The 144,179-nt window shown below is 38.6% G+C and overlaps 4 protein-coding genes across 11 annotated transcripts in view; 2 read left to right on the plus strand and 2 right to left on the minus strand.

Annotated features, from left to right (window-relative positions):
• agap1 (ArfGAP with GTPase domain, ankyrin repeat and PH domain 1) overlaps nt 1-31,386 on the plus strand; it is a 143,742-nt gene extending 112,356 nt beyond the window's left edge. For 5 of the 7 annotated variants that reach the window (XM_083531805.1, XM_083531804.1, XM_083531807.1 and 2 more), the window contains 6 exons: nt 571-732; nt 10,101-10,255; nt 11,919-12,009; nt 12,106-12,328; nt 26,305-26,560; nt 28,033-31,386. In XM_083531805.1, the coding sequence (XP_083387931.1) occupies nt 571-732; nt 10,101-10,255; nt 11,919-12,009; nt 12,106-12,328; nt 26,305-26,560; nt 28,033-28,245 (1,100 nt within the window). In that variant the 3' untranslated portion in view covers nt 28,246-31,386. The remainder of the gene's footprint in view (nt 1-570; nt 733-10,100; nt 10,256-11,918; nt 12,010-12,105; nt 12,329-26,304; nt 26,561-28,032) is intronic. The other 2 variants (XM_083531806.1, XM_083531803.1) reach the window with 1 other exon arrangement.
• Nucleotides 31,387-37,632: 6,246 nt separating this feature from the next.
• gbx2 (gastrulation brain homeobox 2) lies at nt 37,633-41,479 on the minus strand. The gene is made up of 2 exons (XM_083527409.1): nt 40,477-41,479; nt 37,633-38,979 (listed from the first exon to the last, which is right to left on the minus strand). Exons 1-2 carry the CDS (start codon nt 40,952-40,954, stop codon nt 38,468-38,470), a joined length of 990 nt encoding a protein of 329 aa, XP_083383535.1. The 5' UTR covers nt 40,955-41,479; the 3' UTR covers nt 37,633-38,467.
• Nucleotides 41,480-52,574: 11,095 nt separating this feature from the next.
• drc11 (dynein regulatory complex subunit 11) lies at nt 52,575-103,585 on the minus strand. Its single transcript, XM_083560961.1, has 20 exons — nt 103,497-103,585; nt 103,318-103,421; nt 101,365-101,692; nt 100,686-100,805; nt 98,809-98,991; nt 96,674-96,745; nt 96,208-96,410; nt 86,601-86,685; nt 86,218-86,367; nt 83,518-83,596; nt 74,206-74,312; nt 72,026-72,124; nt 67,004-67,071; nt 61,905-61,987; nt 60,725-60,832; nt 57,726-57,925; nt 54,841-54,927; nt 54,382-54,559; nt 54,002-54,240; nt 52,575-53,052 (listed from the first exon to the last, which is right to left on the minus strand). The coding sequence occupies exons 2-20, from the start codon at nt 103,326-103,328 to the stop codon at nt 52,906-52,908; spliced, it is 2,547 nt and encodes an 848-aa protein (XP_083417087.1). The 5' UTR covers nt 103,329-103,421; nt 103,497-103,585; the 3' UTR covers nt 52,575-52,905.
• A 3,387-nt stretch (nt 103,586-106,972) lies between these two features.
• Nucleotides 106,973-111,491, plus strand: ackr3b (atypical chemokine receptor 3b). Of its 2 annotated transcripts, none has more exons than XM_083561989.1 (2): nt 106,973-107,283; nt 109,616-111,491. In XM_083561989.1, the coding sequence occupies exon 2, from the start codon at nt 109,646-109,648 to the stop codon at nt 110,741-110,743; it is 1,098 nt and encodes a 365-aa protein (XP_083418115.1). In that variant the 5' UTR covers nt 106,973-107,283; nt 109,616-109,645; the 3' UTR covers nt 110,744-111,491. The 2 variants fall into 2 exon arrangements, with proteins under 2 accessions (XP_083418115.1, XP_083418116.1); XM_083561990.1 differs by lacking the exon at nt 106,973-107,283 and adding an exon at nt 107,316-107,631.
• Nucleotides 111,492-144,179: the final 32,688 nt, after the last annotated feature.

Raw genomic sequence — 144,179 nt, forward strand, 5'->3', positions numbered from 1 at the left:
CATGTCATCTTCAGCAAACTTTAAGAGCATGGTGACAATAGAAAACGGCACAAAAATGACGCACGAGTGTCTCGTCTCTGTGCTTTGGCCAAAAGGCCGAGGTCATTAAACACTCAGCGAGGACAGAGTCCTGTCAGTAGAGATAAGTTGTCATGTTTTCCACTCGAGCAGAGACTAAACGGTTGTAAAATAAGTTATGATCGTCCTTGGGGGCTCCGTGAGCACGCTCGTTGGCAGCTGGGGCCCACTTACCCAGCCGGATATTGATGTGATCCGAATGTTATTTTATTCTGCCTCTAGTCACAGCTGTCAGCTGCACGTGATGAGTAAATGGTGCCTACCAAATGCCAGCGCTATCGGGTCTGATGTTATTGCCGCTTCTCATGCACCTACAGCACATCACTGGCTTCGGGGCTAATTCTGTGGATGTATGGGCTTGTGAGATCTGACCACTGATATTTCTGTCTTCTGGTGTTTTTCTGGGCCTCTCTCTCTCTCTCTCTCTCTCTCTCTCTCTCTCTCTCTCTCTCTCTCTCTCTCTCGCTCTCGCTCTCTCTCCCTCTGCTGTAGATACTGGTCTGGGAGACTCGGTTTGCTCCAGTCCAAGTATATCCAGCACTACCAGTCCTAAGATGGACCCTCCTCCTTCGCCACACGCCAACCGTAAGAAACACCGCCGGAAGAAAAGCACCAGCAATTTCAAAGCTGATGTCTTCTCCGGTACAGCGGAAGGTAACATCAACCTCAGGCACTCATCCATTCATTTCTCTTTTAATCATCTTTGTTCCGTGCTTTTTTCTCTTATTTCCTTTATTCACACACACACACACACACACACACACACACACACACACACACACACACACACACACACACACACACACACACACACAATCACGCATCCGGCTCTCATTCTGCAGGTGTCTTCAGTTGTGCATGTGAAGTGTATTTAACATAATGCTCTTTTAATAAGCGATAATAAAAAACAGCTGTGAGAACAAGTGTGTAGGGATGAATACATGACCTGTGTTCATAACACATACATAACACATTTAACTGTGTACTTCTCAGCTTTTCAGCACATGCAGGGTTCATATCCTGGTTTAGGTGTTGGTTAAGGGTGGAAAAAGTAGCTGACTAGTGAGTAATTCCAAAAACAACTGGTTCAGCCAAAGAGCACATCAAACTGCACTTCATTACATGTCCAGCAGTTTTTAGATTTCGTAAATCTAAAGTTTTGGGATTTGTTGGGCAGCAAGTGAACATTTTGTCCTTGATGTTGCCGTGTTAGAAGCAGGAAAACAAGTTACGGATTTGAGCGACTTTGACAAGGGCCAAATTGTGATGGTTAAACGACTGGGTCAGAGCATCTCCAAAACTGTAGCTCCTGTGGGCTGTTCCTGGTCTGTGGTGGCCAGTATCTATCAAAAGTGGTTCAAGGAAGGGACAGTGGTGAACCGGTGACAGGGTCCTGAGCAGCCGAGGCTCACTGATGCACGTGGGGAGCGAAGGCAGGTCCAACAGACGAGCTTATGTAGTTTAAATTGGTGAAGAAGTTCATGCTGTTAATACTCGACTGAGCAATTACACACACGCACCTGAGCACGCACAATTATTTAGAATGTTATTCTATATTGCACTTTCTCAGTTAGACCATATTAATGGCTAATGTTTATGATCACTAATCCCTGCTCTGACTTCCTCCCCTGCAGGTGTATATATCTATTGTGTCTATTTTGTAAGATATAAAACCTTGTAGGCCTTGGTGTTGCGAGGTGTTAATGGATTTATATACAAAAACTTGTCGGGGTAATGAGAACCATCAATGAGAACCACCACCAATGAGACCATCTTTGCTGGAGCACTGACACTGGATATTCCATTCAAAAATGAACATCATAACAACAACAGTTACAAAATGTCTGTGCCAATCCTTGTGTAAATTAATATAGGGAAAATTCTCAATTAGTTCAAGTGTACATTGTAGCTGGGCCTTCTATTAAGCTCCTATTCCTGAGCATTAATCAACTCATTCTGACCAATCAGAATCGAGAATTTTGGAATCTAGTTATTATGGTACAATAGCAGTTTAGTACATTCAAGAATCATGAAAAAATCTAAATGAATTCTTTTACTCAGTCTAGTGTGCACTTTATAACCTTGTCTAAAATTCCAAACACTTCCATCACAGTCTGTGTGTGTGTGTGTGTGAGCATGTTCGTGCGAGACTATGTTGAGATGATCAATGAGTATGTGTCAGCTCAGAGTGTGTGATTAATTGGACCAGGCTTGTGTGGGTGGCCTCCTTCTCCTGGGAGCACAGGATTAGTGCTTGTTTAAATTGTTCCCAATCAGTCTTATTGATCCGTTCCCAAAGGGGGCCAATCTGATCGCAGTGAAGTGTAAGTGTGTGTCTGAGTGCGCACACACTCAGAGTTGGTCTAAAATATCAGTTAGACTAAGCAAATAAATGTCTAATCTTTCTCTGTTTGAACAGCCGCAGACTATTCATTTTGTAAACTTTTCATACAGGAAGTACACTAGGACTGGCAAATGTTACAATTGAAATGTTATGGTTCTAAACACACATCATTGCCAATAAAAGCTTTCTCAGTGGCGCCACCATGTGGACTCTCTTTAATGGAAAAGAATGTTTGGAGAGAATTGTCATACATCTGTCTGAGATCTTGCTACACAAGGAATGTGTGGATGATCCAGCATTAGCAGACAAATACAAATGGGATTTCCACTCTCATAGGTTTGATATAACACAGATCAGAACGCTGTTCCACCCACATTAGCATGCTTCACTGTCTTAAATGTGCCCTCTTGCTAATGGAACATGACTCGACTCGGTGATGGTGGTGTGGTGTGGACTTTGAAAGATTTGTGATTTTTGAAATAAGTTTAAATAAATCGGTTTTGTTTGTTTGATGAATTTAATAATTAAATTAATTATATATAAGGCAGCAAGTGAACATTTTGCCCTCAAAATTTGTGTTAAAAACAGGAAAAATGGGCAAGCATAAGGATTTGAGTGAGTCTGACAAGGACCAAATTGTGGGGTGTTTCCTGTCTGCAGTGGTCAGTATGTATCAAAAGCGGTATTTGTTTTTTTGTTATAAATTACACAACTTTGTCTGATCTTAATGTAATATAAATGAACAGTTGTTGACACCTTATGCAATTATTCTGGGACATTCCCATAACATTGAATTGGATGAGTTGAAAATAGCATGGATTTTTCATATTGTCCCAAAATATGATACGTGTCATTCCCAGGGGCTTGTCATCTAGTTTTCTGTGACTTTTCCTCTTTATTATTTTGCTTAGAGAGCAAAGCGCATGGCTTTAGGTCGAGCGTTGCCCTCTCACTACGAGCCCCATTCATCTGCCGAACACTTAAGTGAACTTTTATGAATAATCCACAGTATTGAAATCTTTTATCAGATTTGTCACTTCCATTATTCAATAAGCAATTAGTAACAGTCTCCCAATTTTAGCCATTAAGCACTTGCGCGTGGGGCCTGGGACTGCTGTCATGCTACTGCCGTAGTGAAAGATCAGCCTTTCAGCAACTCTGTTATTCATGAGCTCTGCTGGCCAGGTACTGCCCTCTCACACACACACACACACGCACACACCTCAAAGAGCTGTATCCAGCACATACACTTACACACAAACTGGTACATTTTTAGCTGACACACCTTCACACACTGACAAGATTTATATGTGCTGTTTAAAGAGATCCCTTCCTGATTTGTGCTCATTCAGCCACAAGAGCATTTTTAAAGTCAGGTAATGATGAAGAATGAGGAGGCCTGGGGTGTAGTCAGTGTACCAATTCATCCCAAAGGTGTTCGGTAGGGTTGAGGTCAGAACAGGCCAATCAAAATCTTCCTACCAACCCACGTACAGTACATCTTTATGGATCTTCATGGGGCTGGCTTTGTGCGCAGGGGCATTGTCATGCTGGAGCTTTAAGGGGGTTATTGGGATTGTTTGTGAATGACCGAGCGATCATGGGAGAGACTTGGGTCAGAACTGCTGCTCCATGGTTGGATTTTTCTCGGCATATTCCTCTGGACAGAGAGCCCAGGTCAGACCTTAGAGCTGTTGGAAAGAGTTATGTCGTACAGTTGACTTGAGATGATATGGGAAGCCCCTAGGAGGAGCTGGACTCTATAGCCGTGAATAGAGAAGCCAATTGCAACCCTGATGCCTTTTTTTGGAAAGCTGAAAGAGAATGAATAAACAGGTAACATGATTCCACCATAAGAGAATTGCATTTGAACGACATGCTGACATAAGCAAAATGAGGCTTGTTAGCTAACAGACTGGAATCAGTAGGCTTTTAGACACCAAGTCGTAGAACCAATTTGTCTCAAATTATAAGTTTCACATTTGTAGTTGTCTGTCTTTAATTACACCCACTGCCTATAATGAGAAGTTAAGCAATGTGAGTCCTCTCTTTAATTTCAACTCTCCCGATCTGCCAATAAACCCCTTCAAAACCTGCTTATCTTTCACCCAGGGAATCAATAGGTTCCAAACTGCCTCGTGTCTTGCTGCTGCTTTTAAGTGTGCCAACAAAACTCTGACACTGCCGCGGAAGTAACACATGCGTGCTGCTTGATGGATCACAATCATAGATCATCCGCACAGACATAAGTGGCCCTTGTTAAGTCATTACCGCTCACTGGGCATGCATTTTTCAAACAATTTGTTTGAAATGTTATCCACGAGCAGCAGCGGGGGCAGTGAGAGGTGCATGAAAGCACCTGAGCCCAGTCAAGCGCAAGGACAGAGGTAGACTTTAAAGCCCAGGGTGAACCTGAGAGGGAGGGTGAGAGCGAGAGAGAGAGAGAGAGAGAGAGAAAGAGAACATTCCTGGCTCTCACAGGTGTTCCCTGGCTCAAACAAGAGCGACTTGCGACTGCACCGTTTAATAAAAATGTGTTCTGCAAGTGAGCCAGCGGGAACAAAGCGTGCATGCCCCTGCTCTCTCTAATGGTGTGGTAAAATCGACATGGACATTGTCATTGCTGTTGCTTTGTAGCACAATACTAAGGTGAACTATGCCTGATCCCCAAAGCTATTTCAGAAGTGACCGTTTAGTCAAAGGAACAAAACGTTCCATGTGAACACACAGAAATACATAGTTATTGTTAAAAATGTGGATGAAGTGTAACACAACTGGACTTCTGGAATAAACTGGAAAAAACAGCACTTTCTGGAACCACGGTTCTTTTTTTTCTTTTTTTTGCGATAAGTACCTCAGTCTATTGTGTAGAAAAATAGCTTTTTGCTGGATGCTCCGGTTTTATTTGCACTATTTCTTACAAACACCTTTATTTTTCCACACCTACTGTTGTGTGACAAATGTCCCAAGGGGAAAGAGAAAGCTTGGAGGTAAAGTGGCGACACTCTGGGTCAGCCTCGACACGGCCTGTGAAATGAGGTGTTATTGAAAAAAAAAGAAAAAGAAAGAGAGAAAGAAAAAAGGGATAAAAGTGGATGAAAACATATGCTGTTTGCAATAGTTCAGCTGTATGCGTGCGCTTAAATGTAGTAGTTTTTTTTTATTAAAAGCTCTAATAGCTGAGATTACACCTTCTCTTACACATTTGTATACAATGTGTTCACACTATAGTTGCATGAATGAATGGGAAATCTCAGTGGGGCTACAGGGCGACCATCTTTAAAAAATATACATATAAAAGACACTGCTTTCTGCCTTACCTACTACCAGATAGTCAAAATAACCTGGTTTATGTGAAAACCTTGATCATGTATTGGATGATGTATTGTCATGGAGTTGATAAGGAAGAGGACAAGGCCCCGCCCCCCAATCCTTCCATCGCCCTTCTTTTCCCTTCACCTCTTCCCCCACCCCACACTTTTATTTACTTGTTCAATATGAATACATATTTTGTTCCAGATGCGAAACAACTCGTGTAATATTTTCCAGGTTATTAATGCCGTAAAAGGGTGCGAATAATATGGGAATTAATGACCTGTGTCACAAAGCAATACTGTGTGCTTTGACATTTTGCTCGGTTAATTTGTGTTTCCAGCCATGTAGGCTTCAAGCTCTGCTTCCCCCCCAACCCTGTTCCGTCTGCGGCACAGCCATGTAGCCTCTATGCAGGCAAGGGTGTACGTCGTGGATGGGGTTTATGGGTAAAGGTTGCTTGTGTCAGACCACAAATTGTTCTGTGAGTTTGCCCCAAAGCAAAAGTGATGCTCTTATTGTAAGGTGTAGGTAATTTCTGGGTACAATGTATTGTAACAGTGACCATTTACACTTAGAAATAGCACCATGAGCAGCGTTTCTTTAAACCTACCTGACTTTTGGGAATTGTCTATGCAATATAATGTGATATAGTCTTTTAGTTGATGATAACATTTCAGTAAGGAATATGCTTTTAAATCTTAAATATATACTCAGGTACTGTGGAAATCTTCTAAAGCACAGCTGAATTGTGAATATAGTTCATTATCTGCATTTACTGTTATTGCATTAGTATGAAACCCTGATAAAAACTGAGGCTTATTTGCTACAGACTTCTACCTTAAATATATGCCATGTATATTACAATAGATTTGAATGACAGCCGGTCACCTCATTTCACAGCAAACAGGCAGGGGAGGGGAGATTTAGCAGCTTTAATGCCTTTTCTTTGTGATTTTGAGTTTTATTAAGCGCACATGCTTAAGGGAATGGGGGGAGGTTCAAGCTTCAAATTTTTCTGGATTGTTGGTTTCTGTAATTGTCCTATGCCCCACCCTCTTCCTCCAAAAAAAAAAAAAAAAAAAAAAGCAGTGCAATTTAATTAGTATGGGAATGTCACGACTGACCCCAGAGGGCCCAGTGCCTTTGAAGGGTGGACCCAATCTAGGATGGGACGCTCCAGTGATCCTGAGCTCAGACAAATCCTCCGAATAAAATTGTTACATTATCTTTCATGGACATTCCATATTTCTTTAAGTCTTTGTGTTTTGATGGGACATTTAAAGGGTTATTTAAAGCCTAACTGTGAATGAATGCTACTGTTTTTTGGGGGGGGTTTTTTGGTAAGTGTCCGGTTACATTGTTACCAGTGGTGTAGTTTTCTTAAATGCGGTTGCTGAGCAGGTGGCTAATTGTCCCTTTGATCAAGAGGATGGATCCGGATCAAAAAGCCACAACACTTTGGGTTTACTGTGATGATAGGAGCAAAGATCTGCAAATAGGTTCTTAAGTGATGTTCCTGATGATTACAGATTTTGAGAAATTAGCATGATTTGCAGTATGGTCTTAAAATAACATTTGGTTATCTGGGAAATATTTTTAGATATACTTAGGATATTGGGTTAACAATTATACATTAGATTGACTATATGGACTTTTCCAGCCATATGTGGTTCCCCGAACCGTTAGCACAAAGTCAAAGACAATCAATGGTATTGGATGTCTTTAGATGGAATAACATTAAAGTTTTCCTTCATTTGAACTAGAAGAGCCAAACCTGTTCCAGGACAACAATGTGCTTGTGCATAATGCTTGAAGATACACCGATCAGGCTTAACATTGACATTATGGGTGGTGAAGTGAATAACACTTATTACCTATTTATCATGGCACCTGTTAGTAAGTGGGATATATTCGGCATCAAGTGAACATTTTGTCCTCAAAGTTGACGTGTTAGAAGCAGAAAAAATGGGTAGATGACTGGGTCAGAGCTTCTCCAAAACTGCAGTTCTTTTGGGCTGTTTCTGGTCTGCCGTGCTCAGTATCTATCGAAAGTAGTTTAATGAAGAAACAGTGGTAAACCGGCAACAGGGTCCTGGGCAAACCTCCACACCACATTCAAATCTAGCTGAACATCATCTAAAAACAATGGAGGTTATCAGAATGGCAAATGACTGCTAAATGTGGAATGTTTGAAAGAGCCCGTACAATTCTTATGGTCAGGTGTCCACAAACTTTTGTCCATATAGTTTATTTTTTGTGAGCATAGCCTTGCAAGATTAAGTTTTATAGCAGTGCTAAAAGTTTTTTGTCAGCAGCCAGAAAATAGATCAAAATGGCACTTCTTATAAAACAGGCTACTTTCAAACCATCTTGGCTGCCTGCAAAGATCATGTTGAGAAACACATGCGGTGTTAAATGCATTTTGACTGCTTTGTAATATGATTTAAACATCACCTTGAGTGTAAATATTTCCCATGCAGTGCAGGTAGGAATGGGTTTATGTAACATTGGGCATTAGCTTCTATTGCTTTTATAATGGTCCTGCAATCCTCAAGTTTTGATCCTTTCGGTCACAATTGCTGTGCAAATTATTCTGAGCGTGGCTTCTGTCTTTGTCTTTAAGGGATTCTAGCGTACGCGGTAGCCTCAGCAGGACCTCGTGTGATAGGATCCCAATTAGCAGAATGTTTGACTGAGGAATGGAAAACGAAGAGCGAGTTTTCCTGCTGATTGAGCTTGTGAAATTGCCTCTTGGGGAGAAAGGTCCGTCAGTTCTCTCGAGTGGGAACAGAACAGAAAGCTCAGGCATTGTTTGAAGTAGTGGATGCGATAATGATTTGAAATATTATTCAGACTTTGGGATATCGTTAAGAAATCATTCAGGAACCGGAGCTGTTTTGTGAATTAGTGTTAACTTTTTATGGGATAATGTGGTTCTTCTGTCAATTTAGATTGCGGTGTTATTTTTCAACATTTGTAAAAAGTTAGCGATGTTAAAGTGGCCTCTTGTTTGCGCTTCTCCTGATGCTCCTGACTGGCATGGAGTCGGAACTACTTGTGTGCACACGTGTTTGGGTACAGGGATATTGACTCGCTGATTGCCGCTTCATTATGTAATTACCCCCTCCTGAGTAAATTATAAACAGAGTGTGTAAAGTGTGTGATCTCCTGTGCCCTGGAGATCAGGTTTCTTGGGGGGTTTCTCTTTGAACGTCTCGCACAGCGAAGTCTCATCAATGCGAATTCCTTCGGTCGGCCATCTGCGTGCCCTTGCCAGCCAGGTCTCTCCCTACTTACCTAGTCAATACCCTTTTGTTCCTAACATTTTCCAAATGTGACCCTCTACGTAGATAAATAAGCTCCCTCGTTTGAATGTCTGCTAAGCCCTGCTGCACTCACCCACATTTTCCTGTCTTATTGACGTGTGATTGGCCCATTAACCCAAACTCTAGTTAGTAGATCCATATGTCACTTTGCTGAAGGAATTGTTTGCTAAAGGCTACTGACTGATTGTTGACTGATCCGGTTTCTAATTAGTGCATAATCAGAGGCTCCAGGGAAGTCCTGAAGGTCAGGAAGTCTTCCAATGTGTGTCCCATCTAACAGGTGCACTCTCAAGACCAGGATCTTGCTACAGGTTCTTCCGGGCTCCTAATATGCAAAGTAATGAATCTGTGTATTGTATTTGACGTATTGTTTATTTGAGCCTTTTCCCTTCTCTGCACTTGGGGAAAGAACCTGGACTTGAATAAACTTTACATGTGTTGATGACACTGTGAGGATTGATTGTAGAAAAAGTATACACATTTATCCCCAGATCTGTCCCTTTCTTTAGTAGATAATTTCACTGGATGCTATAGATTTGTTTCAAAGAACTGACACTGTAATCGTAACAACTATGGTGGGCTTACTGAATACCTTTAGAAATGTTTTACCATAATTGTGGAAAAGTAATAGCTTTCTATCTGGTGCCCCCCAGAAGGATGGGTTCCCTTTTAAGTCTGTTCTCTCTCAAGGTTTCTTCATTGTCATCTCGTTGAATTTATTTTTTATTTTTTTGCTACCAATGTTGCTTCAAGCGTGCTTGTTACGGCTCCAAACACAAATCTACACCAGGATTTTTGTAAAGCTGCTTTTGTGACTTTGTCTACTGCTGAAAATGCAATACAATTTGAAGCGAGTTGAACTTTTCTGCTCGCAGGGGCTCGTACTTTCATGGCAAGTGGTAGATTATCAGTTCTGAAATTTGGCCCTCTGATTTAAATCATGTTTGTTCCTTCAAATTCCTTTATAGAGAAGAATAAAAATGGAAAAACCAGTGTTTTATTCTGGATGTTAACTCGCCAATTTCTCTGTCTCGTAGAGCAAGAGGAGAATTTTGAGTTCATCATCGTGTCACTGACTGGCCAGACGTGGCACTTTGAAGCCACTTCATACGAGGAGCGTGACGCCTGGGTGCAGGCCATCGAGAGCCAAATCCTGGCCAGTCTGCAGTCCTGTGAGAGCAGCAAGCAAAAGGTAACATCTTATCATCTCATTCCACATCCGTTTCATTGTACAAGAGCAAAAACAGGGAATCAAAAAAAAAAAAGAAAGAGATTTTAGTATGTGCATTGATCATTGTAAATTCAGATATCACCTATTTGGCACCATTTTGTACGAGCTCTGGAGGCTGTTGGGTGAAAAATTATATGAGAGCAGCATTTAATGAAATACTTAAGCCAGCTCGTTTGGTACAAACCTGATGCTATTAAAATGTATCTACATGAATGTAATTTTAGTATATACAGGTACTTACGATGCCGATGCGTTACGATGACACCATAATAATTAAAAAAATATAAATCGAGACATGGCCTTAGACCACCCAGGAGTCTTAAAGAACGGTGATCAGTACAAGGTATTATAATAATTTAACAAATTACAGTACATAATTATTATAATTATGTACACACATATATATATATATATATATATATATATATATATATATATATATATATATATATATATATATATATATATATATATATACATACATACATACATACATACAAGTACAGCAGGGGTCACCAACATGGTGCCTTTTCTAAAAAATAGCTTACCATAGCACCACTTACCAGTGAGCTGCATCTATCTGTTTCATACCTTGTTAAATCATTGTTGTCATACATCCTGGTAGCCCAATGTATCGTCTGGAAATTAAAATTCTCTGCGAATATTATAATATTTAAAAAATGTAAAAAGTCTAACCATCGTGGGGCTCGGGGGCTACCTGTAAAATTTCGGCAGTTCCAATTAAAGCGTAACAGGCACGTTTGGGCCAAATTACGTAACGACGTAGCCTCAGACTAAATTACGTCAAGAGGCTTTTACACCCGACCTATGCTACAGGCTGCTATCTAGTTAATTTAAGAGCAACCCTGAAATACACATCTGAGAGCTGGCAGCATGTAATTGTTATACAGTGTTTCAGCTTTTGATCATTTTTTACATATAATTGTTTGTGTTTTTGATATAGCAGATGTGTTTCTGAAGAACTAACCAGATATGTCAGGTTGCAGCAAAAAGATACTGAGAAAAAATCCCCCATATACTTAAATAATATATAAATAAATAAAAAATTATTTTTAGCTACACAGAAGTAAGGCTTTATCTATAGTAAGCTAAAATAGTGTTGAATATGTAACTATATCTATAAAACATAGCAGTTTTTCAATGTCTAAAATATGCAATAGGTTCTTCAATATTAGTTGCTCTACAATAGTCTCTTTTATCTGCTTAAATCAACATTCACTGATGTTCACCTCTCGACTGTATACAGTCACTTAAAAATGTCACCGTGGCACCCACCTAAACGTATCCCCCACCACACACACAATTACAAATAGCAATTATTTTAGAGCTAATGTGGCCCAACTCAGATTGCCTGATCCCTCGCTCCAGCCTCAGTTCCCTACCCGCTTGCTGTGTTTACGCCCCAGGCCATGACTGCCTGATGTTCGGAGTACCTTTTACTGTGCCTCCATTTTATTTGTCTTCTTACTTTATCTTGATGCTGTGTTGTGCAGGTGTATACCAGTTGCACGGCTTTGATCGGATTAGTATTTTAATCGCAGACTATTTTATAATTGCGGGGACAATTGTGAAAATATGATTGTGTTTGTGTGTTGATCCACAGTCGCGTCTGACCAGCCAGTCTGAAGCAATTGCACTACAGTCAATCAGGAACATGAGAGGAAACTCTCGCTGCGTAGACTGCGAGGCCCAAAGTGAGCGACTCCTGTAGTTAATACCGAATACTAATGTGACAGTAAAACATGTCCTTCATAAAGACACGCTCACTGTCTTGCTCATTTCTCTTGCAGACCCTGACTGGGCCAGCCTAAACCTTGGAGCGCTCATCTGTATCGAGTGTTCAGGTATCCACCGGAACCTCGGCACTCACCTTTCACGCGTGCGCTCTCTCGACTTGGACGAGTGGCCTCTCGAGCTCATCAAGGTCATGTCTGCTATCGGCAATGATCTAGCCAATACCGTGTGGGAGGCCAATGCACAGGGACGGCTAAAACTCGCACCTGACGCCAGCAGGTAAAATGATATTGCACAACTCACAACTGTTTGATATAGCTGTATGTACACAATATGGACAAAAGTCTTGGGACACGTGACGGTGGTTCTTCCCTGGTCTGTTACTGCTGTTCATTTTTCCATTTAATTGAACTAGAAGATCTGTTCCAAAATGACAGTGCTCATGTCCAAAACGATATGCTATTCATGGATTGGAGAGGAGGATCCCGAGTGGCCTGCTTATAAAGATCTGACCTCAACCCTATTGAACACCTTTGGAATGGATTTGAACACTAAAATGCAGCCCAGGCCTCGTTATCAGCACCTGACCTTAATAACGCCCTTGTGGCAGGATGAACACAAATCTCCACAAGCACACTCCAAAATCTAATTGAACATCATCTCAGAGCAGCAAATGGGAAATAAATGTTGATTTGGATGTTTGAAAAAAAGCACATACAAATGTTATGGTCAGGTGTCCACAAACTTTTCTTCATATTGTGCATATCTTGCCAGCAGATTGCAATCTCTCTGTTCATCATGTTCTCATATAGATTGGTGGTTAATGCTTATCAGTGTATCAGCTTATCAGCTTCAAATATTTTAGATTGAACAGTTATTCATTCGGCAGACGCATGCACCCCTGAGCAGCTTATGACTAAGGTTTTTTCGAATTTGAACTTCTGATTAGGTCAGAAAGGTCATGCACTAAATCTTTAGTGCTCAACCCTTTAATCCTGACCACTCAGCATCTGAAATATGGTCTAAACATGAACAAAGACCATCTCGATGCCTTTTATACTTGCATTTTGCTATATACGGTTAATAATTCCCACACTGGAATTCGATCTAAAACTCGGCAGTGCGTGACTGGAGGAGGGAAACGCTATAATGTGCAGAGCCTGGGGACAAGTAATTACCGATGAACATTGTCCATATAGAGGATCCAAGTTGGACTACCATGGATGCATTCTATTCCTTTACGGATTGCATTAGAATATTTTGTTAATAAAAATGTTTGAATGCATTTGAATATTTTCTAGTCTATATTATGTTCTATTGCCATAGACAGGTTGAAGTTGTAGTGCTTCACTGTGAGAAGATTAAATCTCATGCTGCCTTAAGCAACATAAAGACAAGACTCTAATTCTGTAAAGTAATTTCACTATTTCCGATATTTTGTCATTTATCTACCATCAGTAATGTTTTCTTACTGCTGATATTTAGTTCGATTTACTTAAGAGACCCACCTAAAATTTAAATGCACAGGATTTCTATTCATTATATGGATTGGGTTTGTTAAATATGGCTGATGTTAGGAAATCTGTGCATTACATGCAGACTGCCATTTAAAATTAGAATTTCATCGTTGATAAAAACGCTATTATTCACTTTTTTATGATTATTATTAACATCGAGCAAAGAGCAACGATCAAATTAAAAGTAGTGCGTAGATGACATCTAAAAGGAGATTTTTATTTTTTTCCACCATTAGATTGTAAATGTATTGGAAATTTACCAATCTCCCTAACTGTTCTCTTTCCTCCCTCTCCCCCACCCTGAGCTTGTCCCTCTTCCCCTGCATCTTTAGCCGTGTAATTATTGGCCGAGGGGGTCCGGCCTCACCAGCCATAATAACAAATTAGAGCTGACTGCCAGCCACGGGATTATCGACTCCCCGTTTCGAGACGACCTCATTACTCACCGGCAGCACCTTTTAATTACTCTGCCCCCCTCTGAAAATCTTTCCTTATGGATCCGCCATTTTCGGATGCGCTGCGTCAATGCGCTAATGCGTTTATTGTTCCTCTCGTGGCCATTTATTTATGTACGCAGAGCTCTGTGGCCATGCACATGAGAGGGAGAGATTACAGCAGTGGTCGATACTATCTCAATTAACCCGAGCTATGGAACCGAGCACGTCAGCCGTTACTCTGTCACTGCCAATAGCGTCTATTCTAGCATTTCTTAAGTAGCTCCTGACTAGCCCCTTATTGCTCTAACAGAGCGAGAGACTTTTTAAAGGCTTTGAGTGTAAAATGTGGAGCATCATAAAATTTGCAAAACAAAAAGATTTCTAACAGTAATTATATCACAAACAGCTTTCTTTTATTATTATTATTATTATTTATTTGTAAACCTTTTACTGTTGCAGCTCTTTTCTATGTAAATTTACAAGCTTAATGAAAATGGCTGGCTCTTCGGAAGACACAACATATACCATTTAGCTCACGTTTAGCTTTAATTGTTGCGAATATTCTGTCCGTCTCGTTTTCTTCAGTCAGTTTTATTTCTGAGAGTGTTTCCGGTGTCAGCATGTGATTGTGTTTGGCCCGGGTGAAAAGTAGGACTGTCAGAAGCCTGAGCTGTGTTGCATATAATTTGCTCCCCCGTCGTCACTTTCCCAGGCAGCTGAATTGATTAAACTTGCAGGCGTCCAAATGGATGAGTCTAAATGGATAAAAACGCAAATGAAATCACTGACAGTGTGAGACTGGAAAAGGTTTTTGGGTTTTTTTCCCTTCTGAAACAGAGTTTTACATATATAGATCCCTTAGGTGCATGTTAAAATTGTATTTCATTTGGAGCAGTATTATACTTGAGAGTCTGTTTTGCTCTATATATTATATAACTCTGATGTGTTCCCTCATTATACACTTGTACCACTTGTTTTGTGTTGTGTGCATAAAAAGGGCTTTAAGCATCTATATATAATTTCCATTGCCACATGAATAATGTATAATTCTCATGCCTTAGATGTATGTCTCCACCCAGACGCCCAGATAATCAACTTTTATAAATGCTCTAAATGAACTCTTATCTAGTACAAAGAGTGCAAACAAAAGACAACGTTAATAGGCTCTAGGTCAAACATAAAATTTGAACATGATCTAAGCATATAAAAAAAAATTAATGTAATAATTAATTAATGTTCATGGTCAAATCAATCACTATAAGGGGAAAATTCTGTATTTTATGGGACAGGATGTTGAATTTCATGCACAACAGTCTATACACTTTGCACAGAATATTAGTGACAAGAAAGCCCTGAGCAGCAGTGGAAACTGGGTGGAAACACCTTTAGAAAAAGAGAAATTCCCGACTGAGTCAATCTGACAGGAAGTGCAACAGTTAAACAAATAGCCAATCATTACAATAATGGAAGGCAGAACAGCATGGAAGTTTTTCAACTTGACAAATTTTGTGTTCTAGGTGTTGCTATTGTAAGTGTATGTTTAGATGGCAGTGTACATATATTTCGGCACTGCAGCTTGGTGAAGGCTTTTCACTTGTGTGTGTGTGTGTGTGTGTGTGTATATGAGAGAGTGAGAGAAGGAGAGGTAGAGTGGAGAGCATGCAACGGTAGCTCTGCCATGTTCAGGATTAGTGGCTGATAAATGAAAAGCCTCCCTTGTGGTCTCTCAAGTGAGTAATAGAGCCCGAAATTTCATTTTGCAAGCGACTGATTTAATGATCCAAAGGGTAATTAATGGGCTGATTATCTTAATGTTAAATATGGCCAGCAGCAATTAGACTGACCTCCCGCCTGTCAAGGTCTGGGCCGTTCTCGCCTTTCAATTAGGGCCGCTTTGGAGAGGGGGGAGTAGTAGGAGGGGAGTACCCTTTTCCTCTACACCTCCACCTCTTGGCCCAGATCATCTCTTGCTCTTGCACCATTCAGACCTCAGGCAGGCATTATTTTGGAGAGCAGTGGTGCCATGGCGAGGTTGTCTTGATGGCTCTTCCGAGAGAAATGCCATTTTATTTCAGCAGTGTTTTTCTTTCATTTTGCTAAAACACACCACAGCTCTCCTGTGCAGGCCTCCTTCTTTCTCTTATGTCTATTAATCGAATGGTGTGCCTGTGATTGTGTTATTTCTATTGACCTACTCAGTTATTTTAATTTCTGTGTAATTTGAACTATGCTGATTAAGCCTCTATACATAGAGTTCTGTGGCATAAGGACTTTTCTGTGAACAAAAAATATTGTGATACTACTACTACTAATAATAATAATAATAATCATCCCATCAAATGTTGTGGCAAGACTCATAACTGTCTATCGAAAGGTTTTTTAAATATATATGTTTTTGAACTATAAAGGCTTCCATACAGCGTTCTGTAGCTACACTCTGTGGACCTAGCTTTTCCAGCCGTATGTGGTTTTTGCCCAAACGTTGCGTCACAAGATTGTATAGAATGTCTTTGGATGTGGTAGCATTACATTTTCCCTTCACTTGAACTAGGAGAGGACCTGGGCGCAGTCAATTCATTCCAAAGGTGTTCAGTAGGGCTGAGTTCAGACCCAAAACCTGTATCCAGCATGACAGTACCCCTGTGTACAATGCCGGCTCCATAAAGACATGCTTTATGTGGGTTGGAGTTTAAGATCTTGAGTGATCTGCTTTAGAGCTCTGACCTCAACCCTATTGAACACCTTTGGGATGAATTGGAACGCTGACTGCACCCCAGGCCTCCTCACCTCACCTACATCAGAACCTGACAGTAATAAAGACCGTGTGGCTGAATGAGCACAAATCACAAAAACACTCAAATTGCAAATTCCCAGAAGAGTGCACATACAAATCTTATGGTCAGGTGTCCACCAATTTTTGTCGAAATAATGTATATTCAGTATTTGATTATACTGCATCAGGAGTCAGGAATGATATAAAGCAGCGATCCTGATTGAGAGTATTTAAAACACCAATAATTTACACAAGCCAAAGGATTTTTTTTTTAATCAGTGCTTGTTTAAGTGCTTGGTAAAGAGGTTGCGCTTAGTCTTTGTTTGAAGGCAGAAATAAGTAGTTCACTTCTGGGTAGCAATACAAAGGATTGCTTTGGGCTTGAATACAGTTTAGCATGCCAATTTTGACAGTGCTGAATAACATTGCTTCTTTCTCCAGAACATTTTCTTCTTAGTTGGTCCCCAAAAAAAGAACATTGCACTGGAAAACTGTTCTGCGAATAAAACATACACTTCTGAACAACTTGCACATCTGGAGGAAAAAACCTAATATAAGATTTGTATGTTCTTTTTTGAACATTCCACATTTAGTCCCTTTTTGCTGTTATAATAACCTGGAGGTTGTATCACTAGATTTTGGAGTGTGCTGATTTAGATTTGTTCATATTCAGCCACAAGGGTGTTGGTAAAGTCAGGTACTGGTGTAGGGTGAGGAGACCTGGGCGCAGTCAATTCATTCCAAAGGTGTTGGATAGGGTTGAGTTCAGAGCTCTATAGCACTAGATCTTCCACTCCAACCTATGGAAAGCATATCTTCATTGAGCTGGCTTTGTGAACAGGGGCATTATCATGCTGGATCAGATTTGGGTCTCCTAGTTCAAGTGGAGGGAAATTTTAATGCTACTACAACCAAAGACATTGCATTCAATTGTGTGCCTCCAATTTATGGCAGCAAAAGTCAAGTGTCCTTGTATTTTGATCCATAAAATGTATTTATAGTTGCAATATCCTGTTATATATTGGAACAAAACATGAAATAATTGGTATTTTTCTCTGTTTATTTACACTACTGCAGAAAGTCTCAGCCACACTCCCGCTATTTTTGTTAGTCACCACCCAGTGTCAAATCTTTCAGAGATTGTAGAAGAACAATTTTAATGTCATACTGTTTTTTTTTTTTTTTTCTTTTCTAGGAAACACTAGTATCTCAATTACCAGCATTTTACAATGACATTTATGAGCGAATTGCGCATTCATATTAAGATCTAGATATATTTTACACCCTGTAATATCTCTAGATGCTTATATGCTTTTACACACATACGTGCACACGCACACACACACACACCAATAAGGGAGAAATATTGTAAGGTTTAGGACTTGGCAGAGGGTCTTTGTGGTATCAGCCAGACTATATCTAAGTCTTATTGTTTTAATTAGTATGATGCTGTCATGGACACCAGGGCTCTACGGTTCTCTCTCTCACACACACACACACACACACACACACACACACACACACACACACACACACACACACACACACACACACACACACACACACACACACACAAGGTGCCGAGCTGTATTAGTGGCCAAGGCACCAGTGGAGTGACAGCTCTGCTAATTGCGCCTCGTGGTGACTTATTGGGAGGGTGGTGCTCATTGGCGGCCGACACTGCCAACCCTCGCCTTCATGCTGACGTTTTGTAGCCTGTCAGCTAGCGTTAGTGTCACTGTGTGTGTGTGTGTGTGTGTGTGTGTGTGTGTGTGTGTGTGTGTGTGTGTGTGTGTGTGTGAGAGAGAAACACTAAATCCCAGGTTCCGTTTTTTTTATTTCTTTCATGCAGTGTTTATTGTTAATAATTTTTCAAGCAGTGTTTTCGCTGTAGGAATGTTCAGTTGTGTGTGTGTGTGTGTGTGTGTGTGTGTGTGTGTGTGTGTGTGTGTGTGTGTGTGTGTGTGTAAGTGAGTGTTTGATCAGTGTCCTGGTTCTGTGTGGTTCTCATACTAAATCGACAGATGAGATATTGGTCTGACACACACACTCACACACACAGACTCGCTTAGCTACATGCCTCATCATGACCAATGCTTAGGCCATAATAATTCACCACTAAGTAGGTAAAAAGAGCGTCTTTATGGCCGATGATCAGTCTCAAAAAGGGCAGCGCTAACAGATTTCAAATTAAACGCGCCGCTTATTCCGGAACGGGGTGCAGGTGCACCTCCCCAAAGCCGTTCTCAGATTAGGCCCTAGGGATCCTGGAGGATGAGGGGGAGAGTTCTGGTAATTATCCCAGAGTTACTGAGCTTCACACTGACCTCGTCTCAATTCACATCACCCAGAGAACCGATCACAGGTCCTGCGCCCCATTAACAGTAATTCAGAATTTTTTTTTTTTTATTGCAAATACAAAAGAGGAAATCTTACTGCACATGTTGTAAAACGACTTGTCTATCTTGCCCATGTCTCTGCTGTTCCCTCGCACTTCTACGTGCCATAAGTCACAGAGGTCCATTTCATCAGCGTTAACTAGCTGTCCAGTGTGCGCCACTCTCTGGTCATTTCTCCCTTGATGACTGCGGTGATATGAGCTTGCCCGTGGGCTGCATTTTAAACGCTCGTCTTCCTGCTCAACCAGAAAAATAATTGGCTCCACATCTGAATTTATCTGAATAAAAAACGAAATCCCAGATTAGATTAGCCTAATGAGGCTTAACATGTTTAACTATGATTTGTGTTTTATGCACTTAGAATTTTTTTTCCCCCCCCAGCCGAGTTGTGTACACTGCTTTGGTCCTGCATGTGGAGTGTTTGAGCTCGGTCGTGCTGCTGCGTTCATCTGATTCGAGCAGAAGAATTGCTTTTATCAGTGCTTGAAATGGCTTGCAGTGGCTTTGATTCAAAAATCACCCAAGCATAAAATATCTACTCAAATCACTTCAGACGCTTATTTTTACCCCATCTCTCCTTTTTCCCCTGAATCACCTCAATTATTATACAGCACTTAGAGCACTTACTTTAACTGCAGTAAGTAGTAAGGGAAAGCCGGTGGGTTTAACTGAGCCAGTTATATATTGATTAAGAGTGATGTGTAGGATTTATGCCCTGTTTATTAACCCTGTATGCGCTCTCTATCTTTCGCTCTCTCTTCCCCCCCCTCCTTCTTTCCATCCTAATCTCTCTCTGTTCCTTCTGTCATATTTTCTTTCTCTCTCTCTCGCTCTGTTGTTTTCAATATTCAAAATTTTAAGTTGTGTGATTGGCATGATAAATATATATATATATATATATATATATATATATATATATATATATATATATTTATCATGCCAATCACACAACTTAAAATTTATCATGCCAATCACACAACTAAAAATATATATATATATATATATATATACATTTATTTATTTATTTATTTTATTATTTATTTATTTTTTTAATACAATTTTATTTTTTTCTTCACAACGTATATATAAAACACAACATAAACAGTTAACAAACAATGCCCAACTTGCAATGAACAAAATGAAAAAGAACACGAAAGGGTAAAAAAAAGGGGGGGGGGTGAATAAATAAATACAAATAAAAACAACCAAGAAGTAATAATAATAATAATAATAATAATAATAAAATACAATACAATAAAATAAAATCACATGCCAAAACTTAAAATATTACTTAAAAAGACTACCATGGATTTATTAATAATTAATTAATTAATTAATCATTCATTCATTCTTATTTGTATTGAAAAGATTTTAGGGATAAAGCAAACTTATTACAGAAACAGATGTTACAGCAATGTATATACATTCAACATTACAAAAGAAATAAGCCATGATGCAGTAGTGATACTAATAGAACCTTAAAAAGAGAAGAAAAGTAAATAAAGAAGTGAAAATGCGCATCTCTCTCTCTCTCTCTCTCTCTCTCTCTCTCTCTCTCTCTCTCTCTCTCTCTCTCACACTCACACACACACACACACACACACACACACACACACACACACACACACTCACACACACACTCCCTCTCTCTCGAGATTCAAGATTCAAAGGTTGCTTTATTGGCATGACATTCGTATTGCCACAGCAAAGAACATACAGACAAATAACATCTCTCTCTCTCTCTCTCTCTCTCTCTCTCTCTCTCTCTCTCTCTCTCTCTCTCGTTCTTTCTCCCAGAGCCTTAGCAGTAGTATGCCTTAAACTCATAAAAACAGGAACTGCATTTTATAAATTCCATAAAGCCAGTTATTTGCTTATGTATTTATGAATGATTATTACAAAAATGGATATAAGTACGAAGGCATCGTGTGAGCGTGTGGTGTGCAACGATCATCCGTGCTGTCCACACATTACAGGCACTTTACTGACACGACAGTGTGATTCAGTGGATGGACGTGTAACCTCACATCAGTGTGGCCCATTGCCTTTAGAGTGGCTGTACGAGTGTGTTTCAGCAGACTAGAGATCACTCACAATGTCTGCCCATAATAAAAAAATAATAATAAAAAAAAAAGCACCGACTTTAATTATCTGTGTCTATCCAAGGGCAGCTAACGACTACGCTGGAGAGCATAATTGATTTCCGACTCCTACGTCCCACACCTCAACACCCCTCCCACCCCAGGAAGAGGCCAAATTCTCTAGAAGTAAATTGTTCCTCTGTGGCTTTTTTCCAGCTAATAAATGGCCTACGTTGTCTTTTGCCACTTTTTCATCCCTTGCAGATTCAGGTTGTGAGTTAAAGCATGAGAAGCTGGAAACGCAATGGTAGGAAGGTTTTCGCCAGAGACGACTCTTTCAGTGTGTCATATTTGTGTTGAATCAGGGCTGAGATCAACATTTCAAGCGGCTGGACAGAAGGTTCACATTATCCGGTGTGTAAATGGGTTTTATTTAATTACTGCACTAAGATGAATGAGTGTGTATGTCTGATCGGCTCAGTTTGCGCGTGTGTGTGTGTGTGTGTGTGTGTGTGTGTGTGTGTGTGTGTGTGTGTGTGTGTGTGTGTGTGTGTGTGTGTGTGCAGTGTGCAGTGTGCATGAGCAGGTGAGTGCTCACCACTGTCTGTTTGACAGATTCGTCCTGTCAGAGTTCATTACCTGTGAGTTGGCGGGGCTCTAATGAGCTGAATTAGTGGTATAATTAGCCTAAAAGAAAAGAGCACTGGCGTTGAGCTGAAGCAGACTCCTCTCTTCGGCCATGCTGGAATTAATGATTTCCTCCGCAGCGCCCCCTCCTAACGCCCTCCCATACATCTTCTCACGCAAACCTTTTTTTCACTCCTATCAGTAAATCAAGGCATATCGATATTATGCACGGGAAAGATTTGAGAAAGCATTGACTCAGTATTGGTATTTGACCTATTAGTATTACCATGTGTGATGTCAGAACACCATATCTGTCATAGATCATAGATTTTTTCTAATACCCTGTACTTGCTCCAGTGTTACATTAATAACTATCCTTTGTTTTTCATTAGAATTAAATTCAGTCAAAACATTTTCTGTACTTATGCGTGTGTTTCGATACACCCGTTTACTGTGTGGAGTTAAAGGAATAAAAACCTTGATTCACTGGATTGAATGGATACTATAAGCCTTTTACTGTGTGTTTAAATGGGGGTTGGTGTATCTAGGGGTAGTATGTGTGTGTTTGGAACAGAGGGGCCTATCTGCGAGTGTGCGTGGGTGTGTGTTATGAGCAACAGCTGGGGGGCTGTCCGGTCACGGACGGGTGCTCACATGGACGCCTGTCAGCGTTGGGTAAACAGCCGCTGGCTTTGAGCAGGACAGGAAACACTGGCAAGTGTGTAAACACTAGCCTGCAAAGCGCTCAGCCAGGGAGAACTCACAACACAGACACACACTTGCACAGGAAACCGTCCTGACGGGGATTGACACTGGTTCCCATTAATCCCTGCTGCATTCCGCCCCTCAGTTTTTCTAATGGCGATTAGGCAACAGTCTTTTCTCCCCCTGACCCCTCGTCCTAAAGCAGTGTGCCCTAATTAAGCTGTCACTCAAAATGTTAGGCTTTAGGATTCCTAGATCTTTGTTTAAAAAAAGAAAAAGAAAAGAGGAATAGTAAGTAGAAAAAAAAACCGCTTTACTTTTGTAATTACTTATTTGTCATTTATGATTTCAATTATTAAAACAATCTTTGTATGTGTTATGAAGATGTAATCACTGATTGTGTAATTAATCTGCGTGTGTGTGTGTGTGTGTGTGTAGAGCTGTAAGGGCGTGTGTGGAGCTGTAAGGGCATTTTACACATAAGAATTACCCCATTCAGACATCGTAGGTGGCCATGTTCAGTCTGGCTGACATGATCTGTAGGCTTGAATAAGATTTGCAAAGAAGCCTGTCTTTCGCTATTAGTGAGTCCTTGTCTGCCCCTCCTTGGCTCTATCAGTGTTTGCTGTAGGTGATGTGTGTGTGTGTGTGTGTGTGTACTTGCGTGCATGCATGTTAGATTGGTCCCAACCACCCCTTTCTTTAATAATGGCAGCAGGAGCAGGCTATGAGAAAGGATCGAAATAGTCGCACACTGCTGGTAGTGACCAAATGTAGCAACAAGTATATATACACACACAGATGAGAAAAGCACTGAGTAGCTAATTAGTCCAATTAACATTTTCCCTATGTGAGGAGATGCTCCCTAAAGAACTAATGGTTGGTGTGTGTGTTGGTGTTGGTGTTTACTGATTACTTTGTGTAATTATCCCCATATGTAGCAACATGCCAAGCTTGACCAAGTATATACAGAGTGGAGAAGCTTTTATTTATAAGTAATAAGTATTTCTTTGCACCATAATTGAAGTAAATATACGCTGGATTTAAGTTTTAACACTGACTTTGTGTGTGTGTGTGTGTGTGTGTGTGTATGTATGTATGTATGTATGTATGTATGTATGTATATATATATATATATATATATATATATATATATATATATATATATATATATATATATATATATATATATATATATATATATATATATATAAAACCAAAGAGAGCTGCATTACGGTAGTTATTATTTTCAAGCTCATGTTTACTCTCAGGAGTGTTAAGTAGGAATCAAGGGTTTGCTCCACATCTTGATGAATAACAATATTTTATGTAAACCATTTAAATTAATCCTAAATCCTAAATAAATCCTTTTGGGTTCAGTTTATGCTGAATAATGTTCATATTTTATAATCCATGTGTTACTATGTGTGCTGTATAAGCGCTCCATTTATCCTCTTTCTAACACCTTTCTTTATATATCCAGACCCCTGCTTTGCCCTGTTCATGCCCATGACATGCCTGACCACATTAATTTATGTGCATCTGTGCTTGTTTGTTTGTGTGTTTTTAAATGTTCAGCAAACCAGTCCGTGTGTGTGTGTGTGTGTGTGTATATATATATATATATATATATATATATATATATATATATATATATATATATATATATATATATATATATAAAATTTTTATTACTTATAAAATTTTTCTTATAATTTATTGTCCATTTTGCTTATATTTTGTTTGGTGGAACTATTTTTCAGACAAGCTTGTGAACTTGTTTCCCATTTTGTTGCTGGCCCTGCCCTTGGCAACCTCGCTCGTCTGGGAAGGCATGCGTTTCAGGGTGCACTCAAGTGCTCTCTATTTCCTCCAGCCACTCAGAGACCCTGCCGAGCCTCTTCCTCTCCCACTGCCCACCTCCTCCTTTCCCCTTCCCACTCCGCCCTTTCTCTTTCCTCATCTCCACCCCAGCTCCCAGGATGCTTTGTGCTGGGGCTGTGGCCCGTGCACCTACTGTCCGGCCCTCTCACTCACCCGAGGCTCACAGCGCACACACTTAATACAATTCCTCAGTGTTCCCATAGCTGCCGCTGCTATGGTGGCTGCCCTCAACCGTCTCCACATCCGTCCCTCCACTGTTTCACACTTTTGACTTTTGTTTTTTGCCAGTTTTTTGCCAGTTTTTATGATCAGTCGTAGAAATCGTACATATAATAGGGTATTGTGACCGTTTGCTTATGTAAACGAGGCTCATGCAGCCAAGATGAAATCTTTGTGCATATAGAGTTAGGGTCTCTCAGCATGTGGATTTTTCCATTAATTAAGAAGGATGTCAGTAAGCCATCGATCCTCATGGCTATTGATCTTTGCTTGTCCTTTTGCCTCCTTTATAGAATGTTATCTCCTCTAGCCCATGACACACATCCACAGCTAATTTGTTATCAATTAGAGGCCTGATAAATTACAAATGAGGAGAACAAAATGACCATAGAACTGCATGTTTCACCTCTTTAATGCTGCATTCTGAGTAGATTAAATGTCTACATAAATGTGTTAGAAAATGAGCTTCATTTGTAAATTAGGAGATACTAGAAAACTGAAGATGTGCTGAGACTTTAAAGAAGGTACATTAATGGCTTTACATGGCTTATGGATTTTAATATGATGACAAGGACATATTGACAGGCTGGTATAACTGGATACTTGCAACAGGGTGTTTGCAAAATCCCTGAGAGGGGTGATTTTTTAAACAAGAAACAATTACATGAGTTTTTTGGTGAGGCAGGCTTTAAAACATGTCCTCGAAACATAGCCACAGACCATAGAAATAAGTGCTACACCAGGGGTCTACATTCGTACATAGCTATTCCTGTTCTTTCACAAAGAGAGGTATTCCATGCAGCATCCCCTTTTGCTCAGCAGACACTCTGCTTGCAGAGGAAGTAAAAGCTGGAGGGGGTTTCTCTGTTCTCTAGGTTTCTGAGATGAGACCCCCTGATGGGCAGCTGTGCTTCAGGGGATAGCTCAATATCCTCTCCTCTGGGGCTCGATGCACTCCCCAAAGCTCTCACATGGGAACTGGGCCTGAACTAATCTCAGCCAGGCCTGAATGGAGTTGTTTACACTGTGAGGATTAACACAGATTAGTGCTATCATAGCACAGGATTAGCGGGAGAGCTCAAAACATGCAACTGATAGCCCGCTTCTGGGCTGGGCTGGGGCTTGGTTGACATTTCTCTCAAACTGTATAAACACACACAGAGCACCTTAAATAGCACCTTAAATACTTCCTGTTTCTGCTTTGTTTTTCTCAATCATCCTATTTCCTCCCTCACACACTATCTTCTTCTCTCTCACTCTCGTTCACCCCATGACCCCAAATATGTGGGACAGCTTTAGGTTTTTACTACACACAGTTTCAAATAAAGACATTGCTTGTTATAGTTTATTCTTGAGTTGAATAACGAGTTTACAGTAGGCCTGTTTAAGCTGTGTAAGAATGCAGGACATTGCTTCCAGAAAAGTAAAGTGTAGCCAGTACCAAGCTACATAAATCCCTGAACTCCTTCAGAATGAGAGCAGAGTCTAAATATTGCTCCAGTGTGAACATACATAGCATATACATTAACTTTATCTCGGTCTCCCAATACTGATGCTTGTGTGTGTGTGTGTGTGTGTGTGTGTGTGTGTGTGTGTGTGTGTGTGTGGTTCAGGGAGGAGCGTGAACGCTGGATCCGGGCCAAGTACGAGCAGAAGCTGTTTGTGGCGTCTCTGCCATGTGTGGATCTGACTCTTGGCCAGCAACTGCTGCGTGCTACTGCTGAGGAGGACCTGCGGTTAGTGGTGCTGCTGCTTGCGCACGGCTCACGAGATGAGGTGAACGAGACGTGCGGTGAGGGAGATGGCCGCACTGCGCTGCATCTGGCCTGTCGCAAGGGCAGTGTGGTGATCACGCAGCTCCTCATCTGGGTATGGATACACACACACACACACACACACACACACACACACACACACACACACACACACACACACGATGCGTGTCTTTCAAATATAAAATAGGATTTTGTCATTTGTATTTTATAATGGCTTCATATTCTGTATCAAAATACTTTAGTGTTTATTAGATTTTAGAGACTGTAAAACATTTTTGTAAGAAGTCTACTTGCGGACATCATAAAAATGCGGCATCTGATTGGTGCCTACTCAGTAGTTTGCCCAGACCTGTCTTATAATTCAATGAAATGTAGATATTAAGCAGAGTTTTTGGATTAGCTATATGGACATATCTGTAAAACACATTCACTGCGTATTCTGTAACATAAAATATAATCACAAGGCACTGCTCTGCTGATGCATCACAAATATGTTTTACTAACTCGACTGAGTGTAAAAGCCAGAGTAGGTCAGTGGAGTTAGGAATTCTAAGAGGCTTCCGTTTGACGACACATTGCACTTTGCTGTGGGGTGTTATATTTTGCCCTATATAGTCCATTTGTAAGGAGAAGATGCCACTTGGTATTATCATAGTCTGACAATTGCTTTTACTATAGAAAAAACTAGGAATAAGTGCTTTTAGTACTGGTGGTAACTTTATTGCCAAGATAGCCATCCAGTGGATAGCCTTTACTGCTTTATTTGGTCTCTTTTTCTCTCACACACACACACACACGTTCTTATAAAAAGCAGTCTAACAAATTATTACAGCTTCAGAGCTTTACAAAAACAGTTTGACCTCTATATGTACTTTACACCGATCAGGCATAACATTCTGACATTATAAAATTATGACTGGTGAAGTAAATAGCACTGATTATCTCTTCATAATGGCACCTGTTAGTGGGTGGGATTTATTAGGCAGCAAGTGAACATTTTGTCCTTAAAGTTGACGTGTTGGAAGCAGGAAAAAGCGTAAGGATTTGAGTGAGTTTGACAAATTGTGATGGCTAGACGACTGGGTCAGAGCATCTCCAAAACTGCAGCTCTTGTGGGATGTTCCCAGTCTGCACTGGTCAGTATCTATCAAAAGTACTCCAAGAAAGGAATAGTGGTGAACCCGCGACAGGGTCCTGAGCGGCCAAGGCTTATTTATATACGTGGGGAGCAAAGGCTGGTAAATTGCTGAAGAAGTTCATGCTGTTGATGCTCAACGGGTCAGAACTGTTTGGGCAGCAAAAGGGGGAATTTTAGGCAGGTGGTCATAATGTTATGCCTGATCAGTGTATGTGCTAGTAGTAAATAATCTGTACATTTATTGATTATTTAATGTTTTATATTGTGTTAATATTTTTTGACCTCTGCATTTGAATAAAATATTTATAGAAAATCTTCTGCATTACCCCAAACATTTGGCTGATTGTAAATATGCGTGTGTGTTTGTGTGTATGTGTAAAAGTGTATATGATTGTTTCATAACACTTTGCGTTTCTGTGTCCCTTCAGTATGGTGTAGACATCATGGCACGAGATGCCCACGGCAACACGGCGCTGGCATATGCACGCCAAGCTAACAGTCAGGAGTGTGTGGACGTGTTGCTGCAGTATGGCTGCCCGGACGAGCGCTACCCACTCATGGCAACACCCAACCTCTCGCGCAGAAACAACAACCGCAACAACAGCTGCAGCAGCAGCACAGGCAGCACTGCTCTTATCTGACACACACCCAGCCTCCATACTCCAAAAATAAACGCTCTCCTTCATATCCATTTGCATAAATGCACACTTGCCCTCACCACACAACCCCCTCCCCCCCAGCTCTTTCTCCATTTTGCTAGAAACAGATTTGAAATCATGAGAAATACATACTTCACCATGATGACAAAGACAAAACCGTAACAGAACCACTGAGTTTGCACTCGCACTGCCTCACACCACCACTAGCTTGTCTTGAGGAAGTTATTCTTCCCGTATTACTTGCCTAACCAATCACACAGTCGCCCCTACGCCAGGTGACCTGTGATCAGAGAATGCACCGACCCCAACACGATGGTCGGAGAAACTGTCTGAACCTGCTGCTGCCTCCATCCACCAACGCTGCAGGACGCATGACTGGAGATGAAGATGAGGCCAAATCAGAAGCTCAGTGAATGGCAAGCGACACATCCGTTCAGATTCAAAGCAACCCGGTCCTCATGCACTTTTCCTTGCTGTTTATTGCGTCACTAAAATGAACAAGAAGTGATGCTGGATCAGTCCCAGAGATCCTAGACAACTTCTGCAGTGCTTTTTCCTGCTTGGGGCTTTAAAATGCACATGTTCCATGTCTTTACTCATTTCTTCCTTTTGTCAGCCTTTCAGCCAAATGTTTAGTAAAACTATGTAAAATTTTGCCCTTTGTACAATTTTGTTCCTTCTTTTTTTTTGTCATTAATGTGAAAAGACAATAATGCAAAGACCTTTTGGGAAAACATACAGATATAACAGAAAGAAGCTTGTCCTTGTTTTCTTTTGATTGAGTGACTGAGTGGTACGGAGTTCAGAGGGCATTTGTGGACCATGTGAAATATCTAAACTCTCCGTTTGAATGGACCACACTTATGTGCCCATATCTTTTATTATTCTATAGTCTGTTTTGCAGAACTAAAGGGAATTTTCTACCTGATTAATAGTTGTTGTTTTTTTCCCCTCTGCTGCTGCATGCTTCTTTCTCCGCTGCAAATGATCAGGTCTTATTTAGCCGATTTCGTCATGTGATGACCAACACTAAAGTGACAAGCTCCCATCTCCATTTCCTGAAGGGGCTCGTCACGTTAGAGCGTGCGTGTCTGCGCTCTTATGAGGCCGAGGGACGGCACGGAGTCTTTCTTATTCACGTTAGCCATATTGATAATATTGATCAGTACTGACTTGTTTCCAGATGAAACAGCATGCAGAGTGGAGCAGGCTCTGACCTCGCAGGCTCGTCAATACAGAATGCGCGGCGTCTGCATTTCTCCCGTGCTTTATGATGGAAACATTAGTGCGGGGAGCGCCTGCAGCCTCATTTACCTGTTCTTACTCAATATTAGGTGCTCAGGAGAACTCTCCTCTATATGCTACATTCTTATTAATGCCAGAAACGCGTGCGTGTGTGCATGCGTGAGTGTGTGTGTCACGTACGCTCATGCAGGGTCATTTGTCAGCACTGGTCAAAATGTCTATTCATTACCCGCTCATTACTTGCCGAGGCCTTGGAGTGCAGAGCCCTGTTCGGCTCAGTGAAGAGATGGCTCATCTTTTTCTGCGCTGTATCCTTTTCATCGTATTCACTCTATCACTTAGTCTTTTATAGAAACTCTTTGGTGGAAAACTTGGTGAAAATGAAGAGAATACGTTTTTTTTTTTTTCTTCCCCCTTTCCTTTTAATGTTCTAGCCTGACATCCATGGGCTTGATGCCAGGCTACATTAAAAAAAAAAATCATACAAATGTGTGTTTACTAGTTCTCTCTCTCTCTCTCTCTCTCTCTCTCTCTCTCTAATCTTTTTTCTTAATGTCTTTATCAGTCTCGTGTGTTTTCGTGCTGTACAGGCTCAAGCCATGACTGACCTGTATTTAAGCAATACTAAGCCAGATGAAAGCCAGGCAACTATCTGAAGTAATAATTTTCCCACACTAGTATTGGCTGCTGTGTGGCTCTGAGAAATGTAAGACTCTGTTTCAGGTCATATGTCATAAAGGAGGTTGTGTTTTGTAACATGGCGCCACTAGCTTTAGGAACCGTCACTGAGAAGGTAACACAAATCTATAGTCTGCATCACTAAATCGAGTAGGAAGATGTTCAACCTGCCAGGGGTTCTGGGATTTAAAGACAATGTAGGGACAAAGCCTGATCTCCGAAACCTCTGTGTCTTCTTAAGGGCACTGTGGAATGAGACATGGGTCAAAGAGAGTGTACAGAGTTTAAGTTTTATTGAAAGGTTTAAGATGTTAAGTGTTTGTATATAATGTAGCAGATCTGTAGAGGTCTCGGTACCAGACACAGTTATTTATGACACGATGCTTTAACGCATACACACAAACATTGATTATATTAAGCAACCCACACTATCATGCCCACTTCATGCCCTTTCTGTGAAAGCCTGATTTTTTTCGGTTTCTGCGTGCATGAATGTAAATTTCCTCATAAATATCCAACAGGTGATGTTTTTTCTTATTTGTCGTCTCATTTACCTTTTTTTTCTTTTTTCCTTTTTTACTCTTTTCTCTATTGGAAGCAACTTTCATCTAGTGGTCCATTTCTCTCATCGTGTGTCCATGTTATTAAACTGAGACAGAATGAAGGAGTCGCACCACCACCCACACGACCAATAGCATGAGAGCAACCAAAGCAGACTCTATACGTCCGTTTTAAGCTGCTTACATGCACCCGTGATTTTTAGACCAGTATCTGCTTGCCGTGTAGCCACCACTTTCTGTACATAGCTGTAAAAAAAAAAGTGAAAATCATGTTTTTGCTTTGTTGTTGTTATTGTTGTTACCTCATTTTGTCGACAGTATGCAGGTGATGTGTCCAATCTCGAGAGACCTGATTATTTATGAGCGAATATGCTAATCTAAAAAGGGGAGGGGCTCTCACACTACTTATCTTTTTTTTTTTGTTTGGTTGGTTTTTGTTTGTTTTTTTTTTTTTTTTATACAAACCATTGGTATCACAATTACATCACTATGATTGATTGTTCTTGTTGTATATCTAATTTTTATTATTATATTGAGTTTGTGTCAGCTGTACAGTTCCATGTTGAAAAATTATACCTGATGCAGAGTCTTATACTGTAATGTGTCTTCTTTCAATAAAGAAAATTACTTCGTAATATAACGCCATGTCCTACTCTGTTAACTTTAATCGGACGTCAAGAAGGTCCTTTGTTAACACTCTGAACACTGCTTCTTCATAGTCTGACGTTTATGGGTGATTAAAATATGTCCATATTCAGGAGACCACTTTTCCAGCCATATCTGGTTATTCCCTAAACTGTTAGTATGAAGTTGGAGGCACACGATTGTAGAGTCTTTTAATGGCCCAAACCTGTTCCAGCATGAGCCAGAATCATGAAGATCTGGTTCACATGAGTTGTAGTGAAAGATCTTGCCTCAGTCCTACTCAACACCTATGAAATGAATTGGAAAGCTGACTGCACCCCAGGCCTTCACCAAATCATTACCTGATTTTACTCAATATTCAGTTTTATTTGTAGAGCACTTTTAACTATGTACATTGTCCCAAAGCAGCTTTCCAAAGATAATTAGGCTATAAAGTTTGAATGTACTATTTTAGTGCCTATAAGTTTATCACTGATAAGTGAGCCAGTGGTGACAGTGGCAAGAAAAAGCTCCATGAGAGTATAAGAATGAAACTTTGAGAGGAACCAAACTCAAAAGGGAACCTATAATCATCTGGTTGGCACCGAATGTCCTTTCATTATAGTTGTATCATTGTTGAGATGTGCTTTTTAGTGATCAGTTCACTGGTGGGCACTTAAATCTAGAAAAAAATCTTAACAATCACACTCGAAAATCTAGTGGAAAATCTTCCCAGAAGAGTGGACCATAAGATATGTGGTCTTTTGGTCAGGTGTCCACAAACTTTTGTCCTTAGTGTATATTATGTGAACAAATTCTGGAAGGTTACTTTTAGATTGACTAAGATGTGACCATGCTGAGATTTATACAGCAGTTGCAAAACAAACTGACAAGCACATGCTTCTTAATCATTGTTAGTAAAATATTTAATAATGTTTAAGTAAATATTACAGGGATGTCATTTATGCAAAATGTGACCAGAAAAACGTCATTACAGAAGAAACATTGTGCGAAAATAAACGAGAAATAAAAAATTGATGATGAATATGTTTCCTCTGTGTACTAATCATGTTGCTGTCTGCATGTAGAGATGATGTTTGGTAAGTAGCCATTTCAACTTCACTCCTGTACAATGAGTTCATTCACTCAGTGATTTAAATGCGGGCGAGTGACGTAACAAAACGCTCGTATCACCGAAGAGAACACGCAGATGTGAGTGCAACCCCGTGATGACTTGCACCATCGAGCACCACACATTTTTTTCCAGTGAGTGTCGCAATCTATTTTTTCCACTGCTATTCGAGTGAAGAGGCTCGTGTAGATGATGAAGCAAATGTATAAATCTGATTTTGAGGACATCAGATCTGAGGCTAATGTGTATGATGCTCACTTTCCACTTGTAAACCTGTAACTCTCACATTTTACTTATGCTTTTTAAAATGATTTACTTTTTTTTTTTTAACATTTATGCTGGTATAAAGGCTTTCATTCAGAACACTGTAATTCATAAGGAAGTAAACAGGGTAATGATCTGTTCCACAAAGTTTGTGGAAACCTGACCCAAACACTTGTGGGCATTTTAAACACACTATTCCACATTTAGTCCGAAATTGCTTTTATAATAATGTGATTGTGAGGATTTTGCTCATTCAGCCACAAGGGCAGGTCAGGTACTTATGTAGTGTGAGGAGGGGTGTAGTCAGTGGTCCAATTTATTCCATAGATGTTCAATAGGGAGCTCTATAGCAGGCCAGTCATCTTTCACTCCAACTTATTTAAAAACCATAACTTTAAAATCTCTCCATGGAGCTGGTTTTTTGCACAGTGGCATTGTCATGCCCCTTTTGAATAATTTAGACCCTTTTCTCCGAGTGACGAAAAATCCTAATGTTATACTGTAGCATACAAACACATTCTATACAACTAAATGCTTCCAACAGTATGCCAATCAATTGGGTACAAACCAGATGTATGTATGATGGTTGAGTGTTTACGTACTGTTGGCTATTTTATTATTTAATAGTTGTTTTGTTTTTAAAGCAGAACTGTGTGTAATTTCATTCAATTTCTTGCTATAATATGTATCCATTTGTTGTTATAATGAAAATGTTGCCGACACTTGTTTTTTCATTTCATTACAGTGGATCAAAACACAAATCAACTGAGCTAATGTTAAATAGAGTATAAAGTCTTACCAAACTGCAGTCCTTCATATTCAGGTTTTATATAATATATTGTGGCTTTCTGATCAGAAGAATGCTCATGTTGTGAGTGTAAATGTTAAATTCTTATGAAATGCATCATTTGATCTTTAACTTGGTGCCGGTTTAAGACACAAAATATGGGCTTTTCAGCATTTAAACAAAAATGGCATAAAATACAGCACCAATTTATTGTTGGACTCATTTATATTGTTAGACCTTACATTTGTGTTCAGAAGTGCTATAGAGTCCAAAACCTCTACAGCTGGGGTGTCCAATCTTTTCCACAAAGGGCCAGTGTGGGTTGTAGGTTTTCATTCCAACCCAGCAAACTTTATACAGTTTCAAAAACAAAATTGACAGTAATAACAAGTCAAATCATTTCGTACTGCTTTGGACAGTTGATAGAAAATATATTCATTAATTTTATAGCAGTAAAATTCTCTGTGTGCCATGTTTACCCTCATAAACACACCTGTGTGTGTGTGTGTGTGTGTGTGTTTACTTGCAGGCTATTGTGAGACACTCAGACTCTGTGGTATAGATGAAGGCGTTTCATGCTAGGCCCTGTGGACTCTGCTGAGACTCTAATGGGATAATGGTGCTCTAATCCTTTCCTCGTTCTCTCTCTCTCTCTCTCTCTCTCTCTTTCTCTCTCTCTCTCCCACTCAATCTCTCTCTCTCTCTCGCTCTCTCCCTTTCCCTCTGTCTCTCTCTCGCCCTCTCTCTCTCTCTTATTTCTCTCCCTCTTCCTCTCTCTCTCTATCTCTCTATATCTCAGGAAGCTTTACAAAGCAGCTGGGGAGGGGACAGGAGGACAGTGCTCACTCTCACAAAGGCCCCCTGACCAGAGTGGACAAAGGACGCCTGAGCAGCCTGGGACAGCAGATGTAATTAAAGAGATTAGATGAGACAGAGAGGAAAACCGAACAGTTTGTGGGAGGAAATAGATTCTGTGTGTGTGTGTGTGTGTGTGTGTGTGTGTGTGTGTGTGTGTGTGTGTGTGTGTGTGTGTGTGTGTGTGTGTGTGTGTGTGTGTGTGTGTGTGTTGATATTGTGTTAATATTAAGATAACATTTCTGATATGAAATGATATAAATAATAAATGGAGACAGACAGTTATACAGATATGGGACACATACCTATTCATCGCATTGCACCATGCACCATTCACATCTGGGGATAATTTACAGTAGCTAATTTACCCAATGACATGTTTTTGAAGATGGCAAGAAACCGAAGAACCCAGAAGGAAACCTGCACGGTTATGTAATGTCCTCCACAAACACTGATCCAAGCTTTGAATTAAACTAGAGACTCTGGGAGATCATAATTCAGTTGTCTCTACACAACATTCTAAAATGAATCATGACAACCCGTAGCAGATATACATTTCTAAATAAATCCTGCACATTGAGTGAGACAGCAGTGAATAAAGTGCTATTGTTCTGATGAAAAGGCTGCCAGTGTGGAGCATCTTGTCCAAATCCAGTCTGATCATCTCTCATCATAAATCACTCCCACTTCCCAATGTGATAGAGTCCAGTGTGTTAGTGTATAAGCTTCAGGGTATTAACACAGCTGTGTTCATCTGTTTGTGTGTGTGTGTGTGTGTGTGTGTGTGTGTGTGTGTGTGTGTGTGTGTGTGTGTGTGTGTGTGTGTGTGTGTGTGTGTGTGTGTGTGTGTGTGTGTCTCACATTTACACATTAATGGCATTAGGAATGCAAGAGAGGCCCAGAAATAAGGCGTGAGCAGGGCCATCATGGTGTGATGATAATCTTGTGATGTTCTGAGGAAAGAGGAGCTACTGAAGTGTTTTCTGTAACACACACACTGGTGCTAAAGATTACAATATGAAAACAGGCATTTGGAAAATAAATGAATTTTAATATATATGACTTTTGTTTGAAACAGAAAATGAAAAAACGGTGTTTCTAAATATGTGTATGCAGTTAAAAAGGTGTTAATTAAATGTGATTATTTAATGGATTACATGTGACCATTCATTTATTCACTGTACAATAATTAATGGGAATTCATTCCTCCAAGAAGAATGTCTTTAAAATGATATTTTAATACTTCATGCATATCTAAGTCCTAACTAATGAAACATCCTAAACCAATATAGGGTCTGATGTAGAAGACCGCATGTGTCATTTGCATTAAGAGAATGTCTCGTGGTTTATAGACAGTAATGCAGTATTAATCAGATACACATATACGAGTTAGAATAAAAAAATTGCTGACTGCTGCCTCCTGGAAGAGCATGATCTATGTGATTTTATTCATAAAATGTCCAATGAATTGCTTTATTATTTGCCTTGCACATACAAATTTGGTCAGTTGAAGAAGTGTGTGTTGGTGTGTGTGTGTGTGTGTGTGTGTGTGTGTGTGTGTGTGTGTGTGTGTGTGTGTGTGTGTGTGTGTGTGTGTGTGTGTGTGTGTGTGTGTGTGTGTGTGTGTGTGTGTGTGTGTGTGTGTGTGTGTGTGTCTGTGAGGGGCTCAGAGGACTTATTGGTCCTCCAACCAGTGCCTATTAGGTGGCATGAGTCTCAGGGCTTGTTCTCCTTCAGAATTAATCATTGGAGGTTAATTTGAGCCTCAGACAAGTTGCTGTTAATTTAGTGCGCAAGCGACACGAAGGAGTGAAAAGCTGAGGGCCTGGCCGATCCCCCTGGGGCCCATTTATCTGTCAGCCACGACGGCTGGCCTTGATTACTATTTGCAAAAAAATAAAAAAATAAAAATAAAATCATTAGAGTTAAAGCAATTGTCAGATCTCCCTCTGTTTCTCTCTCAAGCTGACACATTGGCCATTTTGTTTCTTTCTATAGCTTTTACCTCATAGATATCTTATGATGAATTCAGTGCACATTTAGGCACTTGAGCCATGTGTGTGTGTGTGTGTGTGTGTGTGTGTGTGTGTGTCAGTGATGTATGGATAAGAGCTTATCTAGCCCGCTGAGGCTCCCTTATGGACAGCAACTCCTATAAATCTGTTTTTTACTCTTCCCACTAGGGAGAAGTACAGCAAGTGTGTGAGTTTAATAAAAAAATATGTTGTTGGAGAAGTTCAAGCACATGAATTAGTACAGAAATACAGACTGTGTGCATGTTTTGCACTTCTATCTATCTATCTATCTATCTATCTATCTATCTATCTATCTATCTATCTATCTATCTATCTATCTATCTATCTATCTATCTATCTATCTATCTATCTATCTATCTATCTATCTATCTATCTATCTATTCGTTTCTGCGTTTCTCTGGAGCGCTTCAGCAAACATCACTCACCGTCACTTCACTGCACATCACCATTCATGTAATACTGTTTTAAAAAAAAAAAAATTTCAGAAATGAAGATAATTTTACCCCAACAAATATCGAAAAATGTATATTAATAATTGCATGAAATGAAAAGCGGAAATCTATTTTCCATTTTAAATTTAATCAATTTGGAAGCTTTATTTTATTATTATGTTTATTTTAACAAAAAAATATTTTTGTTTAAATTAATACAACCCAAAATCGAGGTAAAGGTCAGAATCTATAAATAGGTGCAACATACATTTATTTGTATGATGTTAATTTGCACATGAATGGGCTTGTGATTTTGTCTGCGTGCAAAACGAAATACTTCGTAACACCCCAGCCCACACACACACACACACACACACACACACACACACACACACACACACACACACACACACACACACACACACACACAATTATCCTATTTATAACATCGGTGCCTTACGTTTCTATTACTGCAAATGCTCTTAAATCAGGCAGGTAAAATAATAATAATAATAATAATAATAATAATAATAATAATAATAATAATAATAATAATAATAAAAGTAATAATAATAAAAGTAATAATAATAATAATAATAACAAAAGTAATAATAATAATAATAATAATCATAATAATAATTATTATTATTTAGTGGGTCTTTTACATGGCAATAAAAGCATTTCAAACCCATTCAATTTGTAATTAAGTGAATAAAAGCACCAGGCTCAGAGGATTTCACAATCACGTTCCACTTTAATGCACACAATCTCAACTCAATAAACTCTTCGCAGGTTAGCAACTCTTTTTCACAATATGAAATAAATTAGCAGCGTGCCCTCATGGAGTTACAACAACTAAACAGAACAAAAATAAAAAATGGCAAATCAGGAGAATCAGGTGAATTGATTAAAAAAACAAAAAACAAAAACAAAAAAATCCCACATAATAACAGAACAGATCATAATCTCGAAGGCAGGACTGTTTCCTCAGTGCTTCAGCAGATTAGAGCCGGAAAAGTGCTCCATGGATTCACCATCATCACCATCATCACCATCATCATCATCATCATCATCATCATCATCTCTGTTCCAAAAAAAACAAAACGCACACACACGCACGCGCACACACAACAGAGAAACAAAACGAAAGAGAACTTCACATTCTTTGAAATCTACGGGGAATTAATTTATTTATCAATTCAATCTCTCTCTCTCTCTCTCTCTCTCTCTCTCTCTCTCTCTCTCTCTCTCTCTCTCTCTCTCTCTCAGTGTGTGCTCCTGTCTCTCTGCCCAGTTACCAGAACATGGGCCGCGTCCCAATCCTCATTACACTGTATGTAGTATAACACACTCCCTATGTGAACACTTTTGGATGTGTGTTATTTTGTCGCAGTGTTCAGTATAAAAGTCTCTTTGCGTGACCGGGAATTCTGGTGAAATAAACCGCTTGTTCTCGTGTGAACGCAGAGGGAGAAATCCGCGTATAAATGGACTATATTCAGATTTCACAGGTGGCTTTGTGTAAACGTGTCTCTCGCCTCGGTTCAGTTTGTTAGAGGGTTTTAGTTTTTGGTCCAGAGCCCCAGTGCAGGTCACGGCCTGGCCTGCTCCAGCTGCTGATGCTGACTCCGGATGGCGAAGCGGCTCACGTGCACTGGGATAGGGACCACGATTTTGGGATTCCGGGACGGCTCGCCCGCCTTGGTGTTCACGTTACCCGCCTTCACGCGCTTCCACTTCGCCCTGCGGTTCTGAAACCAGATCTTGACCTGCACCTCGCTGAGTTTCAGGGCGTGCGCGATCTGCGAGCGTTCCGTCAGTGACAGATACTTCTTGCAGTGGAATTCTTTCTCGAGCTCCAGTAGCTGCTCGCTGGTGAACGCCGTCCGCCGCCGGCGGTTTTTCCCTCCAGAGGACGCGCTGCCCGAGCGCGCGCTCTCCTCCAGGCCCGCGCTCGCGTCACCGTCGTCTTTGGCGCACAGAGGGTTGGACGCGGGGGCCATGTTGTCGTCCGAGCTGTAGTCAAGGTCGCTGTCCATGGAGAAGCTCTCGTCCTTCCTGGTGCACTCGTCTTCCTTGGGATCGTCCTTTCCGTGGCTCCTCACTGCAAAAACATACATTGGAAAATAACACGTTAATAATAAATCAATTATCGCCCCCAATCAAAAACGCCCCCTGAAAACAACCGGACCAAACGAGGTTCCGTTCAATTAGTGCCACTTGGAGAATTTATTATTATTATTATTATTATTATTATTATTATTATTATTATTATTATTATTATTATTATTATCATTATTATTATTATTATTATTATTATTATTATTATTTGTCATTGATATAAATATTTTTGTTTGCACCCTAAATGTGAAATCCATTTTTGCTGGTGCAAAACAAACAGACATAAAAAATATCTTGAGACTTGTTTAATACAAAAATGTAGAAGATTTAAAAAGATATATATATTTGGAAGATTTATGTTTATTAATTGTAGCAATTACAAAATAGCAAAATGACCTATTTACTATTTTTTTAATATTTACTATTAAAAAGATAAACTTTTTCAAATGATCGCAAACATTTAAAACGATCCCATCAGTCGTTTTTATATTTTATTTTTATTATACACCACGCTTTATGCTTCTTCTGTCAATTTGGAGACAAATATGAATAAGGAATGATTCCAAATGATAAATGGACATTTGGTGCCACTCAGAAGATGATGGGTTTGAATTTTGACTCTGGTTCTTCTCAAGGTTTCTTCCTCATACCATGTCAGGGAGTTTTTTATCTTCTTACTGTATCCACTGGCTTTGCTCATTATGGCATACACTTGAAGATACTGACATACTGTAGAAATTCATGTTATTTCTATAAAGCTGATTTGGGACAATGTCTATTGTTAAAAGCGCTGAAACTGAATTGGAATGAATTATACAGTCAGAATGATCCTTTAAACTTCTTGATGGAGACATTGCTTTCTCTTTACTGAAACCCTGAAGCAGGACATCCTCTTCCTCCATCCCTCAATTAAACAGGACTGAATTAAGGAAGTCAGGTGCACTTCACCCCCAGGCTCTGCTCTCTGAACTTCTTTAATCCGCACCTGATACGTGGCTCTCACGCCGCAGCACCACACGTATTTCCCCCCGAGGCCTCGAAAATCGTTATGTTGTCATTAACAAATCGAGTGACATTTTACAGGACACCAGTCACTCTTTAGTCTCGAGCTCAAATGAAACCTTCCACTATTCAATCATACGCGTTAATGTCATACAGAGGGACATAATGATACTGCACATGATTACTTCTGGTCCTGAGTATTAATTTACTGCCTTTAATACAAATTCTTATAGTTCAGACGCATTTCAATAAAATCAGGTAAAAAAAATAAAACCAACAAAAAAACAGAGCTGTTATTTTTTATATTCTATAATAAATGATGAAAAGGTGCCATGTGTGTCGCTGATATATTTTCCAAACTTTGGTCCGCATTTAAAACTCAAGCATCATTTATTCAATGGGAACAAAACCGTGATATTGTATTCTTTTATTCCATCTAATAATATTAATTCCTAACATGGCCATGTTCTGTACTCACCTGTAGCGCATTGCAGAGGCTCATCGTGGAAGGACAGAAGCGCAGAAGTCTCTTTGGTTAAGAAACTTTTCCCGTCTTCTGCCTCCAGTCGGATCTCGTGAGATTTGTCGAACGCCGCGTGTAGCGCCTGCGTGCCGAACTTCCGGCCCGCATCCGGGTGTTGGGGCAAACTGGCCATGAGCGTGGAGGTGAGCGCCATCCCCTGCGCCAAGCTGGAGCAAAACGCGCCCGGTATAGCGGCGAGCTGATGATGATGAGAAGTCTGAGTGAGACCGGGTGGAGGTGGTGGTGGAGGAGGTGGTGGTGGAGGAGGAAGCACTACAGAGCGGTAGGGCATGAACATGGGGTAACCAGTGTACACGAAGTGACCCGGACTGGGCTGCTGTGAGCCGCCGATCAGCGAGTCGATGCTGAAGGCAGTGGTGTTTCCCACCGGACGCTGCATCATGGTGAAGGACGAGCCGAATGCAGCACTCATTAACTCGATTGTTTCTTACTGACAAAGTTGCAAAAGTTTATTTGGGGCAGAGGTGCAGGATTTCCACAGCCTTCATGCGCCGCTCATCCGAACCGGACCACTGTAATACAATCCCGACAAACTGAGCATGGGTGTGTGTTAGAGTACGTGTCAGGTGAGAGCACAGAGGGAGAAGGATCCTGAGCTCAGCCACACACACACACACACACACACACACACACACACACACACACACACACACCCCGCTGCTAATCCTGTGATAGGACTGTAGGTCCGTTTCCGGAGCGAAATCAAAGTCACTGCGTCTGCGTTCGAGGTCTTTTCTCCACGCAAAGCAAAAAATAAAATAAAAATTAAAAAAGAATATTTGCGCAAAAAACCCCCCAAATGTGCGTATCTCAGTCTGCACCCAGATACCCAGGATACCCTTTTTGTCGTATCTTCGTTGTGATCCACTTCAATTCGCTTTAACTTTATCTTCTCAAGCTCTTCTTGCTGATCCTGACTGTTTGTGATCAGATGCTACTGCTGATGATCTGAGAGTTTAAATTGCGCTCCTTAGGTTTAAGCGCCCCGATCGCGCGTCCAGACCACGCCCACAAAACAACCTGCCCTTCCTATTGGTCCGTCTGAGCGCGTGGACACGAAGCTTCCGCGAACGCGTCTCCTTTTGTCGGATTCGGTAAAGTGCTGAACAGCATCTCTGTACATCTTCAGCGATCTACAGCCACCATTCAGCTGTTACTACTGTCCCATACTGACTAATAACAGCTGCAGGTATGATCAGATTTAAGATGTGCAAAAGATGATGAATAATAGGGTGAGAAATAATGATCATGATCATATTCTCCAGTTCCAAAGCAACAGTTCAGGTTGTCCTGTAATATCCTAATATATCTTAAGCTTTAATAAAAAAAAAAAAAAGGTTTGCTATTTTATAATTCATTTAATTCATACTGCCAAATATGTAGACTGCAGTAAAAAATAAAAAATGTAATTATAAATTCAAAATATATATTTGTAGCTCTTATTGAATCCCTTTGCACCTTCACACACACACACACACACACACACACACACACACACACACACACACACACACACACACACACACACACACACACACACAGTTGATGCACAATTAATGCTATATGTATACTGAAATCCAACTCAAATCATAACTCAATTCAACTCTAATCATTGTGCAATAAAAAATGGCTGTTATATTATATTATATTATATGATATTATATTATATTATATTATATTAGTATATATTATATTATAATATATTATATTATATTATTAATTATTCTATTCTATTCTATTCTATTCTATTCTATTCTATTCTATTCTATTCTATTCTATTCTATTCTATTCTATTATTAGTTTGTTTATTTATATCAAATAAAACCAAATGCCTCTCAGCAGATTCGGCAGCTCAGTCTTCAAACAGACATTTTCCGCATCAAGAAATTAAACATTCAACAATTAATCGAAAAATATTATAAACTCTGCCTTTATTTGTTCCTGGTTTGGTTTTCTTACACTTCTACCTATAATTGTCAATACTATATAGTGTATCTTTAAAGCATTAATGTAAAAGTATATTACCCATTTTACTGAGCACACCACAAACACTGACACACACACACACACACACACACACACACACACACACACACACACACACACACACACACACACACACACACACACACACACACACACACACACACACACACAACACACAGAGCACTGCTTGGCTGAATATATATTAAACTGAAACACAATGTGTTTTGTGACATTCATTCAAACTAACATTTCTTTCAATGCATTTGCTTAAATCATATAAAGCCCTAGAAGGTCACGTTGGTCCATTTTCTCAAAGCTGCTTGTGTAAAGAATCTAAATCATTGCTAATTGAATTTTTAGTTGCGTATCTTCCGCATTATCATTTCATACAGCGTTGATATGTATTTATCTTGTTATAGAGTTCAGATAATGGAAGAAATTGTTGGTGCGAAAGATCTGCAGCCACATGTTTATTTATTTATTATAATCATGTGCTTCAACCAGATCATTAAAATCCATGTAAGCCCTTTTTGTACATGGCCCAAATTATTCTTAATCTTCAGGGACTTTTTCCGCACCCACCCTAAACCCATGACCTCTGATCTGCCCCCCCTGAACCACCCGCCCTGATCCAAATCAAGGACACCCCCTTCCCTGCACAGGGTCACAGGGACACTGTCTCATTAAAAGGAGCCTGAGCTCCAACTGCAATGCAGACATTAAATAGCAGTATTTTTCAATTAGCACTGACAAATTCAATCAAAATTCCATAGATTAGAACGAAATGAGGCATGGGTCATTTACAAGGGGATTTAATTGCACAGCCATTAGACAAATAGTACAGCAGTCACTGTCTTATTATCAATCATGTGGAGGCATCAATAGAAAAAGGAGAGAGAATTGGAGGGTGTGTGTGTGAGGAGATGGGATGGGGTGGGGTGGGGTGGTATGGGGTGGTGTGTCATGGGGAAGGGGGGGTAACACTCTCTCTAATATGCTGCCATAGCACCAGCACTGGAGAGTAGTTAATAAATACCCCCCCTCTGTACTTATAAATTATCCAGTTTAATTAACAACATGGATTCTGATTGGAATATGATTTAATTAAACCTTTCCTGCATGGTGGTGTGTGGGGTCATCCATTATGTGGAAGTAAGGGAAGCATTACTGCAGGCTAAATTAAGGAAGGGCCCTAGAGACACTGACTGCCCTTAAGACCTTCAGCACGGGAACAATAAAGTGCAACAGTGGCGATAATGGTTGCTGAATATCCACGCTCAGACTAGCACACCTTTCTTCACCATGCATGAGCTGCAGTATATCACATGCCAGGACATATGGCACTTGTGCTGAAATGCCCCTTGCATTTGGAAATGGTTTACTCACTGGGTGAACCAATTAAAAGGCTCTTATTGCTGCTGGACGCAGTTTTGCCGGGAAATGGATTCGGAAACGTTGCCCGAAGCATTTGACCATTCAACATTATTTAGTTACCATGTCTCAGGCTCAACCTTTTCATCAAGACCCAAATGTCAGCTATAATTTATTCGGCACAGTTCGCCTCTTCCAATGAAAACATGACTCGCTGTTTCCTTCACTCCTGATTCAGATGTATTAGGAAAGGCCACAGGCACGGCCACTTTTCTGCAGTCTACACTTTTAATTCTCTCTGATTGTGTTGAAGACAGCTATTAAAAAATCCCTGGCCTTTTGGCCCTTCGATTTTGGATAATTTGATCTAAATTAAATTGATTTATTAACCTTTAAACTGTCCCTGGACAATGTGAGATCAAGCCTGGCGAATTTGTTCTTCCTAAGGTGCAAAGGAATAAGTACAGGGCTTATTGATCCTCTTCTCCAGTCAAGTGGTGCTCATGATCTCCCATATAAGTCAATATTCACAGAGGCAGAACAAACACTGCATTCTCACACTGGGGGATTGGAGAGGAACTGTGCATATTATACTGTATCAGCATTGAAGAATTGCTCTCTCATCTTGTCTCATGTCTAAAGCAGTCGAAGTCTTTAATGTGCAATTCAGACAGTCTAAAAACTTTTTCCCTTCTTTTTATTGTAAATAAAATTTATTATACATACATTTTATTATAAAGACATAATGTCATATTTACCTACATGTATGTATATATTTTGCTCTTTGATGTTGCTCAAAGCTGGACACATTGTATTTTTTTTATGTTTTTTCTACTTGTGTCTTTAAAAAAAAAAAAAACATCACATACAGAATCATATATTTGCTGTGATTATGGGAGTAACATGTGCGCTAGTGCATTTTTATTTATTGATTTATTATGAAAATTTCAGAACACAGAAAAATACAGAATGACAATACATTAAATATGCCAGTGATCAATAAAGGATTGTATTTTTTATGTGGAATGTGCAATATCTCTGCCGTGTGCCATGTGACAGCATGGATATAATGTGACGTACAAAATAGGAATTAACTTAAAAAACTCCCATGTGTACATAAATAATTGACATAAATGTCAAGCATATGAGAAATATATACAAAAATGTGAATACATTGTCCAAAGGCTGCATGTAGAGTTCATATGTAAAGAGAAACTTGGGAATACGACAAAATACCAACTTGTATTCACTCTGCTTTAAGGCCTACCAGGATTTGTATTTAGTGAGCATGAAGCAGTTTGAACATATGCTTTAAGGCTACTCTGTCACCTCGTTGATTGGGCCAATTGGTTTTTTGAGGCAGATATTTGTATCACTTGGTGCATTTTCACCGCCAGTCACGCTTAATAAAATAAGTCTTGAGTGCTGCAGTAATCGTCACATTCTGCATTTCATTTGTAGCGCACCGTGCATTAAACTGTTCACACTATGACACGACGCCATGGCCCAATTCATCTTGTTTTATAAAAGAGAGGAAATGAGGTGAGGCATCAGTGATCCAAGCCTTAGGGGCACATTTTCAAGACAGATGAATGACGGGGGCAGTCACAGCACTGGTGCAAAATTTGTGCAGAGGAGTTAGTGGGTAGAGCTGTACACCTACAGCATGTCCTGGAATATCACTGCTTCTGTTATTCTGTCACCACATGTAGAGTGGCATTATATGCATTAACATACTTTGTGAGCACAGGCATCCAAAGACAAACCTCACCTCATTAAATACCTAATGAGTGTATGTATGTGGCATTAAATAACAGCCTGTGTAGTGTGCATGACGTTCAACAGGAGGCCAGAGCTTCTTTTTCACTTCCATTTCTTTGCTTGTGCCTTTGGTTTTTGTGGGACCCTAAAACAACAAACCATCTTACACTACAGCCTTTAATTTACAGCGCAATATAATGATTTATTTTAATTAAATCTAATTCAATTCATTTTTATTTGTATAGCGCTTTTAACAATGAACATTGTCTCAAAGCAGCTTTACACAGATAATTTGGTGATTAAAAGTAAATATGTTCTTTGTAAGTACGTTTGTCTCTGATGAGCAACTGTGGCAAGGAAAAACTCCCCGAGATGGCGTAAGGAAGAAACCTTGAGAGGAACCAGACTCAAGAGGGAACCCATCCTCATCTGTGTTGCACCGAATGTCCATTTGAAGCAGATATACAATGTTGCAGGGTGCAGTGATGATGATCAGAAGCGAACTGTATTCCTGAGTCAGTGTAGGAGACTGTTGACATTAACTACAGTCCAATCCATCCATTTTATTACATTCGATTAATTATATCTATGATAAGTTTAAATGTAGCAGCATTTATAATCAAGCGTATTTGTATTTAACAACAATAATTTTATTTCATTTTGTCGGGTGGTCTTCAAAATGTAGGAATACACACTTTGACCAGGAGCGAGGCTAGAAAAAAAAGATATTCAAATCATAATTTTTGAGCATTTTTGTGAATGCAGTTCAAACCTTCAAAATCCAGGTGTCTTGCACACACCTAATTAAAGGCTATAGTTATTTTAAAACTCACTGCAGTTGTTCAGTAACAGACCTCGATCACAGCATTACTTAAAGCATTTTTCTGCAAGCAGGGAAGCCCTGTCTGTGTGAAAACGCTTATTTAACAAACAGAATCCAATGATTCAAGTATTATGCAGATGTGTATCAGTGTATTTGTTTGTTAGAACAATAGAGCATTCATTCCATTTAAAGCCCTCAAATCCTTTTAATCTTTATTCATACATTTGCATGTTGCCTTAAAACATCAGATTTTCATTTTTCTTTTAAAAAGTTTAATGTTTAAACAAAAACCTTATAAATTAAGTGACCAGTCATTTACAATAAGAATTACTCTGACTTTGTAATAACTACAACTCCAGATATGACAACCTTTATAAAGTTTATAGAGTTTAATGGCACAAACAATGTAATGTCATTTAAAACAATAAAACAGGTTGAATTGCATTGCTCCATATTCCTTATTATGACTCCTTTCTATAGCTCTAATAGAATTAAATCTCCTGCCACTTTGGGTTGCAATGGAATTTCCACATTGGCACAAAGCCAGGTTTATTAATTGTATATGTCGTGTCTTATTTTTGATCATGTTTTGGGCCTAACGTGACAAATAAAGACGTTTCAATTAGTAGACACTTATTGGTTTAGAAGAACAGGCTATCAGTGTCGAGTCTGCCTTCATTGTGGTCTCACACATGGTGGCCATATTAGATCTGACGCAAATTCACCCTTAGGCTGCTCACACACACACACACACACACACACACACACATGTCTCAAAAGACGATTATTTAATAATTACATGCTTAATTACTGGTACAGGCGAGAGGACTAAAATAGAGTGGAAGTCTTCTGATACTAAAATTGGGTTAGTTCCTTGCTCATTGCCCTTTTTGCCAATTCTTTTCTAGCAAATCTATAAGAAGACTTCAAACAGAAGTAAAATGAATTTCAGTACTCAATAGAATTAACTTTTATTTGTAAGTACAGTGTAGAAAATCAGATCAAAGTGACTCAAATCATGTAGACTTAGCCTTGTTCCAATTTTCTTTTGCTCGGTGTAATTTAAGACTTTGGCAACTTTAATTATAGAGCCATTATAGATAACAGAGCAATCTGAACTCTATCGCTTAGTTCAGGCTCATTATGGCGCATCAGAGTTTTAGATGAAAAACAAGAAAGATGAAAAACAGCAGGCCAATTACGACCTGGTTGTCAACATGAAAACGTGGAGAGCAAAAGAGACTAGTGAACAGGTAGACGGAGATTCAGAGGAGCGTGTAACAGGAAGAATGAGTGAGAGAGTGTCAGCAGCAGGGTTAATCCTGAACCAGCAGACATTTGATGAAGTATTGTAGTTCCACGGATTTGCGGTGGATTCAACATTATTATGGTGAGAGGGCGAGAGTATGCTCAGCCTTCCCGAGGCCTAATGAGTTCTGTCTCCTCATTCTTCATACGCTAATTAGATACACACAGCCTGCTCACCACAGCCACACCAACCTGCACATGCCTGTGCAGAACTGTGGCAATGCTTTTATATGATTAGGTGTGTAATGTGTTAGGAACAATAGGCTTTATGCTGGATTAGTGATCTCACTTCTGTAATATTCATTTATTGCCATAATTGTCATTAGCAGTATTTATTAACTTTTGTATGATTAGTAATAAAGTTATGAATCTTTCTAATGATGTCCTGTCATCTTTTACTTGCTACTTGATCCTGTTTATGGCTTCTTTTCAGAGTACAAAAAAAAAAATGTTTTTGTTTTGTTGAAACATAATTCTAGTCTTCATGGGATCCTACGTTAGTGTTCACATTCAGAAAAATCTGCTGTTTCAATTTCCAGGACGTTTCCATGTATTTAATTGTCAGATCCTTTTATCCAAAGCAATTATTTTATTCCTGAATACAATGAAAGCACAGGGCAAAGCAGTTAAGGGTTAAGATCTTGCTCAAGGGCACAACACTGTCTCTCTGACAGTCCTGGGAATTCATCATTTGTCTTAGCGCCAAAATTTAACCGCTGAGGTATCACAGTCCCTGCAGACCCTCCGTACGAATTATGTGACCTTGAACATTTGAATACTGCGATACTGGGAATTCTTGACGGAATAAAAGAAATAGAACAAGGATTATTTTATGAGTATAAATGCATACTAAAGATTAGCTTCAGGGTCCTAACTTTGTTCTGAACTTAGGGTATGCACCTTATAGAGTTTTGCATTCTCTCCTTGTGTCTGTATGGTTTGCACGTGGTTCTCCCTCACCAAAATACATGGCACTAGGTAATGTAAGGGACGGTCTATTTGTGTATTTCATAGTGGAACCTGATGTAGAACCCTGCAACTGATAAATGTGAACAAGTAAAACCTATTTAGAAAGCAAGGAACCCTTAAGTGACCAAAGACAAAGAATCCAGAAGACAAGATTTATACAAAGCACTAAACCTAACAGCCCATCACTTTCATCTCATTTTAGTCTAATGAAGAGGGCTTGGGTTAAACTGGCTAGAGGGAAACTCATGCAAAAAAATACAAGCTATGTGAATAATCACTTGCACTTCTGGTTTTCCGGGGCCATAAAATGTGCTCATTGGGGTTGTCCCTCCCCAGCTCTAAAAGCCAGCGCCAGGTCTGTGATTTCCCAGATTCCCCTGCTTGAGTGTCTGACCTGTGCAGAGTGGCTGGTAATTAGGTGGTGGGGCAGCGTTGTAATTGACGAGAAGCACACCTGGCTTTGAATGAACAGCTCACCTGGTTCAAGTGTCCCAGCATGTACGCTAACTTCGACCTGTCCAGTTCACTCTCACTGTAGGCACTTTTAGGGAGCTTTTCAAAGGAGCTATAAAGAAGTAACAGGTTTGCACTCCTTCCCACATAACCTTTCTTAGGTCCTGGTAATTATTGCCAGTGGCTACTCTGTAAGAATGCTGCTGTTTCATTATTATTCAACTATTGAGGCTTAAATTTAGTGTACAAAATATTGTGCCTTTGCAACGAGGTCCATAATGTGACTAAATCAAGAAATTAGTTTCATTTCTTTGCAACTAGTGCTGAATTGTTACTGCTGGATTATAGTCTGTCTGGAGTTTCAACTGTTCTCTGTATCTTTCAGGTTCTTGAGCACTAGCCATTTTTACTCTTGTAACTCCTGCAACAATTATTCACTTCTTTCTGGGCAGTTTTTTCATGGAACAAACAATGAGAAGAGCTCACAGAGACATGAACAATTCTGCTGTATAGCTAAAGGTTATTGCTAGCCTGTAAATGTGGCTAACCAGACCCTTCTTCAGTCAGATTTTCACATTAAGCACAAAATAAGCAAATGGTCTCTGTCTGTATTACTCATTCTCCAAACATTCTTAGTAAAATTTTTTACAAGAGCTATACAAACATCCAGCTATGAGTCATGCAGTTGTAATGAATGATCTCGTCGTCTCCCTCAATCATGTTTAGTAGCCACTTATACCAGTCAGGGTCACGGTGGAGAGGGGAGCTTCTCCCTGGAACGCTGGGTGTGAGGCGGGAAAGCATTTTTGACAGCAAACCAGTCCAATGAATGATGAAGCTTTCAATTTGTTCTTGTTGACAAGATGAAATGATTCATCTTTGATGCTTGGTTGGATTAAGAACACATTTTCAGCACTTATTGGAATTCGGCTTTGCTCAGCGAAAGATGACGTGTATGAGGATGCAAAAACCAATAACAATTTTTTGTGAAAAACTCTTTAAACCGTCGTATCACAGAACTGGATTCACTGCCAAGTACTGTTGAATAAATAAATCAATGTAAACATGCTTGTCTTTAAACCTTAATGACCCTAATGACTGTTGTGTTATAAATTTATGCTAAATGTGCTGTTCGTGTTGCCTGCAGGATCAGACATCATGCTGTGCAGTGATATGAGGATTCTTCCAGCTGTGTAAAGGAGTTTGTTAAATACCAAAAATCTGATTGATCACATGCAATTTTATATGCTACAAAACTCAGACTAATTAACGAATAATTAGCAAATGAAAGAGAATTTCTAGAAATCACGCTTATTAGCATAACATTAATTGCTTTGTTTTATAATACCCAGCTGGCTAATTGTTCGGTAATTGAAGCATTCAAAATGACATCTTCGGGAGCTTGAACGTGGCATTGCACAAAAGAACGAAGGCCATCGACTATTATATCTGTTTATAACTGTTGAGCACATAACTCTACATAAACAGACATAGTCTAATGTGACAGGTCTTTTTTTTCCCAGGGACCTTCTGCCAAAGCTCAATTTTACAATCTCCATTTAGTGAGAGGAAAACATTTAAATTGGTCATGGCTCACTCTTCACCCTAAGGGTCAGTTTTAGGGTCTGAGGGTTCAAAAAGGTCACATGACAGAGAGGAGTGGAAGGATCTGGATGTATCAACATAAACAGTTGTGACTTGCTGCAGGAAAAAAAAGAGCTGCAAGGAAAAGCACCGGCCCTGAAGCTTTTAAAAAGAAGGCGCTCAGATACGATGGTTAAAAAGCTCTTTGAAATGACGTTCTTTGTTTTAGCACTGCGTCATGCTCTCTGTGAAAAGACGCACGTGACTGATCCAATTAGAATGATGTTTAATTAGAATCACTCCTGAAGGGAAGACGTGTGCAAGGTTATGAAATTATGTGAACAGCAAACAGTCAAAAGGGGCAGATTAATTACCAAAGAAGTGTCGATTCCAGACGGAAAATTTTCCTTCTCATGACTGAGAGATCTCTGCAACAGATACAGCCACTGTGCCCTCGACTGCATGCTTCATTACTGAAAAGTACACAATAGATGGCCTTTTATAAGTGAGTGCACTTTAGCAGATGTGCTTTAACATTTGAATTAGAAAAAAGGTAAAAAAAGAAAATCTCACTTATCATAGCATGATTCTTAGCTTCAGGGCTTTCGGGATGAGAACACACATCTACACACACCCTCCTGAATAATTCAATTAGATGTGAGTTGAAGCTGGAAGGAGCACAGAGTCTTGAGTGTGTTTGTCATGCTCTATAAACCCACCTGGCACAGAGAACGAGAGAAGCGGGTAGAACGGGGAAGGATCAAGGGATGGATAAGAAGAAAAAATAGGCGCTGGGAGAAGAGAAGTGGGTTAATACGAGAACATGCCAATCCAGACTGAAACTCCATTAGGAAGAGGAGAAGAGTGGAAGAGAGTAGGAAGAGGAAGTGGATCAGCTGCTTGGTGGAAACAGACTGGCACGTGTGCACACCAGGCACAGAATGATCCTGTCGGTTGGGCCGAGATGTAGCAGCGCAGTCGTGCTGGCACCCACGGGCATGGCGGCCCATTACACAGGATAATTAGCAACTCCATCGCTGAGGAGCTAAATGAGACTGCTCAGAAGAGGCGCTTCCACAACACAACACATATCTGTAATACGATTTATTTTCCATCATTGTTCTTAGCCGGCAAAATCCTGCAATGTGAAAAAAATAAATAAAAGGAAGAATTCTGGGATCTTTTTATCCATTTTTAAGAAAATTCAATCCCAAAACCAGAATCAGGGGTTGTTCAGAGATGCTGATAATGTTACATGTACAGCATGTTATTAATGCTATCTATCTATCTATCTATCTATCTATCTATCTATCTATCTATCTATCTATCTATCTATCTATCTATCTATCTATCTATCTATCTATCTATCTATCTATCTATCTATCTATTGCCTAGGACTTGCCTGAATGAATTTATAATCTGTATTCTAAATTAAAATTGTCTTGTGGACTATAATTGAAGAGAAAATTCTCACAAATGGTGAGATGGGACACAATAGAGCAATTAACTCAGGGCTATAAAATCAGCTAATGGCAAAATGTGCTAATGATAAGCTTTTTTTCATTAACAAGCTAGCAAATTTGGACATTTACTCCCAATTATGTCCATGTCAGATCCAAGAGCTACAAAAGGATGTGGAAAAAGTAAATATGGGTGAATGCATGCACAAACCCTATATAGTAAAAAAGGAAACAAAAAGGGAGATTTTGTCCCTGTTTTGCTTCTGGTCTTTGTGACATTGAATTTAGCAATTAGAAAGGATCAGAATTAGAAAGGAAATATTCAATTCAAAAATGTATTTAAGTCATATTAAACTACAAACAGAAATAAACTAAACCAACAGTATCATTGTAAAGGAAATAATACAGCATTAAGAATAAGAAGGAAAGTCCGCTGCTGCCCTCCAGAGTCCAAATCAGGAAATGCAGTCTCCCACGTTCATTTTCAAGTGTCTTCAGGTTGTACATTGAAATACTAAATTAATAAATTACTACAGTAGTAAAATGTAAAACTATTGTAAAGAAGAAACTAAAGGCCTTAAATTAAGTGAAACAGTGTTGTTATCATAAACAACGACAAAACTACAACTACTCGAATAACTCGAAAATTCACTTCTTTTTCTTTTTCCCCTTTGCCTCTGCTGGCTTTTTTAATTCTTTTCCAGGTTTCTTTCCTTTTTTCAGCTCTGCCGCTTCTTGAAATGCCTTTCCTGCCCGTGCCCGTCGCTTGCCCAATGGAGTCTGACTGTACCAACCCTGCATACAACACAAGAATTATTACATTTATTTATTTTTACTGTTAATGTTAAAATAATTTTCCAGTACTGCAATTGAACGTAAAACCGAGAAATGAATATATGAATAATAATAAAAAATAAATGCAATTAAAATTTAAAATGTTTTTTTTTTATATATATATATATATAAAAAAATTAGAAAATAAAATCAGATAATAAATAAGTATAAAATATGAGATATATAAGATCAAATATAAAAAAATTAATTATCTCTCAACTGCCAGGCTTACACTGTGCTTATGCAATCTTCAAGTTGAGATAGAATCGACCACAACACAAACCAATGCAAATTTCATTATTTTAATAAAACAGCACATGGTGAAGTTTTATTCCTATTATACAACAGAAATATGCCAACAATTATTCTTGTTCTGCTTACTTAAAAAACAACAGATCATAATTGTATCCATTTATTGTTAATTTATTACTGGCTCATTCTCACCAGTCAATTCTTTATTTTTATTAACACAACTCTCTCCCTTTTTTGAACACTTTTTTTAAATTGCTTAACAACAAATTAAAGCTCTATACGTCCCTTTTTTACAAACATGAGCTCACAGATGCTCATAAGTGTCTAGTGACTACGCTGAGATCTCTGTACAACAGAATGAACGGGCTTCTCTTGTGTCACTTGGTAAACCCCCAGGTTTGGATGAACTGTGAAACATGTAGACGTTTCTATTACAGTTACCTTTGCCTTAATATAAACCAGTCTTTTGCCTTGCTGTCAGAACTAGTGGCAGAGATGCTGTATAGAAAAAAGAAATAATAAAAGAATAAAAGCTACCTGTGTAGGCAAACTGCTTCTGAATAAAAGCTTCTATCCTCGAATAGTTATCAACACTGACATTGTTGTATTTCATGAACCTTATAAAGGACTTGACTCAGATATTTAAATGGTTTCTGACCTTAAAGGCCTCTTCCTCCTCTTTGTAGACGGGGTTCTGTCTGGCAAGAGGAGGGATAAACTCCATCGCAGTGAGGGGTTTCTTAGTTTGCTGACTGAGGCGCTGAGAGGTCAGAACACTGCCCACAGCATGCAGGATGTGACCCTGAGTGTAGCCATCTGTGACTTTAGCCAAAGAGCTGAGGTCCAGAGAGGGGCTGAATCGAACACCTTGCACTCTAAGCAACTCTTTCCATAGATCTACACACACACACACACACACACACACACACACACACACACACACACACACACACACACACACAGTACATTCTGTTAGACATTACTCAGATACAGTAAAGCTGTTATGCTATAAAGTGATAGTCAGTTATACATTCATACTTATTCTTGAAGCATAGTCTGGTCTGGGAATTAGGATGATCTTCTTGTAAACTTTACACATTGCTTTGAGGTCTGCATCAAATGGTCTGCGAGACGTCCCCACCAGCAGCACACGATCCTCCGCTTTAATGGACTTTACCACTTTTGGCAGGTCTTTCTTTAGCCTTTTGGGCTCCATCTTCAACAGAAAGATGTAATGAAAGAAGTCGATGAATAGATGAATGGTAGAATCTGTGTGATGTATCATTTGATAGCCACAAGAGGGCAGTAAAACCTAATTCAATAATGCAGCGTTGCAAAATCTGATTGTTGACATGATTCTACAGTGGCTATAAAAGCTATCTCACTTCAATGAGACACCTGTTGTCAGTTGTTTTATTCAGTTATTGTGTGCAAGAATGTCTCTGCGGGTGTTTGTGTGCTTGAGAATTGAAAACACGGCCCAGTTGGCAGACAAACCTCTTTCTCTTGTTTTGGGACTTTTTTGTAGAATGTTTTCTCAGCGTCTCCGATCCAAATGACGGAGGGCTGCAGCTGGCGAGCCACCTGGCAAAACATGACAATAAACACGCATACATTGAACAACCCGGACACCCGGAGCAGAGATAACACCATCTTTAATCACCAACATTCTCACAATAACCATCGCTCAGTTATGACTTGAAAAACCTAGCACTGTATTCTGCTAAAAACTACACCACACATTAGATGTCTAGGTGTTTTTATTATATGTATGAGTGCTCTGTGTGTGTCTGTCTGTGTGTGTGTGTGTGTGTGTGTGTGTGTGTGTGTGTGTGTGTGTGTGTGTGGGTGCATTTTTGTGTGTATACAGATGCATCTGGAAGATAAGGCCTAAGTAAAGAGACAAGCAGCAGATGGGAAGGTGGTCCATGCTTTGCATAATGGCAGAGTAAGTAGGAAGTTGTGATAGGACACAATTCTACTCCCAGCATTCATTAGGAGAGCTGCTGAAAGAAATGTGTGCACACAATGCAAACAGGGCCTTAATGTGTTTATCTGCAAATCCAGCTCTATTTGACCTGAACTGCTCCAGGACCACAAAGCTTGTCTTTCTTCCTGCTTGTTCTCAACACAACCAGCAAACCCTCAAACTCTTCATAAAACAAAACATAACGGCTGCACATTTTACGAGCAAACAAGAAAAAAAGAGGTTAAACGGGGACAATATTCCCCCAGTTTTCAGTTCACGTCTGTTTATGTTTATATATGTTTGGGGAAATGTCAAACTTGAAGATGTCATGCACTGTATGTTTGCGGCTTCTGGGACACAGTAAGCAACCTGTCTGGATGTGCGTGCCACGATGAAACATGGAGGCGGGCGAGCATACGGAGCACACAAAGCCTGACTTCTTATTTCAATTTGATTTTGACTAGTTTTCTCAAAAACACGTGAGAATTTAGCAGTTGAAGAGGAAAAATAAAAACACATGTCTCTAATTAACACTAACTTCTTTTTTGGAGTTAGATAACAGATTTTACACAATCACAGCAACTTCATAGACTGCACATAAAATATGTATATACACTATATTGGCAAAAGTATTGGGTCACCTGGTGAATTTGCTCTTATAATTCCCTCCACTCTTCTGGGAAGATGTTTAGATTTTGGAGTGTGTTTATGGATATTTGTGTTCATCATCCACAAGGGTGTTACAAAAGGCAGGTACTGATGTAGGTGAGGAGACCTGGGGTGCAGTCAGCGTTCCAATTCGACCCAAGGTGTTTAGTAGGGATAAGATCAGAGCTCTTTAGCAGGCCACTCAAGATCGTCCTCTCCAAAGCATCTAAACCAGATCTTCAAGGAGCTCACTTTGTGCACAGGGGCATTGCCATGCTGGAACAGGTTTGGGTTTCCAAGTTCAAGTGAATGCAAAATTTTTTTTATAGCTCATCTAAAGACAATTGAGTGCCTCTAGCTTTGAGGTAACAGTTTGGAAAAGAACCACGTATAGCAGGAAACCTCAGGTGACCCAATACTTTTGGCAATATTGTGTTTAACAGGCAAGAAATCACATCTAGTGCACAGGAGACTTTGAAGTGGTGATGCCCACAACATCCATTTTTGCTGAATAACCTTGACAATAAGCAAAAGTAAAATTCTGTCACAGGCCACTGTATACAAACCAATGTACACTTTCTTCTAAACATAGTCTTTTAGTTGTGTTAGTTGTAAACACATTGTATGTCTTGTTTCAGTCCAGCAATGCTGTGAATCCTGATATGTTAATTGTGCAGTGTTGGCTTACTCTAAACAAGAAACAAATTCCTTTTATGCTCAGGCATACTTGGCTAATAAAGCTGATTCTGAATTCTTCCAAAAAAAATGGTCTGCAACCTTTTTGTAAGTTCAGACATCACCTAAATCTCAAATCTGATTCAATATTATTAATTTTCATAGAAGCAGCTCTGACATCAGTTCAAATCAAAGGTTTCTGATTAATTAGCTCATTCCACATAAACAGAGCCCCATAAAAAGCAGATCTAAAATGCATTTTCTCTTTTTTCATTAAAAAGTTGTTTGTATTTTATTTTATATTTATTTAACAATTATGGAAGGAGTCCAGTCCAGTATCAGAGCTTTGCAACAGTTAGAGGTAAAAGGTTTCTTATAAGTTTTGCACCATAGTCAAGCCTTTAAGCTTTTTGTATGTCAGATTAACTGAAGGAACAGCTACTGAAACAGGAACTTGTTTCACCGATATTCCATAACAATAAACTTAGCTTTAATATTTTGATAAACAGAAAATGGTAACCCATGACAGATGCTTGTGGTATAAAAGGAATAAAAGATTATGTAATTGCAGCTGTAATGCATATGACCATCATGTTATTAAACAGCATGCCCAATTGAGACCCATCCTCAATTGTACATACACAAAATGTAATATTAATTGATCCTGATATTTACATGATTATGAACGCTTATATGCTTATGCAGTGTTTGTATGTGTAAATTAACCCTCTGCATAAATACAGCATAGGTTTTACTGCTAGTAGGGCATCTGTTTATTATTATCTATATGCTTGCTCTTGTCTGCACAAAATGTTGTGTGACAGTAGAACAGTGCATGATTATTTAAAATTGATGTCACTTTGCGTTTATATCCAGAGGCAATTGGGTCTTGTTGGAGGTTTTATTTGGAGGGCATAAGAATTCTTAGCATGAATGTTTGTCATCTTGTAGGAATTGTCTGAATTGGGTTACAACATGGTGTTAAAAAATGCTACAGTTCAATTTCTACTCCTTGATTTTCATGTTGCTGTAAATTATCACTTCACCTAAAAAAGAAGAAGAAGAAAAAGCCAAAAAGTGGTCTCCTTACCTTCAAGACCATATGCAAAAGATACTGAAGGCCGCTCTTGCCCGGGTATTTGCCTGCCAGGTTGGCAGGGGAGAGGTTGAACAGATTGGCCCCAGTCTCGGTACACAGAGCATGGAGCAGCATCCTTTTACCCACACCTGATGGACCAGCCAGCAGCAATGAACGGATAAGGGGTCCTCTCTCATGTACACTCTGAGAGCCTGAAATGAGCACCACAGCATAGTCATTTAAACCATCATTCTGTCAAAGGTACTGTTCAATCAAATACACTAAATATGTATTTAAGAGAATAGTCACTGTTTATGTGAGTTACTATTATAAGAGACTATAAGCTATTGCTTAAATTTAGTATTAGCTCTCATTTTAGTGGCTTCTTAAGCATTTGCCAAAACCGTTATAACACACATAACAATAACATTTGCTTAAAGCAACAGAAAGTCAATCTTTATCTTGCTCATAATCCAAAAAATGAGGTGTCTATTGTATTAGAATACTTTTCCCCCTTTAAACATAAAGATATCGACATCCATTTTAACTTCTGCTCAATTAATGCTTGTTAAATTGGGTGGTGGGATATATTTTAAGATTAAGTAAATACTCTCAAAAATGTGTTAAAGATTTAATTTACAATAGTAATTGAACTTTCCTATATTAACCACAATGCTGAATGTTTCCTGAGACACCAATAGGATTAATTTCTACCTAAAGAAACCAATGCAGCAGCTCTTAAATCTTGAAGTTTGTCCAGGTTCCATAATTTGATCAGGTTTCTAAGCTTCAACTTTGAACATGTTAATACCAATGAATTTAACTCAATACCACCAGGCTTACCAACTAACTACTGTGAACAACTCTCAGCAGATTCTTGGGTTTAATTCTTACTTCAATATTAGCTGTTTTTACTGCTCCTATGTAGAAAATGGTGAATGATTTAAAAAAAAAGGTCTTGCTCGATAACTTTTAAGAAATACCACTGAAACCTGTACAATATCAGCTTTAAGTTCAGTAATGTTGTTAACATTTTCCCTTATATTTATGTAGATGCAGTATATGCCGGCACAGCCCTCAACCACTCCCTTCTCAAAGGAATAACCAGAATAAACAAATTAGCACCAACCATCTAAGCACCTTGCAAATATTTTAAAATAAACCTATTGGGTCGAGTTTATCTTTAACACCAGTGCAAGGCTGAAACTGAATAGCATCTGGCAGCTAATCCAGTTCTAAACTGTTTGGTTTATTCTCTAACAACTTTCATTTAACTGCTTTGAAAGCCGTAAGGTTGCACAACGTGACATTTGAAAACATTGAGCTTTTATGGTAAACCAGAGGTGTGCAATTATTATAATCTCTGTGAAAAACATCAGTTCGCAGGTTCTCATGTGATTTCAGATCATCAGTGTAAGTATCAAAAACCAAGCTGAGAAAATCTTGCAGAGTAAAATGTAGAATGGAGCAGCATTCCTGTGCAGCAGGAGGCGATATAAACAGCAAATTTGCCTCAGCGGGAGACGTGTGTGAGCGCATGTATGTGTCTGACTGGATATATACTTCCCTATAGAAAGAATTAGAAACCAGTTAACGCATTGCACTTTTTCATTTTTCCCTGTAACCCTGTAAACTGATCAATGATCATTGTGTCAGAAGGGAAGTTCTTTAGCAAATGTGGAAACTTTATAAATACACAATCTAAACAAAAACAAGTGAAGTCTAGGCTATTATCTTCATTAATATGTTTCAGTTCCATTGTATTCTAGCCTGCTATGTTTAATATTTACCCTTATCCATTTTCACAAATCCTAACCTAGTTGAGTTCAGTTTATTTTACACTACAAATGGCAGATGTTTCCTCAACTCATCTTTGTGTGGGAATGCAGTGGCAGGGATTGACAAACACAACTACAGCTGAGCAATTGAAACAAATGGAGTAAGCTTTTTTGCATCACCCGTGAAAAGGCCCAAACAAAGAACTAATGGCAGAGTAAACGGTAAACTGTAATAGTACTTCTGTACAGGCCTCAATCCAAACAGTCTATGAGCAGGAAGAGTGATCATAAACATGTGCTAAATTGTTGGTATGTGATTTGCTTCACTGTGGAACACACCATGGAAAGGTTTGTGACATGGGAACAGTGCGGAAAAGTCTCCAATTCATCATTTCCTCTTCAAATTTTCCACTATCCTGGTGTTTCTGGATAAATATTTCCCAACTCTGATCTGTAAAGATTATCCAAACCTCACTGCTATTTCTTCTGCTTCTTCTCACTTCCTGCCTGTTTTCTTTTTCCCCTGGCAGAGAGGTGATGAAATGTCCTGGGGGTCTCCATCACTCTCCTTTGCTGAGGCCTGATCACAGGCCACACACCCTCCAGTGTATGATTATTTTTAAGCTGCTGACTGATCTCTCATTGTTTTAGTGCTGTAGAAGCTGTTTGTGTGGTAACCCAGAGCTATCTGGGACTCTTGGCTCCTGAGCGTTGTTAGGGGTTATAGCGCACCGGGACTCTAAACAAGTGTGCGGGTGTGAAAGGTCTTCTGACGGGTTATTAAAACGGGGGATGGAAGAGTGAAAGGGCAGTGGGAGAGGATGGTGTGATACCAGACACCGGTGCGCTCGTCTCTAATTGCTTGCTCACTGTAGAGAAAGTGACAAAAGAGGCTGGGCAGCGCAATAAGCCACAATAGGGTCAGATACAGTTCAGAAGGGCATGCACTGTATGACACGCAACACAAATGCACACAAGGCTTCAACAGTAACTCTCCTAAAAAATTCATGGGAGCCACTCCAGTTCCCAGGGTGTTCATTAGCGTCCCCTTGGACATTTTTCTACACACAATAGATCCAATCAATCATCTTGTGTCACTCTGAAGTTGTGCAATACAAAACCACTATCATTTTGGCCTTATACTTTTGCTAATGGTTCTATATTTGACTAAATTTATTCCTATTTCCAGAGCATCCTGGGACAGAGTAAGCAGACATGGGAACACTTACTCACCCAGAGGCAGCACACCATAGAGAGCAATGAGCTGTCTGACGTCTGAGAGGGATGGCATGGGCTCAATATCTGCCTGCCTTAGGCTCGTACCCAGGTAACTGTATTCCCCTGGGGAGACAAATATAACATTTATAAAAGCAGGATTAAAACAGAAGCACTTGGAGCATATAAAACGTGCCTGATGTCAGTGACTAATATTAAAAGTCTGTTAATTGTACACCACAACAGCATGTGCGCCGACTTTTACAGATATGAGCAATTGCACTCACCTGGACTAAGAAACAGACATATAGAGGAGACAAAGAGGGGGCATTGACTCAGTTATTTTTTATAACATCAAGATAAACAGATAAAGGTGAATCTCTGGCTGTTTGCCTGCATAACATAATGTTGCTGTAGCAACATTGCTTACTCCACCAAACAGCATAAAAATAGCATATTTTACATGTCAGAACTGATGCGTGTTTTATTCACAGCACCACACCCAGGACTGGAAACAGTTCAAACATGAAACTTCAATGTAAAGGCACATTTGGTCACATATTTTCTTTTTACGGCTAGCTAATAAGCTGTTCAATAGCATCTGGAAATACGTTACAAATACCAAAAAACGGCATTCATTTGAATTCTTGAAATATATTTCATCGACCTGGAAGAGACAATGCGTGTGTGCATGTGTATTACTACTGACAGCACGTAATCAAGACCAACTGAGGAAGCAAGAAGCTAAAATAGCTCTCCTGTTAACTTCTGTTATACATTTCCTGGGTAGAGTATTGACCAGGCATATGGAAATTATTGACTCATCTGCCACAATGAGGAAGAGAAAATACTCAGGCTAAGTATGTCATGCTGGGATACACACGTACGCACACAGATTATGATTCAGTCTTTGGTGGTGTATAGCTTCAGATGTTACTGTGAAATTCAGAGCTCTTGATCTGTCTTTTCTGAGGCCTGATTTACAGATTGAAATGTTTAAAGAAGTGGGCAAAAGTTTAGCATTGAGCAAAATAGACCTTATGGAATTAAATACACACTTGGCAAACTATAGCCATATTGGACACTCAGTGTACACTTCAAAAGCAAATCAGGTTTGAACCATTCCCAGAAAAGATTGAACATATATCATATATATAACCTGGAAAGATAGACATGAGTGTTTGTGACTCCGTAATACCGAGGTAATCACGTAGATTTACGGCCTTCGGCTGAATCAGAATGCCTTCCAGAACGAGCTCTTCGTATATTGATTCAACAGTCCTACAGAGACAGGGATGGAGAGAGAGAGAGAGATGGAAAAATAGAAAACAACAGCAAAGGAAAAGTTAAGTGAAAAGCAGATGAATCACTCACATAGCATCTGAAATATCAGCTATTACACAATCCACCCATCCAAGACCAGATTTTACTACATCTGAAGCTATGCCTTGCTTTTCAACGTCACAGTCATTTTACTGCTAAATCTACCAGGCTTTAATTGGACATTTCACAGACAGTAACCTGACCGAATTCCAGATTCAGACCTCTAATATATAGGCTGAGGGCAAACTGAAAGGTAACTGAGCCAAGATTTATCCTCCTCTGGACAGCACCAGAACCATCAGATTGATCAGAGTATGAGGCTTAACCTCATGGTAAGACTTTGTTCTTTACACATGATCTACAACATATATATATATATATATATATATATATATATATATATATATATATATATATATATATATATATATATATATATATATATATATATATATATAGTGAGGAAAATAAGTATTTGAACACCCTGCTATTTTGCAAGTTCTCCCACTCTTAGAAATCATGGAGGGGTCTGAAATTGTCATCGTAGGTGCATGTCCACTGTGAGAGACAAAATCTAAAAAAAAAAAAATCCAGAAATCACAATGTATGATTTTTTAACTATTTATTTGTATGACACAGCTGCAAATAAGTATTTGAACACCTTAGAAAGTCAATGTTAATATTTGGTACAGTAGCCTTTGTTTGCATTTACAGAGGTCAAACGTTTCCTGTAGTTTTTCACCAGGTTTGCACACACTGCAGGAGGGATTTTGGCCCACTCCTCCACACAGATCTTCTCTAGATCAGTCAGGTTTCTGGCCTGTCGCTGAGAAACACTGAGTTTGAGCTCCCTCCAAAGATTCTCTATTGGGTTTAGGTCTGGAGACTGGCTAGGCCACGCCTGAACCTTGATATGCTTCTTACAGAGACACTCCTTGGTTATCCTGGCTGTGTGCTTCGGGTCATTGTCATGTTGGAAGACCCAGCCTTGACCCATCTTCAATGCTCTAACTAAGGGAAGGAGGTTGTTCCCCAAAATCTCGCAATACATGGCCCCGGTCATCCTCTCCTTAATACAGTGCAGTTGCTCTGTCTCATGTGCAGAAAAACACCCCCAAAGCATGATGCTACCACCCCCATGCTTCACAGTAGGGATGGTGTTCTTGGGATGGTACTCATCAATCTTTTTCCTCCAAACACGTTTAGTGGAATTATGACCCAAAAGTTCTATTTTGGTCTCATCTGACCACATGACTTTCTCCCATGACTCCTCTGGATCATCCAAATGGTCATTGGCAAACTTAAGACGTGCCTGGACATGTGCTGGTTTAAGCAGGGGAACCTTCCGTGCCATGCATGATTTCAAACCATGACGTGCAGCTAACGACCTCAAACAGGTGCATCTAATTTAGGATAATAAATGTAGTGAAGGTGGACATTTTAAAGGCAGACTAACAGGTCTTTATGGGTCAGAATTCTAGCTGATAGACAGGTGTTCAAATACTTATTTGCAGCTGTATCATACAAATAAATAGTTAAAAAATTATACATTGTCTCTCACAGTGGACATACACCTACGATGACAATTTCAGACCCCTCCATGATTTCTAAGTGGGAGAACTTGCAAAATAGCAGGGTGTTTAATTACTTATTTTCCTCACTGTGTGTATATATATATATATATATATATATATATATATATATATATATATATATATATATATATATATATGTTGTATGGCCAAATGTTTGTGGACACCTGGCCATTTTTGCTAATATTTTCAAAAATTTTAAAGATTTTTCCCTAAACTGTTGCCAGAAAGTTTGAATCACACAGTTATATAAGATGTTTTTTTCATATGCTGTAACATTTTTTCTTTCCTGGAATAAAAAAAGGCCTAAAAATGCCAAGGCTGGTATGAAAGAACTCAGGTGGCCTGAACAGATCCCCAAACCTATTGCACACCTTATGCCTCCTCACCCTGCATCATCACTGCTTAACCTTACTAATGCTCTTTTGGTTTAATGGGCGAATCCTCACCAAAATGTAATTAAAGGATTTACTAAAAGAATAATAACAGCAGGATTAGTAGATAAAGTGATTCCAATCAAACAGTCGAGAAAAAATATTATACTTGACCATTTATTTATTAAAAAAAAGTTATCCAATATTAGATATCTGTGAGTGGCAAAAATATGTGAGCTTTGAGGATAAGCAGTTAAATGAAGGTCAAATTAGAGTCCATCTGTTTACAATCAATGGGATGACAATTAGTTGATCATTTAATTGTCACCACACGTGTTTGTGGAAATGTATCATGGTAGGGGGAGATTACTGAGGACCTCAAAAAAAGCGTTGTGTTGCTCAACCTAGAAAAGAATACGAAACCATCTCTAACAAGTTTGCACTCCACAGTCAGACAGATTGTGTACAAATGGTGGAAATTTAAGACTTTTGCCACCCTCCTCAGGAGTGGACAACCAACAAAGATCACTCCAGAAGTAAGATGTGCAACAGTCCACAAGGTCACAAAGAAAACCAAATTTACTCCTAAGCAACAAAATGCCTCTATCTATTAGGTGGCTAATGTTAATGTTCATGAATACGCCATCAAGAAAACCCCAAACATTCTTGTTGTGCATGGCAAAGTTGAAAGGAGAAAGCCACCACTCTCCAAATAGAACATGGCTGAGGACTGTTGAAAAATGTGTTGAGGATTGATCAGACCAAAATATAACCTTTTGGTTTAAAAATGTTATGTTTGGAGGAATATAACCACTGCATTCCAGTATAAGAACCTCATCCCCTCTGTAAAATATGATGGTGGTAGTATTATGCTTTGGGCCTGTTTTGCTGTTTTTGTGCCAGGATGGTTTGCCATAATTGATGGAACAATGAATTCATAATTAAACCAGCAAATTGTAAAGAAAAATATAAGGACAATTCTCACTGAATTGAATCTTAAATGAAAATAGGTCATGCAGCAACTCAACAACTCCAAGCTTAGAAGTCATTTTGCTAAATAATGGTTAAAGAGAAACCTAGTTAATGTTTTGGAGTCAAAGTCCTGACTTTAATGCAAGAGGACCTGGAGCAAGCAGTTCATATAAGGAAACCAATCAGTATTCCAGAGTTGCAGGTGTTCTGTACTGAGGAATGAGCTAAACTTCTTTCAAGCCATTGTGCAGAACTGATCAACAGTTACATTAAACATGCAGTTTACTTGTAGTTATTGTTGCACAAGAAGGTCACACCAGATTCTGAAAGCAAAGCTTAACATTACCCACTTACCAAAAAGTAATATTTTCTTAATAAATAAACAAACAAGTATAATTTTGTGTTAGTTTTTAATTTAGTTCACATTGTCTATTTTTAGGACACAATTAGATTCTCATAGAATGACCACTGAATTTCTTACTAATTTCTGTGAATTGAACAAACCCAGAAACTAAAGAAAATCTGTATTATTATCTGTATTATTAGGTGGCTATAGTTATTAGCTAATGACAACAGTTACTTTATTTTCCAAGGACATTGCTGATTTGAAATATTTTTTTTCAGTGTTATTTTATAAAAATGTGCCACATTACAATATCTACAATAACACTTAAGCCACTGACAGGTAAAATGAAAAGCACTGATAATCTCATTGCAATACCACCGGTCAAAGGGTTGGATATATTTGTAGCAAGTGGTGGAAGTAGGACATATAAGGCAAGCATATAGTGACTTTTGGTGAAACTGTGATAGCTAACGTATGCGTCTAATGGCAGAACTTGTGGATGTTCCCATTATGCAGTGAATAGTAGCAAATAAAACTGGTCTGGGAAGGGGGAACTGGCAACTCAAGAGCTGTGTAGATGCAGATAAGTCAGGGGGCCCATACTGACCCATGTCCACCAGCTTTGAAGAAACATGCCTGGTCTGATAATTCACTTTTTTTTTTTTAATTAGGGAAGCAATAGCAATTGTTGTGACAGACACAAGTTATGGACTTGGTCTCTAAAATTCCCAAATCTGTAGTATCTATGGAATGTGCTGAAAAAATAAATCTGATCAATGCAGGCTCCACCTCACAACTCATAGGATTTAAAGGATCTGTTGCTAACTTCTTGGTGCAAGATTTTTTTGTTAGGGCTGAACAGTGTGTGTAACAGTGTGTTTTTTGCAAAACCTATTTTTTTTATTGTTTTTAAGAGGCACTTATTACCACTCATTACTTTGCTAGTTTGATATTTATTATACGGGTTCCAAATGAAACACTCCTCGCAAGGGTTTAACAAAGAAGTTGAGTCCTCGTGTTGTGCAGCAGGTGCAGAAGCTGGCTTCAAAAAACAGACGCATGAGTGCTTTCCGCAATCTACTCTATCTATCTATCTATCTATCTATCTATCTATCTATCTATCTATCTATCTATCTATCTATCTATCTATCTATCTATCTATCTATCTATCTATCTATCTATCTATCTATCTATCTGTCTGTCTGTCTGTCTGTCTGTCTGTCTGTCTGTCTGTCTGTCTGTCTGTCTGTCTGTCTGTCTGTCTGTCTGTCTGTGTGTGTAGGTGTGTACTGGCGTGTGTGTTTTTTATACAAGTACAAACATATGGTATTCCTCCTTCCTACTGCTTTTATTGTTATCTACACAACTATTTCTCAAACGTTATTAAAAGATTAACTGTCTGACCTATTACAGATGTATGGAAAATTCTGAAAAGATGTTAGAAACTTTATAGAAAAGCTAGAGATAAAAAAAAATGTGTAAGCTGTTTAAGTATAACAGATTTAAAGTTTACTGTAAGAACAATTTATACGCCTGACCGCATAAAACACTAAACTTTTTTCAAGTCTCAAAACACCCTGTGATCATGCCTTTGGGTGGGTTTTTTAAAGCCATATAAAATTCATAATGCCTATAAACATGCGTTTCTTCCTATATATATATATTTGTTTTAAAGATTTTTTTTACCAACCTGTCTGCTGTAAGGTCTTTCTCTTTCTTCTTCTTCTTCTTTCCTCCCTTTTTGGCTTTCTTTTTCTTCTAAATTTAAGAAACAACATATATAAACAAGTCAAACCAAAGCAATGGCAGTCAATCAGATGTCAATTTATAATCCAGTCAGAGCTTTTGAAAATGTAAAATCTGTTAGTGTGCTGACTGAACCAGGAACACAAATGCATTGTTGCAAACCAATGTTTGTAAAAATGACACTTGACAAAACATCTTGCCCGTGGTGAGCGATGTACTCGTGCAAATGCATATAAACACAGTCTCCATGTTTCCCTGATAGGAGCCGGTTGGCCATATATGACCCTGTTTGTTTATTGCTCTGATTAGTAAGGCACTAACTTCAGGCTTGATTGTGGTCCTTGGAAGACTGAAGCCCTGGTCTAGAAGAAATTTCACTGGAATATTCACTGAATGTGTGACTCATTTTAAACTTGGTGAATTTGGTGCGGCTCAGTACACTATGCTGCCAATAGTGCCTGCACTTTAGGGAGGTTGTGAGGATAGTAAAAGTTATTTAAAAGTACAAAATACAACACTCACTGTTTTTTACTTCCTAAGATAAAAAAAAAATAAAAAATAGCAGTCAGTGTGGAGTAGACTAGTGGTTAGGATGTTTGTCTTTTGAATGGAAAGTCATGAGTTTAAATCCCATCACTGTTGTACAGTATATGAGGTAATTGTATTTCACTCAGCAAAAGGGTCTGACTGCTTTATTGATTATGAATATGCTTTGGAAATCTGAATAGTTATAACTTTTATGACTAATTCTGTTTGTACGCTTTACGCAAGGAATAAAAGACAATTTGGCATGCTTTTTTATGAATATATTTAATCACTCAGTGGCGTCATATGGCATCCTCAACTGTTTTTTTCTCATATACCACAGCCATTTTGCTATTAACATTTTATGCGTTCAAGAATGACACAAAATACATTTTTTAGCCATTTATAGTTACTGTGTGTTGTGGAACAACTTCAAAGAAAATCTGTACTTTTGAACAACTGTGGTCTAAGAGCAAACATCCTAACCCTTTAAATCATTATAAACTAAAAAAAACAAGTGAGCAGCCCCAATTTTTTTCTAATGCTTGCCATGTGGCTGTAGTACTGGTCCATTCCAATATGAAAGAAAAAATATTTTGTACAATGTCAGCCAAGACTGTGTGTGTACTCAGGTCAAAGAAAGGTCAATTTAAACCCAAGAACAGAGTGTATTTTTCAAAAACACAGAAATCTCGTATGTCATCTTTTGGCTGTTTTTGTCAGTCAGAAAAAAAGGAAGGGGTGGGAGGGTATTATTCTGTGGTGAGAAACTGAACGTGTAATCTCTATCACACACTTAAGATGTCAACACTATTTGGTAAGCCTGACTGAGTTGCCTGTTCATAGTGTGCAAGATGTAAACATCAGTGATCATAATTTGATTTTACAACACTTAACACATGTCCTCATGGCTTTTTTTTATATGTTTCTTTTGGCATGTTATTCTTAATCTGTTCTTTATCTGATTTAAATTTAGGTCGACACTTTCACCAAGAAAAATTCTTTCAACCAAACTGGTTTATTTCCTGGTTAGGAATAAATTTCACAGACCCACTGAGCACAGGCTTGTTTTATGAATATAATGCAGATATTTTGCTTCTATCTTGGTTTTCTTTGCTTCTTATTTGTTGAATATAAACATACAGACGGGACAAACAAATGACATATCCTGGCTATCAACTGCTTCATTCCTAGCTGCCCAGAGCACAAGCTAGTTCAGTAGAGTGTTGATATAGCTGTCATCAACATTGCCTTTTTAATGCCGACAGCAGAACAGAGAGGAAAAAATCCTTTTTCCTATTTTAAAAGAATACAACTTTTTATTCGATACACTATACATACAAAAGTATTGGGGGATACCAAGCCACATGTGTTTTTTCTACATATATAGATTGTCTTTGGATTAAAATTTCCCTTCACTCCATGAACATATGGTATACATGGGTTAAAGTGTAATATCTTGCCTGTTTTAGAGATCTGACATCAACCCTTTTAACACCTTTGGGATGAATTTATGACTTTACTAACGTTTTTGAGGGCTGAATGAGCACAAATATGCAGCTCACTCCAAATCAAGTGAAACATTTTCCAAGAAGAGTGGAGAATATTATAATAGTAAATGGGGGCTAAATGTCAGTGGTGGACAAACCATATACATAAGTTAAAGTAGAGATACCGTAGGTAAAATATTACTCCAGTAAAAGTAAAAGCGCTCTCTTTAAACTTTCACTTGAGTACATATACAAAACTATCGGCCTTCAAATGTACTTAAGTACCCACAGTACTTAAGTAAAAATATTATGGGCCCAAAACCATCTTTTTATCTTGCACAAATAAGGCCAAAGGTGTTATGGAATGTTTGAGTCAGGAGTTTCTTTTATCATTTATTACACTCAAAATGTTATACTTGCTTTCAAACTGATTCTGTACTGTATGTTTGTGCTCAGTAGATACAAACAAAGCGTGTACTTCACCCTGACTGGTGGCTTGCTGCCTGCTTAAAAAATTAAGTTTTTATCCGCTCATGAATAAAAATGATAATTTCACAAAATGTAGTTAAGTAAAAAGTACGATATTTGACTTTGAAATGTAGTGAAGTAAAAGTCTCCCCAAATGGAAATATTTAATTGAAGTACATGCAAAAGCTACTTTAGTACAGTAACGAATTACATTTACTTCATTACTGACCACCAGTATTAAATGTGAAACTGGATATTCAAAAAGCACATACAAAAACTGTGTCCACAAGTTGGTGGGTATATTTCTTTAAACATAATACTCTCCAGTTGGTTCATATACTGTATTTCTTTATGGCTAAAAGCTTTTAAATACTTTCATGTGCTGCTCTTTTTCAAGCCCTGCCAACTGCAGAACCGCCTCCACATACACTCGCACAGTCCTGCTATTTGTAGAATCTATTTTTCTAGGCATATTAATTATGCCGAACAAACTCTGGACACTCTGATTCAGGAAGGGCTGTAAAAGAAGTGATTACACCAAGCAAAATATTTGACAGAGCACAGTTATATAACTCGAATGCTCATAAACACAACACTCTTTCAGCTCACATTTAACACATCATCAGGCAAAAATGAAGATGCTAGCCAGACTCAAATTATGTTTTTTTACGACCACATCTCCTGGTGAAAGCCAAATAATTTTTTTGTCAAGGTTGGAAGCAAGATGCTTAATCACCACTGACATTATCAGGAAAGGATAAAGACCACAGCTACATAAAGTCATTCCTCTCAGAGACTTTAGTACTTGTTTTTTTTATCATAAATGTCGGCATTTATAAATGTAGTTTTCGTGTCATAGTTTGGATTTGAACAGTATGAAGCTGTAGGTTTCTGGGCAAGCAAATACGGAACTGAAAAGAACACTGGAACCTTTTACGTGCTTGGTATCGTAGGTGAAGGATTTACGATTTGTTTAATTCTAAAAATGGTATTCTTGCTATTATTATATCCATCCAGAGTTTTATTTTTGATATTTTTTAACTGACAAAACATTAAATCTAAGTTAATTATTTTATAGGACTACTTATTATTGAGTTATTGAGCGTTGGATCAAAACCACTAATTAAAATGACCAGTAATATACTGTCAATATATAATAATAATATAAATAAATAATATATACAAACTATATATAGTAAAATAAAAAGTATAAAATATAATAATAATAATAATAATAATAATAATAATAATAATAATGTGAAAATTTCTCCCAGTGTAAGGAAAAAAACTCCCTGCCTATGCATCATAGACCTTATTGGGAATATCACTGCTTTAAGCATCTTGACCTTGGCAGAAAAAAAGCCATGATTTTAAACATAACCTTCTAGATATATTACCTACAGAAAAACAAGGCTTCAGAAGAAGACAAAGTTAGACACTACTAAAATGAATCAAAGTTTAATTCATCCCATAAATATAAACAGATTTGTACTCATGGATCAGAGCAAAATCTGTCTCCATGTGTCAAAAGATTAATATCCATCCCTATACATACACACATTCCACATGTGAGCCAAAAAGTGAAAGGCTGATTTGTCTGTCAGAAATGTCGAGCGGTTAAAATAGCACTGGGTCAACGTGCCAAGTATGTTTTTGAAATGTTCACTTGTGCAGGCATGCTGTAAGTGCTTATGCGGATACACAGTGTTTGGAAGAAGAAACAACAAAATTTACTTTGGGAAACTCAGAAATGCACTTGGCTTGTGTATGTATATATATATGGAAAAAAGGACGTGCACAACATATGTCATGTGCTTGTGCATGCATGCATAGATAAGCACAGTAATTGCAAATCCGGAGTAAGTTTTAAATGCGAATGCTTTAGTGAGCATTCCTTTTTGGATGTTTACTATGGCGTGCAATTGTTTAGGAAGAAACAGCAACTTCAACATCCTGCTTCATTTCCACCAACACAACTCACATCTGGCTCTGCCTGATGTATGCATGGCGTATATGTGTGTCTGTGTCTGTTTGTGTGTGTGTGTGTGTGTGTGTGTGTGTGTGTGTGTGTGTGTGTGTGTGTGTGTGTGCGCGCGTGTGTGTGTGTGTGTATATATGCATGTGCAATTGGTGGTGGGAAAGCAGTCCAATCAAAACACAAACTGACAAGGGCAAGACTACGTCTATCTGCCTTTGTGTTCTTCTAACATTCCAAGCGATCAGTGTTGTGTGTGACTCACAACTGGCTCTTATCATTACAACAGCAATAAGCCTGTTAAATTCTGTATGCATTCACACTGCACGCTGTGCGGGGAAGCACTACAGATAAAACCCAGCAAAGAACATGAAACACACCAGTTCCTATCAGCAAGGAGTCCGATGTCTGCACACTGTCACTGCATTATGCACACTACAAAGAGTTTTTTGAAACAGCCCTTATCTTACATGAATCTATGTGAAAGCAGTGCACTGGGCTCCATCACCTTTTTATTAGCCTTCTTCCCTTTTTTCTTCTTTATGCCCTTGTCCCGGTCCACCACCAGTTTGAGATTCTTCAGCTCCTGCCTCATCAGCTCATCTACCTGTGGGAAAAGCAAAAATCGCTTAAGTTAATCCTAATCAAAAAGTGGACTATTTTATGTTGTAACGGATTTTTTTTCTATTTAAGATATTATGGTTTTATGTTTTATATGCAATATTTTTTACATACACCACTACTTAAATTCTGGTGTATGTAAATTCTACTTATATTATGTGAATTCTGTTTTTTATTCTATTTCTATGTACCAGACAATTGATTTAAGCATTTTACTGCAAAGTGCATTACCAAGAACTATTTACACATCATTAGTTAATATACAGAAATTCATACCAAATATTATTGAAATAATAGATTTTTTCCATCATATTACTGAGTTGTTAAACTGTTCATTCTATAACTAGTTTGACTCAGGTTGTACTCTCGACTGCAGGGACTATCATATGTCTTACAAATTTACACAGCAACATGCATATTGAATGCTCTACAACACTGATTAAAGAAAAAAATGCACGTAATTGTGGTTTTTTTTATTGCTTTCTATAAGGATTTGTTTATTCAAGGTTTTTGGAATCAGCCTCCAGTGTCAACACATTCAGCAATAATATAGCTGTCAAAGATATAGCTTCCTCGACAGGAAAACATAAAGAAAGGACTTTGTCATTTGCAGAAACATTATTTTCTGGCACAGAAAAGTTTTCATGATGCAGGGATTTTTCGCTTTCTCTGTAAAAAAAACCCCAAAATGTGTTTTTCTTGTTTTTGGCAAGTTTTATAGTAGTAACAACAATATGCATATACTTTATGAAAAGGTTTTTGTGGGCACCTGATCATAAGTTCCTATGTGCTTTTTAAACATGCCCTTAAACATGTAGTCTCTATTTGCTGTTTTAATAACCTCCATTCTTCTGGGAAGATGCTCTACTTGATTCTGCAATGTGGTTGTAAGATTTGTGCTCAGTCAACGACAAAAGTGTTAACAAAGTCAGATATAAATGTAGGGTGAGGATGCCTGGGGTGCAGGTATCTAGGTATCTATCTATATATGGATCTATCCCAGGGGTGTACAATAGAGTTAAGGTCAGAACTCTGTAGTCAGCCAGTAATGACTATCCACTTTAACTCATGTAAACCATATCTTCATGGAGCTGGCTTTGTGCACAGGGGCATTGTTATGCTGGAACAGGTTTGGGTCTTTTAGTTTAAGTTAAGTCAATATTTGATGCTGCATCCGAAGACATTCTATAAATATGTGTGCCTCCAACGTTGTGGAGTCTGGGGAAGAAGCACATATGAGGAGATATGTCACTTTTGTCCATATCTTTTATCTTTGTTGATTAATTTTTTCTTTTTGTTTTTTTGTTTTTTTTGCTTAGTTACTATTGACAAAGTCTGAATATTGTGTTCATACTTCATAAAAAAACTGTAGCCTGCACAGTTAACACTATGTGCATAACGTATTTCTAGTCACTGGATGTGGCCATTGTCGTTAGTGAAGGAACTGCATCATACAATTCAGCATTTCTTTTTAAAAAAAAAAAAAATAAATAAAAATAAAAAAAAAAGCAATAATATATTTCCATTGTGTTCAGTACATATTGTATTATAGTAAAAATGTGCACCTTTTTATTACATATTAGAATTGGTAAAGGATGGCACTTTAACAAAAAAATTGTGGTTTCCCCAGTTGTTTTTAAACTCATCAGTTTTTACAGTTGAGAAATTAGACACTAAAATGAACTCTTTAGGTATTTATGCTAATTATCCAATTACTCTGCATTGCACATGGTGCTCCTGTTCCAAAATTAAAACCCAAACAGTTCGTGCCCGGCTTAAAACTCGTCTACACCACATTACTACATAATTTCTGTCTTCAACCACTAAAGGTTAACACACCTTTAGAAATGAAGTATTATAATAGAATTTGGAAAGAAAATCATACACAAATCAGTCTGAGAGCTAAATTAGCTTGTTTGTAGCTTTTGGATTGAATGTAAATATTGTATTTGAGGTTTGATAAATGTATATGATAATTTTAGTTTTTCTTATATATTGGTGTGGGTGTGTGTATAAATGCATTTTTCTGAACTAGGGTGTATTATGAAGTCTTAGCAGAGCTCTTACCTGAACTCTGATCTCCACTTCCACCTCCATTCTCTTCTCCACTCGCACCAGCTCCGGGTCAAAATGCTGGTTAAAGTTCTGGCTTTCGTCTCGTGCCTGCCAAACCTCTGCGCCACAACATATACATCACACACAGACACACACAAACACACACACACACACACACACACAAATAAAACACTCAATACGCTACAGGGAATAAGAAAATGCTGCAGAAGATGAAACATAAAACTGTACAATAACAATAGAAAAAACAACCATAAACTATTATATGAATTACTATGTACTTAATTATATGAACAATGAATGTATTTGTTTGTTATTAGTACATGCCTTCACTTATCATTAGTTCATATTATACTTTATACATTACACAAGTATTAATTCAAGTATTAACGCATGATTATTTACGAATTGTAAAACATAACTGACAAAACAAACTAACTGAATGACAAAACCAAACATATTCATATTCATTCATCAACACAACATCAACACATTTACACCATTTAGAGAAACAACAAATGAACAAAATAAAGTTTTTAAGTATCAGAGTACCACTGGACAGTCCCATACATTTTTTGCAATGTTTCTGATGGGAAGCTGATCGTTGAACCTCTAACAGAGGAAACACAGGTGCAGCTGACCGGGTGAGAATGTTGAAGATGATTGTCCTGAGTTTCGTACTCTCATGCGCCATATCCTGACAGGAAGTCCATTTCCGTGCACTTCCTGTTCCAGGATAGGACAGGGTGCCAGGCAGATATGGGCAGGGACTGAGTGACTCAGAGGACATTTGAAATTTAGGATTTTTATGGGGCGTTAGTTTACTGACAATTTACTGAAAAATACGTGATGGGAAAAATAATAATGGCTTGGTGGAAGTTTAGTTGGAATACAAATGAAACAAGTTGGTTTCTGTTATCACTTTCATTACAACAGCTAGCAACAGATGTTCTTTTTCCTGAAGTTAACATGAGATAAACCTCTGTACTGAAGACTTTGCTGTGTAAGTTACATATTTAGCACAACGCTGTTGAATTCTTGAATCTGATTTGGCGAACGGTGTGGATGGTAGTGTTGTGCACACCTTGAAGTGCAGGCTCTAATTTAAATCACACATAAATGAATGCACTCATTTTAATCTGTGTTATAGAAAATATAATCAATAATAAACTCACTAATTTATTAATAGCTTTGTGCTATAAAACTCAACTGACTGCCAAGGAAACTGTTGCAAACATTATCATATTGGTAAAGTGTAATTCACTCATGCACTGACTAAAGCTTTTCCAGACAGGAGTTTTTGAGTGACAATTAAATTATTGAGACTATTGAATAAAATGTAATTAATCCTTATTTAATGTATTACTGAACTAGCTGTTTGTGTTATCAAATGGCTCAATGATGTTACTTATCATCATTCATGTTTTTTCTTTTATCGTGGTAACTATATCTGAGCTCCATTCTTCATTATTAGAAAAATGTGTCTATCTATAAGCGTCTTTAAGCTGTTTTTTTTCAGTTCTTTGTAATAGTTATCCAATCTCCCCAAAAAACGCATTACAATTTAGACCAATTCAGTTTCAACTATATTTAAAGCTACCCACTCTAAATTCACATTTTATCTTTAGTTTAGTAATACAAATCATTTGCATACATTTGCATCAATTTACATACAACAGACCGACCTACAAACATGGTTTTCGAGGACTACAACACCCAGCCACCACACTCTCACATTCATGTTACTAATCAAACACACCTGAACATTATCACAAACTCACAGTACTCTCATTGCTAATTGTATACTGGTTCACATTGTTTATTCATCATCTGTCCCTTGCCTAAACTTTTTACATTGAATTGATATCGCTTTGATATCTTATGATATCGCTTTGTTTGTCATTATTGATAATGCATTAATTGCCTGAATTTGTGTCCATACCTGCACTGCCACATTATAAAATAATAGGAAAAGCCCCTTTGTACTATATCAGTAGGAGAATGCATGCAGGTAGTTGGTTTGAAAGAGGCATATGTAGAGGACAGGAGGCTATGGAGATGGATGATCCGCTGTGGCGACCCTTGATGGGAGCAGCCGAAAGAAGATGATTTTGCTTAAATGTATTCCTGCATCTGGTGTGGTAGGTAATGACTAATCCTTTAAAAGAATAAAAAACAAGCCTGGGGAAAAATTTTATAGGAATATTTTAGGAAAAATCTGTCGTGGCTATTTTTTGGTCTGTTAATTTTACGTTATACTTCACAGCAGCAAAAGTAAATGGCAAAATGGCATCACAGAGGCTACTAAAAGTGCTGTTTAATTCATGCTCATTTTTTGACCAAAGATATGCTTAAGACCATTAAATGCTCAATAATTGCGATATTGGTATTGGCCTATTTTTTTTACCAGGAATGTACATTCTTGGGAAATCTTCATGGCAGGTATGCTTGAATAGCTTGAAGTGAAAATGTGCAATTAAGTGTCATGTGTCTGGGATTACAATCATATTTTTGTTTAAATTCTCCAAGTATGTTGATTTAAGTTTCGCCTTAATACTCATCAAATACTTAAATCAAAATGGCCCGAGCAACATTTTACGCTTTAGAGTATTTTTCCACTGAAGCCCACTGATCTGTGTAATGCTCTGAATTTTTTTTCCTTCAAAAAACATTGTCTAGGAGCATTGAACCTACCATTGTTAATGACTGACAACTCTGTATTTTGAGTTGTTTTATCAGATTTAACAAAGAGTTAAAGGGCACTATTGATGATTGTGTCTGTGAAAACTAAAAATAAGCATTAGACTTTTGAAATTGGATCGGCTGCCAGGGTCAGAGGTCCCTGTCCTCCACAAGGCCTGCTCCACAAGGCCTGCTTTTTAAGGTCAAAATTTCCAAACATCCCCAGGCAATCTGATCTATATAATTACCTTAGCGCTTCAGTGGGACACATTCATGCAGACCAGCCTGTTTGTTTAAAAAGTATATCTAACTCAAAATACTGAAAACAGGCGACTTTTTGAAGGTGAAAAACAAGAAAGATTTGTGGAATTCAGTCCAAAATGTGCAGGGATAAAGAAAGAAAAATGGTGTGGGAGAGGGGACATAGAGGGGGGGGAGCCACAGCTGATGGCGATCCCAACATGACACCATCTGTGAATTCCATGCTAGCTGGACATTTGACAAACCAGGGCTGTATAGAGCGATGACTTGGCACATATTGGACCACACACATATGTGCAAACTGGACATGGAGAGTGGAGAGCGCATATCTACCACCTACCACCTGGGGACAAGCTGAAAGGCACTCAAGGGCTGGAGTGTGCATGGTTTTACCACTCCTGGTCTGATCTATAGAGTCCTGCTGCGCTCATCATTTGGCTTTTCATTAATGTGCCATTAGTATGCCAGTGAGCATGTGGTGAGAGTACTCCTCTCTTTCAACTCTTTTGGGCTGGAAAATGTTGCACCCGTTTATGTTTTTTAGTTTCTCAGTGGGCAGGAATAGACACTTCTGAGTTAGAGATGCTTTCTAAGGTACAGACCCTTCCGGTCTGAGTTTGAAATCAGAGCTAACATCCAGCCAGAACATCATGATAGCTCTGGGCAGGAAGGGAGTTCTCCCTGTTACAGATCACCCGGAAAGATAGAGAGTAAAACAAAGCGGACAGAAGGAAAAAGATAACCAGATTTGCGTCCACTTATTTCTAAGAAAATTTTCCAGGAATATGGCAAGTTGTCATAAATGTAGATGGATCCAGATTTTCATATACATCCTGGCAGCTGTTGTGCGTGTGTTCCATGTGTCTCTTCATGATGTTTTTTTGGCTGCAGTTCCTTTTCTACTTGCATTTGATAGACAGCCGTGTAGAAGTGAGAGCAAACGACAGAAACAGAAGACTAAGACATGATGAGAAATAGAAGACAAGAGATGTTATGGGAAAACTTTCAACAAGCCCAGACAAGTGTCCTCCTTCTCATCATTTGTCCTAATGGCTTCCTCGTCCTTAGTGCCAGCGATCCACATCCCCACAACCAAAGTGTCAGACCGTTTCCCAGTGAACACTGGGTCTCTAGGGGGCAAGGCAGCCTCCCGTCTGATGTTGTGTATCTGGGTAAATACAGAGCTCACCTTTCTGCTCTATTACAACCAAACAAACCCGTCGAATAATAACATCACAATTACAGACAGCTGATAAAACAGAGCCGAAGCTATAGAGCTGGTGAGTCCTCACAGCCAGGCTGCTTAGTTTTAATCACCATTTAGACAGACCAGATGTGCTATTCCGGTTTAAATGCTGCTTTCTTTTTGGACAAATTAATAAGCCTGTCTTTTGGGAGATAAACTAAAGAAAACAAATGATTAGTTATATTCTTTGGTGTATTTTTAAAACACATTAAACAAAGTCCCCAATTAGCTTTAAGTAATTGACATGATTTGTTTTATTGTCTTGGCATCACATGTGCATTAGGATTTATTTAGAATTTTTTCCATTCCGTTTTGACATTTTTTTAAGCAGTGTCAGTGTCTTATTGGTGTAGCGTCACTTCATCTGTTCGACCTCTGAATAAAACCTTCAAGAGGGCAGCAGAGCTAATGAGCATTGAGGATTGCAGTTATAATTCAGAATGCGAGAGCTGGAACTCATTGTGGCTATACCGTGATTAACGTTTGGGAGGTGAGTCTGCTTTTCATTATAACTCTTAGCTTCATTCTCGAAGAATGTACCCCTTTGCTCCCAGGGTTGCGTCAGGTGACATGCAGAGGGAAATTGTAATGGAAACAAATGAAGTGGCTTTAACTGGTTAGATAATTGCTTCCTACATAACACAGAGCCTCTGCCCAACTCGCGTGCACATGTACATGCATAGTCTCTCCCTTTCAAACACTAGCGTCACAGGCACACACCTCCACACAGCTTGTGAAGCGATCACACCTGTTCTGTTAGCACAATTGTTGTGAAGCAATTATAGGCAACTAAATTTCTGACTGATTAAACCCATAAAAGATTTGGTACCTAAGCTACAAATGAGATGAAGCACGAAGATGAAAATAGCTAGTAGCAAAATAAGTTAGTCATCTAATGTTAATGGATAGCTAGAATCATATATTTAATTACTGGTTGAGGAAATAAATACATGAGCAGTTAACACATAAAAGACTAGACTAGCTAACAGCTTGAAAAATATTTGCAGAGATACTTATACTTTCACTTGAATAATAAGAGTTAGGTTTAAGGCAGTGCTAGTGTCAGGAAAAGAAAATATTGCAAAAATGTGTTACATTTTACATAATAGAAAAATATATTTTGTATTTACAACTAAATATCATTATATAAATGTCATTTGTGATAGGGAATTGTTTGAAACTTTAAATTTGAGGTTATAAACAGCCTGTACTCTGTATGTAGAAACATTCTTTCTTTAGTTGATATGATTTAGAAGAACTTGGACATAATTTAACATAATTGAGCATGCATTGTCCCTTTTGAAGAGGTCAAATGCATGCTGTGAAAGGAAAAAGAACTGTAGTACAAGCCTGGAAAAGCATCACAAAAAAAGACTATGAAAGATTTGTGATGTCATTGAATCGCCAGCTTGATGCAATTATTGCAAGCAAGCAATATTACCCATAATATTTGTACAACCAAATATTAAGGTTCATTTTCCTAAAATTACTATAGAACTGTCTGTTCCAGATTTTTTTGCTCAGCTAAAAATTGGGTGGTCCGTCATACTCATATTAATGTTTTTATCTCAAACCTAACACTTTCGGAGTGGACTGTAAAAAAAAACAAAAAAAAACCCAGGCAACTGAACATTGTAATCTTTGGCAAATCTATGTGGTATAAGCGGAATGACAAACTCCAGACTGCTGTTATACAAAGATTCTCCACTTGGCTTCTGCGTTATACCACTTTAGCATAAAAACTATGCAGATGTTCCACAAAATTATAGGTAATTATAAATGGTTAAAAAAGCCACGATGTCTTGTTAATTAAAAATGAAAAATGGTGTGGTATACAAGGAATAAAACAATTGTGCTTGTGCTATTATATTAAATCGTATAGGTATTCTGCTTTCCACCAAACATCATGGTAACAAAGGAACAATAAAAAAAAGTGACTGTAAAACATTATGGCTGTTCTAAATTGGGATTTAGGAGGTTTTAATAAACCTCTTGAAGTTTCTATTACTTTTTGTGTAGTGAGTGTTTTATTTTATGAATCTTGTGTGTTAAAACTGCATTTAAGATACCCAGACTGTGACATATTACATGCAAATTTGTTTTGTTAGTCATTGCATAAAATGCACTGCTCACCGCTGATACACATTCTTGTTTCATCATTCTTACGTGGGTTTCCATTGTATCTAATAGCTGCTATGCCTACCATACATACACAAACATACAGCTTCAAATGAAGATGAAGCATCAGTGACCACATCAAAGAATGTTTCAGCCATTATTACTGGAGCTGTTGAAACCCCTTGCCCTAGCACACACAGATATATAAGTGCACATCTAAATCTCCCCTAGCTTAGCCAGCAGTGATGACAGCGAAAGGGGCAGATGCTGTGCAGCTGTGCAGCAATATGCCTCGTGGCATCGTTTTGGATTTTCAGATTCACAGGCACATGTGTTCATGCACAAAGAAGTGTAACCTTAACGAACGTAATACGACTTCCTTGTAAAGTGAGCCGACGTGATTGTTTTAAGCCGTTGACTGATTTGAATGTAAGATTCATGACCTTCTTTTGGGACAAGATGTTCTAGAAGTGTAAATCAGAAAAATGTAAAAACATGTTGGGTTAATTATGGTTGTGTCATAGGTCTGCTGAGCCCAGACCTACAGGTCTACAGGTGAGTGGTGGTGTTAAAGAAGGCGAGATGGATTGCAATTCCGAGGAAGTAAGGGAGGAGAGGAAGGGAAAAGGAGGAGGTGATGGCTGACCCAAAACAGGGCCTCACCCTAACCCTCAACCTCGTTCTTCTGATAGACAAGCCAGGAAAAGATGGATGAGCTGTTCTATGATAAGAAAGCTTGAACTCAGGACCTTTCACATTCTAACAACGATAACGCCTGAAAGTCTGAACTCTATTTATAGATATTTTTGGATCTATCTCAGTTTTTAAATTACTGATACTTGCACTGTGTGCAGAGCCCTGGGATCAGGGAGAATTATTTTTCAGAAATGCTACAACTAAGTATTCAGGAGATTTGGGATTTTGACATGGTTCTGACTTCTCTCTCACTTCTCCACCAATTGCTCCCCATTGACACATTCATGTATACACACACTTGCACATGAGATTTGTGGAGGTCCGCTTTTTCTCCTGTCAGCACGGATCATTGGGTTACAGAAGCACGGTCTGAGATACTCATTTCCTGCTAAATCAAACACAAAGTAGCGCCTCATTACCAAAACAGGGTCATGCTGTCAAGGGGTTAGGATGTAGTCATATTGATATTTCATTTACCGTACCATTGAAAGACTCTGACAAAGACACCCACAGATATGAATCCTCTGGGGCCCAGGCATTTTAATTAGGCATTTAGCCAGACAGCATGAAGTTTATGCAGCTGATGGTTTGGAGATCGATCAAGAGGGAACTGCAGATTTTTCTGAGCCAGAAAGTTTGGACATATAATAACACTTCTCTGGGTTATTAACATTAACCTGTTAATAACACAGAAAAGTGTTATAAACATTAACCTGTGGTGCTGTAGCTACGTCCCCCACAAACATTATTGTACATGATGTATTCCTGTGAATTTTAGAGTATTTCCAGAAGTTTTACCACTTGAGGCTTAAATAAACAGGTTTCTTCTGTTAAACTGGTGTAAGTGTTAGGAGATACAGAGTCCAGTCACAATGTCCAAATGCCTCGTACTTATCAAGTGTGATAGGCTTTAAACATGTTTCGACTGCCCCTTTTTCTATCTCTGACTACAGCCCTATCATCAGTGGGTACTGTGATGCATTGTAGACTTAGTAATATGCTCACCTAGTGACCCCTTGCACATATAATTCTGGGTTGCTGCTGAATGTTGACTTTATTTACACAAGACAAATGGCACAAGTTTGTTAATTTATACATTAATTAATCTTCAGTAACCACTGGACCTGTCAGGGTCACTTAAAATCCAGAGACTTTGGGTCAAGATGGGAACTAACACTGGTTGGTTCACAAATCCATTGCAAGTCACCATGAACACAAACATACATAAATGTACACTTATTCACACACTAAGGCAATTCAGCTAAACTAACTGTGGCATTATTTAAGCAATATATTTTATACTCAATATCCACTTCAAGAAAACCTAGAATATTGGCTCTCATTGCTGGTTCACAGTTTGCTGACTGTGTCCCATCTGTTGCTACTTACAATGTCTCAGTCCCCCCTTACCCCCTGTTGATCAGTGGACAGCTGACCAGTTATTTGTGTGGTGGGCCAATTTCAGCACAATGATACCGCTGATATGAAAATGTGTTTTGCAGTAGTGTGAGTATATTAGGCATATTTTTGGACACCTTAAAGCCAGGCTTTAAACAGTCCACTGAGCAAAAACTATTTAACTTGCAGGACTGTGATGGAAAAATGACACAGATAAAGGCCTAGAGGATTAGCGCACACTGTGCATGGAAAAAATGAGCTATAGATAAAAAAGAAAACAGGGTAGGTGTGTCTAATAAAGCGGCTAGTAAATCCCAGCAACACTACCACACTGCTGTTCCTATGAAAAAATCCAGCTATGTCTGTCTAGCTGCCAAAACACAGACTGAGCTTGGTCAAACTGGTAGATTATTTATGCCAGTTTATAAATTCTTTTTCAGATTCCTTATTTCTGAATTGATCAGTAAATAAAAATAAATAAAAACAAAATTATTTAATGGTCTTGCTCTTGTGTCATTAGCTTTACAAATAGCTTGTTTACTTTGTAGATTTTGTATTAGTCATTCAGAAACTGTTTCCTTTCCACAGGCTTGGCCAGGCCTGTTTTTGTTTTGGCAGCCAATAGCTGCTCAGACCAAGCTGGACTCAACAGGATCCTGATGCAATATCGCATTCAAATAATATCTTACCCGTTTGGTGTTTCCTTTGTTTTGGATGAATGTGGTAAAGGACTAATATTCACACTATAAATGGTGCTTACTGTATATTTAAGGTAGTAGACCTGATACAATGGCCAGTAAGTAAAGCTACAATGTAGAAACAAGTACAAACAAGTACAGAATTTTTGTGGCCTCTAAACTGTATACCCATTCTGTACTGTATACCCATGTATTTCCATCACTCACCTTGGTATATCTTAGTTCCTTCAACCACAGTTGGCAGAAAGTTACTGGGGCTCATCTTCCATCCCTTCTCCTCCTCTTCCTGTAAAAAACACAAGCGCTCTCTGTATTGCAGATATTTTCATCCATTACCCCCTGCATGGTGTGTTGAAACCTAACTTCAGAAATACAAAAGGCCTTTGAGAGTTATTGGGGACATTTCAAGGCAAGTTATGGATACTTCTGCTTAAAGGAGCAGAGATCAAAGCCGGGGTACTATACTCCGGTGCAGTGTGATACCCAGAGTGCTGGGTTAATGATGTCGATCACTGGTAGGGGAGCAGGGCGTAATTCTGTGAGTGTGATTTACAACTGCTCATGTTTTCCTTCCCCCAGTTGGGGGTCGCACATTAAAAACTAATCGTCGTCCCCACACACTCGGACAAATGTTTGTTTTGTGGGTTTGCACGCAGCCGGGTTGTGGAGCGTGTCTCCGTTCAGGAGCAGCATTGTTTTTGCAAGGAAAATAGGCACCCTGACACACTTTGTTTTATGACTGCTCTGCTTTAAACACATTTCACCATTAGTGGTTAATGGGCCCCAACAGACACAGAAATCTGTCTGGGAATAAAGAAGAATCTTAAGTACTATATAATACACCGGAGTGATGTATGGAAGTGGTCATGGCATAAGGCAGGGCATTTCCTTATGGATCCAGCAGGCATTCCTACAGGAGCATAGAGTTTGCCTAGCATGCAAACAAATTACTGGCTCAAGTTTAATGAAAATCAGACAGCTGTGTAAGGGTACTAAAAATTAGGTGAACCCAGTCTAGACCAACTGTTATGTTCTTTCCTGATGCTGTTTTGTATTAAACACAGTGGCACCCATTTGGCATTTGTTTTGTAGCTAGTTAACAGTAATATAGAACCACATTACAGTTCTCACAGCCACAACTTTTAAAAGGTACTAAAATTCAAAGCTAACTTCATGGACTAACTATGCAAGGTTTGACGAAAATTCCCTTTAATGACCCATTCAACTTTCAGCAGGAAGTGCAGATTTTTGAAGAGGCTCAAATTTGACCTTTCACATCAGTCCGCTGCAGGTATCAGTAGCTCAGTTCCGTAATGAGAATAGCAGGTGCTCTTATTAACCAGAGCCAGAACAAAGGAGCTATTCTATAACTGCAGGCAGCAATCACTTTAAGTGGGTATTTGTAATGCTTGCTGCTTGCAGTTACCCACCAACGGCATTTGTACAACAGTCAGGATTCAGTGTTCCAAGAAAGAACACTTGTAGATGCAATAGGAAGGACTTAGAGCACTTAAAATGTTTAAATTGCATGATAAGTCGCAGCTTCAGTAAACTAAAAAAAAATGTGATGTTTTGTGGGCTGCCAGTGGTCAGATTCTGCATCGGCTGATACTGGTTTATGCTGCACAAATATACTGAAATGTTTGTATCTGGTTGGGAAAAAGAAATAATATGACAGCTGCAAAACAAAGAATGCAGTTTATATAATACATAAACATATATATATAACACACATGCACAAAAAGCACCATTTAAGCTAAAGGAAAAGGGAATTGTATTTTTTTTTAACCTTATATAAAATCTTTATACATATCCATCAATTGTTCCCTTTGGATTAAAAAAATGGAGGATTTAAAAAGGAAACTGAAGTACAGTTATAAAAAAGACAATTCTTTGGTAATGTGGAAAATAAAACTTCCACAAATTGTTTATATTGTTGATAATTGAGTGACATCGATTTCAATGAGAAGTACCGAACAAGAATATATGTATGCATGCGATTTATATATAACTGTCCACTGTACATAACCAGAAAACATTAGAAGCGCCGAATACGTCCTTGCTCTTAAGGACATGCAAAATTTATCGAGGAAAGTGTAAGAATGAACAGGGTAACAGGTTATCGGGACAGAGCAGGACACTGGAGACACGCCTTGTTGGAGTCAAAGATATTTCCTGAAACAGCTCCAAGAATAAACATCCTCAATCATCCTTCATCCCAGCCTCGGGCTAAATAATTAACATTCTTTCCTTTAAGCCTAGTATTTTATATGCATTTAGCTGTGCGTGAGAGCACCACATAATAATTGTGTTCCGTTTTGTACACAGCTGGAATTGTACTACTGGAATTCTATGGCAACAATCCGCCATACCTGAACGAACTGTGATAAAAGTAACGGCTAGAAAGGCATTGTTATCTCTGGACTAGTAGATTTACTTGAGAAGTTTATTGTGCAGTCAATTGTACAGTACAGATGCTAAAAAATAATATAATGACCGATAAACTTTTCCCACAATAGGTTCACTACAGTTTAATAGACATTAACCTTTTGGTGTAAAAAAGGGAGAAGTGAAAAAGGACTTCGGTTCATTTGAATTCAAATCATTTAAGCCAGTGAGGTTACTACGGTGACAAAAGGAGACTTTGGGAAAAACGTTCTAAAAAGGGGAAAAGTAAATGCTCTCCCATTGAGCATGGAAATGCCAGCTGTGTAATTTGGGCTTGGGGATTCCTGACTGCTCAATTTGTCATGACCACTAAAAGCAGTCAACATTAATCCACGAACAAAATCAGCAGGATCAAACTCTTTTATATGGAATCATAATCAGAGCTTTTGTTCTTTTTTTAAAGCTTGTGCCATGTATTCTATTCATTCTTTATAATTTTTCTCCAGTTCTTGACCTTACCGCTGTATCAGCTTTCCCTGCTTTCCCTGCTTTCCCTTTAGTCTTCCCCTTCTTGTCTTTCTTTTTCTCCTTTACAGTATTTTTATCTTTCTTCCCCTTGGACTTCTTCTTCTCCTTCTCTTGTTCTTTTGCAGCTTGCTCAGCAGCAACCTGCACGATAAGTAATGGACTTAAATAAACTTGTATTACACCCACACTGGGAGATGTCAGATTAAATCTCTTCAAATTGTAATGTTTCTGTAGATCTAATAATACCTCTACTCTTAGAACTGAATATTAATAGTTAATTATATACAAAAGTTCTGAATAGCTTACGGATCATGTCCTATATTAAGTCCTGTTGTTATGGAGATGATAATTGTGTGTGCGTTTGTGTGTGTGACCTCCTCTGGTGTCCTCTGGGCAAATATGGAAGATGATCCTCCATCCTCAATGCTTGGGAAATCAGGAAACTTTCCAGTGGCATCTCTGCAGCAAAAAAACCAGAGATTAGGTTTTTTTAAACATACTAGCTACTTAACAAACACTAAGCAAAAACCTTCACCATAAAACCATGCATTCATCAGTACTGACAAAGGTTTTTCTGTTCCTGTTTTCGATCAATTTTACTGAAACCATCTGAGAAAATGGTCACTTGTTATATTCACGATAAACTCTAACCTCTAAGTGAACATTCTAATTACAAAAATAAGAAAAGGCCTCTTCTAATTAGCCTCCATTATATCCCTAAACTCCCATGAAATCACAGTAAAAAATTGAATCCCAGTGCCCAGTCTAAGTAATGCAATTAACCCCAATTTTTCTTTTTTACTTGGGCCCCTTTTCAGAAAGCCAGCCATATACCCAAAAGACAGCAAAGATTTTTGTCTCAAAGAAAATGTCTGTGTTCAACATCAACATCATATGCAATAAGTAATCATTTTAATTACTCATTCCATTTGTAAAGAGAGGTCTTCTCCGATTAACCTCGCATTATGGAAAAAAAAAATCAAACTCAGAGCTTATAATAAAATTAACCCAAAGATTTTCCAGAATAAAAAAAAAATTAGCTTCCTTTCTTTACTTTTTATTAAATCAATAAAACAAAAAGCAAAAAGCTAGGGACAATCGCAAATTGGTCACATATCGAAACTGAGAACCTCTCATATGTCGAGGTTATGTTAACCAGATCTAACTATGGTTCTCAGGGGATTTAGAGTAGGTTTAGAGTAGCAGGCTAAAAATGTCAGTCTAGGTTCTCACTTCTGCTTAAATTAATCAGAAGCAGACTGGATACACCTCACGTCACATACCCGGAGCAGGGTCACAGCTGGAGGACATATAAATGAGCTCGACTGGATTTGCTCAGCAGTGGCTGGATCAATAACTGGATTCATTTTTCCACGAAGTAAAGTGATCTGTTTGTGGTATTATTGATTTGAACCATGGATAAACTTTCAAGCAGTGCAAGAACAAAACGCTTTAATGAAATGTACCTTAGCTCATAGCTTCAAGTTGAGCATGAACTACATTTGGCATATTTTAAATTAAAGTGAAATCTAGATATTTAACAGTGTAAGAATACTGACTAACCAACTAATCTACTAATCCTTCAGAAAGCATTCATGACTCTTCATTTGATCCTTTTTTGTGATGTTACAGTTTTGTTTTAAAAGGAATTATCTTTTCTCTGTTTTTTATTTTGTTTCCAGCAACCTGCTCATTAGGTTTTGACAGTTAACATTAAGTAGTTTTACTCAGTTATTGTAATTAAGTACATTTTTCAAGTATTTTTAGGATAGTAAATAAGTAGTACTTATTAAGTAGTACTTATTAAGTAATAAATCTTACTTTATTACATTTCAAAAAACATTCATCGCTTCTTTTGATTTTTAAAATAGTAAACCCTACATGCATGGAGTAGGTATTCTCTCATTGCATGCCTGTAACAATAGAAAACTATATTATTATAAAGGATTGGTGCACAAAGTAATGGAACATTTAAATGCATTAATGATTAAAATATAGTTCCCCAAGAGCAATACTTTTTCTTTTAATATATAAGTTCATTCATGAGTACTTTTGTACTTTTTCTGTAGTAGAAATGATAAAGCATTACTTTAGCTTTTTTTTCTTCCAAAAGAGGAATGGTGTACTTCATCCACCACAGGGTTTTGACTAATAAAAAAAGCCTGACGTATTACATTTATACAAAGTATTCAAACCCTTTACTCATTGCTTTGGTTAATGACCTGCCTTAAAATAATCATGACTATGAAGCAGCAAACGTGCCATGTCTGTTTTTGGGGATCTTTTCCCATTTCTCATTAACTACTTGAGTTCTCTCAGCTAGAAGCCTCAGGGTATGACATTTTTCAGGTCTTGCAGAAATATTCAGCTAGGTTCAAGTCCAAGCTCTGGCTGAGGCCTTCAGGCACTTTTGCCATATCTTAGCTGCGCATTTGAGGTCATTGTTATGTTATGAGGCAAACCTTCACCCCATTCTGAGCTTTTGAGTACTGTGGAACAGGATTTTCTCAATTACATCTCTGGTAATTAATCTCTTTTTCCTTTGTGCTAACACACAAAGCTTCCCAGTATCTACTTATGAAAAAGAGTTCCACTGAATGAAGCTCTCACCACCATGCTATAGTGTACAGATGGAAATGTCCAGAAGACAAGCAGTGTGTGAGTTCGTATATAAAGCATCAGTCTTGTTTAATCCAACATCAGATTCTAGTTTGTCCTATATGTGCCCTTTTGACAAAATCCAATTGTACCTTGACTAATACAGTTTGTTGCATTAGTTCTTCTATTACTGCACACCATAACAGTGAACTGTAATATATGGAAATTGAGTCTGGCTTTTCTAAAGGTTTCTTCCTAATGCCATCTCAGGGGAGTTTTTCCTTTCCACAGCTTGCTGATTAGGGACAAACTTATACACTCTTTTATTAGTGCTTTATCGGTGTCAAGCTGCTTTGAGACAATGTCCAAAGTTAAAAGTGCTATACAAATAAAAATAAATTGAATTGAATTGAATGAAAGTCTGGCTGCTCTAAATTAGAGGACCTGATTAGTAGAGAAGAATAGAAACCTTTATAAAATCTGTAATGATTGTAATGGTGATAATGGGAATTGTATTAGTTTTAATGGAAACTCTAATGGTACTTATGGGTCTCTAATGTTAATCAGTTGCTTTCTATTGGTTATGTCTAGCAGATGCTAACCAATAATACCTGTAGGTTACATGCTGGTATATACTGGACACCAATAAGGAATATAAGGTCATTGTTAAGCACCTATCTCTCAACAGATTTCTGAAAAATTATTTGATTACTTTATGCTTTACAAAAATAATAGATAATGGTTTACATTTTTATGCCCATGTGGTATTTCCGATTACATTTGAAATGACCTGTACAATAAGTTTAATAATTATGAGTTTATGAATTTTGGTTGAACATAAACTTGAGTACAGGTTGAGACTCAGGTTCAAGATGTTCACCCTAAATTAGGTCGTGTCCCAAATCAGGTCCAAGGTCAGATTTTTTAAATACACAAAGGTTTAAAGGCTCTCACCGAAGTTTGCTGGAGTCACAAAGCCTTAGAAATGGCTTTGTAACCCTTTTTAGACTGATTCTCATTTGTTTCTCAAATGTTTTTTAATTTCTTTAGATCACAGCATGATGTGTTGTTTTTTTTTAGATCTTTTAGGGTGTTTTACTTTGTCAGACAGTTTTTATTTAAGTGGTTTCTTTTTTAAACAGGTTTGTCAGTAATCAGTTCCCTTTCAGGAGTTTCCACATGACCACGCTCTGAATCACATTATAATCTGTCCAACGAAACTGCATGACGTCACTGCGCTGGACCAGGAAGCTATTAGAACACATGCGGTGAAGACAATGCTAGCTTCTGTTTGTTCACTGTGTGTGTCTGTTCTACTTCTAAAATTTAAGGTGCAGTAAAAATGTAAAAAAAAATTAATAACAAGCAATCCTTCCAGCTTTGTGTGTGTTACTTGCTTGGGATCGAAACATGGTTAGTCGGCTTTTTGGGAATCCGGCTGCTCCAATTGCTGCCGCATGCCCATGTGAACGTGCCACTCTTATAGAGTGTTTTTTTAAGTTGGGCACCTCGTGGATCTGGCCTCACTTCCGCCGAGGTAAAGCGACGACTGAGGTCATCTGGCAGAGGATTTGGAGATGGGCCTGTCCATTCCTTCTGCCTCACTTGCCAGATCCAGCGTGCTCTTCCAGGGTTCGGATGCATGCCTTTTGACGGTTTCTTCCCTCTGTGAAGAGAGTGCTGTGCTCCACCTCTCTTCCTCCGAGAAGGGGGAGGGGATGGATGTCGGCGAATCCGCTGACACTCCTTCTTAGCCCGTCCTTTTTGAGAAACTCCTGGAAGTAATTACTCGTGTTGTCACCAAGCAAGATTTTGCTTGGCCAGATGAGAAACAGAAACAATGTCCCCTTAGCAAGATGGATGAGCTGTTTTTGCAACCGATGTCACTGCCTCCGCTCCGGGGTCTGCACTTTTTTCTGGACCTGCACACTGAGGTGTCCAGGTCCTGGAGCAGGCCATATTTGGCCCACCTCTTCAGTCCCAATGTCTCTCTTTAAATTAATGTAGTGGGTCTGGAAGAGCGTGGTTATGGGACAATGCCTCGGGCTGACTGGCTATATCTTTGCAGGTGCTGCATCATCTCTTAAGGCCCTAGCACTGCCCACCAAGCCCTTTTGACTTCCTCGGCCTTGGTGGGCTTAAACGGCAGCGGGTCAAGCCGCTGGCTGCCTTCTCACTATGGCAGTGCTGTTGGTTTATAAGGCTGACCTGCTACGGGAGCTGGATGAAAGATCTATTACGGGTGCTAACAATGTCTGAGAGCTACAACCGCCACAGACCTAGCTCTCAAAGGCACCTAGGGCTGTCCACCGGTCCATGTCAGCCCTGGAAGCCACAGAGAGGCACCTTACCGGGACAGAGCTTTTCTTTTGGACGCCCTGTAGTCCCCACTGGCCTGTTCGGCAACACTGTGAATACAGTCATCGGTTCCAGAAAAGCGAAGAAGCAATCGGTGCTGTTCCAGCGTTACGCCCCTCGCCGCTCTGATGGGGCTGCTCGGCGGGCGCAGCCCCAGCCCAGCTCAAGTGGGCATTGTGAGGACCAGAGAAGAAGCGTTGCCACTCGCACTACCCATGCATTCTAGGCCGAGACCCAAGGAGCTGGCGGGTCTGAGAACCGTCATCTCCAATAGGAGGGCTTTGGCCGGGAAACTTTGACAGTTTATGGGACACCGCTGGGGGGGCACCTCAGTACACCTCAGTACATGGTGCCCGCCCTTCCTCGGCATCTCACAGCAATCTCCAGCAAGTGCCTCCCTCAATTTCAGCCCGGGAACGTAGAGGATTGGGGGGCTTGTTGCCTCTCAGGAGGCCCCTAGGGCAGCTGCAGAGCATACTAGAGTCCTGTCTTGAGAAACTGGTTCCCTTAGGAGATTATCTGACAGCCTGAAAACACCTGCCAGACGTATCTTAATGGATCCTGCGCACAGTAGAAAGAGGCTACTCCATTTAGTTTAAGTCTCATCCTCCCCGGTTCAACAGGGTGTGTCCCACTCTGGTGGGACCCAAGCAGGCTCTGGTCATAAAACAGGAAGTAAACACTTTTTTAGGGAAGGTCACTCCACTAGACAGATAGTCCGGGTTCTACAGCTGGTACTTCATAGTTCCCAAGAAGGATGGGGGGCTGTGTCTTTTTTTAGATCTATGTCAGCTGAACCGCTCTCTATTGAGACTCACCCTAAATGACGTTGTGTTCCAAATCAGGTCCGAGGACTGGTTTGACACGATAGATCTGAAGAATGCTTTTTTCACATATCCATCCTTCCTTTACACAAGAAGTTCCTAAGGTTTGCTTTCTTTTGCTTACCAATATCAGGTCCATTTATTTGGCCTTGCACTCTCACCCGGCACCTTTACAAAGTGTGCGGATGCGGCTTTGGATTCACTGAGACTCCAGGGCATCTGCATACTGAACTATAATAAAGACTGGTTAATATTAGCTTGACTAAAGCATCTGGCGAACCGGCATCAAATTTTAGTTCTCACCCATATAAAGAAATTGGGGTTATGACTAAACGGCAAGAAAATGTGACTTTTTCCGGTACAGAGAACCACCTATCTAGGGGTAGTGTGAGATTCGACAACTCTGCAGGCGCAGCTGTCTCCAGCACAAGTCAAATCTATACTCACGGCTGTCAAGAGCATGAGTGAAGGCCAGCTACTCACTGTAAAGCAGTTTCATAAACTGCAGGGTCTGATGGCAGCTGCATTAAAATGTGGTGCCACTTGGCCTTCTTTACATGTGACCCCTACAGTGGTGGGTCAGGGACAGAGGGTTCTCCCGAAAGGGCAACACACTCTGCACAATTAAGGTCACGCAGCCAGCCTTATGGGCTTTAGATATGTGGAGAGATCCGGGGTTCTTGTTACAGGGTCCCGCGTTGGGGGCCCCCAACCAGGAGAAGCTTAACATACGTCCACAGAACTGCCATGTAGAGAAAGTTGGACCAGCTGTTTGTCTGCTATGGTCCATATAAAAAGCGGTTTCCTGCCAATAAGCAGACCCTCAGTAGATGGATTGTGGATGCTATCCACTCCTCTTATGAGTTCTCTGGTCTTCCCGCTTTTTTCGGGGTTAGAGCACACTCCACTAGGAGTGTGGTGGCCTCTGGCTGGCCCACCCCACTGACCTACCTCAGGTCCTACAGCCTTGACCTTAGTGCCACTCCTGGCCTATTTGTCCTTCGACTTAGCTGTGCCCATCCACACTAGGCAGGGATTTGTCAGTCTGGCAGTATTGGACACTCGTTCCCAAAACGTGACCATGCTCTGAATCATGTATGTAATCTCTCAAACGGAACGGTGCAACGTTTCATTCCCTCAGGGAATCAGGGTTACATACGTAACCTAGAGACGTTCCCTGTCAGGAACTCGACCTGCATCTCCATGCCACATTTCCTGCATCCCTGTGAGCGCTTCCTTCACTCCTGAAGCTAACGCCGTCTCCACTGCATGTGCTCTTACAGATTCCTGGTCGTCCGTTTGACAGATTACACACGTGATTCGGAGCGTTGTTGATGCAGCGTCTCGTTCCACCAGGGTTACATTCGTAACCTAGAGAAGGCTTTTGTGTGGCAAGTGAAATTTAACTAGCAACAGCTCTTGTGCTCACTATAATTTGTATATTATTTATATATTAATGGCTAATTCACATAGACTTCTATGGTTGAAGCTAAACATGATTCTGCGGCCCGGGTTCGATCCCCGGTCAGGGAACCAACCTCAGCCATTAGGGTTGCACAAGCCTTAGTGCCGGTCCCAAGCCCGGATAAATGGGGGGGTTGCGTTAGGAAGGGCATCCAGCGTAAAAACATGTGCCAAATCAAACATGCGGATGGTCCGCTGGGGCGACCCCTAATGGGAGAAGCCGAAAGAAAGTTTAATAAATGCATTAATAATGCAAGGATAATTAAAAAGCATGTTCCATATGCTGATGTTTTCTGTGAAGAAATATTTTACATTAGAAGTAACATTTTCAGTAAAAGTCTCGGTTATGAGTGCTTAGTGACAAGAAGACATACAGCTATAGTTTTAGCCCAAGTCAAGTCAAGTCAAGTCAAGTCAAGTTTATTTCTATAGCGCTTTTTACAACAGACATTGTCTCAAAGCAGCTTTACAAAAATCAACGGTCAAGGTGAATGGTCTGCATTTATCCCTGAAAAACCGTGGCGAGTGTGGCAAGGAAAAACGACCTTAGACTCCCTTAGCCCAAGGACAGAGGAGATTGCACTTTCCTGTTTTTCAACAACATGTCACTTCATTGTCCTATTATCTTCATGATAAAGGAGAAGATTTTATGGGAATTAACATATTAATAAAAACATGTGAAAACTAACTTGTCTTGCTTGCATCCCTTAATAATTAACGTTATACGAATACAGAGTGTGACATGTTCATTTATAAATTAAAAATCGTTTACAGAATACAGAAAAATCTGTAATCGTTACCAAATTCCTGTGGTTTAAAAGTAACAAAGACTTTGTGCCATGATGTTGGAAAATAAACAACTTTGTTACATACCACATTGTGCTTTACTTCTTACTTATTAAATTCAAATCTTTATAAACATAACCAGTGTTAGTTATAAACAACAAATTCCCAGTAACTTAAATGTTAACTTTCTTTAACTCAACTGTCTCTGCTCAAAAAAAGATTCCAACAGTTGCACTCAGCTCTGAGCTGCCTTTGGCCGCTAAGATTCCAGGCATGATGTCACATATGATCTTGTATACAAGGGACAGTCTTTCATGCTTTAAACTTTTCCTATTCCAGTCATGTTTAGTAGTCCTCCATCTGCCAAACGGTTTGACTCCAACTCCCTTCATCGTTGCCTGAAAACCAATACCATGCCAACACGCTTCACCTGACCCAGAGTCACAAATACATTGCTTGTATAAGCGCTTCAAGTCCAGAAAGGTCATTGCGGATGGCGTGCCTCGAAAGGCCCATAGAGACCAAGCTTCCCTGCGGGGTCTAACAGAAATGACTTATGACCTTAGTTTCTACACTAATGGGCAACAACATTCGGTGGCTGGCCGTAACTCAGCCTGGAATGTGCTAATCACCTCGGCCCAATGCTGAATTGCCTGCACGAGCTGACCAGGAACAAGCTTTAGCCTAGCATAAATGCTAAATGAGGCTGCTGCCACTATGGATAACATTCCAGCCTCCAAGCAAAAGAGGCAAAGACAAAACAAGTGAGGAATGTGCACCACAATTGGAGCAAGATAATGCATGGCCTGGGCAGGGATGAAACGCAAATCCCTTTTGAATGAAGAGCACTGGAGCATGCGGACAAATTAGTGGATTAGCTACAGGAGACAGGGGCTATGAGGGTTTGAAACAAGAGTTTATTAGAAATGTAAAGCTACAGACCTACTAAAAAAGGCATTGTAGAGTCCTAACAATTAACAATAAGTAATTAGGTTCTGAAACCAATATACGGTATTATCTTCACACAATAATGTTTAGCTCATGTTTTTTCTGGTTTAAACTGATTGTTGCACTGATCTAAAAAGCAAGGAGTGAAATAAATCGAAAAAATCATAAATATGCCATATTTAATCATAGATTAATCAATCATCAATTAGAAAAATGTTTACACATTTTGAATCATTGCTTAATGAAACGAAATGATATACCAGCTTTGGGGATGTCATTATATCAAATTGCTGTTGTGAAAATTATATCACATCCTTCATCCTCAGTAACCGCTTTATTATTATCTGTGTCATGTATGGAAAGTATGAATACATTCTGTTTTCTGCAGCTATCTTTTTTCTTTATGCATACACATGCACACACACACTGACACCAAAATCCAAAACTAGCCCTTAATAACCAAAAGGAGATACATACCCACACCCCTATAAGCAATTTCACATAGACAGTTCCACTACTGGTATGTTTTTTGGAGTTTACAGGAAACTGGAGAACCCCAAGGAAATCCAGACAGACCCTAGAGCTGCAATGCAGCAACACTGCGTGCTATTTTACAGTTTTGCTCTGTTATATACAATTGTAAATTCTTAATTATTAACACTTGGTGGCACAGTGGTACAAGGGCTATCTTAAGCAGCCTTATAAGTCTACGATTCATGGTTTAGTCCTGAGCCTGGGTTTTTCTCAGTCTGGAGTTTTGTGTGTTCTCCATTTTGTCTATCTGATTTTCCCGATTTTCTCCAATTTTCAAAAACGTGTAAAATGTTCTCTGAAGTCAATAATTGTTAAGTATGCATACATGATACTGTGATGGTCTGACAGCCAAGTGATTGGGTTGATTTGAACCAATTATAACATTTTTATTATGTTTTAAATAACATCATCAGTATATTTGGGCATACACTGAGTGTGTGGGTCATGAAAATCAAAAGCAACAATTTACCGGCATTCAAGGAACCATTGGCGTATTTGGTCCTGGAGTGTTTCCTTTATGTCTGGTCCATCTAACAAGCGAACAGACTCCTTAATATTGATCAGGGCCTGCTGGTACTCTGCTTCATGCTGTTCCTGCATCCGATGCCTGCTGCTTTCTATATGCTTTGCTCGTTGCTGGGCAGAGCTGGGTGTTGAAAGTTGGGAGTCTATCTGGGAATAATGATGCAAAAATGTTAAGTCTCATATCCAATTTCTGGTAGGTGTAAATCTTTTGGATCTTAATTAATGATACGAGCCATTAGATGAGTGATGCAATTACATTAACTGCTTTTGCCTTGTCTTCTGACAAGTAGCTATTCAAAATGACCTGGATAAATAAAATTTCCTTAGATAACTGGAAAACAGCTTTAATCTAGAAGAAAAAGGAAATTTTTTCTATAAACGGTGCATTGGCAGTGCTTCCTGATACCAACCATTCCCAAAAATATCATTTCCTCCAGACGTTCTTTCTCAGTCCTCTTCCTCTGCCAGTTGCCTCGCCATGTCTACAAAGGAAAACATTCACAATGCGCACTTCTTAGATTACCAGAATGTCTGAATGAGAAAGAGCCTGGAGACCAACATAACACCATTTTTTTAAACAAAAGACTTTGTGTTACTTTATTGAGTAACAGGCACACTATTAAATAGTTCTGGTGCAATGGAATGGAATAGGTCATGATTATTGTGTAATCGCAAGTGGAGAATTCGGTTTTAATGCGGTACAAATGCTAAGAATGAGAGCAGAGGCGCTTTGTGCTGTATTTCGGCCTCAAGACAAATAATCCGAAGAATTTGGTTTTGGCTCACAGACAGAGGCAAAGAATTTCATTTATCCTGAAGAGTTTCCTGCCTCTGCGTGAGGGCAAAGATGATGCCAGCCCAATAATTAGGGCTGGCTGGATAAAAAAGATTACGTCTCCAGGATTTCTGAGCCCAAACAGAAGAGAATGAGAAGGCAAACAGTGTGGAGATTAGGCTCTCTAAAGCTGGTAAATCACTTTGCATATTCTAACAGTACTGAAGAAAATGCATACAAAGCTGACTAAGGTAGCTCAAACACCGAATATGTAGTAACCACCATGAGAGATAAAAGTAAACCGTTGTGTTTTGTTGAAAAGTCTGTTCCGTCACATGTTGCTTTGTAGGCTTCTCACGCAATTGCACAAATCCTTACAACTCCTCAATCATATCTACTATCTCTTCAAGGCTATCTGTTTAACATTATGTTCAGCGTCTGAAGGACACATGCTTTGAGAAATACGTCAAGGCACCTCGACTCAGATTACACGATTAGAACAATGAAAAAACATGCCTAAAGTCCCTTCTCTTTTTTTTTTCTCTGTGCTCAGGTGCTAATCCTTCCTGAAATAACAAAAGAGCTAGAAGCACATTATTCTCACCCATGATTTGAGCATGTATCTTTCATGTTATGGGAGTGATTACATGGCATTCATAATCCCTGGTGAATAGATTTAGGATTGTAGAGCAAGTGAGGAGTGATGACAGGACAGATGGACATTATGTGAGTTCATGGTTAAGGTTGAGCTACAGTCATATTTTCACTCTGGGCTTGAAAGTAGCCTTTTTTTCTGATTCACACGCTCATAAGTATTATGATTTTTTTTTTATGAGTGCACAGAGAGTGCACAGCTTAGCCATTATATTTACTCAGAAAAAAAAAGATTATGACAGAATGACAACAAAGTTATGAGAGTTGTGTGTGTACCAATAAATGTCTTTTTACTCCATTTAATCTGTACATTCTCAACTATGTTTAAACATCTCATTAATAACTCAGCATTTATCTAACACAAGACAGGTTTCTTTCATAATTGTTATAAATCTTGGAATTTAAAATACTATATATGCACAGTCATTTTACCGGGCATTAAATATGACCTTATCAAGCACAAATTGAGTTATTTATTGAGATTACTATTGTTTTGCATTAGTTCTTCTTATTTAGTTGTAAATTGTATTTAGCAAAAATGACAAAGGTAACATTTTGTTTGATTTGGGGCCTTTATTTTTGAATTGTTGAATATTCCAAAGTTGGATTAGTGTTTGTATAGTAACAACTTTTGGGTTCATGGTGGATGTTCCACACGGTCAAAGAACATTTCGACATAAAAATGTCACATTTAACATTTATGGAAGGATTCTCCAGTCTCAGTGCTCTGAAGCAATCAGTAATTATTTTACCATGTAAAACTGTTCAGAAAAAAGGACTTTTCATGTTCTGGGATCTTGGCAACACAAAAAACCTTGTTTTTTCTTTAAAAAGAAACAATTAAATTACATTAGTGATAATGGGAACAAACTTGTCTTAATGATGCTGTACAATAAATAATTGGCTGACTGTTGTGGTATAAGTGGAATAAAAGAGCAATTTTTATACAACAACATGGCACTTGTGTGTTTTATTCTTTGCATAAATTATCATAGTGTATGATCTCCATTTTGAAAAACTTAAGTCTAGTTCAGAATTCAAATTCATGGAATGGAAGCAACCCATAACCCAATATCATGCTTTTCAGTGCCGGTTGTTAAGTGCATTTTACAGTACCTTCTGTATGAGTGTTGCTGAGAGATGGAGATCCAGTGTTCTGTTGATCACTTGACGTTGTTTTTTCCTCTCCTCATCTCGGATCTCCTTCATAAAATGAGCTCTGAGACGTCCCTGTCGTGCACGTTCACACACCTGCAGCAATCGTACTGCTCTCTCCACAGTCATATTGTTTGCTGCAACCTAAAATTCCACACACATAATATAACATTGCAGAAAGTGAGGACTGGTCATTAGGGTTGTTTTGTTAGAGTTTCAGCTCTTACATTCAGTTTAATACATACCACTGTCAAATTGATGCAATCTTTTAATTTATAACAATGCAGTTGTGATATATCCAATATAAATAATATCCTATCTTTATTTAAGTTAAAATATTCACTTTATTAGTTATCCAAAGCAAAAATAAATCTTAAAAAAAAACAACTATATGCCCTCATGGTTACTCAGAACCAATAATAATACATTTCAAACAATGACCGAACGTCTCTAGTATTGTGAAATAAGCGGCATCAGCAATAAGCAAACTATGCTTTGAGAAGAAGAAATTCTTGAAGAGATGCGATGAATATGTCACAGGATCATATCTCCCATCATCCACGCCACCTCACCTGATCATGACATTCATATCACATTACTTTATGCACCTAATCCGTGTTTAGGTCCAATAATTATCTTTAAATGAAGAAAACATAAAACAGTTGTGATCTTCCCAGACATGACCAACCAACAACTTATCTAGAAGATCACAAAATAACCCAGAGAAATATCTATATAGCAGCATATCTTGCTTGACAACCACTGCTAACTCAAAGGGATTTAAAGGTTTGGCTTGGAGATTTGGTATATACACTGAAACGTATTCTGTGGACTGAAGGCTGCAAAGAAGAACATTGTGGAAGACATTGGTGTGATTCATTTGGCATAAAGCTAATGCAGCATTTCACAATAAGAACATCATAACAGTCAATCAAACGTGATGGTGGGAATTTGATGGTGTTGAGAGATCTTGATGCTTCACGCCCTGGGATATGCGCCAGATTGAAATATGAACCTTTGACAGAATTGACAGAATTCTGCTCTCTACCCGAACATTCTATAGGATAATACTTAGTTATCACTCAATGAGCAGAAGTTATAGTGCAATTGAGATGTGCAGCAAGTCAATAATCCGAACCACAAGAGCATACCCATCTCTGAATAACTCATAGGAAATCAAATTCCACTCCTACAAGTCATTGTTCTGGCTCTTAAATGAGAATTTCCTATCTAAAGTCATCCAATGTGGCTAAATGAAAGCAATTCTGCAAAGAAAAGTGGGCCAAACTTCTATCACAGTGCTGTAAAAGACTGATCTTTGATTATCTAAAGTTTTTGCTTGTACTTGTTGGCACTGCTAAAGGTATGAGAAATTGTTGGGATTAAGGGGAGATTTTTATAGGTAAAGTTGTTGCAAATGCTGTTTCCATTAATAAATAAAACGATTATTGAAAGACTGTGTTTTGTGTTTCTTATGTTCTTTTGTCTTGTATTGCATTCTGTGTAATAAAAACCCCATTCATTATAACAGGAAATAGTTATTTTTTTTCAAAATTCATAATTAGTGCTGTGGAATTTTTTTATTATAATTGATCAGAAAATGTAGATTAATCTTCTATTACAGCTGATATGGAATATGTAAAATATAACAGCAAAACAATTATTCTGTATGGAAACTATGCTTGTTATCAACCAGACAAAGTTCTAAAGTAGATCTAAGACAAAATTGAAATCTCTGTAATCTTGTATTTCTGCATTATTCCAGATAATATCATCCTGACCTGAAAAAATATGTAGGCTGTGATTGTATTGGGAGTGAATAAGTGTTTAATACGCACAGGTTTCTGTTCAATGTTTCCTTTTTCCGCCAGAATGTGAGCCAGCATTTTCTCTCTTTCTTTCATCGCTTTCATCCTTTCCCTCAAAAAATAGCGTGGGATGGGAACCTCCAAGTCCTCCTGTGAAAAGCACAAAAGATTTAATTGAGATTAAAGCTCAAAAGGGCAACTGGCCAGTGGAAAACTGCAGAGCATTGCTGGTGTAGGTCATGTGGGTCACATGGTCACACTTACCTTTCTGAAAAATAAGAATCCGTTTAAAAGGATTTAATTTGCAAAGTAGTACTTACCAATCACAAAGACTGAGGGGTTTTTTTTGGACAAAGCAGTAAACTAAAAGTATTTTAGGCAAAGAATTAAGTACATGCTACATTGTAGTGTGATGATTTAACTAATCTCAAATTTAAATAAGTACATGTACTACAGTTTAGACTAGTGTTTTTCTCCCTAGAATCTATGACATCAAGGATTTAAATTTGAATAGTGTTGGGATTAAGACTGGTCAATGTTCATTCAGAAGTTGTTTTTTCTACAGTGAAACTCATTTCATGTGTGAAGTAAATAGAGAAATCCTGGTTGATTCATATGCAAATGTTCTCATGGACTAATTGCAGCTCTATCTTATTACTCTCTGTACATGGTGTTGTAAAAGGTGCAAAAAAAATGTACATGCACTCACAGGTGTCAACTTTAGGTCCTGCAGCACATCATCCAAGTAGTGAAACTCAGAAAACTCTAGCTCTACCATCTCGTTCTTCAGCTCCACCAATCTCCCCATGACTCCTTCCAGGACGTGGCGCACCACACGTATCTTCTGGGGGTGCACGATCTGGTCGTAGGCTGCCTCCAGTCGCCGGAAGATCTGAAGGTATCGCAGGTAGAAAGTAGCCAGAGTCTGAAAGACCTGAAAACTATCTTTCTGAGGACGGGGAAGCATGGCAGGCATCTCGTCTTGCAGTAGATCCTGCAAGGCCCCCTGGGCATCTGCCCACATTCTGCCATAAGAGCTGAGCACAAAAGAGTAATAACAGACTTTGAAATGCTAATCCACATCAATCTGATAACTATTCTTGTGCAGAAGTTCTCTTTAATTGAAGGTTTCATCTCTGGTTACAATAAAACCAATAGATATCTTTTTTTTCTTTTTTGGAAATAATTTACGCTCAAGAGAATGAGGTTGGTTTAATGGCAGAAGATTTAAGCATCTGTGCTAGAAATCATATACATAAAACTTTACATTTTTTTAGGTTCAAATATACATGCAACAAACACTTGTACAGTGATTTCATATGAAATGAGTTGTCAGTATATATAAGTTAATAAACTGCGATAGGCCTAAGTAATACATTTACAGTGTGAACATTATAACTACAAGGTAATTGATAAACTGAAATCTGAGTGAAGAGATATATTCTCAGGGGTGTCTCTGGATATGTGAAACACTTTATAACTCTTTTTCACCCTACACCTTGCACATGCTGGCCCGGGCCCATTCAGGAGAACCACGCTAGAGTTTATTACATTCTAACGTCTCTAACAACACCTCTCTAAATCACCTGCCCTGTAGAAGCTTATTGATAGTTTAACTGCAGTGTTAGAACCCTCAGGCTGTATTTTTTCTAATCCTGATCAACCAAGAGAACAGATTATATGAAGTATTAGCAAATAGGAGTATATACTAATAAGTGGATCATGCTTTGGGAATATGAAACAATCTGATAAGTTCTTTCACTTCGTTTCTTTCATTTCAATCTTGTAAATAGAATACACATTGCTGTGGTAAATGCCCCCTTTGCCTTCTTTTAACCCTCCTGTGCATGGGAGTCCCTTTTGTGCATCTCTGAAAGGGTTCAGAGTGAGGGTGAAACTACCTTCTTTTCGTATTCTGATGGGGCCATACAGTGGGGTCTCAGTGTGGGCAAAACCACTGTCAAGCGCCATTGGTTGTAGGAGTGACCAAATCAAAGGAGAGTGCATTGAGTGGGAGTATGTAGGGGGGTTGGGGTGCAGCTGTAGGTCGAGGTTGGGAGGACAATTCTAAAGCCAAATTTACAATAAAATCTGGGCGGGAAACTTCTCTTCTTTCAAATACCCTAACTTGCAGGCAACAAAACAGCTGGACAGCCTACTATCCTACTTATGCGGTGAAAGATGATATGTTGACAGCAGTGCTAGGCCATAAATGGAATAAAACTTTTTCTGATGGAGCGATCTGTGAAGTGTCATTCCTGGGCCTTTACACTTGCACATGCGCCTCAGTGTGTGTGTTGTTGTGCAGTTCAGAATATAGCTGACCATACACTTCATTCAAGTCACAGTACTGTGGGAAAGGCATTGAAGCCAACATTTGGAACTGGAATACGATTAAGCCCCCCGCACACACCCACCCACACCTACCTCTGTCTTAGAGTGCAGTTTTTCCACTTGTTTGCATGCAGGTTGGCACAAAATTCTCTTTCTTACAATTAAGATTTATGCAAGAATGCACATTTAAGGCTATTGTTTTATATAGTATATGGTATGTATGGATGTTGAGTCATTTATATACCGATATACACATTATAAACAACATTAAAGCAATGCATTCATTCACATGTTAACATATATATAGGTCGGGGAGTTATTTTCATACCTGTGCGACATCCTTCAAGGCGATCACTTTCACTTTTCCAAAAGTCAGTGCACTTCAGTGTTAGAGCCTGGGCGAAGAAGCGCGCGCACGATATATGCAGCTCACTGCGAAACAGGAAATGTTGAGCAACAAAACCAAACAAAATAATGATGAGTTCATGCCAAATTGCGTATGATTACATTGAATCTATATACTGATTCAGTTCCATCCGCCATGACTAATCAAACCGCTGACTTTCTCGCTCCTCGCGCCCCGTGTAGTTTGTTCGACGCCTCGCGCCGCTACCATGGCGACGAGATCAAAGCGGGCCTGAATGCGAGCGCGCGCGCAGCTGGAGACGCGCTTAGCACAGAATGCGTTCAAGAAACAGAGCTGTTTAAAAAACCCACAGAAGACAATATACGCATTAAAATGATGTTATCTTTTAAGACAATTTTCGGATCATCTTATCTTATCGAGGGATAAAAAACAAGAATGAAAGAAAGCGTGAAGTGAAGTTAAAGTGGCAAATCTTCAAATAGCAAGCTAAGCCGGGTTGTAAAGCACATGCATCTAGTCTGCTCATTGTATTCAAATGGATCAAGGTTCACGAGCTGGAGAAATAATCAATATAATTCATCTCAAGCTGTATCTTTCTTGCAACTTGTACCTTCTTGACATTTATTGCACTGTTCTACTTATGTGCATACAATGCAGCAGGTGTACACGTAGACTTTTACAACAGTGTTTCTTACACACTTTACACCCAGTGCCCGTTTTCACATTGAACACAATCTTAACCTATTTTTGCATGTCAGTGTTCTATGTATAGGGTTTTGTTTGCATGCATAATTTCCTTGCAGTGTGGGATCACATCTTGTTCACATCATGCCACGTGTTTACCTGAATTTCAGGGCATAACATTTCAGGGCATAACATGATGAATTGCACCTACCCATGTTTCCCACCTTCCCACATGGCTCATGTAATCACATGGGAATAAACACATGATCAAATGTAAAGGCATGTGAAGGTTTTTTTCCTACTGGGGTCAGTCTGGCTAAAAACATCTTTCAACATTTTTGTCAAAATGAGATTTATTCCTAGGGGATGTGCACAGAAATATATTATTGGTTTATTATATGGATTATAAGATATTAAACACTTTTATGAGTGCATGAGCCGTTCTGCAAGAATCCTTAGAGAATAATTGCACAGCTTGGTATATATTCTGGGCACAATATTGTACTAAAAGAATGAAGTGGAACTGTGATATTTAGGTAATATATAGATTATTGTTTCTATTTATGAGTAGACACTAAGCATCTCATCAACTTTTGTTGAAGTCAAGAATGCGAAATTAACTGAGGCCTGATAAATGCCGTAGAAAATTACTCACAAAGGGGAAAAAATTTATTTCCTCCCTCGCCAATCTTTCATTTTGACATTTTTGACCATACAGGACCTCTAACGAAAACCAAATGTGTTTCAAACATGTTCACCGACCTGCTGCTTCAGTTACTTCCTTAGTGCAAGATTTTTACCCTTATGCTTTTTAATAATAGAGAGCAATGGCCATCATTATTCTGCAGCTATTTAATGTCATCTGTTGTATTAAATAATCTGTGGGAACCGTGGTACTGGAAATTCCCTGTAGCAAGTCCTGAATCTGTCTGCATGTGCATTTCCGCTGTCCGGCTGCGATTTGCTTCAAATACACAGGAAATACTGTATGCGTGTATTGTTTGGTCAGGTGTTGCTTAATGCCTTGCATTTATTTGCGTACTCAAGGCCTATTGATCCACCTCCTTCCTCATTAAAGAAAATGCTGGCAGTCACTGAATGCATTTGAATCCATCCTGATTGCTGAATGAAAACAATATTTTGGTCAAAGCCCAATATTTGGGCTTAATTTACAGTAGGTCATGAACTCAAAGGAATAATTTGAGCTTCCTGTGATAAAATCTGAAACAGGTTTTGCATTGTGTTTAGGCAAAACGTGGTATAACATAAGAAGTATAACATCATTTTATGGTTGTGCTGTCATGCATAACTTGCTTTAACAGCTGAAACTCACTCAGAAAACATAGTGTGCCAATCAAGATTTAATTCATCTTCATTTTCTATTTTGAAACTTACTATTTCTGTGTAAACCACACAATATGTAGCGGATGTGAGCCAGCATGCAACCTTATCTCAAAAGACTTAAGGCCAACTGAACACTTGCTCAACAGCAACAGGTGAAAGCCTCTTGTGCCTATATTAAGCCTCTTTTTTGTAATCCCATGGAGCCACTGCCAAACGGATATACGGTAAATTAAACTAGGAACAGGAAAAACAACAAATGGAATCACCTGCCACTATTCATAACACAATGTGGATTGAGGGGCTTTCGTACACAATGTAGACTAAACACCTCCAGTGTTTTAATCGAGTCTAACTGTACATTAAAAAACCCTCTCAGTTAATGCTTCAATAGTTAAGCAAACACGGTTATATCTTAGGACTGCAGTTTGTATGAACAGTTTTGCATTTAAGCACCATTCACTGAACAGCAAACCTCAATAATTATTGAACTATAATAACTGGACATTTAGTGAAACCCAGATGAGCATGGGTTCACTTTTGAGTCCGGTTCCTTTAAGATTTCTTCCTCATACCATCTCAGGGAGTTTTTCTTGCCACAGTAGCTACTGGACAAACTTATAGGCACTAAATTTACACATTCCAATTATATATCATTTTATTCGGCGAAGCTGCTGTGGGATAACGTCCATTGTTAAAAGAATGAAACTCTTTTTAAAGTTTATTATACATTTTTCAAGTATAGGATTATAAAGATTATTGAACTTTAATCCAGATTATACAATTACTAAGGGATTGATGAAGGCAGGTTAGGTCTGGTCTAAATTCTAAAACATAATGCAAAACATTACAATTACCTCCAGTAACGACAGAGTAATAGAGGTACAGCATGCCCATAGTATGCAGAGTTAGAGAAAGATGGGAATTTTGAAGGGTGCTTCTAAGTTTCTAAGGAGAATTTTGAAACATGAGAGTTATTTATCATATGGATTATATACCTATATATATATATATATATATATATATATATATATATATATATATATATATATATATATATATATATATATATATAATCCTTAAATAATGAAGGAACAAGAATTTAAAGGGGATTGATTAGCCGTAATACAAAAAGCTGGAAGAAGGGCAGTAATTTGTATAAACCAAATACAAACGCATGTACAGTAAAAAATACTAAAGAAAAAAAAAAAGCCTTAAATGACAAAGACACATCCAATAAAAAAAAAAAAAAAAAAAAAAAAAAAATGGGGGGGGGGTATGTCATTTTGTGTATGTGTGTATGTGTGTGTGTGTTTCGATGGTGTGGGGTGAGTAATAATCCTAATAAAGAAGAATGAACGTTTGGCATTTACCCTAAATTAACTGTAATAATCATTAACATTTGACAGCTTTTAAAACATTTGAACACCATTAAACACGAATCTGGTGAAAAATAAAAAGCAAAAAAGTGCATGTGTTTCTATTTGACTCTAATGTCAAATCCTTTGGTGGAGTCTCAGGTCTCTTGATGTGCGTTTGGTGTGACGTCGGATTGGAGCTGTGTGTTGATGTGTTTATATTGTTGCGGAGGGAAATCCGACGTGTCGCACGTCCGTTCTCATTATTGTTTGGTTGGCCAGAAACTCTAAGGTTTCTACGCTTCAGTTCCTCAGTTCTGCGGGCGGGAGGCGTTCCTACTCTCCTCCGCATATATTAACGAGCACCAGTAGAGCACAAGCGAGATCATCTCTCTCTCCCTCTCTCTCTCTCTCGCTCTCTCTCTCTATACTCACACACTCTCTTTCAGTCTCTCAGTCTGTTCTGTGCTTGAGCCAGACGCGTGACTCTGCAGGATTACGACACGAAGAGATCTGCGGAATCCCGGAGCACGAATACAAGAAAGTAAGGATTCTTTTCTTCCCTTTTTTTTTAATTCAATGCTACTTTAAAACGCTTCTGACCTTAAAAACCTCTGGACTGAAGAAACCTCTGCGATCCTTCTGCACAAGCTGCTGTTTTGGTCTCAGGCAGTTATGTGGTGCTGAACTGGTGTATAACAGTTTAAGAAAAAAGACCTAATTTTGCTTCTTTAAGCTCCTGAAAACGGATTAACATTCTAACCAATTCGGATTACCTCATTTTTCACAGCTCACCCTGTGGCAAAGTGTCATTAGGAGCTGATTTCACTGTCTGAGCAATGAGTCGAGTTTATTAGGAGTGATGCATCAAGCCCTGGAGAAGTGTTTAGAGGTATAATAGGCTTATAAAGTTGAAGTCTTTAATCTCTTTCTTATACATCATTATTTTATTTCATGGATTTTTTTTTCTTACCTGAGTGCAGTGATACTGTGAATTTTCACCTAGTGATCATTTTAGCTATGTATCTATATATATTTTCTTTTGCAAACATTCCCTCTTTTATTTCATTACCCTCCATTTCTATTGCAGCATGTAATTTTTTTTTTTTTGTGACTTTTTCCGAAATGTTTATCCATTTGGTGCTATTGCTTTTCTGATTTCGCATCTTAACACTTTCACTACACACATTTTTTTAGGTTTTGGGTTGACACTAAGGTCCACTGGTCATTCCTTTCTCAACGTGGAGCCGAATGATTTAAGGGAAACAATGCTGAGTTTCAGGGACTTAAAGAGAGAGAGACTGAGAGACAGAGACATTGGTGGGGAGGGGGGGTTTTAAGGCGAGAGTTGCAGTATCCACACAGGGAACTCTTTGTGCCTCCAGGCCTGGGGGTTCAGGTAAGGGCGCCCGCTGCATCTGAGAAGAGTAAACACAACAGTTTACAACAAGGTGGGTGGGGGAGCACTTATAAGGCCACCATGTTTTATTGCACCTGATGAGCCAGGCCGGGACTTGACGTTGCTCACATCGTCTCCCTCCACTAATAATTGCAGAGGAGAGCTGTAAAGGCAACTGGCTCTTTTGCTACTGTGTTTTTTTTTTTGTAGGATCATAATCTTGTAGCAGTGCATTATAAGCAGCTGCATCTCCTCTCACATTTCTCTTAATGGCATTAAGATTAGGTGCTAACACTGTTTCTTGCTCTAAACAGCCGGAACAGCTGAGACGAACCTAAACAGACTTAAACAGATTATATCAGTCGATGGCTCTTCAGCTGCGAGCCGCACACAAATGCAAAGTCATCCGTTTGAAAGCTGACACTTTCTTTTAAATTCTGTGTAAAGTACAGATTAAGATCTGCCCCTGGTTAGGTTTAAGATGCATGTTCTACCAAAGGCATTGTAAAACCTTCTTTGATCTTCTTTGCTTGGTTGCACACTGCTCTTTGTGAAATGCCTAATGCACTTGGCTCTCTTAATAACAGTGGAGTGGATTTTATAATAAGATGTGTTATACAATATATTTTTAGGATGGTGCTATTCACTTTTTCTTTCTATCTGTCCTAATTCCTGCTGGACATACTCATTTGTACTGCAGTCTTTCCCCTTCTGAGCAATCTAGTCTTCTTTCCTCTCCTCACCCTCAGTCACTCCGATTGGATTTTTGGAAGTCGAGCTCTCTGCTTTCTGTCACTGTGCTCCTTTATAGGCTTCTTTATGCATTTTTGCATTAGTGCAGTTATTCTAGTAAATGGCTTTTATTTTTTTGTAACTCCTGACCAGTAGGAGTGAGGTATTCGAAATCTGTAGATTGTTGTTATAAACCTGTCATAGTAGGTTTAGTTATAATCCAGTGAGTGTCTACTGACTGCATGATGTTTGAGCCTGTATTATATATGAAGCTGTGCTGCTATCAGTACTTCTTTTTCTGCTAATGGACTTGGTGTGATAGCAAAATAGATACTGATAACAGTCATAGAGAAGAGAGAACACCAATCTTGCATTTTCTTCCTTTCAGCTGCATTTTTTTTAGACATTGCTTTCAGAGACATTATGCTATAGTATTAGCTTTAAAAATTGCTCTTTTTATTTATTTTTGAGCAGGCAGCCTTGCTATTGATAGATTACAAGCAACCCGGTAACCCTGAGAAATGGCTCTCTGTTATGTATAAGGGTGAAAAAATTCCTTCAAACCACATGAGGTCCTGCCCTCTGACATGGGACCCTGGCGCATTTAAAATGTTTTAGATTATGAATGTTGTTTTTAAAAATAAACATTCTTTGTTGCACATTTTTGTGCCTCTCCGTACTTAATTGTGACCTGTACGTGTTTCTTGCCAGCATATAACTCACCATTGGATGTTTTACATTGCAGGATCAGCAGTTCCGGTAAGGGGAAATCACCATGAGTGTGAACATGAATGAGCTGACTGACTTGCTGGACATGTTGAGGGAGCAGAACTTCTCCTTCCTGGAGGAGAACGGCTCCCGGCTGGAAACAATGGTGTGCCAAAGTACTTTCAGCCATGACGCCATGCTCTACTCCCTCTCCATCCTCTACATGTTCATTTTCATCATTGGCCTGGCTGCTAACACACTGGTTGTGTGGGTGAATATTCGCTCTAGCCGTGAGCGTCACGAAACACACTTGTACATCCTCAACCTGGCCATCGCGGATCTGTGTGTCGTGGCAACACTGCCGATATCCATCATCTCGCTTATCCAGCATGGCCACTGGCCATTCGGTGATGCCATGTGTAAGATCACACATCTCATCTTCAGTGTCAACCTCTTTAGCAGTATCTTCTTTCTCACCTGCATGAGCATTGACCGCTATCTCTCTGTGGCTCGCTTCAGTGATTCCCAAAGCCCCAACAAGAGAAGGTGGACCAGGCAGGTCATTTGTGTGGGAATCTGGGTTTTGGCACTGCTCGCTGCCCTACCAGATACTTACTTTCTCCAGGCAGTCAAGTCCACGCACTCAGATATAACCGTGTGCAAGTCCATGTACCCAGCTGAGAAGTTGCTTGAGTGGACTGTAGGTGTCCAGCTGAGCTTCATTGTCCTAGGCTTTGCCATTCCCTTTCCAGTTATTGCTATATTTTATGCTCTTCTGGCCAGGCTGATCAGCTCCTCATCGGACCAGGAGCGTTGTGCCAGCCGACGCCTCGTCTTCACCTATATAGTGGTGTTTTTAGTGTGCTGGCTACCCTACCATGGCACAGTACTTCTGGACACTCTGGCACTGCTCAACGTCCTGCCACTGAGCTGCACATTGGAGAACACACTGTATGTTGCGCTGCATGTAACTCAGTGCCTTTCACTGCTACATTGCTGCATCAACCCAGTCGTGTACAACTTCATCAACCGCAACTACCGCTATGACTTAATGAAGGCCTTCATCTTTAAGTATTCTACCAAAAGTGGCCTTGCCAAGCTAATCGACGTTACACGTGCCTCTGAGACCGAGTACTCTGCTGTCGAGAGCCAGGGCCCTCTGTGAAGAAAGTTCCTGTGAAGAAATTGCTAACTGACTTTTTTCTGTAAACTCTGCTGACCCTCTGTATTGGGTGGAGAAACACATATGGGGCAGTTAGAAAGAGACAGAGCTCCTGAAACAGCGTATGTTTTTTAAAGGACTATAAAATATTGTATTTGTTAAGGACATACTGTACATCTCTATATACAATAGAATTGTATTTTTTTATTTTAAGTGATTTTAAGAGATGTAATGACAGAAGCACTTGTACTTAGTTGAAGGGTAAGCCAGTAAGCCTCAGCGTTTGACTGGTCAAGCATACAAGGTCATGGGGTCAGTCGAAATCCGCTTCCCCAGAGGAGACGCTCAGAGAACACACAAACCCTCAGGGCCCTTTTTGACCTCGGGGCTGACCCTGTCTCAGTTTATCTGTACCTTTTGGGCCACCTTTAGGCTGACTATCGTGGCATCACAAGTGTTTAGCCAATGGACCAAGGCATAGTTAATAAGGAGGGACACAAAAGACCAAAGCATGGGGAGCAGAAGGGGACAAGGTGAAAATCTAATTAAGAGAAGATGTCAAGAAATGTCTGAATTGCTTGCATGTGTTATTGTATAAATACAGCTGTAGAAAACCAGATATACTTTTTTAAATAGATGTATGCTTTGTAAATACTAAGGAATATTTATATATTCATCATTGTGTATGTTTAGTGTTTTGACCAGTTTAAATGTATCTTTGAAATAAAACCTTGAAAACTTTTGAAAAAAATCTTGAAAATGCAAATGTTTGTTTTTTTCACCACATAAATTATAATAACAACAAAGACAATAAGGCTGCTGATATACTTCTTGAATAACATGGAATTTAATATGGTGCGCTCACATTTCAATTACTATACTCATATTCACAGGAAAGTACCATCTTTGGAAACCCCCATTTCTTCAGATTAAAGCTAAAAATCTAGTACACACTTATACACAAGACAATGTTTTTCTTTTTTTATATTAATACATTTATTGAATAATCATTTTAAGGATGTATTTCCTGAAGAAGCAAACTGATCTGTAACAGGTTTAATGATTTATTTTGTGTATAGATTCAAGATTTCCACTTACTCCTGAAAAAACCCACTATTGACAATATAGTTTGGTATTAGTTTGCATTTGCTATTAACTATTGATGTTAATAAGTTCTACTTTTGAGGTATTGTAAAATTTCAATGAGAATTCGGATAATGCCGAAAGCAGTTGCGTTACAGTAAGTGTGTTCAATATTTACAAGGCTTTTTCAGTGTAAAGTCAATCCATATGGTCGCCCTTAAGGGGCGCAGACATCTCTACTGATCTAGAGAAGATAATTCATGTGCTTGCATGCATGTGTGTGTGTGTGTGCGCGCGTTTGTATGCCTTTTGCTCTTTGTACATTGCCTTCAGTGGCAAAGGGAAGGAGGGGTTGGCTGGTTAATCAGTACCAGGGCTTCTTTTTCCGTCTTTCCGCTTTGTAGTTGCGAAAAGAATCCAGGTGTTCCTGCAGTCAGCACCAACTTTCAAAGAGACCCTTTTTCTCCTTCTTCATCACTGAGGCTCCAAGTGCACAGCAAATTACACTGTCTGTGCGAGGCATGATTGTTGTCACCTCCCAATGGGAAACTCCCCAAAAAAGAACAAGGTCTTAGTTCATTCAAAAACATATAATATGGTGCACTATTACATTTCAGATCCTATGCTCATATGTATAGGAAAGAACCGTCTGGCAATCCCCTTTTGTTGAAATTGAAGCTAAATACGGAGTATACATTCACAAGCATGTTAATGACAGAACAATGCTTTTCTTTTAATATACTGCACTTGTTTCAACCTGTAAAATCCCTGCAAAACCAGTATTGCCACAACCCAGTGCAATAATCAAACAGGCAGAGTAGTATGCACTTTTAAATGGATTAGCAGTATTTAATTTTTTTGCCAAATAGAATTGCCTCAGGGTTCGAGTATAGGACCACTAAGAAAGGCTTAGAAGTACTCTATTCACCTACTGTATTCATCTGCTTCTGCAATTTAAAATCTACTCTTGTTAAAAAAATTTTCTGGAAAACACTCACAAACACTCCCCTATATATAGAATAAATAACTAAATAATTAGGGTCTACCCATAAGAAAACATGATTTCCAGTGCTTTGAAAGTGGCATGAAATAAAACTGACTTTAACATCTGCTGCAAACAATAAATTGCCCTCACAAAGACATCTATAGTCCAGGTCTTGGTGATAAACCACTGTCTGCTGGCTTTTGAAAGGACGGTTCTTCGGAGTGTTAGTCTTATAAGGAGTGTGAGTGTGTGTGTTTGTGGGTATATGAAAGGCTGTGGGTGGTGTTGGGGTTAGGCTGCAGGACAGAACACCCTTTCACAGTGTCTTCATTTATTTGGATGAGGGACAGACTTGCTCATTTTCTCACGCTCGTGGGTGTGCACTACCAATTCGGAATGACTGAGCAATAATCCTGTCACATAAATGATGCAGGATGCCCTTTTACTCTGGCTAAAACCAATCCTGCTGTTCTGTAAGTTTAAGCAAGTGCTAATTTCAACAAGATGAAGTCATAGGTGATTTGTACCACAGTTAGAAAGAACATGTATGTATGAGTACAGTGATTTATCACCTTGGTCATGACCTCATCTCTTGACCACTGGCCTGGGTTCACCAAGGCGACACAAAAGCATGCCCAAACCACTGAGAAACTGGTCACATCAAAGACAGACAGCAGCAACTTTTATTGGCCTAATCCCAAATCCTTTCATTTTATGTTGGGTATTGTTAAAAACTGAAGGTATTTCTTAAGCAATGAGATTTCAGTACTTGAATACTTATCTACTATTACCTACTATCTACTAGGCTGCAATAAAAAAAAAAACAACAATGATTTTGATAATTAAGCATTCATATGAATTAAATGTGTCCTTTAAATAAATATTTAGACATTTTTATTTCTTGTTCCAATAACAAAAAAAAAAACCAAAAAAAAATCAGTTTAGGAACACCTCATTAACACATGAACACAAGTTTCTTCTAGGTCTGAGCTAATGAGTAGTGCCTGTTACAAAAGCATATTCTTTGTAAATTACTCATAAAATCACATAATACTATAATTCAAACATAGATTACCAAGGTCTGGCTCTACCTCCTTATCTGAAGTTTATCAATCACATAGACGTTCTTCATTAATCTTAACAACCCAAAGTTAACAGTTTATCTTTAAGTCCCCTTTGTCAATCCCTTTGTTTGAAATGTATAAATCAAATAAAAGTTTATATAAGGACTTAATATGAACTGTTTTTGAGTGAAATAGTAAGATACTGAAAATGTCAAACTGTCCTGACTCCATTTTTTTGTTGATGGAATCATTTAAAGTTCTGTCTGTAAGATAGAACAGCACCACAGAACATACATTAAACAACATTAAATCTTTTATCAGTTTGACTTCTTCTTGTTATATCAGCCATAAGGCAGCTGGCTCAGAAAACCTATTGTTTATGGAGTTATGTGGGTAAACAATAAGGTCGCTTTTGGCCTCAGGAGCTTCACTACGGTATTGTAAACATTAATGTGTACTTATGTGATATTTTTTCATAATAGACCACTGTCTACTGCATTGAACTTTAATGCAGCTTCATATTGTTAGATTATCAGCGAACATAAAATATATTTCCTGAAGTTTTTCTTTGTATTGAGGCCAGAGGCATTGAAGCCCTAGCTGTTGAGATACAAAGACGAAGCCGGATGGATGACATTTTAGATTCCCGTACTTATAACAGGGTTAGGTCACATGTAGAGAGTTTAAGTAGGCCATAGGGAGGGAACCGTCATAACATTAGCATCACACACTGGGAGTCACCCTGCGAGTCCATAGCACCTTCAGTGAGAGTGACAATGGCCCATTCAAAGTTCTACTCCCCATGTTTGGCCTGAGTATTTGGCAGCCTCTCGCTAACTCTTATTGTTTGGTAATGAGGCTAGATCATTTTTCATTTCACCTTTATTTAACAAAGAATCTGCTTATCTGCTTTTACAATGCAGGCCTGGCCAAAGGCTTGAAACCATAGAAGGTAGACGGAAAGCGGTCGAAGGCCTCAATGAAATTCGACACATATGCATGAAAAAGGCAGTCCAATTACCACACTTTTGTCAGAATGATGCACATATATGTCATAAATGGAATTATGGGTAGCTTGACTCTAAGTCAAAACACCAGCTATCCTTTCCTTCTTTAAGGGTACACATTCTATATGTTTTATATGTACATTTCACATAGAAATGTGGATATAATATGCTTTTAAAATGATTTAAGTCATGCAATTAGTTTTGACAGAAAAGCTTTAAACATAGGCTACATGAAGATAGGATATACATTGAAAGGACAAAAAAAAGTGTACGCTTAAGTTTAGGACACTTTAAACAGAAATTCCTGGCTAATCAGTTTAGAGGATGTGGTGTAAAGCAGGAAGTGGACAGAGGACCATAAGTTAGTTTTTTTAGGAGCACATGTGGCAAAAGAACAATTTTGGAAAGATTATTTTGACAAGTGTGTTACATCCTCATGGTCTGGCCATGAGAATTATACTAATGTGTGCAGAGAAGACTCTCACTGTCTTGCTTATTTTCACAAGTCCGCTGGCGTTGTTCAGATTGGACCATGACATTAGCTGTGTATATACTTTTTTAATGTGTTTAGGTCTCTAGAACAAAAAACTGAAGGCATGGTATGTAGAAGAAAGCCTTGAGGATAGACTAATACCAGTTTTTCTCAGCAATTGATATTTAACCAAAGGAAGCCTAACAAATGAGAGTCATTACTCTTGCCCATCATGTTCAATAATATCCTGCCACTACTGATAGATTTTCCTGCTTAAATATATGCTTTTAAAGCGAGCATCACAATCCAACTGGAGTGGACTCTACACGAGTTAAATATTTGGAATTCTTTTCCAATGAATTGTTGTCCGCTAATCACACGCAATATTTATTTAGCAAGCCTAACAAGCAAAAGTGAAATAAATCATAAGAGACTCCATGGCAGCTAGTCTGCTAGCCATTTCAACATCCCTCCAACTTTACCCATTTGTATTCTCTTTGAAAAAAGATTATTTAGCATACCGCTGACTCTGATCAAATGCAGATGCTTGCCAACATCTTTTCTGATCTCCCAGTGCACATGCTATAGTTCAGGCAGCTTTGTCAAGTGTCCTGAAAGAAAAATGCGCCGTAGTCGGCAGTAAACCATTTCTTTTTGAACTGAGCCTACACAGTGCTAATGAATATGAATGCAAGACCATGCTACAAGGTTGGAGCCTGAGATAATAAACAGGGCCCACGCGGATGAGTGAGGTGCAGGGGTGCTGCTGTTGTTAGCAGGAGAAAAGAGGGTCGAGTCGAGCCCCTGTTGCCCCGGGGCCCACTACTTTCACACGCAAGGAAATTAAGATGAGCAGAAGGCACCAGAGAAGCATTTATTGTTGGTAGGTGACAGAAGAACTTTGAAAGGAGTATATTTTTTTATACTTCACTGTTTAATTATGGTTCAAATAGAACTTCTGCTTTCATGAATAATAGAATGGATAGAATGGGCAAAAAAGCAAATGTTTTTGTGAAAAGTAAGATCATGCAGCAAAGTACAAGCAATGAATGCTGAAAAGTAGGTATGCAAGTGCAATACCTACGCACCTTAATAATGTGTTTGCAAGGAAAAATCTCAGAAGCAAAGGTCAAACAAACACTTCATCAGAAATCGTAACACATAAACAAAGGAAAGAAAGGTATGGAAATAAGGAAGCTCAGAATAAACACAGAGACCAGGAGAACAGGGTTAACACAAACAGGACAAATGGGACAATGTGTGCAAGTATACACAAGTTCTAATGAGTAAATTAACAAAAACATGTACTGGAAACAATGAACCATTGATGTTAAAGTGGTACCAGAATTTGGTGTTGACCAGTGTTCAGCATTCAGAGTCAGTAAGAAATGATTGAGTCCTGGACTAAGACCACTTATACAGCAGTACTGTAATACCCAGCATGTCAAAACAGCACATTACACATATTAGCAGGCTATTTTGACATATACTCTAAGCCCAGTGATGGAATAAAACTTTTTGGACAACAATCAGCACTTTGACCTCCTGTCAAACAATGTATTCTTGAAGAGTAACACAAGGACACATTAGTAAAATGGGTCATGATACATTGCACAGATTTCCGTCTGTGCAATGTAAAAACATTGGGAAAACACCCAAGGACACAGTGCTATCATACAAGTAATGATGCAAATTTTTCAGAGAAACAATAATTTGATTAAGGTATCAAATGTCCCAACAATGTGTTCTTTTGTGCGTTATTGCACCATTTGTATGAGGATCTCCATAACTGTATAGTATATAGCAGATAGAGCTCTGTTCAAAATAAAATTCAGAATAATTAAAACAAGATTTCAGCATGTGTACTGTTTGGGCCCATATTATTTAAGAGTAACCTTAAGCTATTTCTTTCTTTCTTTCTTTCTTTCTTTCTTTCTTTCTTTCTTTCTTTCTTTCTTTCTTTCTTTCTTTCTTTCTTTCTTTCTTTCTTTCTTTCTTTCTTTCTTTCTTTCTTTCTTTCGTGTTAAAGTGCAAAAATGTAGTGCTGTGGTTTTGTATTTTGTTTTTAAGAGCCAACGAGAGTAAAAAAAAAAAAAAACTCTTTGGAAAATATGAGTTAGATTTGAACCCATGACAAGCGAGTGTTACTGAAAGCCAACTAGAGCCAACACAAATACATGATCCAATATACAAATACAGTCCATGCAAATGAGAAGAAAGTGTACACAATCTTTACAAGAAGATTAAATATTAGCTAAAAAGAAATCTAAAGTTGCCAAAATTATAGATTGCATGTGCTTAGAATGTAGTCCGACACCTGAAGTAAAAATATTGATCTATCACTTATCATCAAAGTATTTAACAACCAATCACTGATAATTCATATTCCTAACAACCAATCCCTGATCACCAATTTTTTTTAATGTTTCCACTGACCATCAATGTTCCTGAAAACCAATGTTCATTAATGCTCCCAGTGGCTAATCACTGATCACTATTGTTCCCTATCTCTATAATCTCTATGAGCTACAATAATTATTAGTGTGTCTAACAACTAATCTCTGATCATTAGTGAGTGCACAATCCAGTCATTTATTACCATTATTCCCAAAATCACTATTCATTAATGATCATAATATTCAATCACTGTTTACCAATATTCCTAATGCCAACCACTTATCAGAATAGTTCTGAAGGACCCTTCAGTGTTCAATGATATTCTCATCAACCAATTGCCAATTCCCATTTCCCCACATTCCCATTATAAAAGTAAGTAAAAGTATTCCTTCTGTAACCATTTTCCTTTGTGTATATTTTTCAACTATTCACAACCACTTAAATTTTTTTTGATTGAAATAACCACACATTTTGTTTTTTAAGGTGTAAACCTTGAAAGATCAGTTTACTCTGTGTTTTTACTAACTAAAACTAAAAGCTAAAACTAGAATTAGCTGTGACTGATTGCTACTGCATACTGTTTGTTATAAATAGCTTTCTGTATGACCAGTATCAATGGGATCAAAATCTCTTTGTTTGATGACTTGTCCAAGTTTAATAAATGCAGTACATGCTCACCAGTGTGTTATCTTAGGACAGGCTTGTGGTAAAACAACATTCATTCTTAGTCATTTAACTATATTCAAATACTCGCTCTCTCTATTCCCTCTAACCATTGAAGCTGGCAAATCGTTTTAGCCTAATGTTACTCAAAGATTATGCAATGTAATGTACACACACATATCTGGTAAAGTTACAAGCATCCTGTAGGAAGGAAGGCAGTGGGTGCATGTTTTGGAGGTTTATATATGACTGACATTTACTTTTACCTGACTTTTACTCATTCAGTATATGGTTCTTCCTGAAAACTGTCACTATTTAGAAAATACCAAATTCTTTAAAATGTCTTTGGATGCTCTAGCATTACTATTTCCATTCACTTGAACTAAGGCAACTACACCTAATATGTTCTGGGATAACAAATCCATAAAGACGAAGAAGATGAGTGGCCCCTACACAGCTCTGACCCCAACCCTACTAATCACTTTTGGGATTAAAAAGAACCCCTACTACTTGCCAGGCTTATTGCTGACTATCAATGCTTGACTTCACTAATTCGCTTGTGGCCGAATGGACAAATCTCCACAGCCATGCCTCAAAAATCAAAAAGCCTTCCCAGAAGAGTAGAGGTTATTATAATAGCAAAGAATGCATACAATCTTGGAACCCATTTGGGTGTAAACCCATACCAACACAAACCTTTGGCAAAATTATGCATGAAAAAAATAAAAATACCAGCTCAAGTCTCTCCTTCCCAGACAAACCCAAGTGACTGGCTTCCTGCCACTTCTTTAGCTTCCTTCTGTCTACTTTCTGTCCATCCTGCCAGAAAAGCAGCACTACACTATAGGCCATTGGAACATGACTCTGTCTCACTATCAGTTCCAGCACTTAAGCACAGTGAGTGGTGCCTAGATAAAATGTGTGGAGGGAGGGATGAAAAGATTAATGAGGATCACATACATTTTGAAACAGACCCATATATGAAGTTTCTCTACATTTGTCCAAATGCTCTTTTATAGCCTGTAAATAACTATTGGTATATCCTCTGATTGCTTTTATGGTTGTTGCAGAAAAAAAATAATGTTACCGATGTCCATTAAGGAAATTAATGTATAGAGGTGGAGCAGCTAGTGTAATAAAGCAGCTGGTGTTGTTGCCCCAAAGTTTTAGTGTCCCTATTTTGATCCTAAGCTAAAGTTAAGTCTGGGTTTCCTCTGGTTCCTCCAATTTATTTCCACCACTCAAGGTTTAATGTGTGTACATGTTGCCTTGCAATTGACTGACAATGGACTGACAATACATACCTGGATTTAATATCTCATTGCCATTATTTAACTAAATAATTATTTGTTGATATTTAAGCCTTCTGTATGTATACATTTATTTTACATTTATGGAAGCAGAAGGCCAGTGTCAGTATATAATAAGTTGTTTCCTAAATTTCCACAACAACAAATATAACTAACATAATGTGAAGTGTGATGGCAACCAAACACTGAGATATGCTCCTAAAATAATTTTATATATCACTCATATTATTGTTTTAGTTTCCATTTTGTATATGTACACTTGGAAAGTAATGTTTGTGAGTTTGTTTATGGTGTACGTTTTGTGCCATGTAAATGCAATGTATTTTATTACTCCATTAAAAAATAAAAGTGGTTTAAAAAAATAACCTTTTACATAGAGGCCACCTACAGCGTCAGGAAAAGGAATATGATATTTGTGTTCGACTAGAGCAAAAACAGGACAGGTCTAGTCACTAAAACCAATGCTCACTACAGTGACAGTTGTGGTATGCAGATTTATATAGGTATTGATGGAGCTCTGGACTTGAGCTTGTATGACCTTGCACTAGAGACTGGGCCTGTACAGGTCTTCTATTCACTGTCCATAGTGAGAACTGATCAGGTGCTGAAACTTTGCAATAAAAAACCCGAGTGCCTCCAAGCAGTTAGTGGACACCTAACACCAAACCCCCACACCTGCCAACAGAATTACATCCTGCAGCCCCCTCCTTCTTTCAATATTTTTGCTAACAGTGGCACAGTACAAATCATTTTCACAAACATTTTTACTTTTCTTTTAGTTTTCTTGATATTATTTTACTGGCAAAACTCACAATCACAATATGTTAATCTGTTTCTTTCGTATAAAAATGTATTCACTTGAAAACCTATTCTGCTCATCCACAGATGTCCACCAGAACCTTTACCTTATTGTATGAGTGTATTATAGATTTGGCTGTTTCTTTTTCTGTCTTCCTATCTTCCCATTTCCACTCTTTAACAAACTATTTAACAATGTTATCAACCAATCAGAATAGTTCACAGGTTTTCAACAGTGAAACAGACACTTTTTAATTAGAGAAGAAGATGAGAACATTTGATAAATATGAATTTCAGCTTTCCTACAATAATGGTATTGGCTGTTTGGCAAAAAGAAAGTAATTGAAATACCTCAGGTTTTTGCACAAATATGTGAGCCCTGTCTCTGTGCGACTATCTTTCCTGCTGTCAATTTTCTTGGCTCGACCAACTGAGGCCACACCCGGGACAGATTTTGGTCTTGTTTGGAATTTAGTGCTTAATGCTGTGTGTTTAATGCTGTGAATTGCTTGTGGAAATTTCATACATCATTTTTCTTCACAGGTTTGCAAAACGGTAAGTTCAAGGATCCAAGGATCCAGTAGGATCATATACCTCAACATATGTAGAAAAGTTATTCAGCATGTGGCTTTTCAAGTCAAGTGTCTTTTATTTGTTTTATTACAGTTGGTACAGTACAGTATTATATTAGTCATAGACATATAAGACATAGAACTAACTAAAACATGAGCAAATCTACACACAGGGCAAAATAACATGCATGTGTGCATAAGTGTACAAACAACACAGAACACGACAGTACAATAACAACAATATGCAGTACCTTCAAGTACACAGAGATAATATATGCATGGAAGAAAGTGCAAAGGCAAAGTCCATGTTATAATAAATTCTTTATATGTAAACATAATTTCTCAGCAGCGAACTTCAGACTTTCATTTAGAAGAGTATCAGTTCTCTGCACTGCTCTTGCGCAGATGTTTTAGCAAGAGAGTGCACAGAGTCAACAGAACATTGCAGGTGTGAAAATATGAGGTCTCTTGAGGATCCATCTGCCCAGAACTTCTGGATAGTCAATCTGTCAATGTGTTCCTCTGCAGTGCAATATAATCACACCTGCATTTTTTTTATTGAAGATCATCATATTTTGACTATACTAATTCATTTACTTGTGTAAAGTTTTACTTCTCCAATACTGTTTCTAATGCTACATTCTTTATCATGTAATACAATGTGTCTTTCTGCTTGAATTATATTCTGCCCACATTTAGTGTTGTTTACAGTTTGAAGGTACAGTTTAAAGCCTGTTCCTTAAGCTTCAGGTTCTGCAGGAATATGGGAGCTGTATTACCTGTTTTATCAGGGTGCTATGAACAGGATAAGAAAGTTTCATTTGTCAGTATTCACATAGTACTTGTTTATTTCCTACACCAGGCATACAAATTGTTCTGTCACAACCTATGAAATAAGTCCCAGCTTTGTTGCAGTTATGCAGTCCAGACACATGTCAACCATTTTTATCCTGCTTTGTCTGATGGCAGCAGCAGGTGGTAGATGTATATCGCTTTATTTAATAAGATTAAGTAAGACATACAGGAATTGTGTTACACTATGCTAAGATCTTGATGAATGTTCTGCACACACTGAGCCTAACAATAACTAAACTGTTTTATATACATCCCGTTTGCTCTGCCAGGGTGTAACTGTAACTGTAGAGTTCTCTGTGTAACGAATTGCTTTAATATAACTAGGAATTTGAGCGTTAATCTAAAAACACAGTAATATATGAAAAATCCCTACAAATAAGATTTTAATAATTACCGCACTCTAATATAACAAATATCCTTAAAATGCAAGTCCACAGATATTAGCTTCGATAACATTTAGTTAAACTTTGTTCAAAGGTAATTCAAACAATTCTTGACAATTATTTTAGTCTTAAAAGAACCCGGAGAAGCTGCCAGGGGACACAGCAGGTATTGAGCTAATGCCACAAGCTCAGGCTGCTATGAAGCAATGAAAACAAGAGCACAGGGTAGAAATATATTCCATAAACAGCCATTATAGATAAAGTAATACACATGGTATGTGATATGTTTTGCTTAAATTTGGAATTCACAGCTTTGAGAAAGCATACTTTGTATGTATGACATTAAACATGATTGATGTGTTTGATGTGAATCTTTAAGGGGAAACATTATGTTTCTTATTTTCCCAAATATTTCTTCAGCCAGTTGTATTAGTTTATTATGAACCTAACATCTTAAATCTGGTATAAACTCATCTAGAAGTTTTTATGCCTGTATGAAGTTGATTTCATTTTCGAGGTACTGTTTGTGTAACAGCTCCATCTCTTGTGAAACAGTTTATATATATTTTATATCTGAAATATTCTACAAGTTACATATGAGCTATACATTGAAGATTAACTTTCCTTTTTATCAGTGAGATTACGATACTGAATGATAAAATGACTGACAGTTCAAACCTAAAAATGTATGTCCTCAAGCCATTAGTGTGAAATAAAAAATCGCAACCTGTTACTTTCGCACTTAATTATACACTGTTGCTAAAAATAGAATAACACATTTAACAATATGAATAAATAAATAATTAAATAAAGGCCAAATGTCATCCAAATTTATGGAATCATCCATAAAGCTGTAAAGGAGTTGACTGGCAAATAAAATGACAAAGGAAATGTAAAATATTTTGTCAAAACTTTTTAATGCTGTTGAAAGGTGCAGGAGACAAGTGTGTTTACTCAGCTGGTTTATTAGGGCAGATCACATAATCGTCATCAGTGCTCATAGCATAGGTCACAGAACAGACAGCTAGGATTGTTGAGAATCATAAATCGGGAAAAACCCAAAAAGGTGTGTGTCAAATCCAGGAAGTTACAACATGAAAGCAGGAACACGAAACACGGGAAACAAAGACTCGCAAATGATGTAAAATATGGTTCGCATGATGACTTTCCAGTGTAAGACAGAAACAAAAGTGTTTAAACAGAAAAATTACATTCACCCCCCTAACAACGTTCTTATAATTTTCCAAAAGCATCTGCTGTAAGAATGGTCTGTTCGACAGTGCTTTGGGTATGTCAGCAAGAGGAAAATAATAAAATAAAAAAAAACAGTATTTACATTCCTTTCAAAAAAATGTGCCAAACGTGACCAACGGCAATCATAACCGTTGTTAGCGCCTTGAAGTATGCATTTAACAACTAATCCCTTGGTATGCCTATGCAAAATGTGCACACGGAGGTAAGATTTATCTGTCCCTCAGTGGGTTTTAAAGGAGCTTAAGAGCTAACCTGAGGGTTTGGATTGACTCTGGAGAGCTGTGGTCAGGCTCAGACTGCGTTTAGTGAAAGCAGGTGTAGAACCCATGCTGTGAATACAGGCATCCCTCCAGCCGGAATGAGCCTGTGATTTATCGGCCTCCGTTCCCCTTTCAGACTAAACGTCTCCATGAAGTGGTTTTTAAGATGTCTGCCTTGCTAACCCATGGACACAAGCATCTCCAGCATCAATGAATGTTGTCTTTCTGTCCTCTCGTAAATACTTACAGCTCAACTGCCTTCACTGGTACAACATACCGTACAAAAAATGCTTCCTGTTTCTATCCTTTGTACGTCATACCAAGCCTTTCATCAAGCACATCATCCTTCCCATAAATTGCATGTAAAGCTTTGCCAGCTTTCAGCCTAATTCCACATATTAAATCATTAAAATAATAAGGAAAACCCATGTTATGTTCACAAAAGTGTGTGAGTCAGCCATGATGGATGATGGAATTGGGGGAGTGAGAGTGTGACTAACTGCTGGCAAACACACACCCTGCAGCAATGTGACGACTACACAAAAGAGGCGGCCATAGGTGACGATGCAGCTCGCCGCTTCCCTTTTAGTCCTTTTCCCCTCGAGTGAGGGGTTCCAGTGAAGCCTGTGCCCATCTATCATGATAAAAGTACATTAGAAAAAACGGGGGAAACTGTCTCATGGGGGTAGAAATCTGCAACAGAGTGTGAAAAGGCCTTTCAGGAGAATCTGCATGAATGCCAGATACCTGCTTCCTCATTGCAATTATCACAGGAATGTATTAACGGGTGATTGGTTTTTACTCCAAAACAGTGGAAAAATGTGCTATTAGCTGATGCTTGCACATGAGGTATTTGTGTTTTGGGTAAGGGTCACGCTAAGCATTGGTGTTAGAGAGGAACTGACTGAGACAAATTTTTTATTTTTTTTTTTATATGCAGAAAAGAGAAACATGTTTTTGCCTGGGTATCATTGTTTCACTGACATAGTATTATTTTTAAATTTAGTTTGACAAAAAAAGAAAGAAGAATATGTCTGGAAGGGATATTACAGAAATATACATATAGCAGAAAATACAGTACAAAAAAGTTTATATATCCGTGTAAAACTGCAGTGTTTTTGTACTTTTCAACTGTTGCAAGAAATAAACTATATATATATACATATATATATATATATATATATATATATATATATATATATATATATATATATATATATATATATATATATATATAGATATTTTACTGGTCTGTTTATTTTATTTGTTTTAATTTAGAGAAAAAACATTTAATTAAAATATTAAAAAAAAGTTAATCACTGTAGCTATAACATGGCTGATTTTAGTCATTCCCTCTGTTTCTTATTTCCATGCCTATTATTACGAGAAGGTTGCACAAGTGTTGAAAAGCTGCAACATGTGGAACAAAAGTGCCACTATTTAGAAAATTCACGATGTGTGACATATCACATTTCAGCCTGAAGCCAGGGAAAAGTCTTGACAGGTTATAGCCTGTGTAACTTTATGAATTAGTTTAGAACTGGACAAGAGGGACTGCACTATTACACAGAATGGTTCCATCTAGGACTTTAAGTGTTCTTTAATTAGTCAAGTCAAGGGAGTGTAGCAACAGAAGGTTTCCAAATCAGGTAGAACCCCGTTTGAAAGTAGACTATCCAAAGAACATTTAGAGACCCTTCCTTTTGTAGACATGTGCATACAGGAGACTTCCCAAGATTCTCTGTCTCTTCATTATTGTCTTTTGTGTCCATTTTCTGGCAAATGGGGACATAGCCTGTTGTTTGTGCAGCAGGGTCTCTGAAGTTGGTCACAGATGGCAGACTGATAGTCTCTGAGGTCTCTGATCAGCTGCCATCATCCTGGCCATTTCTCTGTGTGTGTTTGTGAACAGCTACTTTGGGAGACACCCGGCTGCAGACGGGCACACACACACACACACACACACACACACACACACACACACACACACACACACACACACACACACACACACACACACTGCTGTCTGTGTGTTCAAACATCAGTAAGGCGAGAGAAAGAGATTGATGTATGGGAGGTCTGAAGCTTGTCACTCTTCACTCCTCTCTAACAGGGCTCTGTACTCTGGGACTTAACCCCGGGCTTTAGGCCTTTGAGCCGCTGTCACGCACAGACAAATGCGTAAATTTGATATGCGTTCACAGACGCCAGCGGCAAACAGAATTTGTGTTTACTAAGCCAACTCCGTGTTTGTCAGCGCACCTTTAGGTTCTGCAGGTTTCTTATATGAATGAAAATGGGTGTGTGGCTGCACTACATTCCAGGGGGTGAGGTATTCAGTCTTGTCAAACAAACGACTACAGGAAGCCTTGCTATCATGCACGGATGCGCACACACACACACACACACACACACACACACACACACACACACACACACACACACACACACACACACACACACAAACACACACAGCCGTAAACGTTTTTCACACTCACACACCCATAAATGCATAATTTCTTTCTAGTGTATGTTTGGGAACACTTTCTATGAAGCTTATGTTTACAAATCATCATGCTTTAGCACATCTAATGCTTTGTTATAACATAGTAATAATTATGTTATAATGTTATAATGCAGTTAAAATTTTATAACAGCTTTACTGTTATGTCAGGTGTGGTGTAACACCAAATGAACGATGACCTCTGATAAATAGTTATAAATGAAAGCGGTTACAAAAATTTTTTTTTAATGATGAAATATTTAGGAAATAAATAATAATAATTATGAAATAGCCTGTTTATTTCCAAAAATTTCAAAAATTTCAAATCATGCAACCTTTGAAAAGAAATTAAATAGTATGCATATGTGAGTCCTTTTAAATTTTTTGGATGCTTTGGAAAAACAATTACTGTTCTGTATACTTGTTCTGGAAATATATATAATACCATGTGCTGTACTACACAACCTTTATACTTTGTTATATAATTATATATATATATATATATATATCAAAAGTGCACTTATATCAAACATTTGCACGGCTGTGATTTGCTGCAGGCATGAGCCCACAGGGAAATTAATAATGGAGTCAGTGACCTTACGGACACAATATGGCCAAACATTCTGTTTCTTTTTGCTCCAAAAGCTTTAATAGATCCTTAAGAAGCCATAGTCACTTATACAAACTTAGTAGCTAGCTGCTATTGATTTGGACATTCCTTTTAAATGTGTTTCTGGTCAAATAGGTGTCCCTTTTTCATTCCCGTCTTCATCTGATCTATATCACAATTTATATTTCTAAAAAGCATTGTGTGCCATATCTGTTTAGAGATCAAGTCAAGTCAAGTCAAGAAGCTTTTATTGTCATTTCAACCATATATAGCTGATGCAGTACACAGTGAAATGAAACAACGTTCCTCCTGAACCCAGATGCTACATAGAACAACATAAAACAAACAGTACAGAACAGAAGAACACAGGGCCGAGAACTAAGATCCTCGCCACATAAAGTGCATGTGTGCAGCTGGTGCAAACAGTGCAAAAGACAACACAAGACAGTGCAAGACAACACAGGACAGTGCAGGACAATACACAATACACAAAATATAAAATTAAAAATAGAAATAGCTCCGCCAGTAAAACCTGTCGTAACAGAATAAGGTGCAGTGTATATAGAAAAATGTAAACAGAATTTGTGCAATTCAGCAGTAGCAGCAATCAAAAATAGAGTTAACAGTAACCAAAGGATTTGGACAGAATATTGTGCAAAATAACAAGTCCCGGAATCAGCAACAGACGGCATGTAAACATTTTTCTTTGTTGAGGAGCCTGATGGCTTGCGGGAAAAAACTGTTGCACAGTCTGGATGTGGCGGCCGGAATGCTTCGGAACCGTTTCCCTGATGGTAGGAGTGTGAAAAGTGTGTGTGACGGGTATGTGTGATCATCCACAATGCTGTGTGCTTTGCGGATGCAGCGTGTAGTGTAGATGTCCATGATAGAGGGGAGAGAGATTCCGATGATCTTCTCAGCTGTCCTCACTATCCTCTGTAGGGTCTTGCGTTCCGAGACGGTGCAGTTCCCAAACCAGGCAGTGATGCAGCTGCTCAGGATGCTCTCAATGGTCTCTCTGTAGAACATGGACAGAATGGGGGGAGGGAGATGAGCTTTCCTCAGCCTTCTCAGGAAGTAGAGACGCTGCTGGGCTTTCTTGGTGATGGAGCTGGTGTTAAGTGACCAGGTGAGCTTGTCCGCCAGATGAACACCAAGGAATTTGGTGCTCTTGACGATCTCCACTGAGGATCCAGCGATGATCAGTGGAGAATGGTCACTCTGTGTTCTCCTGAAGTCAACAACCATCTCTTTAGTTTTGTCAACGTTTGGAGACAGGTTGTTGGCTCCACACCAGGCTGTTAACCGTTGCACCTCCTCTCTGTATGCTGACTCGTCGTTCTTGCTGATTAGACCCACCACGGTCGTGTCATCGGCAAACTTGATGATGTGATTTGAGCTGTGCATTGGTGCACAGTCCTGAGTCAGCAGAGTGAACAGCAGTGGACTGAGCACACAGCCCTGGGGGGCCCCAGTGCTCAGTGTGGTGGTGCTGGAGATGCTGTTTCCGATCCAGACTGACTGAGGTCTTCCAGTCAGGAAGTCCAGGATCCAGTTGCAGAGGGAGGTGTTCAGGCCCAGTAGGCTCAGCTTCTCGATCAGGTGCTGAGGAATGATTGTGTTGAATGCTGAACTGAAGTCTATGAACAGCATCCTTACATAAGAGTCCTTGTTATCCAGATGGGTGAGGGCCAGATGAAGGGTTGTGAAAATAGCATCGTCCGTGGAGCGGTTTGGACGATATGCGAACTGCATGGGGTCCAGTGCGGGTGGAAGCTGGGTCTTTATGTGCCTCATGACGAGCCTCTCGAAGCACTTCATCATGATGGGTGTGAGTGCAACGGGACGATAGTCATTGAGGCAGGAGACAGAAGACTTTTTCGGCACAGGAATGATGGTCGTCGTCTTGAGGCACATAGGAACAGTGGCGCTGCTCAGGGAGATGTTGAAGATGTCAGTGAGGACATCTGCTAGCTGTTGTGCACATTCCCTGAGCACTCTGCCAGGAATGTTGTCTGGTCCAGCAGACTTCCGTGGGTTAACTCTGCATAGAGTTTTCCTCACTTCAGCTGTGGTTAGACAGAGCACCTGGTCACTGGGAGGAGGGATGGTCTTCCTCGCCACCATGTTGTTCTGCACCTCAAACCGGGCGTAGAAGTCGTTCAGCGCATCTGGGAGGGAGGCGTCACGGTCACAAGCAGGTGATGTAGTCTTGTAATTCGTGATCGCTTGGATGCCCTGCCACATGCGCCGGGTGTCTCCACTGTCCTGGAAGTGGCCGTGGATTCTCTTGGCGTGTGCGCGCTTCGCCTCTCTGATGGCACGGGACAGTTTGGCCCTTGCTGTTTTCAAGGCCGCCCTGTCCCCTGCTCTGAAGGCAGAGTCTCTTGTTTTTAGCAGCGCACGCACCTTGGCGGTCATCCACGGCTTCTGATTGGAGCGTGTAGTGACTGTCTTGGAGATAGTCACGTCATCAATGCACTTGCCGACGTAGCTGGTCAGTGTTGACGTGTATTCCTCCAAGTTGATGAAATCGCCGTTGGTTGCAGCTTCCCTGAACATGTCCCAGTCAGTGCATTCAAAACAGTCCTGGAGGGCGGACATGGATCCTGCTGGCCAGGTTCTCACTTGCTTCCGAACTGGTCTTGAACGCCTGCTGAGTGGTCTGTATGCTGGGATCAACATAACAGAGATGTGGTCTGAGTACCCGAGGTGGGGGCGGGGCTTTGCCCGGTATGCGCCCCGGATGTTTGTCTCCTCTGGTTGCAAAGTCCACATTCTGATAAAATTTAGGGAGCACAGTCCTGAGATTTGCGTGATTAAAATCTCCGGCGACTATAAACAATCCGTCAGGGTGTGAGTTTTGAAGTCCGCTAATGGTCCCGTAGAGCACACTGAGCGCTTCTTTAGCATTAGCGCTAGGTGGTATGTACACTCCGAGCACAATGTGTACAAAGAGATACACACACACACACACACACACACACACACACACACACACACACACACACACACACACACACACACACACACACACACCTATCAAAGAATGTATTTGCCAGCTACATCCTGCCAAAACATCAAATGCTTGATTAGCTCTCTGCCTTGCTGTTCCTTCATGCCCTCGAGCGTTAATCCATTACTGCCTTTCACGGTCTAAATATATTACTCCATTTAGATAGGCCAGATTAAATGTGATTAGAATAGCCTTCCACATGCCCCTATTCTGACTAGAGCCTCTAGATACTCCAAGATCAAAGCTATGAAGGTTACACTTAGCCAAGAAAGTGCCAAAGTCAGATACACAAGCTCCACGTCTGCACTAACTGATGGAGGGAATGTGACCTGACTTCAGTCTCCACCTGAACCCTGACTGAACAGATAGACATGAGCATCATAGACTTCTCAGTGGAAACAGAGGCTGTCTTTATCTAGCAACAAAAATCAGTCCATTTTTTACTTTCTTGCTCTCTTTTGCACTGAATAAGAAGGGCTAGTGATGCACTGGGCTTTATTTTTCAGCCATTTACCGCAGCTGATTCTTTGTCACTCCTCCTGTAGTAAATCTGCAGTTTTCAAAAAGCCACAAAATGCTTTAAAGTATTTCAGCTTTCAACATGTGGGTTACGCTTGGCTCATTATTCAGTATAACAAATAACACTAATAAAACAATACTGTTTTTCCAAAATATCCTCATAGGGATGATGCATTAGAGCGTGTCATGATTTCAAATTGCTCAGAGGAAGGAAAACCCCTCTTTCTTTTTTTCCATTGTCTTAGCCCGAAAGTGAGACGCTCGACATAACACTGATCTCATGAAAGCGTTTTTTGGTGCTGGAAAAAGAGATTGAAAAAAGGGACTTGAAGCAAAGCTCTGCTTGCTGTGTAACACCACAATAGATATTGTCTGACCAGCCTAATCCTGCTAAGAGTCTTACTGTTGTAAACTAATGAGTATGAATGGCGTATTTTTCACCACAGCTTTCATATCAGTCCAATGTAACATCACTGTTGTTATTTTAATATTTATAGGTCCAGACCAGTCACTAATCATAATTCAAGCCTACACTACTGCTGCATTATGTCAGTAGAAACAGCCAAAAAGAAGAAAGAAAAAAAGAAAGAAAGAAAGAAAGAAAGAAAGAAAGAAAGAAAGAAAGAAAGAAAGAAAGAAAGAAAGAAAGAAAGAAAGAAAGAAAGAAAGAAAATAACTAAAAGAAAAAAAGAAAGACAGTAAATAAAAGTAAGAAAAAAAGAAAGAAAGAAAGAGAGAGAGAGAAAGAGAAAAAGAAAGAAAGAAAGAAAGAAAGAAAGAAAGAAAGAAAGAAAGAAAGAAAGAAAGAAAGAAAGAAAGAAAAAACGTTTTGTATGTTTTTTGTTTTAGTATAGTAACATATTGAGTCATTTGAAAGTCAATGAAACAGGCAGAAAAGGCACTTTTTTGTATGTGTTGGACGTGCAAAAACATTAGCAAGCGAGTTTGAATTAGAACTGTCACAAGATTGTCAAGACTCCTAGAGCAACCTGTTAGCAAATATCCTTATAAAACACAGGGGTCTGATTTTGCATGCTGCAAATCAGTGGTCATATCAAAAACACACTGCAGAATTCATTTGCACGCTAGTGCATGAAGAATTGAAGGCAAAGTACCAGCAGTACCAGAGGAGACCTCCAGTCCAAGCAGCATTACAAAATGAAAATAAACAAATCATGCACAATTCACAGTGAAAAGACATAATCATAGAATGTTATGGAATTGGCTATAAAGTAGCAGTGCTTTATTGTAGTTAAAACCACAGTCCTTTAGAGCCAGTATACATAGTGTGGTGTGATATCTAGGGAGGCATGGTATTGCACCGTGTTATTGCACTGTCTTGCCTCCGCCTCACCCAGTAACATGCCAGGAGGTTAACTGGTGCTTATAAATGGCTTTAAGGTGAAAATTTGTTTGTGCATTGTATCTTGTAATGGATTGGCTACATATCCAGGGTGTATTCCTGGCTCAGTGTTTCAGGAATTTACTCCAGATCTAGAAATACAGAAAAGCATGAGAGAATTTAATATGAACAGTAAACTGAGAACAAGAGTCAGAGTTACAGGTAATACTGAAAATGTATACAATAAATACACTGTATTTAGAGATGGATGTGACTAATTTCATGTTAGGCAGTGGAAATGGGTCAGGTTCCAAGAGTAACATAAAGTTGTAAATAAACATTTTACTTTTAAATTAAAGTTCACATAAATAGTTGGTGATCAAGTAGGTCTTCTGTTATTTTTTTTCTTTGCTTCAAAGCAGCCAGTGATTCAACTCTTCCGGCAGCCAAAGGGAAGTTCATTCCATCACCCAAAGTGTCAGTGGAGTCTTGATGCACGTTTTCCATGTGCTTTGAGGGATGGTGAGTCTGTGAATAACCAGGTGTGAGCAACCAGACAGCTCTAAGTAAAACAAAACCCTCTGTTCTAAAGTCTAGTAGACTAGTATCAAATGCTTTGTTTCCATTTTGCAGATGTCTCGAGAGCCTATACACTGCACTGCACAATGAAGCAAATAAACACTTAGAAATACTGGAAGGAACACGACTAAACATTGCACATAATTTTAGCTGGTTTGACACACGTTCTTGAATAACATTTAATGGTGATTATATATGCTGCAAAGTCCAGATGTTCAATCATAATTCAACCTCTGTGAGTGGTCGCAAACGATTTATTAATTCATCCTCACGCTTGCGAAAAAGAGAGAGTGTGTGTGTGTGAGAGAGAAAAAGAGAGTGAGAGAGCAAAGACAACATCTGAGTGTTGAATGGTGTAATTGTGTACATATCATTTATCCCACTGAATCATTCACCAAGAACTTTCCCAAATCCCTAAACATGAGAAACTCAAACTTCTGGTATGCAGGCGAGAAACACCAGAATTAATAATCTAAATATTATTCACCTTAGAATGAAAGAGATGGGGAAATATTAATTCAAGCTTTAATTTAAAAGCTTGTTGTCTTTTATTTGAATCGGTTTGTCTTTTTTCTATTGTGGCATGTCTGAGGGGAATCACATTACAGTCTTTTTAGAGATTGATGAGATCCTAATGCATTAGATTTCTCACTGACAGCATCACTTTTCTTTTCCATTTTCTTCACGGTCTTGCAGTCAGGCTGGAGAAAAGTACAAATCACGTGGCAGTGATTCAGAAAGGCTTCACTTTTTTCTTTCACTTTATCGAGAAAGTCCACTTTCTAGTGCTTAATTTGTAGTCAACTATTAGCTTTCACAATTTCTAATTAATATGAACACTTAAATTTCTGATTTATTTTACAGGTGAGAAAACACAATTTACAACGGATGCATTTACTCAGACTGTCATACAAATATAGTTTGACCTTCTTACCCAGCTCATGCTACCATAAACATGTTTAAAACAGGCTATTATGATTTAGAAATATTTGTTCACTCCATAACCTGTGGCTGAAACATATCTTCTGGTTGAGAAGAAGAGAAAACATGGTTACTTTTTTTTCCTGTTCTATGCTAAATGAGCCTTACTCATCTGTTATCATTGTATGTAATGAATAATGTGTGGCTAATAGGGTCTCGCTCATCCTCATTCATAACTGTCATGACACCCGGCACCTACAGTATTAAAAGCCCAACTCAACCCCAAACCCCCACCCCAACTCTGGCCATGCAAACTCCATTAATCTTTGGACCCACCTACACACTAATTTTTTACTACTTTACAGCTCACACACTGTGAAATAAACCTGATACAGTGACGCCAATCCTTTGCCGACATACTATCCAAGCCTTAGAGCTCTTCTCATTCCATCAGGCCTAACTACACTCTTATTCAGGTAACACTTTTTTTAAAAGTATGTCAGCTCAATGCAAAACCCACATTTTTCACACACACCAATCCATCAGTTTCAGGTAGAACCTGTTCAGAGTGTTTACTTGTGTTGAATTTGGTTTTGGGAACAAAACGTACTGCATATTATTTGAATATGATTGTAAGGGCATTACATGGTTTTTAAATGCCTGGTTTTTCATTTCAACAGGTCTTTGGTTTCTGATCTTATGACCAAAAGTAAAACTACTAACAATGGTTGTTGTTTTTTTTCCACTTAAAACTAGTTCTGACTAGTTTAGTCAGTATTTGTTTTTGTTTGAATGTGGAATTAAACCACACACTCTTGAATGCTGAAATCAAACTGGTCAGAATGTGTTGATTCTAAAACAGCAGTTCTGGCTGTACAATTTATATTAAATAATTTTTTTTTTAATGTATCATATTAGTATGAACTTAATGGGGTCTTGAATGGCACTCAATATGTAACATTTTTTGAAAAGAGTCTTCGGTGTCAGTGCTTTATAACATTCAGAGGTAAAGTCGTAACTTTAAGGAGTTTGACACAGTAAAGTGTTCAAGACAGAGATTTTTACATGTTATGGATAATTTTATATATATAATTTCTGAATAAAAATCATTTATATATATATATATATATATATATATATATATATATATATATATATATATATATATATATATGATTTTTATTCAGAAATTATATATAAAATTATCCATAACATACACTAAGGTAATACACTAAGACGTCATGGTTTGAAATCATGCATGGCACGGAAGGTTCCCCTGCTTAAACCAGCACATGTCCAGGCACGTCTTAAGTTTGCCAGTGACCATTTGGATGATCCAGAGGAGTCATGGGAGAAAGTCATGTGGTCAGATGAGACCAAAATAGAACTTTTGGGTCATAATTCCATTAAACGTGTTTGGAGGAAGAAGAATGATGAGTACCATCCCAAGAACACCATCCCTACTGTGAAGCATGGGGGTGGTAGCATCATGCTTTGGGGGTGTTTTCTGCACATGGGACAGGGCGACTGCACTGTATTAAGGAGAGAATGACCGGGGCCACGTATTGCGAGATTTTGGGGACCAAACCTCCTTCCCTCAGTTAGAGCATTGAAGATGGGTCGAGGCTGGGTCTTCCAACATGACAATGACCCAAAGCACACAGCCAGGATAACCAAGGAGTGGCTCTGTAAGAAGCATATCAAGGTTCTGGCGTGGCCTAGCCAGTCTCCAGACCTAAACCCAATAGAGATTCTTTGGAGGGAGCTCAAACTCTGTGTTTCTCAGCGACAGGCCAGAAACCTGACTGATCTAGAGAAGATCTGTGTGGAGGAGTGGGTCAAAATCCCTCCTGCAGTGTGTGCAAACCTGGTGAAAAACTACAGGAAACGTTTGACCTCTGTAATTGCAAACAAAGGCTACTGTACCAAATATTAACATTGACTTTCTGAGGTGTTCAAATACTTATTTGCAGCTGTATCATACAAATAAATAGTTAAAAAATGATACATTGTGATTTCTGTTTTTTTTTTTTTTTTAGATTATGTCTCTCACAGTGGACATGCACCTACGATGACAATTTCAGACCCCTCCATGATTTCTAAGTGGGAGAACTTGCAAAATAGCAGGGTGTTCAAATACTTATTTTCCTCACTGTATATATATATATATATATGTGTGTGTGTGTGTGTGTGTGTGTGTGTGTGTGTGTGTGTGTGTGTGTGTGTGTGTGCATGTGCGTGTGCGTGTGCGTGCGTGTGTGTGTGTTTATTTCTGAATAAAAAATTGCACAAGATGAAAAATTTGCATTGAGACAAAATAACCACTCTATTTTTCTTAAATAGAATCAGCTATTTTTCAAATTTGCTAGTCTCTTAATAACAAATATTTAAGTTGTATAGTTATCGAAATACTATTCCTAATGCCACTTCTTGTTTCTTAATGAAAAACAATGGAATCATAAAAAGAAAAAAAAAAAAAACACTGAATTATGTGGTATCTCCAGAAAAATATTAATATAAGAAAAGTGTGTGTGCAAGTTTATGTAGCCTACTAGTTCTCCAAAGTAACTTATTTGGACCACCCCTTCTGTGTCTTTTGTTCAGATAGGCTGGGTAAATATTAGATTGCCGGGATAAGGTGGGCCAGGGGCCATAGGCCCGCACAAAGACAGAAACCACAGCTGTCAGTCTACTGTATTTAATCCGGACCAGACCTCTGGCTGCGTGTCGATAGAGGAGTCCATTTCATTTCTGCTCTATAGGTGCTCTCTTATATCAAGCAGACCGGAGACACTAAACTGTCAATCAATGTCAGACTCTGCTTTATCTTGAGTCTTGTTAAAAAACACGTTCACACTAGCTGACCTTTTGGGGTCTCCCAGGAGCTTCCTGATTTACACTGCCTTTACTGCTGTTTCTCAGGGGGACATTAGAGGATTTTTAGCACTTCAACAAAGGAAACCTGCTTTATGTTGAAGGTGTACATTTGAAGTCAACATACTACATGTTTTATGTTTGGGCAATGTTTTTTTCTTTGAGTATGACCATGACAATAAACCCAAATGAGAGCCTTTTAGACTTATTGAAACCCTGAAGATACTTTTGCTTAATAATAAATGTGTTAAACACAAGAAAGAGCCTTTGATATATTGATTATTATCATATGATTTAATGCATAAGCTGGACAATAAATTTAGGAACTGACGTTTTAATGAGACTTGAAAAACCACTAGTTTGGGTTGCCACAACAAGCAGATTTCATGTCTGAGTTATTTATTCTTTCTTATTCGTAGTTGTTTCAGGGACAAGAGGGTTCAACAAACAGAAAAGCAAATAAAATAGATAAAAGTTTGGAAAACACTACCAAGTGGAGTATATATATAAGTGCTGTAAATATAGTGACATACTTCTATGATTTAACTAAAGAGATGCACTCACTTCAATCATGTAAGCATAGAGATTTGCACTTCTATAAGATAACTATAGTGCAGTTATAATGAAGTATTGTGCATGTCTATAAAGTGAAGAACAGTGAAGTACTTTAATGCAATAATTATAGCAATATACATCATTCTTATAAATATACAAATAATTTAATGTAAAGACGTATTTTAATGTTGCAAATATATCGTGTAATCTATTCAATTCAATTCAATTCATTTTTATTTGTATAGCGCTTTTAACAATGAACATTGTCTCAAAGCAGCTTTACACAGATAATGTGGTGATTAAACGTAAATATGTTCTTTGTAAGTATGTTTGTCTCTGATGAGCAAAAGTGGCAAGGAAAAACTCCCCGAAATGGCATAAGGAAGAAACCTTGAGAGGAACCAGACCCAAGAGGGAACCCATCCTCATCTGGGTTGCACCAAATGTCAGTTTGAAGCAGATATACAATGTTGCGGGGTACAGTGATGACAATCAGAAGCAAACTGCACTCCCGAGTCAGTGCAGCAGACCTCCGACACCAACTACAGTCCAATCCATCCTCAAAGCACCCGTTCTACTCTGGAATTACATGGAGCCACCCAAGGTGTTGATGAGAGACCGTCCCAAGCTGCACAGAAGTGTGAAGATCCACGGAGGGGAGAGGGGCAGGAACAGTGGTCACTGGAGCAATATGCAATCACCTCACAGGTTAAACAGAGAAAAAATAAGGAACAGAACAAATCTTCTTAACCAAAATAAGGAGAGCACTCTATTTCCTAAAACTGTATTCTTAATCAATGACTTGCTGATTCTCTCTGATCATAAACGAATTTGTTTCCCTGCATTTATTTATTGCACTTAACTAACTAGCTCACCATATGTTATTGCATTATGTTAGCTACCATTTGTCTTTAGGACTCCAGGCAACAAAAACATGTGACTGCAGCACATTAGAGTCTTTTCTTTACAAAAAACACACCTAAATGAATTCGAAGACGCAGATAATTACATTTTAGCTAAATTAGCTCATGGGGTTATTACAGAGGGAGTAGGTTTTTACATGAGTGTTTCAATCACCTGTGTTTGGGTGCCAACACTATTGTTCAGTATCATTGTTTTCTGACAAATTCATACCATGTGAGAGTAGAGTAAATTCATCGAGAGCTCTGTTTTTTTTCAGCAGTCCCTGAAATGACACAAGTTTTAGCTATGACCAAACACAATAGCCTAATTAATAAAAAACTATCAAATCTGATAATGATTACAGAGGTATTTTTCAGTATTCTTGATTTTGTATAAATATATTCTACTGCAGGAATGGTGCATATAGACAGTTTCAGTTTCTACAATGTTCATTATCTCAGAAGCTATCTGTATTATTCAACTTTAGGGGATAAAACTGTCCAATGGCAAAATCTTTTAATGCCAAACCTGGCATCATGTCAAATTTTTTTAACACAAACAGAACATTTTTTTATTTAGAACTATTCTGTCATTCAGTGTTATTTATCACTGACCTAGATGAAATTCGAGATGTGGAATGATAAAGCATGATGAGAACCATAACACATGAGTTCCTTGATCCGTGCTTTTTACATCCGTTAAACCCCTTTTGATTTGGATTTTTTGGAGTGGAGACAGGTTTTAATCCTGTAGGACTACTGGCTAAATGAATACAGGATATAGAGCTCTATATTCCATATCTATAATCTTTGATTGTATCTTGGCTTTCTGCCTATGGTGGATTATATGCATGCTAGAATGTACTCCTTAGAACATTAAAGATGTATCACCGTTGTATGCACAGCAGTCTTCACGCACCAGATCATCCCATGGATTAAACTTGTACTTATGACAAAATTACTAGTCACATGGAAATTTAGAGTCACTATTCTTATATTCCTCTCAATTATTGTTCTCCTAATTGAGCAGAAACTCAATGCTGCATTCCTATATTATGAAAACATGTTGCCTGGTGAGTAGATTGTGCTTGTGGGCTTAATAAAATGCAAAGAAGGTCACGGCTCTCATTTCCTCCAATTCATTAATCGCTTGATTGCGTGCTAAGTTACGTGACAGCAGCATGCACTTAAAATTAACACTAACTGACCTGGCTGGTTTCAAGCCCAGCGCCAAACCCTCACCTGCCAGTAAAGACCTTACTGTTTTGTTTGTCAAAGATCATTATCTATGGAACTGAGATCCATAATTTAGATACCATGAGCTGGATAACTTTAACCGTGTCATGTGCATGTGAAAGAATTTACTTTTTATATTAAGGAAATTACCAGAGATGCGAGTATAGAAAAACATTATATCACAGTTTAGTTGAATTCTTGAATGTGAAAGTTTAAAATGATTCTCTGTCAGCATGACTCTCAGAACAGGGCTTTGCATCATGTGATCATCTTATATGAATGCTCCCAGAGCTATTATTTTATTTCTTAAAGCTTTTAAAGTAACAACAGATTACTATAAAAATCGTATAACTGTCACTGGAGAATCCTTCCATTACTATTAAACAAATGTCTCCATAATTAAAACCCAACTCTTTATCATCTGAATCGTGCTCTGTACAGTTAGTTCTCCTAAATGTTCCTCAACACCAAGTAAGTGTTCAAGATTTTTTGGATGTCTGGTTTCTTGGTAAACTTCACAAACTGCCTTTTATAACATATACACATAAAAAGATTGCTGTTTCTATAAGGTAAGCAATAACAGGTATGAACTTGCCTCGCAGGTGTTCTACAACAATAAACAATCATAAAGAATAAACTTTTTATTAACAAAAAAGTTTGTAAACATTGACAAATCTTTTTGTTAAGTAATCTTACATTCCTTTAATTTCAACAAAATGTGACTATGAATAATAGGAAGAGTTTATGTGTTTAAACATGTTGGTTTGTACTGGTCTTTTAGTAAAAGTCCTAAATCAAATCATTAATTAGTTACAAGTGTGTGGTTCAAGGTGAAATCGATAAAAAAAGGCCAAAGAAAACATAACTTTCTCTGAGGATTTGGTGTCCATTGTCTCCTCTAAATATTAATGTCCTGCTTAAATGCCAAGCTCTCAGGCTTTAATTATCTGTGTAACTTAAATACTATCAGTGCAATAAACCGAGAACAAATTATATAAATAAATATATAAAATATATTTCAATACAGAATCTTAAATATTACATTTAGAAATGTTATTTTTTTAGTGTTTAGAGAAACATTGTTAAATATTGATAATTGCTCTCTCGTTAGTTTTAATACACAGACAGTTTCAAAAATGTTTTTGTGGTTTTTCTTTTACTAAAATGTGATAAAAATTCATATGTGATCGTGAAAGTGCAGGTAAGTGTTTGAGACAAAGCTTCGCATGGAAACCCTGGTTGCTCATCCTGTTGCGTGTATACTGAGCCAAGCTACACGACTCAAAGGCCAGGAAGGGAGAGGACAGTGAAAACACACGCCTGTCTCGCTCACCTGCCCCCCAGACAACCTGGCCTGCATTGTGGAGCAGATTGCAATCAGCAAACACACAACCTCAGAGTCAATCAGAGACAATAAAGCTCTTCCTTTTTTTTTTCATGCTTTTTTTTTGCCTTCGTCTTGAACCCACTTCAAAGTCAGGATCACAGAGTAAAAACAGATCTAAGTAAAAGTGTTTTTGAGTAACACTTATGAGGGGTCACATTTCAGCAATACGTTCTTAATGCACATTTTCCATCGATTTACAAGATTCTGGCCAACTAGAAGGTTTAATTGCAGTGCTATTGACCTGGCATTGACCTGCAATCCCACACAAGCTGAAACAGACCCCAATTAAAAGCACTCAAGCTCTGAACTAATCTGTGGATTGGCTAAAAAAACATATTTGTAAATTGTCTTGTTACTCCTATTTTTTTCTCATGAATTTGTTACAAGAATTTCTTCTAATGGCGTTATATTTTCATGAGCACTTTAATTGAATAAGGAATTTAGGCTTGTTTTTAAAAGAAAGATTAATATAAAACATCTCTCCAGGCAGAGCGTGATTTCATTATTCTGAATTTTATTAATAATTTTGGAAAGCAAATCTTTTTTCCCATACGCCATCAATAAACACAGCCCAGGTCACAGAAACACTACAGATATTTTTAGTTACTCATTCAAGAAATTAGTCTGGTGGCCCTCCACTTGTGCCCTTTGATCTCTTGAATTTGCTAATGAAAATTCCTTGTGAACGGCTCGATGAACGCAAGCAAACCAAGCTGGTAGATCTTATCATCCCAATGAGGTCATCCCTGGCACAGACATTCCATAAAACAATATCTTGCCGACATGAGATCGGAGACAGGAGTCCTGGAAAAGCAAAGCAGGCAAGCATGAAGAAACATAAAGCAAATAGATGTGAAGATAAGAAGCAGAAATAATGAAGGAATAACCGTTGCATGCGTGCTTTGACCTGCATTATGGTGAACTGGATGTTATCCAGATTCAATTAGGAAGCTGCTGGGATGTCCGGTTCTCAGTCTGAGAGGGAGAGATGACCAGGGTAAAGCAACACAAGGAGTTGGGTACCGCTTGGGGTAATTTCATGGGTATTTTCCAGAATCCCTGGCTCTCCAGCTGTCCTTCAAAGCACAGTCAGAGCGTAACACTCGAACAGCCATGGGAAACAAAGTGAAGTGGCTAATCTAAATCACACAGTATGCTCTTGGCTCAGAAAAAAGTCTCAACAGAAAAAAAAAATGAGCTCTGGGACACTCTATTGCAGAATTTAAAAGATTTCCTGATTATATGCACAGTTTAAATGACACCAGTACCTGCTAATGTGTTAACCATATGGTTATATCGATTTACATAAGCTAAAGAGTGTTAGAAATGCACTAATATCCTTACAGGTACAAGGTAAACAGTGGGAAAGAGTGAGGTGGGAGTGTAATTGCTTTGTTTTCAAATTTGCCAAACATCAAATGACAAAATACTGACAATTTACACAAGGCTTAAACATATGGTACATAATTCAGTACTAAATGCATACATGGTGTAAAAAAAAAAGAAATTTTGCAATCACAAAACACACAGTGACTGACATAATTTCAACTACTTAACTACTTAACACTTCTCTATAATTTCAACTTCAGGAAATATTATAGAGAAGTTATTAGTCTATTCTGAGTCTTTTCTGTAAATGCAGAGTTTATTGTACTGTATATATAAATAATTTTATAGATCATCATTAATTTCTGCAGCATTTTCTTTCCAGACTCATTCATATACATGTAAGAAAATGTACACATGTTTGATAGATATCTGGGTAATGCCATCTATTCTTAGAAGATGTACTTGTATAAGCTTCAGTTTATGAAAAAAAACCTGAATATTAAATATTCCTTGTTGGTTAAGAGACTCAAGAGAGCAACCAGTTAAGTTTAAATACTAACTCATGCTGTAATTTTATTTTCACCACAAATCCAAAAGTCCACAAATACAATATGGAAACTGATCTGAGATTTGTGGTCATATTCTAAGATGTCCCATGACCACAGGTTGTGGAATACCCCAACCCCAGAGAGAACAATGTTAAAGACCTTGCATTCATTCTGTGATGACCCCAAGCCACTTTTAAAGTGACACCATAAAACATCCATGGTGGCTGTCACCTTTAGCTATCATGCTGGCTTAACAATAGACCTAAACATGCAAAAGAAAAAAAAACATAAATAACTATGTGGCACCAACACTATAAATGTCATCCAGAACTTCAGCTGCAACTTTATGAGCTGCAACTGGACCTGAAAATCCCTGAAGGGTTTTAGTAATCCTCCACACAAATAAATCTTGAATCTTGAAAGACAATACCAAAACATAAAGAGTCAACCAGATAGTATAAAAGCTCTTTCTCTCTTTTACCCTAAGATATCACATTAGGTCTAACACAGGCAACCAGCACTATTATTTGCAGGTTTATCATGTTGAGTGGCTAAAACCCATAAACCAGAAACCTGCTTGGCCAATCTTCTGTTTACACTACTCCAGAAGTCTTTATATAAGTAGACTGCTGAGATTTTGGTAATCTCCTTTCTTTAATCTCGTGTTTGTTCCGTTACTGTCAGTGAATAATATGCTGATGGATAGGATCTCTTTCCCTCAGTGTGCGAGCTGCACTTCCAAGGCCTGGAGCCACCATGTGAGCTTATCTTCTACCATAACTCAAACAAATGGTTGGTTCATGGTCCTTAAGGACTCTGTCTAGATTAAAATTCCAAAACCACTTCATTATGATACCCATAGAGTAGAAAGGTACCAGCCACTCAAGAACTTTCTGAAGAATGGTACTGTAGCTTACATTTAAACAGAAAAACATTTATAGATTAATGATTTAGCATGTTCAAATCCAACATATCTGTAGTCTGTAGACTATCACTTCTTAGAAAGTGATATACTTGTTGAATTATTCCAAATAGGGTTATTTAAAGTCTTATGAGCCCAATTATTATTATTATTTATTTATTTATTTTTCAAAATACCCATGCAGTTCAGTTTTTTGATTCTTGAGTTTATAAAGCTCAACAATACCTTTGTGAAGCCTTTCCTTTCCTAGTAATAGTCTGAGTGTTGTTTAATACTGATTGTTTACGCAGTATAGTAGTTGCCTTTGCTTACTGCCCTGTTATTCTCTGTAGAGTTATGATTTCACCCTGTGGTCAAAAATGGAATTGTAACAAGTGTTATTGGAGCACTATAGGGGCAGCATTCATGCTGCTCAATGCTTGATGGGAAAACAGAAAATTACTAACAAGTATGCCATTTTCAGATTTAACATACTGTGTGACCACCAAAAAATTGTTTAATAGCAAAAAAATTTAAATTCAGTCTAATACATTTCTGTGGAAGATTTTCCCAAGGCAAACTGCAGACAGTGTATCTGTCATGTTCCACAGTATTTTTTTTATTGTAGGACATAGCATTGCATAAAGGAAAAGGTGATTATGGTGATAGAGGGCATGATAGAACTATGGCATATTATAGATGAACTCACAAGCCTATTAAGTATGTATAAAGCTAAATATAAAGTAAAATAATATGCTTGAAGCATTCCTCATGTCAGTCAAGTAGACTAATTTTATATTAAAGTAGCCTATACTACTTTGTTCTCAAAGGTATTACAGACCTGATTTTAAATTTCAACACTGGATGGTTTTCTAAATATATAAGTTTAAGTATCTACATGTATTCACCATAACTGTGTGTCATTTTTGTTATTGTTACTGGAGCTTCATGATTTCTTATTTTTGGGACAGGCTTGTACAGATGTGGTATGAAAAAAGAACTCTGTGTGTTGTATTGTGTTGTTGCATGGTTTCAAAACAAAAAGCAAAACCTTTCAACCATTCTTTGCTTTATATGAAACCACCTCTTTGGTTCCTCACATAGATCCTAACTA

Source organism: Silurus aristotelis, assembly GCF_946808225.1.
Source record: "Silurus aristotelis genome assembly, chromosome: 2".
Taxonomy (NCBI): domain Eukaryota; kingdom Metazoa; phylum Chordata; class Actinopteri; order Siluriformes; family Siluridae; genus Silurus; species Silurus aristotelis.

Bases quoted from the DNA above. Each gene is read 5' to 3' on its own strand.
- gbx2 (XM_083527409.1), bottom strand. From the start codon at position 40,954: ATGAGTGCTGCATTCGGCTCGTCCTTCACCATGATGCAGCGTCCGGTG. The intron at 38,980-40,476 runs GTGAGTACAGAA...ATGTTTTTGCAG, and splicing joins GCCTCTGCAATGCGCTACAG to TGAGGAGCCACGGAAAGGAC.
- drc11 (XM_083560961.1), bottom strand. The intron at 98,992-100,685 runs GTGCGTATTAAA...GTGGAATTTTAG, and splicing joins GAAACATTGAACAGAAACCT to GTTGCAGCAAACAATATGAC. The intron at 86,368-86,600 runs GTCACACACACA...CTTATCGTGCAG, and splicing joins CCCAGAGGACACCAGAGGAG to GTTGCTGCTGAGCAAGCTGC.
- ackr3b (XM_083561989.1), top strand. From the start codon at position 109,646: ATGAGTGTGAACATGAATGAGCTGACTGACTTGCTGGACATGTTGAGG.